General features: G+C 39.7%; 1 protein-coding gene across 1 annotated transcript; it reads left to right on the top strand.

Moving 5' to 3' along the window:
* The first annotated feature begins 71,608 nt into the window (after window positions 1–71,608).
* Window positions 71,609–143,361, top strand: LOC149317570 (nardilysin-like). Its single transcript, XM_089518934.1, has 31 exons — window positions 71,609–71,802; window positions 72,937–73,315; window positions 77,177–77,258; window positions 78,377–78,530; window positions 78,821–78,894; window positions 80,419–80,514; window positions 82,423–82,545; window positions 87,370–87,427; window positions 89,264–89,337; window positions 92,765–92,834; window positions 95,450–95,527; window positions 108,970–109,090; window positions 110,908–110,966; window positions 112,699–112,753; window positions 112,920–113,024; window positions 114,224–114,347; window positions 115,552–115,638; window positions 116,441–116,560; window positions 118,257–118,308; window positions 119,468–119,618; window positions 121,143–121,270; window positions 122,791–122,953; window positions 123,135–123,166; window positions 126,050–126,188; window positions 127,515–127,562; window positions 128,688–128,740; window positions 129,754–129,837; window positions 137,022–137,112; window positions 139,360–139,476; window positions 141,832–141,921; window positions 143,167–143,361. The coding sequence occupies exons 1-31, from the start codon at window positions 71,609–71,611 to the stop codon at window positions 143,359–143,361; spliced, it is 3,396 nt and encodes a 1,131-aa protein (XP_089375060.1).
* The last annotated feature ends 818 nt before the right edge of the window (window positions 143,362–144,179 follow it).

Raw genomic sequence — 144,179 nt, 5'->3', positions numbered from 1 at the left:
TTTGCCTCCAAAGAAGACAACTGGAATAATATTTAATTTCTAAGGAAGTCTTCAGGCTAGAGGATTATTCTAACTATGTTCCAATCCACAGGGAGCCCATCTCAACCAAACAAACCTGTGAAAATATCTGTTAAAGCTTCTCACATTTCCACCCAAACTTCCTTTATCAGTCTTGGACAAACATTGTTTGGCTTGGGCTCTTGACAACCACAATATCCCTGACTCTATTGCAACGGCAGCCAAAATTGTTGGCAAAGTTAGCACGGCCTCTAATTCTTTGTCTGATACCTAGAGAAAATCCATCTCTATTTTTGTGCCAAGTTTTTTGGAGCTTCACTTTTGGAATGCCATGGCATAATAAAACTCCTGCATTTCTGGGTTTTTATTTTGTATTTGTTACACACCATTCATATTTTCTATTGGTGCATCATTTCAACAACAACAAAAAGTCAGTTATCATGGTAGGAAATTTTCCAAAATGTCATTTAGTTCCACTGAAATCAACGAGATGTGGTTTACATCCCTTACTTCAGCCTTTTTGTTTATGTGCTTTAAGCAGACTTTTGCAACCTGATGGATTAGACTACAACACCCATCACCTCTGGCCATTGGCTTTGCTGGCTGAATACAGGCTGCAGTCCCACAATACCATAGATTAGGAAAGTCTTCAATTTTCTTATGATGACTGATGATGACCAGTTATTTTGGGGTGTTTTCATGCTGGAGAATTAAAGGAGTTTGACACTACTTTAAGTGCCATGACTCTATCCTACAGAATCTTGGGATTTGTAGTTTGGTGGGGTATTTAGCCCAGTCTGTCAGAGAACTCTGGTGCCTCACCAAACTACAAATCCTAAGATTCTGTATGATCAAGTCACGGTAGTTACAGTGGTGTCAAATTCTTTTAATTCAGCAGTGTAGATATGCCGTTATTTAAACCTTTAAAAACTACTCTTTACCCTTATAGATACCAGTGTACTGTACAAACCAGTAAAAACAAGAGGGAATGAAACAGTAACTCAGAATAAAATCAGTCATTTGAAATGTCTTAGAAAACAGAAAGTGTTTGAGGTGGTGCCAAAAGAAAGCAGTGTTGCATTTTCCAGATATGGTGCTGCAACTGAAAAAGAAAAAAGTAGAAGTAGACACATGGACTGTAAATCCAAAATATACATTGTAGCAATTCCTTTATTAGACCAACTCAATGGCATAAAAATCATTATGCTAGCTTTTGAAGCACGCTGGCATCTTCATCAGACAAAGGGGATTTTAAAAACTATGTAGGGGAAGAAAAGTAATGTCACTAGAGTCCTAGGTCTGCATCTTCGTTGTCTGAGATGTTACTGAAAGAGAACCTAGGCAGATAGAAGTTCAGACCCTCCTGTCCATCACCCTGCTAAAAAAAAAACCCTGAGGCTGTACAATCACTAGAAACAAAGGAAATAAAAAAAGGCAACCATTTTCACTTTTTCATTTTGCAACTACAAAGTCTCTTGCCTTTATAGCAGGTTCTGTCCCTATTCTTTGGAAAGCTGTATATCTCTGTGTTGGCAGGGCTCAGGGATCATATCAGTAAAATCCCATGCTCTCAGGTCTGGAGATGACTTTAGGAGATGCAACAGAAGGCCAAAGAAGCCAAATCTTTCCTTTACACTGTAAAAACAAAATCTAGTGCAAGATAACAAATAGTCCACTCTCCTCAGCTTAGAGTTCCACTGTTCTTGGCTAAACGTGGTGGCCAAGAAAAAGGGGGGAAATGTATGAGTAGCGATGTTTAAAATAAAATCCCAAACATACACTGTGGTTTTGAAAAGGGATCTCCCCCATCTTCACACAGAGCATACATAGCCTACTTGCACAAGAGCTTCCCCCAATGAACTTGGGCTGCCTAATATATGGAGTGATCCTCCTGAAGATATATGAGTCTTCATCTATTTATGGCAGGCAACTCTTTTGCTTCTTGATCCCCAAATGGATGAATTGTCTGTCTTGAATGTCTCAGGAGCAGCAACACACCTTTTGAAGAGATAGCAGGGTCTCCCTGCACTGTGGAATATCAAAAATACCTCTTTTTCAAAACAAGGATGTCTGGTCACTTTTGTTTGGGATGTTCTCTTTTCTTTCAGCTGGGGGTGCTAGGGATAAAAAATGGCTCCCAGATCTGCCAAAGTTGCTTTGCTCTGATTTAGGGTTTTAAAGATAAAAAGCAACTGTCCAGTACTTTAAAGACTCAGAAGTGAAAGCCAGACTGCTATGTTGTGATGTTGTTGCCCAAGAGTGAAGCTACAGCGGGGTGGACAAAGTGATGGCATTGCCCCCAGGAATAAAAATTCTTCTCTCAAATGAAAATCTTCCTTCAGCTTTACATTTCAAGCACTGCAGAGAGTGAGGCACTGATAATTATAAATTCCTAGACCATTTCAGTCTTCACCTTCTCTTGGAAACTCTGCCTGCCTCTTCTGTGAATGCCAGCTTTCTTCTTCTGTGAATGCCAGCCCCTTCTGTGAGTGCCAGCTAAATGTTCCATTAGAGTTTTGAGATATTGCAATGATAGAAACAAAGGAGGTTATCACAGTGTTAAAAAAAGTGACTTACCTCCTCTGAATTGAAATCTCTTTCGGGATGAAGATGGCTTCTATCACATGCATTTTGCCGCTGATGCTGCCTCCCAGCTGCCTCCCACCTAAAACCCAGCTAGAATCCGTGCTCAGATGGTCCTCAGATGGCCGATTTGCAAAGCCAGGAGCTTTGCAACGTTGCAAATCAGCCAGCTGAGGGTGGATTCTAGCCGTATTTTAGGTGAAATGCAACCGGGAGGCGGCATCAGAGACAAAGTGCATGTGTTAGAACCTGGCTGCATCCCAGAAGAAACTTCAATTCAGAGGAGATAAGTCACTTTTTTATATAATACAATAAACTTCTTAAAGAGTTTGAAGGAAAATTTAATGGAAGTGGAACAGAATTCTTTTTTGGTGGGCAATGCCTTCATTTTACTACATCCCCTAGCTACCTGCTGCCACCCTAACTAAACAAAGTCTCCACAACATAGCAAAAAACTAAGGACTGAAAGCTGGCACTCACAGTTATTACCAAATGTTGTTAGACTGCAGTACTAAATGCATTATGTCACAGCAATACTAATTTTTGCTGTAAAATAGAAGTCAACATATTCATACAGAATGGATTGTTGGGAAGGAAGAAGCAGAGCAAAGCCAACATGTGTGTGACACTATAATGAAGTTCTGGGAAAGAACATTAGAAAGAGAGAGAAAAGACCTTGTACTACTTCAGTCACCCATAGTGTCTTGTTGTTGCCATCTGGGTTTAACTGTTGCTAGAAATCTTGGTGATTTCAGAGTGGAGGGAACTTGCCAAGCTGACTAGGGGTTACACACCAGAGACAGATTTATGATACATAACAAATTAAGGAACACAGTGCAAAAAGCATTTACCTCCTTGGCTCCAAATAAAGAATTAAAGATGCTAAGGGTCCAAATGGCTGGAGAGTAACTAGTAATGTAAATCCATTTAAAACATTTGCAGCATATTAATGTGAATGGATCTGTGCAATTGTGGCATGGTAAGTACAGAACGTAATGGGAGTGACACCCCCCAACCTGTGTGTGTGTGTGTGTGTGTGTGTTACCAGGTCAGGAGTGTTGCAGGCCCTACTTTGTAAAGTCCAAACCTGAGGCTAAGGAATGGGAACTTCTGATATCATAAGGGATTCATCCTAGTAATGCCATTAAACATGATACATTAAGCATCACAAACACGAAATAAAAATCACAGTCTAACAAATGAGAAAACATTGCTCTGGTTGGAAATTAGGTTTTGGTGCAGGGTGACCAGAGGTCCTCCTTTTCCAGGATATGTCCTACATTTCAACATTCTGCCCAGGAGGAATTTCAAAATGTCCTTCATTTAGAGGATAACTAAGAAGCATCAATTTATATTCCTATTAGTGTTTTTAGCTTTTCTTCTGTATTGTCCTTCATTTTGAGGTACCTTGTCCTTCTTTGCAGTTAGGACATCCAGTCATCCTGGTTTTGGTGACTCTGAGCAGTACGTGGTAACAAATAAATCCTGAAGAGCCCACAGAAACTGCTCCAAAGCAGCCTGTATCAGGACAACCCAGCAACACACAAGTTTGTTTTAAAACAAAACAAAACAAAACCCTGTTCTCTTCAAAGCAGCATTCTTGCCCTGAGATTTCTCCCCTCAGTCTGAGACCACAAGAAGAGTGAGCAAGTCCTGAGAGCTGGGAACTCTTGGTCAGTGATCTAACATCTAGTTTAGATTATTGCAATATACTCTGTGTAAAGCTACCCATGGTAACAGTTCAAAAATTATACCTATTAATCCATAGCAAGAACAGCCTTGTGAGGCCACAGGATGGAGACATATTTGATCAAAAAGTAAGTAACTTTTTATGTTGCAAATGGATGTTCAATTTCCTGGATGTTGAGAATCTCCCAGCAGCCACATGGCTAGAAGGAGGAGGTGCAAGTCTGCAAGTAATAGCCCTCCATACCATCTGAACTAAGAACAGAAACAGCAAAATGCAGGCCTATGACTAACATCCATTCTACACAGCCATTTGTATGGGGAGCTGTTTGGTTGTCTATTGTTGTTATTGTTAATTGTTGTTATTTGCTGGGGGTATTGGGGTTTGTGATGTTTTTAACTGTTTTTTATCTCTTGCTGTGCACCGCTGTGATCCTTGGAATAGCGGTATATAAATTAAAAAAATATTTATTTATTTATTTATTTATTATCTTCAGTTACTTTTTCTCATGTATGATTTTAACACTTTGCCTGATGAAGAAGACAGTGGAGCTTCAAAAGCTTGCAACATGTATATTGTGCATTTTGGTTGTCCAATATAGGTATCACTGTTTGGTGGATTTTTTATTGGATTTGCTATATGGCCAACACAACTACTCCTGGAGCTTCTATATAATTATTGCACTATGATTCCACTTGAACTATTATGTTTTCCTGCTATGGAACCCTGTGATTAATAGTTTGGAATTCTCTACCTGAGAATTCCAAATGGCCATCTCTAAACTACCAGTCCCAGGATTTCATAGGATGGAACCAAGTCTCTAAAATTATGTAGTATGAAGATGTAGTATAAAATTAGGGGAGCAGTGTTGAAGGACCATGACTCTTCATAAATTTCTGCCTCTGAAAAAAGGGGATGATATGTCCTGGTTCCCAGTAGTGGCAGTGGTTGGTCTGGCAGCTTAAAAAAAATGCCTCTTACAGGTATAGTATATTGTTATTGTTCCTCAGCCTTAGAACTCTTTGCTGCAAGATTCTTGACCAGTTTTGGATTGCTTTCGAAAATGGTCTAATTTTGCCATGCCTTTTGGCATAGAGATTTCAATGTCAGTTTTGTTCCAGTTCCGTCTTAAAATTTCCATATTGTCTTGCTGTTTCTGTATTATTTTAATTTGTTTCTTGTTTTCAGTGCAAAAGATTTTAATTGAATTTCTGTTAACTACCTTAGGGATCTCATTACTGGCACAGAAACCACAGAAAATGAATGAATGCATGCAGCACTATCTTAAAAATAAGGTAGCCAAGGGCTATGAACTCCTGCCTCCCTGGCCCTTCAAAGAATTTTCCTATAAGATCTGTATTTTCCCTATAAGACTTTGCTTGGAGTGATGTTACTTTTCAGAACATAATAGTTATAAGGCAAGGTCTGTGATTTTAACTAGTGCAACACTTGAGAATGGTTGTTTATAAAACTTTGTGGCATCAGCACAATAAATATAATTTATTTTTCTTTTTAAAAAAGTATGATGTTATTTCAAATAAATGTTGATATAATCCTAAGGATGCTGTTATTTTTTCTATTGCTTTTATTTTAAAATAAAGATGCTACTATTCTGGTCACATTGCAGGAGTAAAACAGTTTCCTGGAATGTCTTGAAATAATTAAAGAGTAAAGAGTAAAAATAATGTCCACGCCACAGGTAGCACATCAGGTGATTTGGGAAATTTTGCTTGATAGCAGTATGAGACATTGACTAAAAATCCAGTTATAAAAGAGATAGTTGTAGAAAATCATCTGGTTTTGTACTGGAGTGGTGTAGAAAGATATAGAATATGAAGCCAAGTTTCATTAATGCATGACAGTACTGGGGAAGTTATAGTAGACTACAAGACGAAAAATGCTGCAAAGATGTACACATAGTTTTTACTAGTGATACAGAAAAAAGCAAATGTACAAGTCCATGTATGTTTTTAATTATTTTGAATGGGATGGTAAAATTGCTAAGTGTTGTTCTGTCCTTTTACTTTTTTAAAAAAAGTTCTTCCAAAATGAAAGGTTTTAAATAAAAGTTCCTCTTAGTGGTTCACAGGAGTTTCTGGGACTGTTTTGCTGAGCTTTGTAACAACGAAAATAGTCCTGGGACAGATTTTACAGGAGATTAATATCTTTGTGGCCTTTACTAGACAGAAAGGGAATTTCAGTGTTCCATTTGAAAGCGCATTTAAAAAGCATAAGTTGTCAGTGGACAATCACTTGGTCTGACAACTGCCAAAGACCCATAATTTGTCTATTCCTGTGCTTTTAGCAAGAACATGTTCTGCAGAATTCAGTGGCTGAAGATGTTCCTTGCCATCTTCCTCCATCATCCATGTCACCAGCTTTCAAATCTGGAGTTATGGTCCCATCTGGTTTTCACCAAAAAGTAGATACCCAATGAAATAAACATGTAAACATTTCTTCCAATTGTTCCAAAGTTTTTTTTCCAACACATCATTCTGTCTGAAACAAGACACAATTCAACAATGCAGTGTAGTAGTTTGAGCATTTGGCTATAACTACTATGGAGACCAGGATTTGAATGCCAGCCGAGCCATGTAAACCCACTGGGTGAATTTGGGTAAGTCATACTCTCTCAGCCTCAGAGGATGACAATAGCAAACCCCCTCTCAAGAAATGTGCCAAGAAAACTCCAACTTCTTAGAGCTGTCATAAGTCAGAAATGACTTGAAGGCACACAACAACACGACTACAAATGGCCTGAATTTAGAACTAATGCAGAAGAAAGAAAAAGAACTAAGAAATTCACAAGTGATATGGGAGCAAAGGAATAAAAAAAATACCCAAACAAGCAGTTTTTGAAATTGGCAGTGCACACCTTGGTTACATATATGTGCATTTGTTGTGCATATCATTGTGCATTCAACTGCACAATGTTGCATAGCACAATCAATACATGATTTGTCATGCAAATATCTATCCTCCTACGCAATTTAGCTGTAGGATCTCAGACAATAATACATTGTTCCAATGCAAGCATGGAGTGGATATCAGCAAGTTTTCATAGAACAAAGCTCTTTTATATCCTTCAGCAGCAGTGGTCTGCTTGAACAAGTGAAGTTGCTTCTCATGAATATGCAGAGCATGTGAACACCTGGGCTCTTGTTCCAGCACCATATTTATGGGATCAACTTCTGTCTCCTCTCCTGTTCTATGTTCTATTATCAAGAAGAAGAAGCATCCTATGATACAGGTTAATTTCAAACAGATGTTCTTCATTCTCTGTCCTTTCCTTCCTTGCGGAAGGCAACTGAAGATTCCTTTTATGGACTCAACTGTGGTCTTCTTTCAAAGAGATGGCAGGGCAATCCCTCTTTCATTGCATACTGAATAGTTTTATTTAAAAAATCTTACCAGCACAAAAGGTCCCTTCAAGAGAACTAACTGAATTTTCATTCTTATGCCTTATAGCATAAGGCAGTTGCAGAGGTTTGAAAATCTGTTTCTAATGAGGAGAAATGTGATAAAGTTCTGCTGAACTCCTTGTTTTATTTTAAAGCAGACCTTATCTAAATAAAGATTTCCAGGTCTGTCTTATCACAGGCCCAGGCTTTCTCTGATATTTCCCTGTGATCTTTTTACCCTTCCTACCTTTCATTTTAATCCAAACTGTCTCAGCTTTGCTTGCCAAGAACCTGCATGTCATTTCCTCCCTTAAATGCAAAACCTCTTTTCCCTTCATATTTTGCCTCCTGTTGTCATGTTGTTTCCTCAGGCCAATTTTTATTTTATTTTATTTGTTGGAAAGGGATACTTAATGGTAAATTTCCTATTATCACAGTGAAGCATCTAAATAATGAGGCTTGGTCTTTTCAAAAACTCCAAATTTGTGGTTAAAGTTTAGGTGGAACGAACTGATCGGCAAATCAGTGTAACCAAGGTCAGATTTTGGTCATGACAAAAGTTAGACAACATGTTCATCCTTAAAGAGGCACTGTTGATTATGTGCAGTAGTGTTTTCCACAATGACCTAAAATAATTTCCATAAAGTTAAAAAATATGGGATTTGGTTAGCATGATGATAGAATACTGGAAAAGTTGTTCTGGTTCAAAGTTGAGCTAATCCTAAACTTCCACATCAAGGGTGCTGTGAATGTACTCTGGATTTTATTCCAGACTTTAAAGCAGCTGCACAAGGAGTTGAATCTCTTTTGAGGGTAGGGTTCATCATCTTGGATTGTTCCTTTAGTGTTTGGAATAAAAACCAAAATGTATTCAGGGATTCACTGTACAGTGAGATGTAGGTGAATGTTAATTTACTGTGTTTTCATCAGCTCTAGTTCATCAGTCTCTTTTAGCAATGAAGAAAGCCAACAGGAAAAAAATCAACTCATTTGAACTATGGTGCTAAAGAAGAGTTATATGGATACCATGGGCTGCTAAAAACAAACAAACAAATGAGCAGGTCTTAGAGTAAATCCAGCCTGAACTCTCACTAGAACTGAAGATAACTAAGCTGAGGATGCCATACTTTGGATACATCTAGAGATGATGTGACTCATTGAAAAAGATGATAATGCTTTGTAAAGTGGAAGGCAGTAGGACAAGAGATATTTGACTTTGCAAGTGAATAGACAGAATCAAGGAAGCCATGGCCCTGGGTCTGCAAGACCTGAGCAGGGCAGTTGATGATCAGGGAATGTTAGCAGTCCCTCATTCATCGCTTATGGCAACCCTATGAATGAGAGACCTCCAATACCCCCTGTAAAGTCAACTATCTCTTTTCCTACCTTCTACCTGATGGCAAACAACAAAAAACAAGCTATATGTAAATGTAGCAACACAAATACGTTTTTCTGTAATTATTATTTTAAATGTAACACCATATTGTCTTTTTGTGGTTTTATATAGCCCCTGAAGAATTTCTTAAGAATACATACAGGGCAAAAGATGTTGAGATTTTAAAAGCGAGCATGTTTTGTGCATCTTGAGACATGTCTCCAGTTTCTTCTGTGGATTCCATCAGATGCTCCCCAGTTCCTGTTTCTTTTGCTGAATTAAGTTTGCCACCTCCTTTTCTCCTGATAGCCTTCCCTTTAACTTCAATTACGCAGGCAAGAACAAAATGATCGTACTCTTCACATTAATAGCTCTGCCTACTGAACTGGACTAAACACAGCTGGATGAAAATTTCACTTGGTTTGCTTTTGATAATAACTTTTCAAAATAACCTATCAAAATCCAAAAAAAGTCTTCATAAAGAGGATAGAAATTATTTAGAATAATAATTATATGTGGGAGAAAGAGAAACTGACATATTTATCTATCACTGCTTGCAGGGCAAGCTAAGAAGAGATGAACTCCTGAAAATATATATTTTTTCCTTCTTTGTGAGCTACCAAGCTATGAAGGATATTTGTATAAACTGGCTGAGTAACACACATTCCAACTGCAAAAAATATCATCATGCAAGGCAGGATATCAGTAAAATAAACTTTGTACTAAATGCTAACTTCTGATTATTTTGCTATTGGGAAATTCTTGTTTCACTTCATTTCTTCAAAGCTCCTCCTGTTCCATTAGAACTCAGACTTTTAGGTATACCATCTTATTCTTCAAAAGATATAAAAAAATATGGGCTTCTAGGTTTAAATCTGAGTCCAGGAACACACACAAGAAGCAAGGACAATGGCAACACATTTTGTTTTTAATAACTCCTTCCAATTACTTTCAGGCAGTTCATTTTCATAACAGTAAAAGTTCTCTGTGCAACAACCATCTCTATAACTCCCAGCAAAGTGGGGCTACATAAATTGGAATGTAATGAAAAGTCATTCCTTTTTCTTTTTTTCTTATATATTTTAATTATTTTAACAGTTTATTTACATCATAAAATTACAATCAATACCAAACATACTAATAAATATTACACAAACAAATCTGTAAAACCCACAAATGATCATTCGTCCATAACTTTCCTGGTTTCTGTAGTCTGTAACAAGCATTAGATACCATTTAATTTTTCTTTACTTAGGGATGCCCCAAAAGAAAAAGAAAAATGATTGGGATGGGATGTATAAATATTTGAATTCACAATCATTTGAGTGGTATTTATCAAAAATTGACTGGGATTAATGATATAGGATGTAGAAAATGTTTGATTTATGTTATAAAGAGATACGATACATATATTACGTGTTTTGCGCTAATCATAACTTACAGTGCAAACCAAGAGTCAATCCTAACCACAAGTAATAAAAGAGGTGGGATCCAGAATTGCCAAAACAGCTAACAAAATGACTCCATTCTGACTTATCTTCCTCTCTTATACAACACAGAAAGCAAAGAAGGCCAAACGCTAGAACAAGCTATTTCCCTTGTTGAAAAGAACAATGTTGAATGTATTTCAAAAGCATAAAGAACATCTAGTCTTGGTTAGTTCTCTATGGAACTGAGCATCCTTTTGGTTGTTTTGTTTTAGAACTCACTCACTCACCATATCTCAGCAAGCCAAGAAACAGATGACCATTATACATTGCTATCCTCATATCTTTTGGCTCTGAGGTGAAACAAGAGGACTGAGTACAGTCTGAGCAGCTATAAAGCATTTTTAATATGACAGATAATGTATGGGAAATAGAACCCTTTGGCTACATCCAAAACAGTAGAAAACAAATGTCTAAAGTTCTGTCAGCTTGGGGGGAAGGGCAGTTATGTCAGAAAAACAAAGCAGTAAGATTACAAGTGAGAGGTTTGATTTATTTCATTATTTAGTAATCTTCTTTGCAGATATTTAGCTGACAATATGCCGAGAGAAATGCTTGAGCTGATGAATGGCAGCACTGATGTTCTTATGTACCACAGGAGCCATGAAAAATGTGCACTTATATCTCCTGCTGGTGAACAGACTGTGTTTCATCTTCTAGTCAATAAGACAGTAGCGATAATGTAGTACTTCACTGCCTCCTTTCTGCATTTTTATCACTATAATCTGTTTCAGCTGAAAAGGAATGGAGCTGGTGTAACAGAAAATCATAGCCAAAGCAATATGGTCAGGTCAGGCAGTCCATTTGTTAGGGTAATTTCTCTATGGTTCAGTCATGGGTTCTGCTGTCTATGAAATAACCAATAGGTAGATGGCATATGATGTTGTTTCTTGGAACATCCATTTACAAAGCCAAAGAAAATCAGCTTCTTTACAAATCAGTTGCGGGAAACCACACTTGCTTCACTGACAGTGCAAGAATCCCAGCTAATGTATCCTTAACAAGTGAACATCCAAACTCTGTTTGAAATCCTCCAACAAAGGAGATTCCTCCACCTTCTAAGGTGGTCTATTAAACTGTCAAGTAGCTTTTCCCATCAGGAAGTTCTATCTGGTATTGAATTGGAATTCTCTTTCTTGTGCTTTGAATCCTGTTCGTTGGAGCAGCAGGGAATATGCTTGTGCCTCCTTCTATACATAAGCCTTTCAGATATTTTAAATTTGACTGTCTTTCAATCCTTTAATCTTCTCTTTCTCCCATCCCAATATACCCAACAGTATTTCCAATAGCTTGATTCTTAACAGACCCTTTACCATTTTAGTCACCCTGCTCTGGACACATTCCAGCTTGCTGACATCCTTCTTAAACTACAATGGCCAGAATCTGACACTACTCCAAATGGGCCTGGCCAAAGTATAATAGAGAAGTAGGATCATTTCTAGATAGAAATGAGTAGAAATAGAAGGACAGTATGGTGTAGTGGTTTGATTGTTGGACTATGACATTGCAAACCAAGGTTCAAATTCCCCCTTGGTCATGGAAATCTACTGGATGGCCTTGGACATCACTCTCTCTCAGCCTCAGAGAAAGGCAAAAGTAAATGCCTCTGAAGAAATCATGCCAAGAAAACCCAGTGATGGGTTTACCTTACTGTCACCATAAGCTAGAAATGACTTGAAGGTGCACAATAACAAGTAGTAGTAGTAGTTGTTGTTGTTGTTACTTCCCTTCCTTTGGAATAACACCAAAATGTCTCAAACCTTTTTTTACCCTTCAAAGATATAGCCATGTCAGTCTGTATAATCAATATGTACAGAGATCTTATAGCACCTTTGAGACTACCTGAAAGAAAGAAGTTGGCAACATGAGCTTTTTTTACCCTTTCAAAGCTTTGGACATCTTTTGAACTTTCAGAGTCTATTGCATATGTTAACTTTTACTATAAAGAAGTAATGCCACACACATGTAGAGAACAAAAGCTTGCATGTGATTACATAGGCTGAGAATGCTCACCAAAAAAAAAAAAAAAGGGGGGGGGTCTTGCACTATGTAACACTTAATGGGCTCTTCGAAAGAGATGAAGTCAATACAGTGAATGGCTACTCACCCAGCCAATGTTTTTTTTTTGTTTTGTTTTGTGTATTTGATATCCATTTGTGGAAGATGGGGAAAAGGTAGTGTAAAAGAAAGATGAAATTGATTCAACAAAATTCTACCATTATGCTGAGAATTTTTGCTAACGTCAATATTCCAGTAATGAGAAAACAGCTTCATTCAGGTTTTTTGTACAAGTGTGCACTAACAAAACAAATCCACAGATCCTACTGTATGCTAGAAAAAGCCCCACTGTTATTGGCCCCATACAGACAGGCCAAAATAAAGCTGCTTCGGGTCACTTTGGAGGTATGCTGTTTAAATGTTGCATGCCTCCTAAGAATCCAGAAGCCACACCAAAGCCATGATCTAGTCCTAAGGACTGAAGCACAGCTTTGGCGCAGCTTCCGGACTTTTAGGATGCATGCAACATTTAAACAGCATACCTCCAAAGTGTCCCGAAGTAGCTTTATTTTGGCAGTCTGTATGGGGCCATAGTAACCAAGGATTGCCATTACTTACAATTGCATATGTGGCAAGTATTACTGGGACAATATGCAACTTCCATTTGTCCTCTGAAGTCCTAGATGCCTCAGTGTGAGAGTAATGAAAATGTTAAACAGCTCCTTGCATGAAGAGTTTGACTCAGTAGGATGCTGGTCAGGTTTTCTTTTCTTCTCAGATATTCCTTTTTCTTTTCTTTTCTTTTCTTTTTTTGGGAGGGGGGCAGGTGGGCAGGTGGGGAGAGTAGATGGCTTCACCTTGGACCATTACAGGCATTACCCACTTTGCCTCAGATCCAAAGCAAATCTTTATAATTATACAATTTGACATAAATTTACTTTACCAAGATCCTGTATGTACATTCTAATGCACAGTTGCACTGTTCAATGATAACATATGATTCTACTTTAACTAGTATGGTTCCATCCAATGATCCAACCAGTTCCCAAGTCCTGCAGTTAGGCCAGACTTCTCAGTCAGAGAGCTCTAGTCCCTCACCAAACTACAAGCCCCAAGAACCCATAGGATGAAATTATGGCAGTTAGTGGAACCGTAGTGCTACAACTGTATGGTATGAAAGGGCCCCTAGTTATGTGTATTCCAAGAATGTGTTGTTGACATAAATCTCTGAGGTGTGGAGGGGTATAATCGAATGATGGTGGATCATATTACAGTATTTTTTTACTGAGAAATGCAAGTCTTTGGGCAGGATTTTAACATTTAGAGCAACAGCCATTCTCTGTGGCTCATTACAAAATCTTCGGGCACAAAATATTCAGAACCTACTGTTTGTCCAAGCACAATGCTTGTTCCTATAGCTTTCTATGGCGAACCCATAAATTCTTACACAGAGATACACACATATATACAGCCTGCATATCATCTGAGCAACATTCTCTACTGCCATCAAATCAGCTCTATGCACTCCATTGTTTGTGGGTTTTCTTGAATACAAAGGCTTTAACATAGTTATTCTGTATTCCTGTTTCTAAGGTAGTGTTGTTTAGACTATGACCTTCAGCACTAGAGGGATGAGTTGTCTATACTTCCTTGGCCATCAAAAAAAAGCCCTCATCTTTATGCAAAGAAAACTGACACATTTTGCCTTGTCTATCATCTCTGGTCTAGATGGGAAACAGCACGTATTTTGGCCAAAGTCTGCTGTTGATAAAGCCATTGTATTTCTAATTAGCTTTTTAAAAAGAAAAAGGAAAAAAAGTCATTTGTCTCTGCCTGCCTGTTTTTTCCCACTCAACCCTATCGAAATGCCTAAGGTGAAAAGAAAATTAAAAGGAAACAAAGTGCTCTTGGGGGAAATGAGTTTCCTACTATACAATAGCTACCAATACAAAAATAATAAATAATGAATGTAATACAGGGAACATTCCGATATTGTAAAGCAGGAGGCCCAAGGTAATAAAAACACAAACACAGGAGAAAGGAATGCATTAATAGTTGTGTGCACACAAGAATTAAAACACTTTGTAGGAAAAGGGAGGTTAATGTGGTTCTCTGATTCTAGAGAACAATAAATACAAAAGGTCTTATTTTCCTAGCACAGACCATATCACTGTGAATATTGACATCTTGAACACAATATAAACAATATTTTCCACTTTCATCTATAGCCACATGGCATTAAGGGGTTTCACAGATGCCTCAAATATGATATGGAAAAGTTGACAGATCAGTTTTGTATCTTGCTCAGCATTTAAATGAGAAACAATCTATGTTAATGTGAACAATTCTCTCCAAGATGGAAAAGGGCTCTTTTGGATTAGGTCACAGAACATCATTCTTCCAAAGACTTCTATCTAAAAGTTTCTCTGACACTTTCTCTCATCTTGACATTATTTGATTCATGCATTTGCATCAATCCAGTTATTTGACTCCACCTGTACTATATGAAAAATGGAAGTTCAAACCACTTTTTAAATATTCACAAAGGACTTCTGCATTTTAATGGAACAATGTTGATGCTTTTCTCAGCCTCTGAATCCTAAAAGGTTTATAGCACATAGGTCAAATACCTTGGGTCTATGGCAACTATTCTGTGGATGAAATACATGAGAATAACTCCTTGTGATACCTGTGTATGTGCTTTTTAGGTCACCAAGCAAGAAAGTATTCATTACCTCCTTGCAAATGATCAACCTCCTCCCAACATAATCAACTTTTCCATGGTCAAGCACATCCCCATGGTCAATTAGTATCAGGAAAGCAGGGGCCAGTGCAGCTACAACTCTGGAGAGCAGGGTTTGAATTCCAGCTTGGCTATGGAAACCCACTGGGTGACCTTGGGCAAGTCATACTCTCTCAGTTTCAGAGTGTGGCAATGGCAATGACAAGCTTCCCCCCCCCCCCCCATCCAAGAAACTTGCCAAGAAAACCCTGTGATAGGTTTGCCTTAGGGTTCCCATAAGTTGGAAACAATTTGAAGGTGCACAAAACAATAACAACAATCAGAGACAGTCAGGTAGGAAGTATCCATCAGCATTTAAACAACCAGGAGAAGATTTCATCCTGCCAGATCTCCAGCAAGCTAGAAATCCAGGATGACGGCATCTACTGTTGTCTCTTTGATGGCTGGGCACCCCTTCATGGGTATCCCTTCCCCCAGGTCTCAGGGGTTAATTCTGGCTTTTTCAGTACCAAAATGCAATCTCTCATGGCTAGTTGGAATGAGATAGAAGGGAAAGGGTATAGAAGCATGCTCCTGGACTGGTGTCTTGATACCAGCAGACTGCTGTTGGCTACTAACTTATGGTGACCCTAGGGCAAAACTATCATGAGGTTTTCATGACATGTTTCTTCAGATGGATTTTCCTATAGTCATTCTTTGAGGCTGAGAGAGTATGACATGACCAAGGTTGCCTAGTGGGTTTCCACGGCTGAGTGTGGATTCGAATCCTGGTCTCCAGAGTCATGGTCCAATGCTCAAACCACTACCCCACACTAAGTGGAGCTAACAATTGGACTAAGACAACAGTATAAATAACCAATCCAATACTACTTCTACTTTGCCAAGCCAAAACAAAAACAAACAAACAAAAAAAACAACCCAGTAGTCATTCCATGTATCAGTTTTGCACAGAACAGTTCAAAAACACTCTCAGAAAGGTATACATTTTCTTTAAGACTGGGATAAAACCTCACCATCTCAAGAAGAGGGGGAAAGTACATTATCCCATTTACTGGACAAGGACAAACTCAGCTTGGATTTACATCCCTCTCTATTCTACAAACTCCCAGTCGTTTCCTCCTGAAGTTTGCAACAGGGAGACTCCCTGGCCATCACACAACATACCATGGCTGCTCAGGAAAGAGAATGAGTGGATAGAATGGCACTGTTCCTTCTCTTACCCTGTAATGCTTCCCCATTCTGCTTTGTGCTAGACATCCCTTTATTACTGCCTAAAAATATTGTTAATTGCTATCAAGCTGACCTTGATTTATGGCAACCCTTTGAATGTGAGACCTCCAAGTCACCCTGTGATCGACAGCCTTGCCCTGGACTTGCAAACTCAGGCCTAAAACATAGGATTTGATATTTCTTATGCTCCCATTTCAGTTTACTTTTTTGAATCTAGATAGATTAGTGGAATAAACAGCAGCACAGATGAAGCTGAGCATTAAAAGATTCCTGAAATCCTGCTAAAGGATTTTGAGCCTAAATAAAATGGTTAGTCCCAAATACAGTAGATTCACTGGATTAATAGGAACATAATAAGGAAACCTTTATGTAAATTCTGTTAATTCAGGAGGACTACTATACATAGGACTAACAACTGGATTTAGACTTGAAATCTTTCTTTTTAAGCCCTTCTTGGAAAAAAGGAGTTTGTAATGAAAGAAGAATCGCAAGGCCCACTTCTAATGCTATGCAAGCTCACACTTTATTCTTTCAAAGGAAAAAGAGCCTCCAACTGAAGTTGGCTCCTCAGAGGGTGAGAAACAGCTCCCCAGATGCTAATATTGTGGAAGTATACTTAAGCACATTGAAGATTAAGTACATATTTGAACACAAAGATCAGTTAAAACTGGCAGTGTTTCATAGAGAGCCTCTGTAATTCCCTGCTTGAGTGTTTTAAGAGAAATCACTGTCTGAAAGAAGAACTCCACTTTCAAGCCATACTCATTTTTTTACCTTCTATTGTTGAATGTTTCATTTCCTTAGGAAATAAAATAAAACAAAATTACTTTGCTATATTTTGGACATGGTACTTAATAATATGCACACCTGAATTAAAATAACAGGATATCACAGCTTACAAGGATTTGCATCATGGACAACAGAATCAGAATCAAAAATGGGATGGAGCCTTGTAGACACTGCTGGTTAAGCAATTGCATGATACAGAAAATGCAGAGCTATGGCTTGCCCAACAAATGGCTGTCCAGTGTCTCTTGGAAGACATTCATCAAAAGAAAGCCCATTATATCACCATGCAATGGATTCCATTTTCAAACTCTTTTTACCATCAAGAAGAATGTTCCTAACAGATTTCTACCCTCCTTGTATGGCTCAGTCATCAATTAATCAAAAGAGAGAGAGAGAGAGAGAGAGAGAGTAATCAAGACATTAGAAGGCTGGGAAGGTCAACTGGGAAAGCAGAAGATAAGATTTTCAAGAGCATTACCATCAAACACTAAACAGTATTTCTCATTTCTATGTATGGATGTCAATGCTGAACAGTAAAAAAAGTGAAAAGCTTGGGAAAATCAATTCATTTGAAATGTGGTGTTGGAGGAATATTTTACATATACCATGGACTGCCAAAAAGAAAAATAAATGGGTCAAGAGGACATCAAGCCTGAACTCTCACTAGAAACCAAAATGAGTAAACTGAGTTTATTGTAATTTGGACATATCATGATTCATTGGAAAAGACAATAATACTTGGTAAACTTGAAGACAGTAGTAAAAAAGGGAAGCGTATGTTATGAATGGATTGACCTAATAAAGGAAGACATGCCCTGAGTTTGCAACATGAACATGACTATTCTCTTGGAAAGTTCTCATTCATAGCATCCTCAAATGTTGAAGCCAACAGTGGCACATAACAGCAATAACAACAACCCCTTATTTTGTTTTGTACACATATGCATGTGGTACCTAGCCAGTCTCTTGTCCAAACAGCTATGCCTTACAGCAGAACTTTATTTTCTTCCTTCAAGCTTGTCTCAATTAACAAGGTTCAGCTTATGGGTATGCATGTATCATACATATGCTTACCACAATTTTGCTTTGCAAGCATTCCTCTACCCATAGATTTTGCTATCCACAGGGGGTCCTGGGAACCAAAACCCAGAGGATACCAGGGGCCAGCTGTACATCAAACTTCCCAGGGCTTGTGTCTTCGGACACTGCCAAGCCTCTAGGACCTTACTTATTACAGAAAGACATTGGGTGCTGGTGCCATCCTAGTAAAGAAACTTAATAATTGTAACATCAGAAGCAGGACCATGGGAACCTTCCATTTCCCCTTCTCTGATTTTATCACAGGAGTGTGGTACAGCCAACTGCAAATCGTGGCTTTGGGTATTTTATTCTCCATGCAGAAAAGCAGTTTATTTCACATTAGAGAGGCTGTTTTGCTTCCCAGGGCCATCTGTGGAAGAACCACTATACTCTGGCTGTCTATGCTTTTGTACATAAAGTTGCATACATTGCACATCTAGAGAAGAACCACAAATATTATAAGTATCCTATTGTCACTTGTTAAGTAAGCAATAGAGAAATATAGGGTTACTGAGTCAAAAACAGTCTTCATTAGTAGAAGTCTGAAAGGCATAGGTATCCAAACGGAAAGGGTATCCAAAGGAAAGCAAGTTAATCGTTGTTACTACTGCTGCTGTTATTGTGTGCCCTCAAGTAGTTTCTGACTTATGGAAACCTTAAGGTGATACTTTGTGAGTCTCCTCCCTCCATAACTGTCATCTTCCGGCCTATGAGGGAGTTGACCAGGCAGGCCCAGCTCCACCAGGGCTAGCCTGGAAGAAGAGACTCCTCCCACCATAACTGTCATCTTCCAGCCTGTGAGGGAGTTGACCAGGCAGGCCCAGCCCCATCAGGGCTAGCCTGAAGAAAGAGGCTCCTCCCTCCATAACTGTCATCTTCAGGCCTGCGAGGGAGTTGACCAGGCAGGCCCAGCTCCATCAGGGTTAGCCTGAAGAAAGAGGCTCCTCCCTCCATAACTGTCATCTTCAGGCCTGTGAGGGAGTTGACCAGGCAGGCCCAGCTCCATCAGTGCTAGCCTGAAGAAAGAGGCTCCTCCCTCCATACCTGTTATCTTCAGGCCTGCGAGGGAGTTGACCAGGCAGGCCCAGCTCCATCAGGGCTAGCCTTAAGGAGGAGACTCCTCCCTCCATAACTATCATCTTCCGGTCTGCGAGGGAGTTGACCAGGCAGGCCCAGCTCCATCAGGGCTAGCCTGAAGAAAGAGAGCCCTCCCTCTATGATATCTGTCATCTTTCGGCCCGGGAAGGAGTGACCAGGCAGGCCCAGCTCCACCAGGGCTATTCTGAAGAAGGAGAGCCCTCCCTCCAGTCCACCTGCCTTGGTCCAGGCCTCAGAGGGAGAGAAGAATGCTGGACCTGATCCTCTCCCCCCCCCCCTTCACCATTCCCTTCTCCTTTTGTGTCGTGTCTTTTTAGAGTGTAAGCCTGAAGGCAGGGAACTGTCTATTATCCCCTCTGTTGTAAGCCGCCCGGATTCCCAGTGATTGGGCGGCATATAAATAAATCGTATTATTATTATTATTATTATTATTATTATTATTATTATTATTATTCTATGATGGGGTTTCATGGCAGTTTGTTCAGAAAGGGTTTGCTATCATCATCTTCTGAGTAAGAGAACATGACTTTCCCAAGGTCACCTAGTATGTTTCCATGGCTGAACTGAAATAGGAATCTTGGTCTCCAGAGATCTAGTCCAACATTTAAACCACTACTCCACAATGTCTCTCAAGTCATGGGAACTTGTTACTTCTAAGCTCTGGGAAAATGGAAATCAATTTGCCAGGGATTCAGTCCCAACTTTCAGAAACACAGATCAGGCTTATAATCTTCAGGGTTTTTTTGCAGAGCAGGTTTTACTCAGGCTGATCACCTCCATTATCAGGTGAAAGGACAACAAGTAATTTCGGCTGGCAATCTGTGTTGCAGTTATGAATTCATATTTGCTCCATTTTATTACTGTAAGACTACAAAAATGTTGCCCCAGTTGACCTTATCAGCAAGCAATCATACTGTACAAAGAAGGTCTGTCCAGCTGATCAGGGTATAACAAAGTTTATATTTCAAGCCCCCTTTCACCAACAAACGAGGCTATGACAAGCAAAAGCAGGAATCCTGTTGCAACTCCTCCTAGCAATCTTGCTCTCTGGTGAGACATGGCTGGAAAACTCATTCTCCTTACATCCCAACCTCCTGTTCTTGATGTGGCAGCTGGTTTTTAAGGTGGGCTTGGTAGGTTGGATCAGGAGCATTACTAAGTTACCCATGCATAACCAAATAGCGGGTGTAGAATATCACCATTTATAATATGCATAATCTCCAAAGTTTCATACATTATATTTTTGCCACCAAGAAGATAAACACTCAGATTTCCTGAAGTAAAACAAATGTCTTGGGACTTTTACTTTGTCATAAGTCTGAGTAATATTGTGTGAAAGAGCATTGCTTTTTAAAGTGGTCAGGAGAAGAGGAAGAATATTGCTTTGTAGCCTGACAAGCCTGGAGGGGATAAAATAAATCACCTTATCTTCTTAGACTGAAGAGGATCTGATTCCACTTCAGGCAAAGTGCATGCTAGAGCAGATCTGGATCTGGGTGGCCTATTTTATTCACTTTAACACTGGAAAGCCTCTGATAAGTCCCTGTTGCTTCTCAGCTTTAATGCTCCAAAAAGCACTCTGAAAAGTAAATATCACTTTCTTTCCTATGCTTCCAGCCAAGCAACATAATTTTCCAAAGTACTTTGGGCTTTCTCCACCTTATTTTAAGTAATGTGAGTCAATCCAGTCACAGCAGGAGGGTCCTAACTTCAGTGTTAATCTGGTCTTTAATTCAGAATAAGAAGATTGTTTCAATCACTGGTATTAGAGAGTCAAAATCAGTCTTCATTAGTAGATGCCTGAAAGACATAGGTACAGTCATCCTAATTAAATTATTGCAGGTTACTATCATGTGTGCCTTTACATACATAATATAATTTAGAACAGGTCTCCCTCCCTACAATCCTCCCTCAAAAGTCTGATAGCAATTTCTGATAGCTGAGAAACTGATTACACTTATTACATTTTCCTCCCACTCTTCCCCCATGGAGATCTGGACAGCTGCACAGAGTTCCCAGCACAGACCTCTTGCCTTAAAACTAAAGATGTGCACATCTATCAAATCCACATGTAGGGATTTCTTCTTTTTCTCACCTTTACAACTAGCCCATGTCCATTTTTGGTCCTTTTGTGTGGCATTTTTAACAGTCCAAAGCGTATTTCTTTTTAAACTTTTTTCATTATATATATATATATATATATATATATATATATATATATATATATATATATTTCAAATTGCATGCATCCTTCCCAGGGATTAGAGCATGTTTGTGCTGTGGTTTTTAACAAATTTGAAATATGAACATTTTTTTGCATGGATTTGAAAATGTGAATATTTTAGCAATGAACCCAGAGTCATCTGCCAATGTGCAGATTCTGAAACTTTAAGGTCAGAGCCCTATAGATTATTTTTGGTGGCATAACCCCAAGTACACTACTGTAAATACATTTAAAGGGTCCTTGTTCCTACTTGCACCGAATTTCTGATGGAGCTTCCTGGGTGAGGAGAGGCACGGCACTAAACCCAGTTAATAATAATAATAATAATAATAATAATAATAATAATAATAATAATTTGTTTTATTTATATACCGCTATTCCAAAGATCATAGCGGTGAACAGCAAGTAAGCTAATTAGCAAGTAAGCTAATTTGCCCCCAACAGTCTGGGTACTCATTTTAGCGACCTCGGAAAGATGCAAGCCTGAGTCGAGCTTGGGCCCTTTTGCTGGTCTTGAACTCGCAACCTTGTGGTTTCGAGTGAATGGCTGCAGTACAGGCATTTAACCACTGCGCCACCAGGGCTCCGAATCCACTGCATTCCCCCCATCTTTTTAAATGAATTAAAAAACACTGTCGATTGGATTTGGTTCCCTGTGGCACAGTTACCCCATGACACAACTCCATTTTGATTAGATTTTACTGATGAATGTGAAAGCGAAGTGGAGTAAATTGAAATGGGAAGATTCAATTACAGTTTGAATAGTGTGAAGATCTATTTGTGCTAAATTACTTCACTGATTCAATTCAAAAAATGGTTTATTATGTAGTGTGAATGAGACTAGAGAAAATGTTAACTTCCTTGAACAAAACCTTGAGCCTATTGAAGCATACTTCTAATCTCATATATTACAAGCTGCAGCTGGTGAATCCATTTATATATCTTTTACGATATAAAGGCCAGGTTCCCCAATAGGCATCTTTGTTCAGTTATCTTTATTAGGAGAGAGATTAAGAAATTACAGTGAAAAATGGTGGATGATCTGTGATCAGCTAAAAGATAGTGTGTTTATGATTTCTGAAAGACTAAGTAGCAAGGAGCAAGTGATGCTTTTGATAAAAAAGAGATAATGAGTACCTCTTGTATGCTGAATTAAATACAATGAGATTACAATGAGCAACAGAAGGATTGCTTTATAACTAATATTTGAAAAGATTATATTACTCCCTGGGGAGTAATTGAAGAAAACACAGCCTCTTCTATAGATCAGTGTGGAATCATTTCAACAAATTTCCTGTAAGAGGAGTGAACTTATGAAAGACTTTAAAAGATAAAAACCATTAAAAGTATTATTTCTCCCAAGGGGGGAAGTTACATTTGTAATCTCTCAAACATCTTATTTCTGTTGATTAATGTAATGCATCAAAACAGAGCTATTTAGTTTGGGCCTCTGACAAAGCCCCTGACTATTTCCCATGAAAAGAATCTTTCAAGAGTGTCTTCTGCAACTAACTGTTTCAATTATGTTATTTACTGTAGAAACAAACTATTCAGAATTGTAGACCCTGAATATACAGTATAAATAATTTCATTCTGTACCAAGGATGCAGCCTTCTGTATCAAAAGTACAACCAACAGGCCATATAGGGGGTTTTTTTGGAGGGGGGCTGTTGGATAAAATAGTGTTGTGTTGGTTTTTGTATTTTAAAAGTGTATAGATTAGAAGATGTGAAATTTTATTAAGTATTACAATAAAAATAACATTAGTTTCTGATGGAGTTTCTTTTCAGGAACCCCTCCCCCACTTGTGGAAACCAAAATCCATCAATTTCAAGTCCTGTTATACACAATGGTATAGTAAAATGATGTCTCTTATATAAAATGGCAAATTCAAGGTTTGCTTATTGGAATTCTTTGAGGGGGTTAATATTTTCAAGCCATGCATGCACAACCAGTGGTTATGGAGGGCCATCTGTACACATGTTATCTATATAATATCAGATATTATTCAAAATAAATACAGTGGTATGCCATCTTCTCTTCAGTTTGGAAGTTAATTTTAAGAAGGACTTCTCCTGGGTAAAATTGTTCCAATGCAATGGTTAAGGCTGGAGTGCAAAAAAGGAAATTCATTTCAGTGACTGAAGAAAGTGGTAATACAGAGCTCAGAGTCCAGCTCTCAATCTTTAAATCACTATTATGGACTAAATCCAATGTTAGTCTTTCCTAGAGCAAACCCACTAAAATAAATCAGATTTGATCATGGCAATGAAATAAGTACTGATTTCAATTGATCTCTTCTAGATAAGATAACATTAGGTTATAGAACTAAATTCTAGCATTTTCTTTTTCATTTAGCAAGAACTCTACACTATGGATATGCACATTTTCATAAATTTTACAAGTATTTAGAATTTTTTTAAAAAATAGAATTAGTGAGGAGCTGACAGGAAAATGTTCTCCTTCATAGACCTTTTGAAGCAAACTAGTAATTACCTGTGTCATATTAATATATGGAAATCGATTTAATTTCTACATTTTCAATAAAATGAAAACTAGCCCTTTGGATGACTTTTGCCCCAGTTCATAATAAATAATGTGCTTGATACCAGGTTTCAAGTGCCTCATTTAAAATGTGGCAATCAAATCTTTTCATCAGCATATATTCCAAATTATGGCCCAAAGTCCCAGGATGTGACTTGATTAAAAACATAAACCAAGAAAGGAGACCTGAAGATATTTGACTGCTGAAAGCTAAATAGCTTCATGATTTATTGTTGACATGATGTTCTAGTCAGAAGACCAGAATCAAGTTTATTCTACTCAGGTTGGAATGTGGGTGGGCCCCTTACAAAACAATCCCCATGGTGCAGACCCTTGACCCAGGTAATTGCTTCACCATGACAGTATGAAGGTACAAAATAATTATTTAAGGCTGCAGACCCCTACACACTTACTTGGGACTGAGATCCCTTAAACTCTCTTGGACTTCTTTCACAATAAACACACTCTGGAAATGAGTTTCTAGCAGGAGTTCATGAGACTACTTCATTATAGGCCTTGAGAAAAGGTCTGATGACTCACCTGTTTTCCTTGGCTTTCCCTTGAATCATATTTTTGGACCCATGGCTTCAGTTTTAGTTCTTATGTTTTTGGACTATGTTTGCTGGCATTATGGTGCTTGTATTGATTTTGACTGTCTATTGATTTTGACAGCTGCTCTTGTCATACTATGTAGTTTCAAAGCCCTTTGGCCTACCCAAGTGCTCCCTTTTCCCCTACTCGTTCCCCCCCCCCCCCCATCCCTGGCCTTTCTCCCTCTTCACGCAATTCCATGAATATGGGTGTTCTTAGGGGTTGCCATATACTAGTTTTCCCAGTCCAGGCAGACAGTCTTGTATATTATATGAATTATTTGCTCTTTCTGTTGATCTTGTGGCAGATCATGAAAGGCACAGGTATATTACTGATTATCTAATCAGAAACATTATTTTCAAAGTTGCTTTATAGGCATAAAACAGAAGATTAGGTTTTCTTTTATTCTTTACATGGAATGCAAGATGTATTCCTGCAGCCACAGGCATTAGGTACACCTTTGCAACCTGGTAATACACCACTTTGTGTCTTCTCAATGCCCCTAGATGTTTAACAGCTGCAGAAGATGCAGATATTATGCCTAAATTGAGGCTGCTATGCTTTGGCCACATCATGAGGGAAAATGAATCATTAGAAAAGACAGTAATGCTACAAAAGGTGAAGGGCAGCAGAAAGACTATATGCCAGATGGTTAGACTCAATCAGGAAGGACATAGGCATGGACTTACTAAACTCGACCAGGGAGATGGAGGACAGGGAGTCTTGGAGACATCTTGTATACAGGGTCACAATGGGTTGAAGTCAACCTGAGGGCAGTTAACAACAAATAGTTTTGTTTTTTTCAGGATAAGGTTTTTGTAAAGTTCAAGAACCTGCTCAAGGCATCTACAATTACACAGTTGCACCTATGTTCACTGTCAAGCTCACATCCTGGATTCAAAATGGAAGTAATTATTTTATCCTGACTCAGGGTTAAGGCTGCTTTAAAGATGGTTGAACTGATGCAGGAAAAATGTGTGGTGTGTGTGTGTGTGTTCAAAAAGCACTTTGGATCCACACTGAACCTGTGGACCAGCTTCCTTGGAATACCTGCAAAACACTTTCCACCTTTGAAACAAACTATCTTTTTAAAAATAATACTGTAACCCCATGCATATCTGTTCAGAAGTAATTTCCTTTGTGTACAACAGGACATATTTCTGAATAAGTATCAATAGGATAGGTTGCAGTTGTTCCTGAACACATGTAAAGGCCTCATTTCCCTATAAACAAAGTTACTTTATTATTAAAGAAGTTAATACTGCAATCCCATGAATATCTGTTCAGAAGGAAGTATCATTGTGTTTAATAGGGCTTACTTCTGAATAAGTAGATGTGACATGGATTCAGCTGGACACTGAAAGGAAGCCTTTACCCAGACCCTGTTCCCTTCATTCTTCTTATGCAAATAATTAGAATAAAGCCTTCAGCTTCACACAGAATCTCATATCCTTTTTTTAAAATGTGTGTTGTCACTGTAGCTTATTTTGCTAAAAGATCTTCAGGTAATCAAATGCAACTATTAAAAAAGTTTTTGACCCTACAAACATTTTTACTTCCATATAATATTTGACAGAGTTATAAGAAACAAACTTTCCCCTGAACCAGAGGGAATATCAGTATTCTGTTTTTTCAGAAGAATAGTCTACTGACATAAAAGTGAATGCAAGTATAAAAGATATTACAGGAAAGAAACTCAATTTTGGAATCAGACAGCTAATAGACAATTTTGTATTTACATATTATTTTTAAAAAAATATCTGAGAGCTCTCTGCAAATATTAATTGAAACTGACAATCCCCTATGAGGCAAATATTATCACACTGAACATCTGTCTTTGTTCCTTTCTCAATAAGAGAATGAGAAAGAAGATCTGGATCAGGAATAGAACCCAGGAGATCAGAGTCAAGATGTATCTGGACTTCTTCCTCTGTCTCTAAGAACACACAAGATGAATTTGGAGCTCCACTAATATTGGTGGCAAGCCACCAATGAATTGTCTGATCTTTCCGTTGTTTCTGGCTACTTTTGAACATTGTTACTCATGCTTCACGCCATATTCCATTCTGGGCTGGGTGATATTTTTCTGATTTTCTTTTAAATTGTCCTGTTTGTACAGTTGCTTTTCCACTTGTTAATAATTGTTGTCAATCATTGTCCATCATTATCCGCTTCCTTTAAAAACATGATGTTACAGCCCATATACAGCCCTAGTATAATATGGTACAGAATCACTCTGTTCCCACTGAAAAATGGTTCCCATTTTGAACCCCTGGACAAATATGCCCTGAACATTCCTGACCACGATTCTATATAATCAAAGGCACTTCTTCATCAACTGTGAGATATCATATTTATTCAATTTAAAATATTTATATTCACTGCTTAATAACAGGAATTCAAAAAGCAGCTAAGATAATCAAAATGCCTGAGTAACTTCTCTCTGCAACTTTTGTCTATTTAACAGATGTTGACTCCTATGAAGCTACCACTTCTTTCTTCATCAGACTTCAAAACATGGTGTGACTCTATCATGTTCTATCAGGTTCTGCTAAGGAGAGACTAACCTCTTCTGCTTTGGCCACCAGCTTCTCCAATTCAGGGTGGGATTCCACATCTAGGGCCAGAAACTCTTCACAATCCATCTCTGTGTCAGATTCCTCAGATTCCATAGCATGAGTTATGACACCTTGAGCATTCAAATATTCTTTCCATCCTCACTTTTCACTTAAAGCAGAAGTGGGCCACAGGTTTGCCTTCTGGGTTTTTATTTTTGCTATTCTTCCTGGATGTTTCTCTATGTGGGCAAGCTTCAGTTAAAGCAAGATGCAAGGAGATCCTCCTAGGACCAAAATTCTGTTTTAAAATAAGGTGTCTGGGTCTTACGCACTTTTTTTTTCTTCAAAGTAAATTCTGGGGTAAAAAACAATGCTATAATTTACATTGATAAATGTCAGTGATGCAGCAGAAGCAGAGTGATGAAAAGTCAATGTCAATGAAAATTGTGCACACATAATTAATTAAGTGGCACATAGAATGACACATGGAATGAAGAAACATATGAAAATGAACCTTACATTCTAAAAAGCAAGCTGGAAACTTCAGTAAGAGAAAATAGGGGGAAATGAATCACCAGGAACAGATGATAATACAAACTGTACTGCTACAATTCACACAAACGGAATCATCTCTAGTGCCAACTAATATATGTCAGCAAATATGGAAAACAAAATGGTGGCCAACAGACTGGAAATTATCAATATACATCCCCATCTACAAAAAAGAAGACACAAAAGATTGCAGCAACTATAGGACTATAGCATTAATTTCCCACAAAAGCAAAAATATGGTTAAAATTCTACAACATAAATTCCGCTGAACATAAAGAAAATAAACATAATGACCATGGAGAATTTACATAAATTCAACCTACACAAAGAGGAAATCAAAATAGTTCCCATACCTTTGAGCAAACATTGATCAGATGAGAGGCTGCAGTCAAGAAATCAGAAGAAGACTAGGAATTGGAAGGGCAGCTATGAAAGAACTAGAAAAGATCCTAAAGAGTAAAGATATACAACTGAGCACTAAAGTTAGAATCCATGCCCCAGTACAGCCTGGTGCTTTGTGTCAGTCTGGGGCTGAAAGTACAGCTCGGAATTGCCGAGCGTCCGCACGCTCCCAAGCCCTACCACACGCTGTGGGCACGATCTTGATGTGCCTCTATGGGGTACGTGAAGATGACATCCACCATGTGCCATGCCCCATGCCCAAATGGCATGGCGCATGAGAGGCGTCATCATGGTGAGTGAACATGCCAATGATACCCATTCTGTGGCTTCTTTTACTGCTAAACACAGGCCTCACCATGTGGTTGCCGCAGCCTGCTTCCAAGGCAGAAAGGGGCAGTATCTTGTCGCCCCTTTCTGCCCATCTGTCGAGCCCCATACAAACCATTGTGTTCCCCATCACCATGTATGGATGTGAGAGCTGGGCAATGAAGAAAGCCGATAGGAGGAAAATCAATTCATGTGAGATGCAGTGCTGGAGAAGAGTGCTGAAATACCTTGGACAGCCAAAAAGACAAATAGCAACCAAGTACATTTCTATACCGCTTATCAGTGCGCTTAAGCACTTCCTCAGCTGTTTACTATGTGTAAGCCAAACAAATGGGTCCTTAAACAACACTGAAATCTCCTCAGAAGCCAAGAGGATCAAATTGAGGCTGTCATACTTTGGCCACATCATGAGAAGGAATGGTTCATTAGAAAAGGCAATAATTCCAGGAAAGGTAGAGAGTAGTAGAAATTGAGGAAGATTTACATTGGATGGATGGACTCAATTAGGGAGGTCATGGACCCGAATTTACAGAAACTAAGCAGAGTAGTGAAGGACAGGGGTCTTGGAAGTGTCTTATCCACAGGGTTGCCATAAGTTGAAGATAACTCGAGGGCAGTTAACAACAACAATAGTGGCCCAGAAGCAAAAGAACACTCCCATAGCAAGTGGATGGACCAACACATTAACTGATATGCCACCCAACCTTCTTTAAGTATGCTGCTTCATGTGGTTCTTTCACTTGATGCAGAATCTAAAAGAATCCAGTACAAGGAAGAAACAAGAGATGTCAGGATTTGCCTTGCCACCACTGCAAAAGTGCTAAGCTAACTTGGCAGAATCCCAAACTGCACTCTCAAACTAAATATACTATTTGAGTGTTGCTTGCTGACTAATCCAAACAAATGTAGTAGCAAAACTATTAACGCTAATATTACTGCCTTTGAATAATGGATCTTACAGATCTGCTGCAGTTTGAATGGATTGTATAACAGTAATAATATACTGCTTTAGGAAGTTCACACAAAGATTTGGAAAAGGAAAGAATACTGTTGTCCATCAACTTGGAAGAAAGGAACTAAAAATACTGGTCAAATTAACTTACTGTATAGCTGAAATGAATCCATATCTAATACCCCTAAAAAAAATCCTAGTTGCTTCCCATTTTCCTGTACCCACAATTTTTAAACCCTCAGGAATTACTAGTACTACATCAGAGAGCCTTATCTCACTTTCACACACCCCTTTAATCTCAGGTATCTTAACAGCAATACTTCAGAGAGACCTATTCTGTTTTCTAGCTTTTTAAAAGATTCCCAATGATTTACAAAATCAATTTAGGTAGTCAAATTTTGAAGCATTCCCCATGACTGCCCAATGAATGAATGACTATTTATTACGATGCACAGCCAACAAGCCCAATAAATTTTGACTACCCCCCTTTTTTGCTTCTAGTGATCCCCTTTCTGAAATTTCACCATGACACTGCAGGCTAGATGACAATCAAAAATACTTTGACAATTTTTGTATGTGCGCACCAAAATGTCCTGAAGAGGCTGCTGTGTACCAACAGACAGATTAACTACCACTCAGAGATCTTGTTATGCCCAAGATTGTAAGGGCAACCTGTTTATCCTGAGAGCGTGTAATGAGAATCTTCCTCTCCATGAACTTATTCACAGTAGGGCTGACACAGACATTGAGACACCAAATTTGGTTTTAAACACTATGCATGTAATGTTTATTGAATCACAAAAGTAACACAATCATTGATTATCAAGAGCTCTTTCACTCACACATTCATACAATACTCACACACACTTTCCTTCCACCGAACGTTGATCAGTTTTTCTCGAAGGCTGGGGATGACACTGTTGCCATGGTAGATGCCAACAAAATGGAGATGAAAGTCCAGGGTCTTCACACTTTTTCTTCTCTCTGGCTTTTGGCTGCTGAAGTCTTGCAATATTGCAGCCCATTACTCAACTTCTTCTTTTGGGAGGACAGACAGGTTGTTCAGATCAGTCCGTGTTCAAAGCAACTCATTCTGTTCAAAGTCCTCCATTGTCCTGTCAGTTCCTCATCATGGCGACTCAGGAGATAAGGTTCTTCCCGGTCATAGTTCGTCACACCTGGACGGCACCCTGCTTCAGCTTCCAAGTTTTCAGACTTTCCTCGCCTCAGTTGCCAAATACTTTCGTCACATCAATGCTCTGCGCGGAACCATCTTGTTTGGTCCTTTAGCTATGTTTAAAGCACAATTCCTTGGTTCTTCGGTTCTTCAGCTCTGGGTTTGAGTCAGAACTCACTCATTCGTCTTACAATCTCATGTTCTTGTGTACCTTCAAGTTGTTTCTGACTTATACTGAACCGAAGGTAAACCTATCATGGAAATCATTTGGCAAGATTTGTTCATAAGGGGTTACCTTTACCTTCCTCTGAAGAGTGTGCCTTGCACAAGGTCACCCAATGCGTGTCCATGGCTGAGTGGGGATGTGAAGTATGGTCTCCAGAGTTGTAGTCCAACACTACACCATGCTGGCTTATATTTTGTTATGATGGAACAGGGATGGGAACTATGCATCTCTCAACCCCTACATATATCTCCAAGCCTCCTAAACACGCCCTCTCAATTTTTAAAAAAATGAAAACTGTCTTAAAATTGCAAAAGTCACATCTGAAAAGGCTTCAAATGCCTAGTTTTGCACTTTGGTGATGAACACCCACTGAGTGACATTGAGCACGTCACACATTCTCAGTCCAAGAAGACAGTAATATCTATTTTCTTAATAAATTTTGCCAAGGAAACCCCGTAACAGGGTTACATTAGCATCACCATAAGTGGAAAACATCCTGAAGGTATACAACAACAAAGTGCTGTCCTTCAACTTCCCAACCTCCCCAATTCCCAACTCCTTCCAAACTGGCCAGGTATGAACTGAAAATGAAACCAGTTTTTCCCCCCACTACGGTTTAAACTGGATCTCGATCCGGTTTAAACCATGATGGTTCCCACTTACTTTAGATCCCTGAAGTGATTCAGAAAGGGGAGGCATGGTTTTTACCCATTTTTACCCATTTAACCCACGTCAAAAAGACGCTGGTAAATGTGGTGTTTGGGGGGCTGAATCAATTTATTTGGAAATAAATGGATTCAGCCCAAGTGGGAACCAGGCAGAATTTGAATCCTGGCAGTGGCTTTCTCAGTCATACCTCCATGCTCTGTCTTCAGTCCTCTGTCCTCCCAACCTGCCTCTCTCCTTCCATCCCAGCCTCTCCTCCGCCCCCGGTATGGCCCGGAGGATGGAGGGAGACATGGCAGGGAAGCCACAGCAATCGCTTCCTGCACCAGTTCTTGAAACTGGTAACCACACTAGTTGCTGAACCTGTTTCAGGAATCAGTGCAGGAAGCGAATCAAGAGGTAAGTGGGAATGAGGCCCAGAAGTGACATGATGCCACTTCTACTTCACTGGAGACACACCAGTGTTGTACACAGCTCTTTCTTCCTGCCCAAAGCTCAGTTATCCAAACTGGAGAATCGGCACTCTCATCTCCACCAGGAGATGACCCACAAAAGCTGGAGATTCAGGACTAGACCCTGAGATCTGACAACTCCAATTCATACAGTGATTCATTTCAATATTACACCATGGTGACCAAAATATTGCACTCTTGGCAGAAGATGGGAAAAGACTATTCAGAACAGGGAATTAATAAGGCTGGGCTATATTTTATGTACTGCCATAGATAATTAGAAATAGAACATATTTTGATTACTGTATTATTAACATTCTAAGGAACTTTGCCACTTTTCATGGCCTGACAATTAGCAAGGTATATACATCTACCCTAAAATGATGACTGGCTAGTCAAACACTTGGAGTTTTCTTCACAAGGGAAATCCCCCTACTCTACAATCACTGTATGATGTTTTGCCTTTTCCTTTCCATATACTTGCAAATGAGTTACATGTGGAGGGCTATTGTTAAAAGAGCTATTTCATACATCATAGGACAAGAAAGTGAACATTCAAAATATTGAACACCATGTGCAGCTAGTAAAACTGGCAGCCAACTTACATCTAAAGGTTCAATGAATTTCTCTTGACCAGATTTTCACATCTCTGTTCTTTAAAAAAAAATCCTTTTCTACTCTGTTTCAGTGTAAATCATTCTTGAACCCAATGACAATAGTTTTTTAAAAATGCAAAGTTTTTTTCTTCCTATTTAAGAGCTGCAAAATGGTAACCAAGCATGCTTCATAAAAACTAGTAATGTATGAGTATCCTTAACAATAAGATTCATAAGAGAGTCCCAAAAGGAGCTTATAAAGAATTTGACAGAAATCATATGAGTTGATGTGCATACATTATTTGTGTATCTGTGTACACAAAGATATACAAGTCCTTGGATCCTAAAATACTGAATTCTTCCATGTTGGAGCAGCACTGTTTTGTCTGAGTTCTTACAGATAATTATAACAGTTTTCGATTCCACATGAAAAGAAGATTGCCCCATATATATATATATATATATATATATATATATATATATATATATATATATATATTGACTTCATTTTGGTTGGAACTTGTAAAAGCCATCTGTCTGTCTGTTTGTCTTTGGATGTATATCTCACTGTCACTTGCACAGCTGAGGTTTGCTGAAAAATGTTACCAAACCCCAGAAATTGTTGCATTCTCCAGTAAGCTTCCAGAAGGTATTTCAGAATCCCAAATAAATTCTGCAACAGAATTTGAACATTAATTGGGAATCCCCATTAAGAGTGGCTAAGCCTCCTAGCCTCTACTGTGATGAGTGGGCATTATACATGGCACCCCTTGGGTACCATATTTCTGCACATGAGTGGCCTGAACTATCAGATGATGTCCTATATCTCAAGGAATTCTTGTAGATAATGGAGAATATTACTTGACCCAAAATTTGAGTTTGAAAAATATTATTCCTGAGGTTTTGATTTTTTCAGGGCATTGCTAAAAGAGATGCTTATGGAGCAATCCAATGTTATGAGGAACTGATATTACCCTAGGGTATGGATTCAAGTTCATAGAAAAACATGCCTTATTCTTTGAATAAGTGGCGATGATTGCTTATGTATCCTTTATTTCATTTCCAGCTGCGCTTTAGTAATTTCTTAAATTCCATTCAAATGAGGGACTGAAAAATATGGATCAAAGTTAGAAAAGCAACTGTAAGTGGTACTCACCTCCTTCTCTTATGGCAATCCTAAGGAACAGAAAATTGCTTATATTTCAGCTGAAAGGAATTTAATTTTTTAAAAATGGAATAGCTATAAATGAGAGCACCTCATAATAGACAAAATCAAGAAGATTCATGCAAGAAAAGAGGGTGAAAGATAGGGGTAATTCCAGATGGCAAATTCCTTGACTAGAGCAGCAAGAGACAAGGAAAAAAGATCTGAACAGAGTTTTGGGAGCTAGAAAGTGGAAAGAGTTCAAGGATTTCAAGTTTAGTTTATTTGTTTTTGTTTTTTTAATTTTCCACAATTCTTTTTGACAGTTGACATTCATGAATTGATTAGGTAGACTGGTCAAACTTCAGCATGCTGACCACACTATCAACAAATCCACTGGTTCATATAGGGTCATCTTGAGGCCTGAGCACCTGATCCATGATGGGATCTTAAGGGTAACAGGGAAATGTAGATGGGAAGAACCCAGGGCTTGCAACTATGAGGTCAAACTGCAGAGGGGTTCTATCACATATAGTTTATTGTTTTTGTGGGGTGGTAGGTGTTGTGGTACATAACATAAGAAGCCATTCAGACCATATGGATCTGAACCAATTATCTAGCATATCCTGTAACATTTCACAGGCAGAATCTGTGATGTGTGTAGCTGAGCAACATCAGGATGTGGCCAGGCATCTCAAGATCAAGCAGCTATAAATCTTGTTGTTTGCAACTCTACCAGACTTTCAGGACCTTTCAAGCTCACTGATTTATTTCAAATTCTTGATGTCTGGATAGGCTTTGTCTTTCTCTATTGATCATGATAAATTCTAGAATAGCTGAGAGCTTGCTACTGTGCCTCTCCTTTGATTTACCTGTTAATGACCTGGAATTGCTTGTTCTTGTTGTGTGCCTTCACATCATTTTCTGACTTACGATAACCCTAAGGCAGTTGGGTTTTTCCTGGCAGAATTTGTTCAGAGGGGGTTTGCTCTTGTCTTCTTCTGTGGCTGTAAGAGTCTGATTTGCCCAAGGTCACTCAATAGGTTTCATGGCTGAGCAGAGATTTGAACGCTGGTCTCCCAGTCTCCTAATCCAACACTGAAACCACTACACCATCCTGGTTGACTCACCTGCAGTAGTTCCTTCTATTATACCCTGCCTCACCTGGGACTTGCTGCCTCTACGTCTAGGACAAAACTAAGTCAATACAAGCAAATGTTTGTATTGAATGGCATTATTAACAATATTCTGTTGTTGCATTCTGATGTTGGACAGTCAGTTGCTATGATTCCTTTTCAAATTTAATACTGGAGATGGTTCCTGGGAGTTTGGAAAAGTTATCTTTGGGGAATTTAATTCACAGAATGCTCCAGCCAGCATACTTGGAACAAAATCAGTGTCCTTTCTAATATCAAGGATATGTGCATGTATAACAGTCTGATTTTTTAAAAAAAAGACAAGAGGAAAAAGAAACAGCAGCAGCAGCAGCACCAAGCCAAAAACAGAACACAATTAAATTAATGTTTCAATTTCAATAAAGGCAATAACAATAGCAATATCTCATACCCTCCAACGATCCCAGTTTCACAGGGAGAGTCCCAGTTATTCCTCTATCATCCTACTTTTTCATTTGCATTTAAAATGTCCCAGTTTCTCTTTCGTCCTGCCATTTCCACCCTCAGCTTACCTCAGTTGCTGCAGACTGAGTTCAAAGTACAAAAGAGCTACACCAGGCAGTCCCAAAAGCTCAGGCATACTTTGTGGTTGTTTACTTAAATATAATAGCAGAAATGCTTCTAATCACAAACTGCTTTTGAAAGATTCTTACTTTCCAAATAGTTTGCCATGGGGCATGGAATTCTATTGTTTGGGGAACACAATTCTAAATCTTCTTGAGGGACCTAATAACAGAGACGCAGTCCAGGAAGTACAACAACTAGTTACTTTTTACCAAAATGTCCACCTGAAAAGCAACGAGTAATAAGATTTCTTTGTACAGCACCTTGGGCAATGTGTTTTAGTTCATCTGTCAAATCTACAAGCTTTGACTGGTAAATTGCATAGCCATATAATCCAAAACACAGTCCAGTTTTATGTGCACAAACTCATTATGTGTCTAGTTTCAGTATATCTGGTAAAGTGGAATATGCTTCAAAATAGAAGGATGTTCTTTTTACTAAATCATCAATTTAATGTTAATTTTCTTAGACAAATGATGTAGGGAGGCTTAAAATACACATATTCACATAATCTTCTTAAAAGCTTCTACTAAAGTCATGATCATTCATAATCCCATAAGGGGAACACAAACCAGATGCCTAAAACATTTTGGTGAATGTGATGAATTACTATCTGTAAAAATTACAATACTATTTTGGTCAAAAGAATTGAGTTCCTTGTCAGAGTGCACAAACGTATATTGGGAAATTTTTGAATCGGAAATACCAATGTCTCTCAAGGGGGTGGTGGGGTGTATATCCAGCACAATAGATATACTTTTAGCTTTCATAATACTTTGATGTCTAGCTCTCCACCTACTTACTTTTAAGTAGGTTCTTACTGCAAAGTAAGGGATACAGTGGTGTTATAAGACTACAGTTCTAAACACATTTACAAAGAAGTATGTCCCTTTGGAACAGTGACATTTAGAATTGGGCTACTAGGTTAGAGGGCTACATACTCTGTAGCTGTTCAAAGACTGGTATTTGTCAACCAAATGTGGATGCCACCCATAGCACAATAAAGGAACCAATGTTATGATGACCACACCACCAGGTACATCCTTCAGCAAGTGTATTGTATTAATCAAATACTTTCACATATAAAATTGGCCTTTATACCCAGTCCCCAGGACCATCTCTCTCTCTCTGTGTGTCTTTCATCTTTTATGTCTTTTTTCTTTTTTTCAGATTTAAATTATGGTTCACCCTTCATGTACAAGGATGCATAGCTTCAATAAGTGGCAGTCAATCTGGTGCTCTCCAAGTATTTTGGACTGTATGTGTTTCTATTTGCTTTCAAGTTGCCTGTTGACTTATGGTGACCTCATGAATTTCATAGGGTTTTCTTAGGCAAGGAATACTCAGAGGTGGTTTCGCCAGTTCCTACCTCTGAAATATATCCTACAGCACCTGGTATTTATTGGTGGTCTCTCATCCAAGTACAAACCAGGGATGATTCTGCTTCATTTCCACAATCAGATAGGATGTGCAACTTCTGGGGTAGATAGGCCCACCATTCGCATATATCCTAGCCAACATGGCCAGTGGTCAAGGATTAGGCTATAGGCCAAAACATCAGGTCCATGGCAGCAGGTTGACTGACTTACATGAAGTTTGACATCCTTGTCATTGGTTGCTAATCTCCTAAATGTTCATATTAAAACCAATATTATTTAGAATACAGATCTTTGTTGTAGATTCATTCAGAGGCCCAAATTATTTTTTTATATTTGCTATTGTAACACATGTGTTGCTATAAGTATTCTTCAAGCACTTAAATCAATACTTACATTATAAAACATTTTAAAATATTTGCACTCATTTGTGCCATGTTTTAGAAAAATATATTTTACGCACATATGTCTTTATAATGTACACAGTGTCAGCAGCATATTCTTTAACACTCAGAATATTCCTCATTCCTAAAACCAATGGGAAAGCATTTGCAAGAACAGTGGAAATGCCAATACCAATGGCCCCATGCTTTCACCAGAGGAATTTTATTTTATTTATTTATCTCTTCCCAGGCAGTAGAACACTGTGGGACCTATCAGTACTTCATAGACTTCCTTGGGTAGTAGGGTAAGGTGGGCATGGCACAAGGAGCTAGTGAACAGCTTCTTGTGCAACATCCAAAGCCAGACAGACCCATGGGTGACCCTGAGTTGTGCGTGAACATGTCACTCACACGACTGCGGCACCAATTGGTATGTTACTGTGAAAAAGTAATGTCATTGTGCCCTCATGACCTTTCAAATGTAATTTTCAACCTTGTTATCTGTAATAGCAACATCATTTACATTTCTATACTAATTCATAGTGAACTGAGCACTCTCTAAGTGGTTTACAATCTGTAAGCCAATTGACCCTAACAAGCAGGGTATTCATTTTACCAACCTACAAAAAGGAGCAAAGGCTGAATCAACCTGGAGCCCTCTGGGATTGAACTCACAATGCTGTGACTGCAATGCCAGCATTTAACCACTGTGCCACCAGGTCTCCTAAATTGCCTTCCAAGTTCTTCAATATTTAACTGTAAGATTACTCTTAAAATGTTATGTCTATGGATCTGTGTTCTTAAGAACTTGTTCTGGAGATGTTATTGAAAGGTGTGTACTCTAGGAAATAGGAATCAGTTTTTTTTTTAAAAAAATCTGAAGACTGGGAAAGGAAGCAATATTTTAGATCAGTACAGTATTCTTTAGGAAACACTGCTGCCAGCTCTTTTCATGCCAACAAGTAATTCAACTGTAGAATGTATTCTCCAGAAGAAGGCCAAACAGATTATCATTAGCTTGATAGTGACAAATATGATTTATCTCAGACTCTAGAGGAACATAGCAGGTTTGTTAGAAGCCAAGCCAATCACGGATCTGGCAGCAGCAATGGAATAATAAAAAAATAGAACAGGCATAATCGTAGGAGGCATTCTACAAGGACTGAAGAGAAATGTTAAAGGATACTACTGTACCATGGTTAGGTGATCAGGGTGATCACACATATAAAATATCTTATAAAATATTACACTGTTTAAGTGGGTGTAGGACTCCAGCCTTAATCTGGAAAGCACGAATGCAAGAGCAACCAAATGGGAAGGTTACTTTTCACTCTAACATACAAAGATTGTAGCATTTTCCTTGCTATATTAGTAGTGATGATGACACGCATTGGATCTTTTTTTTTCACCTACCAGATCTAATAGGATTAAAAGTGTGTGATAGAGTGAATGTGTGTGAGAGAGACAGAGCAAAATGACTAAGATCACAAAAAGGAAGATGGAGATGACAAAAGTGCTTCCAAACTGTATCACAAGAAAGACTGAATGCCTTGAAAAATTAAGCCATTTTGACTTATTTTCTGCTAGGTTCATTAAGGTGGGAAGGATTTGAGGTAAAATCGATTCAGCTAGCTCTTTCCCCATGTATAGGTAGTCATGACTCCAGTGGAGTCACATACATTCACACATGATTTCATATCCTTATCATTAGCTTGTGTTTTCTACCCACATAGTGATTATATGAAATAATTGGCCATAATTCCCATTTGCCAGATGAGAAATTACCAATTTCTCTTTTAGTCAATTGCCCAAGGCTAATCAGTGAATGCTTGGCTGATTCTGTATATGAAGCCATGTCTCTCAAATGTTGACCATTCACTTGGCTCTCCTTGATAAAACAAACATATAGGAAAAGACAGATTATACACAGGAATATAACAATGGTAAATTGCAAAGGGTGAGGCTGGAGGATTTCAAGGATATTATACAACCAAAGAACTATTGGCAGGTACTATTAAAATCTCTGATTTTTTGTAGCTAGTTTATATTTTACTAACAGATATGATTAATTCCTTTCTTGAGGGCATATCCATATTTACTGACAGTTGTAGCTTTTTATATGTAAATAAATTTGAAATGTTTACCTTGCATGTTCAAACCAATCTCTGAACAAAGCTCAAATCCAGCTTATCAAATAAAGCTGTGAGCCAGTTTCGTCTTGTTCATTTGCACTGACCACTCTGCCCCCCCCCCCCCCCAGAAATGGATTGTGCATCAGCAGCAATAAATAGAACAAAGCTTTGAATTTTAATTTGGGGGTGCAATTTGTTCTTGTTATGCACTATGGTTTAATCAATCAATCAATCAATCAATCATTTTATTTATAGGATGGAATTCAAGGTGGCATACAGTTAAAAAGAAATATAAGCAAAACATGTTACTAGGTTCGTCAGAAAAATAATTCATCTTTGTTACTCATACACCTGCCTGAAAATTGATGTCTCTTGGAGGAGGGGTCTCCCTCTGTGTTCCACTTGTGGGGCAATAAAATGTGGGGGGACATTGGCACCAAATGATCTGAGGAAGTAGACTTGAGTCTATGAAAGCTCAGGCTGCCAACTTCTTTCTTCCAGTTAGTCTCAAAAGAGCTACAAGATCCGATTTTACAGACTAACATGGCTGTATTTTGGAGTTAAAACTTGTGCTTCTTTTCTAGTTTTTGTATTGCTGCAAGCCAACGAATCCTTAGTCTGTTGAGGACATTGACCATTCTATTGAGAGTTCTGGTCACTCTTACACAATTTTTTTAAATTTGGTAAAAGAATTTAATTGTACATGTGTAGCTATGTTTTTTGAACCCAAGAAAAAAACGCAATGCAATGTGATCAGCATTTGAACATTATCTGTAGTCTTTGTGCATGTGCACCTCTGCTGCTATACTTTTGCATTTATCAGTATATGTGGAGGGGAAAGTTCTAGGGTGAGTGTGAGCAAGCAGAGGGACATGAATGTGACTTCTTATTTTACTTGCTGTAATATGTTTTCAGTGGATTATGAAGCAAACAGAAGCAGAAAGAGAAATCAAGCCTCCACTCTTGCTAACATGCATTGCTTCTCCTGCTGCTCAAACTAATTGGCTTAGTAATGCTTGAAGGAAAATTTTAATTTGCTGAATCTGGGTCACCTAGGGATGAAAAAGCATGCTAGGATAATCTATTATGCCAGCAAGAACCAGTGAGATTCCATAAAAGGAGAAGCAAACACATTTCTCCCTATGGCCTTCCTAAACCTTCTGATGCTTAAATGCCAAACCATGTCAAAGGAAGCCACATTTCTGTCTCACATTTCCTCTACATCAAACCCTTCCGTATTCTGACCAGCAGACCATATGAGCCAAACATTTGAGATCTTGCCATACTGCAGAATAAATGCAATTTGGCAGTACTTTAACTGTCATGGATCCATCCTATGGAATCCTGGGGTTTGTATTTTGTTGTGGCAGTGGAGCTCTCTGACAGAGAAGGCTGAATACCTCACAAAATTACAAATCCCAGAATTCCATAGCACTGAGCCATGGCAGTTAAAGTGGTGCAAAACTGCATTAATTCTGCAGTGTTCAGGGGAGACACTTTTCCCTTCATGCCTTCACAGTCATGGTTTGTTTATTTATTCACTTTATGTATATCCCACCTTTCTATCAGGCAGCTTCCATAACAACAAATGAAAAATGTTTACAAAACATTTTGAAACCAATTTAAAAGCACCACATTAAAACACTATACAATAGATTAAAATCATGCATACCATGGTTGGTGGGAAAGCAGGAGAAGGCCTCCTCTGCAGCTGCTCCCATACTTTGGAAACCCCTCTCTAGGGAAGCTAGGATGATTCCTTCTCTGTTAAGACCTTTATTTTCAAGTGAGCCTTTGGAAACTTATTGTTTAGCAAGAGACAGTCTTCTTATAGTGCTGCACTATTTTTAATCTGTGTTCTAAGGTAAGATGTTAAATTGTTTTAATTTTGTTCTTTTTTAATACTGTGTTAAACTTAATTTTGTGTGTTTAAATTATGTTTTTATTATAATTTTCCAGTCTTAGAATCATAGAATCATAGAGTTGTAAGAGACCACAAGGGCCATCCAATCCCACCCCCTGTCATACAGGAAACCTCAATCAAAGCATCCCCGGCAGATGGCCATCCAGCCTCTGCTTAAAGACCTCTAAGGAAGGAGACTCCACTACACTCCGAGGGAGTTTGTTCTACTGTCGAACAGCCCTTAGTGTCAGGAGGTTCCTCCTAATGTTGAGGTGGAATCTATTTTCCTGCAGTTTGCATCCATTGCTCTGGCTCCTGTTCTCTGGAGCTGCAGAAAACAAGCTAGCTTCCTCCTCAATATGACATCCCTTCAAGTATTTAAACAGTGCTATCATATCATCTCTTAACCTTCTCTTCTCCAGGCTAAACATCCCCAGGTCCCTCAGTCGTTCCTCATAGAGCATGGTTTCCAGACCCTTCACCATTTTAGTCGCCCTCCAGTTTCTCAATGTCCTTCTTAAATTGTGGTGCCCAGAACTGGACACAATATTCCAGGTGGGGCCTGACCAGAGCAGAATAGAGTGGCACTATTACTTCCCTTGATCTAGACACAATACGTTTATCGATGCAGCCAAAAATCACATTGGTCTTGTTAGCTGCCCCATCACAGTGTTGACTCATGTTCAATTTGTGGTCTACTTGGACTCCCATATTCCTTTCACATGTAGTCTCATTCAGCCAGGTGTTCCCCATCCTATATCTATGCATTTCATTTTTCCACCCTAAGTGCAGTACCTTACATTTCTCAGTGTTGAAATTCATTTTGTTAGCTTTGGCCCAGCTTTCCAATCTATTAAGGTAATTTTGAATTTTTATCCTGTCCTCTGGGGTATTAGCTACTCCTCCTAGTTTGGTGTCATTTGCACATTTTATAAGTATGCCCCCAATTCTTTCATCCAAGTCATTGATAAAGATGTTGAATAGCACTGGGCTCAGGACAGAGCCCTGTGGGACCCCACTGGTTATTTCTCTCCAGGATGAAAAGGAGCCATTGTTGAGCACCCTTTGGGTTCGGCTGGTTAACCAATTACAAATCCATGTAACAGTTACTTTGTCTAGCCCACATTAGTTACAGTCTGGAAAAAAAAGTAGGATATAAAGTGATGGACCTCATCTTCAAAGTAACCAGATTAAAGCAAGCTGCCTTGTTCACTCATGCAAATGGCAAGAACTTGGCCGCTGCCAGATGGTTTGACTCTATCAAAGCAAATAAGAAGACTTAGGGGATTGATTGTGATAGTTTTACTAAGATAGGATCACAAATCTTTGTTACTCCAAATGGCTCCCAATGTCCCTAAGCTTAATTTTATAGCATTATTTGAAAAAAAAAACCATATTCTCCAAAGCTCTTTTGCAAGTTGTCCTTAGTATTATAGAAGCTATCTAAAAAAAACACCCAAAGTTAGAAAGATGTATGTGTGTGCCTGCCTGCGTGTGTGCATGCGTGTGTGCATGTATGTGTGTATAGGCCAGAATTCATAGCTCAAATATCCTCAAATGATTATTGACCAGCATGAAATGTAAAGCTTCTACTTTAACTTCTAAATACCATTTAAAAATAATAATAAACAGCCCAGAAAGTTAACAGCTTAATATTGTCCACAGGGAACTCTATGGGCTAGACATTTTCAAAACACACTTTCTGACATTCCATTCTGAAACAAATATATAATATATTAATTTTCAGAGCATGGACAAGTTATGTTTTTCACTATAACCTCTAAAATCCCCCAGCCAGCATGACCACTGCCTGTATTGATTAAAGGATTTTGGAACTCAACGTTCAAAAAGGGAGCATACCCAAACTCTGCTCATCTAATTCTCAAAGAGATGTTGTGTGTATGCAGCTTCTAGGAATAAAAATAATATTTGAAAATATTTGAAAATTCTTGATTAAACAGAAAAGACAATTTGTCCCTTTACATCTTGAAAGATGACCATAATTATGAGGATGACATGTTGACATGTATTGAGCTGGAGTTCCAAAAGAAGATAGCTCCTGTCTAAAATATTCAGGGGCCCTTTCACACTACATTGTAAGTTCAATTTATGCAGTCACTGGCCAGATATCAAAACTATAGTACAAAAGACAGAGGTGGTATCATTAAAGGAAGAGGGGAGAAGAGGGGGTAGTTTAAAACAAGATAGGCAAAGCTTGATACCACCAGTTTTTGGTTCATGGCATGCCTACACCTAAAATGTGGACCTTTACAGATTACCCTCAAGAGAATGTCTCCTATCCTTCATTTTACCTACATTCTCCTGCACCCATTTACCCTCTTAAGTTCTTGAGAAGATCAAAATATCATATAACAAAGCAGTCCGTTTAAATGTATGCTTCATAAGACATCACACTGGATTCTGCTCTAATACTTTATACTAATTTTTAAATTGGAGATCCAGTGAGGGGGTTGCCAATAAATCCATCTTTTAAATATAATGTAAAATACTATGCATTTCCAGCTGTTGTTTTTTGTTGCCCACTTTGTTTTTGATAGACAAAGTACATTGCGTGTACTTGCTGTCTCCTCTAGCAGTGGTTCTTTGATGGATGAGTTCCTCTCCTTCCTTAAATGAGGCTGTATATACTGTAATATATGTATACTGAAACTTTTTTTAATCTCCCTGAAGACATATAAGCCTTGTGCTGTACCTTGGTTCATTTTTCCCCTTTTTAATAATCCCCTCTAGTTTTCTGGACAAAATGAGATGACTAGTCTTCAGCTTCATGTCTGTCTCAGACCCCAAACAAAAGCCTTTGATTTTATGGCTTCTCTAGAGTTGAGAAAAGTTACCTGTTTGAACTACAACTTCAAGAATTCCCAATCATTTCTCCATGTAATATATTTTGCTTGCAGAATATCCAGTCCCTGTCATCTCCAGGTAGGTCTTGGAATGACTCAAATCTGAAATGTAGAGTGCTGTTGCCACTCAGAATATTGAGCTATATGGACCAATGGTCTCACCTGAATCAATGTAACAGCACAATGCTAACTCAAAGATACCCCAACTGCAGGGATTAGAAATGGGCTCAAGAGGCTTCTTCTGACAAAAATCTTTCTGCTGACACAAATGTTCTTCTGTTGTGTGATCACAAAGATCTGCTTACAGTTTGCTAGCAGAACTATTATGTTGTTAAAAAACTGAGTGGACCAGAGGCTGAGTAAGGGATGAGCAGATCCAAACTACTTAGCCCAGATCCAGATCCAATTTTTCCTAGTCCAAGAAAACAGGCACAATCATAGTAGCATGAAGTTAGGTTAGGGCGAGGACTAGCCTCATCCTAGCCTAACTTCATGCTACTATGATTGTAGCCTCATCCCAGCCTAACTTCATTTCCATATCTCAGGACCTGTCTTGGGACACTAACCACTATTCTCTCTTCCGGGTGAAGGGGAGGACTTTCAGGGCAAAAACACCGCCCCAAAACACTGTGTATGTGTGTCCTTTATTTATAGTTTTTTGTGGGTTTTTCGGGCCATGTGGACATGTTCTAGAAGAGTTGATTCCTGACGTTCACCAGCATCTGTGGCTGGCATCTTCACAGATGCTGGCAAAACATCAGGAATAAACTCTTCTAGAACATGGCCACATAGCCTGAACACCCCACCACCACCACCACCCACACACAAACTATGGATGCCGGCCATGAAAACCATCGACTTTCCCTTATTTGTTTGACTTAATACTTTTGTTTGAATGGCATACTCTGTACAACTCTGGTTGGTGCTTAACATATCATATATAATGATATACCCAGGGGCTCCCCCTTGCAATATCACCATGATCCACTCCATATAAGAGGGACAGTCTCTAGGTGTCAGGTGAAAAGATTCAAAGCTCAGGACCTGGGTTAGTCCTCATAGAATCATAAAATCGTAGAGTTGGAAGAGACCACAAGGGCCATCCAATCCAACCCCCTGCCATGCATGAAATCCAAATCAAAGCATCCCCGACAGATGGCCATCCAGCCTCTATTTGAAGACCTCTAAGGAAGGAGACTTCACTACACTCCGAGGGAGTGTGTTCCACTGTCGAATAATAATAATAATAATAATAATAATAATAATAATAATACTGTTTATTTATAGCCCGCTTTTCCAAAAAATGATCAAAGCGGGGTACAGCATAAATGTAAACAATATACAATATAAAAACATACAATATAAAAATATCATAAAAACATCCCAGTAATAAAGCACGGTAAAATTCACAAGAGTAAAACCAAAGAAACAAACTAGCTGGATAAGCAACTGTATAACGGGGGAGAATAACAAATGTCAAGGCACATGGGGGAATGCTTGTTGGAAGAGATAGGTCTTAAGTTTCTTCCTGAACAGGTCAAGGGAGGTGACAGAGCAGAGCTCGTAGAGAAGGGAGTTCCAGGTCTGCAGGGCAGAAACAGAAAATGCCCTTTGGGAAGACGAGATGTATCTCGTCTTGGGAACCCTTAAGAATTGCTTCCCGACCGATCTGGGAGTGCGGGGCGGATTATATGGGGAGAGGCGGTCCTCCAAGTACCCTGGGCCCAAGCCATTTAGGGCTTTATAGGTGATAACCAACACCTTGTATTGTGCCCGGAAGCGGACAGGCAGCCAATCTTGCAGAATCGGTCTTATGTGGCTAGTCCTGGAACATCCAGTGACCAACCTAGCTGCCATGTTCTGTACTAATTGAAGCTTCCGGGTTTGGTACAATGGTTGCCCCATGTAGAGCACATTACAGAAATCCAACCGAGAGGTTACCAGAGCATGTACCACCGTTTCAAGGTCGCCCCGGCCTAGGTAGGGTCACAGCTGGCGTATCAGCCGAAGCTGGTAACAGGTGCTCCTGACCATTGCATCCACCTGAGACGTCAGGTGGAGCGACGAGTCCAGAAGCACCCCCAGACTGCGAACTGAGTCCTTCAAGGGGAGCGTGACCCTGTTCAGGACAGGTGGACAAATTTCCTTTCCCAGGCCAGGAGAACCTGTTACGAGTACTTCTGTTTTCTCTGGATTCAGACTGAGTCTGTTTTCCCTCATCCAGCCCATTACCGACTCCAAGCAGGCATTTAGAGGAGAGATGCCATCCCTAGTCACTGCATCAGTCGGAGACACAGAGAAACATATTTGGGTGTCATCAGCGTACTAACACCGCGCCCCGTGTCTCTGGATGATCTCTCCCAGCGGTTTCATGTAAATGTTAAATAGCATGGGGGACAGAATAGCTCCTTGAGGGACACCAGATGTAAGCGCCCTCTTATCGGACGTCCCCCAGCTGCTCCAAGAGGTAGGAACGGAACCACTGGAGCGCAGTGCCTCCGATACCCAACTCCCTCAGGTGTTCCAGAAGGATACCATGGTCAATGATATTGAAAGCCGCTGAGATGTCCAAAAGCACTAACAGGGACACGCTACCCCCGTCCATGCCCAGACAGAGATCATTGACTAAGGCGACCATGGCAGTCTCAACTCCATAGCCCGCCTGGAAGCCAGTTTGAAATGGGTCTAGAAAATCTGTTTCATCCAAGATCGCTTGAATCTGAAAGGCAACCGCCCTCTCGATCACCTTCCCTAAAAAAGGCAGCAGCGAGAACAGCCCTTATTGTCAGGAAGTTCCTCCTAATGTTGAGGTGGAATCTCTTTTCCTGGAGCTTGCATCCATTGTTCCGGGTTCTGTTCTCTGGAACAGCAGAAAACAAGCTAGCTTCCTCCTCAATATGACATCCCTTCAAGTATATAAACAGAGCTATCATATCCCCTGTTAACCTTCTCTTCTCCAGGCTAAACATCCCCAGCTCCCTAAGTCGTTCCTCATAGGACATGGTTTCCAGACCCTTCACCATTTTAGTCGCCCTCCTTTGGACACGCTCCAGTTTCTCAACATCCTTTTTAAATTGTGGTGCCCAGAACTGGACACAATATTCCAGGTGGGGCCTGACCAGAGCAGAATATAGTGGCACTATTACTTCTCTTGATCTAGACACTATACTACTATTGATGCAGCCTAAAATTGCATTGGCTTTTTTAGCTGTAGCATCGCACTGTTCACTCATGTTCAACTTGTGGTCTACTTGGACTCCAAGATCCCTTTCACATGTAGTTTCATTCAGCCAGGTGTCCCTCACCCTATATCTGTGCATTTTATTTTTCTGCCCTACGTGCAATACCTTACATTTCTACGTGTTGAATTTCATTTTGTTGGCTTTGGCCCAGCTTTCAAGTCTATTCAGGTCATTTTGAATTTTGATCCTGTCCTCTGGAGTATTAGCTATTCCTCCTAATTTGGTGTCATCTGCAAATTTGATAAGTATGCTCCCAATTCTGTCATCCATTTTATCTGGGAGCAGTTTGGATTCAGCACTGTTTCTACTGACCTGGTTTCAGTTTAGCTGGCCATCCACCAGTTTGGCCACTTAGGACATCACTCTAACTGCACTCCTGCATTGGTCAATTCATTCATCTGTAAAGTATTTTTCTCCTCTGTTGAGAATGGACTGTCCATCCCAGTGTTCTTATGTTGGTGAATTTGCACAAGCTAAAATAAACTATGTTAGGTACTGTATCTTTAATATACTGAGCTTTTGTGGTAGTTTGCCTCATTTCAGTAAAACAACAAAACATGTCTCAAATAATAAAATAAAACAGCAAGAGATGGAGCAGCTGTAAATCAGAAATTAAAAGGTTTTTCAGTAAAACATAATGAGAGATTTTTTTAAAAAAATGCTGCAAAACATATGTCGTCAATAATTTAATGTTCTTTCAAAAATCAGGCACTTTGGAATTTAACTACTACTTTTATATTGTTCTGTTCAGTGTGTCATTCTTCCATAAAAATTCTACATAGCATAACTGCCACAGGGAAGAACTGTTGTACTTTAAAACATTCATTCAATAAAATGACAACATTTTTTCCTTTTGAATTGCTTGTAATAGAAACAAATATAATCATCAAAGAAAAAAGAGAGGAAGAAATAGCTTTTAAGCTTTGAACTATAAGGTGCTATATATTGGCCTATTATAATAATGATAGCTCAATTTAAAAGCTGTCACCAGTGATAAAATAACAAAGTTCAGTGCATTTGTACTAGATTTACTGCAAATACGGGCCATAATTTCATTTGAGAAACAGTTTACAGATTCAGCTTCATTTTTCCTTTGATGCTGCAATGGCCAATAAAGAATTGGGAGGATATCTGTCTCCCCATTTTATAAAAACAGCCATTATGATGATTATTATTTTTTTTAAAAAAAACTTTTCAGAATTGTATGTGTGCCACTAGATTAATCAACAGTCAGTGACCCGCATCTGAGCTTATGATCAACTCCAGTTTTTAGGATCTATCTTTAAATGGTGACAACATAGGAAAACTATGTGGTATTGAATCTGTGATGTGTCCCTTAATATAATCAAGGCATTCTCTGGCATCCTGTTATGAACACATAAGTCCAACTTAAGTTAACATCTCTGTATTTCTTTGTATGGATCTTGCAGAGGGAGGAATTCACTCCCTCCCTTGTTCTGCCAAGGGCTCACAAACACAGCCATGTAGTAGCCAAGGGATCAAGGGGACTGATAGCTTCTGATAGCTAGACTCATAATGCTCTTGTTATTCATGGTGACCCAAGACCCCCTATACTCCACTGCTCTGCTTAGGTCCTGTACGTTCAAGCCCATGACTTCTCTAATTGAGTCTATCCATGTGCATGTAGTCTTCTTCTCTTTCTACCATCCTCTACCTTTTCTAGCATTATTGTCTTTTCTAATGAGTCATGCCTTCTCATGATGTGGCCAAAGTACAACAACCTCAATTTGTTCATCTTGGCTTCCAGGGACATTTACAGCTTGATCTGTTCTAGGACCCATTGGTTTGTCTTTTTGGTTGTTCACTACATCTATTCATGGTGATACAGAATACAACGGCTTGGATGATTCTAACTTTAGTGTTCATTTCTTTATCTTTACACTTTAGCATCTGTCTGGTTCTCTTCTAGCTTCCCTTCCCAGTCCTAGTCTTCTTCTATTTCTTGATTGCAATCTCCATTCTGATCAATGTTTGACCCTAGGTATGGGAATTCTTTTACTGTTTTCGATTTCCTCTTTGTCTGGGTTGAATTTCTGTATTTCTTCTAGGGTCGTTATTTCTTATTTATGTCATTTTTTAAACTCACAATGACAACATCATATTCTAGGAGTACTGGAGGATGTCTTCATCCATTTGTGAATCCAGCTATTGGAATACAGAGAGATGCTTCTTCGTCTGCCTACTCTCTCCCAGCTACTATCTGGCCAGAGGAGGGCTGGTAAGAGGACAGTAAGTCTTGTGTATGAGGGGGGCTCACTCTCCTCCTGCCAGCACCCCCCTCCCACACACCATGGCCTTGGTGGAACCTTAGGCTATATCTCCTATAGTAAATTATCTCATCCTTTACTCAGTATTGCAGCTCAATGGTTATAATTGTGTATACTTAAATAATTCAAAGAGAAATAGGAACTGATGAGTGATTAAATGTATGGCTCCCAGCAGTGCCAATGGCAGTTTTGATTCTGGTGGAAAAAATAGTTTCAAGGATGGTGAACACATGTCACAGCACGGAAGGGATAAGCCTTCTGCATCCCTGCATGCTAGAGATGTGATCAAGCTGCCCCGAACCTCCTAATTTTATAGTGGAAAAAACCCAGACATGCTTAATGTAGTCATTCACGAAAGATATGATCCATTTTGACTCAGTGAATGTTTATCTCAAAGGAGAAATTGTTGGCCTGCAGGCCAAGAGTAAACCACAGAGGCTTTGTGTGTGGTGAGTAGGCTTCTTCTGGAGGCCCATTCGCACTACACAAATTAAAGTGCTATGTTCCACTTTAACTGTCTTAACAACATGCCATGGAATTGTGGGATCTGCATTGTAGGGAAGGGCATTTAGAATGCTCAGCCAGAATGATCTCATGCCTCACCAGACTCATGATTCCATAGCATTGAACCATGGCAGTTAAAGTGGAATCACAGCACTGTAATTGTGTAGTGTGAGTGGGCCCTTGGCAATCTTGAATATTTACTTTATTTACAAAAAGTTTAGGAGGGTACTGAAAGGTTATGTAATTTTCAATTTAAATGGTATCCCCTTCTGTATTCTTTTTAGTATAAAAACTGCATTATTAGGAAACTGGAAGTGAACTTTTCATATAGCAATAGCATATATATTTCTATACCGCATATCAGTGCACTTAAGCACTCCCTAAGCAGTTTACAACATGTAAGCTAATTGCCTCCAACAAGCTGGGTACACATTTTTAGTGACCTTGGAAGGATCACAGGCTGAGTTGACCCTGAGCCCCTGACTATTGAACTCACAAACTTGTGGTTTGTGAGTGAATGGCTGCAGTACAGGCATTTAACCACTGCACCACCAGGGTTTCATAGTTCTGACTTTGAAATAAATGAGTAGGTACAGTGCGTAGAAGTCCAGAGTTTGAAAAAGAGGAAGCTGCAGATGCTTCAGCTACGCTTACTCACCCACACTTAAACCACTGGCAGCTGTTGGCTTTAGTATCAGTGGAGCAGTGAACCCATTATAGGTTTTAATTGGAACCTTAAATGAACTTGTTTTGGCAATAGAGTTAAACCACTTTGGATAGCTGCTTTAAAGTTTGGACTGCAACCCAGAGTGGATTCATCACCAACTGACATGGAAGCCACCAGCTGCCTCTGGTTTAAATATTATTTTACTATTGCCATCAAATTACAGGAATTAAAGTATAGGAAAGAGAGACATTAAATTATAGAAATGAGACAAAGGATATATTTGGTATATAAAGGGGGTTTAGGAAGAGGGAAGGAACATTCTAGAAGTTTACCAAAGTATGTCCTTTTATCTCTGTTTTTCTTTCGCTCTTCCTTGCTGAAGTTTTTGGTCTCAATCAGTTTCTGCTTCTTTACAGTAATAGCATAATTATCGCATAGCCACCTTGATTTGATGCAAGCACCAATGCACTGATACACAGAACATGTATTAAAAGTACAAACAACTTTTTTGTTGTTGAAAGATCTCCATTTGTACACCCAAATCAGATCAGTTGTAAGGTATCACTACATATATTCATTATTATAGCAGGTATTTGAAACTAGGAAGAGAATCACAATCAATCCTGAATGCCACTTATAGGGAATGGGGTACAGGTTTGTTGAACATATTTGTTGGGGTGCACAGACTTAGTATGAATGTGAAGTACCTTCTCTCCATTGCAGTCCTGAAACAAAATATAGCCTTCTTCCCTCTCCCATGACCAAAGGGGATATTTTTCTTAGGAGGAAAAAACTGAATGAGCCCTACTTCTGAGTAGGCATGTATGGCATTGCAGTAGACATATATTGCATCACAGAAACCTAATGAAAGTTGCTTCTCAGCAAATCTCAACATGTCATGTTAAGCTGTTGACCAAGTATTCCATATTTTTTGTATTAAATAAGATCTTCAAATCACACAACTCAGTTTCATATGTTCACTTATACTTTTCAAAATTAGGAGAGTTACTGAGGTTGAAATTAAATTCACTGCTGAAGTATTGGAACAGTACTTGTTAGGAATGTGACTGTGCACTGAACCTGAGTTGGAGTGGATACTGATTTGGTATTTTAGAAAACAGCTCACTTTGTTTGGTTTTGGAGCTAGTCCACTTCAAATTAGGTCCCAAACTTCAACAGAGATGAAGAATTTCCAAGATTTGTGCCTCTTTTCACTTGCATGGGAAATACAGAGAGGGACGTAACCATTTTCTCTTTGCCAAAGCTGGATGAAATGATTATGCCTGCCAAATTTCAGAGAAATAAGTTGTGGGTCTTTATTCTTTTAAAATATCTTTATAAGTGGATTTGCCTGTAACATCATCATCATCATCATTTGGAAGATTCGAAAGAAATTTGGTGGCTCACATCCATCTCTGAAGGACATAAAGGGGGATAGGTATCAATGGCTGCATCCGTTCAGTGTGGCTTAATGTGATGGAATTCTGGGAACTGTAATTTGTTGTAACACAAGATCTCTCTGACAGAGAAAGCTAAATATTGCACAAAACTACAATTCCCAGATTTCCATAGCATTGAGCCATGGCAGTTAAAGTGTTGTCAAACCGGATTATTTCTGCAGTGCAGATTAAACTACTATGTGTTCATTAGGAAGAAAAAAACCACAGGCCATCTCTCAAACACAGAGATGAAATATTGCCCCCCCCCCCCCCAAATATACTAGGATTACAAAGCAGACTTGTTAGTCACTCAATCTCATTGCCCACTCCACACTTTTTCCTACCCGATCCCAGAAATAAGACATTTTGGGTTATGGTTTGGCCACTTTTCTGAAGTCCAGAGATTGAACAAAGCTATGAGCAATGTGTGATTCTGTTAGTTTAGAAGGAAAGTCAGGTTTGATTTCAGTAGCATCTAGATTAATCCAAAAAGACCTACTTCTTTGCTGTCCAACTTGAAATAAGAGACCAGGCACATATATGGGTTGTAAAATGGGCCACTTTATTGAATTAACCTATTTAACTGTCTTCTTGAAAACCTGTAAAAATTTAAGGGAGCAACCTGGTGTGGGAGCAGCCGTGGCAGGTGGTCTATTCCTCAGACCATCTCCTCAGCTTCCCCTGGGCAAAACACCTGAGCTCCATGGAAAAACCCATGATTGGGTTGCTCCCCAGCCAGCTCGCATCTGGAACACCAACCTGAGATTTCCTCAGTCAATTCACAGGTCTTGATTGAGGGTTATATCCCAGGTCAGCCCTAAGGAAGGTCTCTCTCCTTCTCACATTAGTCGCATGACCTAAAGAGAAAGTTTCAGAGGCCTAACCTTCACCCCAAGTGGGTGCCATAGGTGTTCACCTGACAACCAATTCCCCCATCAACAGCCAGTGACCACCTATTTAAGTCCACACCTAAGCCAATTTTCCAAGTCCCCAAACAACAGTGTTAGGTAGATGAAAAACCCTTGGAAAGGGGAGAAAATTCCTACCCGGCCCTTAAAGCGACCAACACAGCCACACTGAAGTCGAGGCGGGAGGGTGGGACAACAATTGCAAAGAGGGAGAAGGAAGGGTGGTGCTGGCTTAAATAGCCTTAGCTCCACCCCCAACCCTTCCCTGATGTGATGTAAAAGCACCACATCTAATTGGCTACTGGCCTTATTCAGGAGGGCAGCAAATACACATCTCTGGCCATGGTGGCCCAGGGGACGTGGAATGTGATCTTTGATTCATATCTTTAGTATTTATGTATGAAATGCAGAATCACCACTTAAAATGCATTTCCCTTAAAATGTAACTGTTGGTAAGGCCAGACATCGCAGCCCATAAGTCTAATGTCTCACTGCATTCTGATCCTGAAGACTGCCATTAGATGGTTAATGCAACAAAATGGTATAAATGCTACCATCCTTTATGAGGTGTTGTTTTTGTGGCCATATGATTAAATTTCTTCCTTGGCTATGATAGAAATGCAGTTTGGCTTCCATTCATAGAAGTAAACCCATAGTCATATTCCCCATCACTTTTTGCCTTCTAATTATTGCATGCTGAACTCTGCATGGAGCTAAATTCCCTGCAGGGGCTCAGTGCTTTATGAATACTGGAGGCCCTATTCTCTGTATTAGCCAAAAAATATTTAGCTTGTTGAAATCATGATGGACAGTGATGGAGACTTGGCAGTAGCAGTGGAAAAGGAATCATTTAATGGTTTAATGATGGTGCATTCTTACAAGGCAAAGGTGGACCACCAAGATGGGATAGAAGTGACGGCAACTTCTATTTCTGTGGGCATAGAATTGATAACTGGTAGATTAATATGCATTGCTTGGTCTCTGTTGTTTCTTGTTTAGCCAAGATTTGTATCATATTTTTCTACTTTACCACCTTAGAACATAAGTTAAGTCTACTAGGGCTAGAGCTACTTGATAGTTTGATAAGGGATCTCACCAATCGTGCTATCTATTACCAATAATCAATCCCAAATATTTCTTGGAGCAGGCCAACCAAAAAATGGCCTATGACAGTCTTTGAGGCTGAAGCCCCTCCAAAGATATGTCTCAACATACATTTCCAAATTACATTTTGCTGAAACAGAGAAAAGAGGGCATTCACTATCTTGAATAAAGACACTAAACAGAGAGAGAAAATGACTTTTTCACACTAAATATAAGAGCAACCAAAGTACAACTATGTCAAGCTCCACTGATGAATTAGAGAAAGTCCCTTATAATTTGCCAGGTTAATAAAACTTTCTCAAAAAGGGAGAAACAGGAAGCATTAAACAGATAACAAAAATTTTATACCAGATTTAAAACACTCAAATAATGCCCTAATGATCATTCATGGTTACAGTACATTAGCCAGAAACATCTGAACAGATAACTAATATTTTCCTGTCTATCTTACACTAATTCATAACTTTATAAGCTAGCCAAGTTTCCTGAACCTCTGACTGAAGCACAGTAGTCGCAGAGAAGGCCATATCTGGAAACATTCAATGGATTTTGCTTTTAAAAACTGAGTGCAGGACATTGCAAGGATGGGCATGGGCAGAAAATGAACATCGGCACACCACTGTCAGGACTTCATTCCTGACTTGTATTAATCCAGAATTCCCCATTATATCCAGGGTGGGGTGTTCCTGTTCATGGCCTAACTACACATGATGTTGATTGTGGTGCTTGCAATCAAATTGTGTGCTGATTTTTTTTGTTTGTTTATTTCATTCATTAATTGTTGGGCAGAAAGTGCAGGTACTATTTGTGTTTAGCTCTTCTGTGTGTGTATGTGTGTAATCACAATAAAAATCTTAGGAGTAGATTTTTTTTATTGCTTTGTAGAAATACTTTTGATTATTGAAATGAATAGATGGACAGAACCTCTGCAGAGCTCCTTATTATTGGACTACCTAATGATCACCCAGGGACATAGCTAGGATTTTGGAAAAGGGGGGGGGGGTTCCAGATTAAGTGCCACCATTATAATGGGGCTTGGGTGTGGTGGTGCAGCAGCACACACCATTCATTTTTCTAATGGAAGGGGGGGTCTGGACCCCAAGACCTCTTGGCTACATCCCTGGATCACCATAGGCATTAAAAATGGCACTTGCCAAATTAGATGGTAATGACTATGACCCTTCCTTCCCTGCTTCCTCTGATAGGCATTGCATCCTAAATAATACATTTGTCACTGGCAAATACAGTAAAATTGGTCTCTAGACCAAGCTGGCCATCGCTAAAGTAGGCAGAAGTGAATTAGATGAAGCAATGGTCTGGCTCAATATTAGCCAGAAGAATCACAGGGGTTGTGGTGGTGGTGGTGTTGGTACCTCAGTGGTGATGACAGTAGAGACCTGGAAGAAGGAAGTGCGCACCAATGGCCAATGAGTCATGTTATGAATGAACTTGGTCTTGAGGAATTTTAATTAACTCATTTAATTAACTCTGGGATCAACACTATTTATATGAAGGTAGCTAGGAATGAAGACATGGCAGAGGCAAAGTTTGTCAAATGTTTGCAAATGTATTGGGGGAAAACATACACTCTTAAGACTATCTTTCAATCACGCACACACCCAAGAACTCAGGAATAAAGGACTTAGCTGTGGAAAAGACAAGAGGTCTTCTAATTGTAATAATTACCTGACAGGGCTGCTCCAATGATGAAATTATGCTTTTGTACCCAAGATGCATGGAAGGCTTGAGGGGGAAGCAGCAACAGGTCAGAGTTCAGTCAAAATTCAAAGTGGCATGGAGACAATAACAATTCTAGCCAACACGCTGAATAAAAGATTTACAGGTCCTTAAATGAACCAGATCTAGCCCTGAAGCTAAGGTTGTTTTACTATATTCTGAAGGAATCCAAATCTCTATAGCAAAGATTGCCTTGATAGATTCAGAGGTGGGAATTGTTCTCGCTCTTAGCCCTGCCAGAAGACACCCGGGGCTATCAATCACCTTAATGTTCCATTCTGAGGTGTGAATCTTTCTGCTGCAACTCCTCACACTAGCTGCTTTGATCTGTCAATTAGAGCTGGCCTATGTGATCCATTCGCTTAGGATCCATGGCAGATTCTGCAGTTCCATTTTAGGGCTAACTCCAGACATTTTGCTATCTCAGAAAGTGGAAAACATGTTACGTGACACTTATAACTCTCTCCTCCAACATTTTGTCACTGTTGCTTGCCTGTTGGTGAGGCAGTGTGATGTAGGATTTACAGTGCTGAACCAACACAGCAGAAACTTAGGTTCAAATCCCAACCTGTCCCTGGAAATTACTGGGAGACTAATTCTAACTAATTCTGAACACAATCTTATTGAATTGTAAGGAGGAAGAACCAGGTAATTCACTCATAATTCCTTTGAGAAAAAGTAGGACATAAAAGGATAAAGGACTGCAGCTTCCAGCTTTCCCCACCATTAGCTGTGCTAACTAGGGATGCTGGGACTTTCAGTGTGAAAGCACCATGTTTCTCACTCTTGTTGTGTATAAGAGAATGTTAGATCTGCTGCAGAGCTAGGTACTTTCTATTTGGGACAGAAGGGGAATATTTGATTAATCAGGACTTAAACCTTAGCTTTGGACTAAGTGGATAACCTTGGGTATTGCAAAGCCCTTCATTTTCATTCCATGAACTGGGAGTTTAAATTGTCATGATCTGTATCACAAAAGGGTCATGTTGAGCTTGCCCCCTCTTCCTTTCTTTTCTTTTGTTTGTGAGATAAATGACATAAGGATTGTAACACAGTTTAAACACTTTATATAAAATCACCAATAGTAAAAATAATAATTCAATATTTCAGCTAGACTGGGTCTGCTGTAAGGCTAATCCCAAGAAAGCAATAACACATCCCAGCTGGAACTAGCTAGTGCTGAGACACCCAAAAGAAAATTTTAAAATTAATGTTATAAAAATACTTCAAACTTCAGTCTTCCATCTCCTGAGAAATGGCACAGGTTCAGTTTAGCTGGAGTGCAGGACAAATGTATAGGTCAGTGGTGCTTATCCAAGCCGGCAGGTTGCCCATCATTAATACAGGGATGACAGAATTTCTATGGAACTATATAAAATAGCTGAGAAAAATCCAGTTCTTGTCCCGGCCACAATACCAAGAATGTCATGGAAATAATGATTAGATTATAGTTTATATTAGTTTTCGGGTTTATGAGATGAACTTTTAGGAACTTCTTTTTCTAATTTCTAATTTAGTCTGTGAGAAACAGACTTTTGTTACAGCATAATAATTATCTCATAGGTTCATAGTGGGCAGAATATTACAGCTACAGCTAGTGTTACATATCAGCTGCACTGCATGACAACTATGTGAAATTGTTTCAAATGGCAGTTCATTATCCAAGTTTGATGATTTGCATTATGCACTCCCCCCTTCCGTTTATTCAAAGAAAAGGGTTGATAGTGGTTTAATTAAAATAACCTGTTTTCTGCGATGAGCCATTAGTAGGGATGTGAAACATCATTTGCAAAGGGGTCAAATCAGAACTGCTAATATTAAAAAAAAAGTCTTTCCTCCAGTCTGTGGTGCAATCATGTTAGTTGTAAGCAACTGGATCAAAGAGCTAAAGCAAATTTTCTGAAGGAATGGTTTCACTATTTGGAGCTGCTTAGTTTGGAAAAATAGAGTAAGTCTATCAAACATGAGAGAGATGTATTAATAAATGGTGTGGAATGGTATAGAAAATACAGAGAAGGACTTCTTTCTCCTTTTGGAAAAATATTAGTATCCAAGGTTCCTTAATGATGATAAATGTGGAAGATTCAGAATAAACTCAGCACCACACTTTTCTGATATGGTTCATTAATATCTTCCCTGTTCCACATCATGGCATACTCAAGGCCACCCAATGTGCAGTTTGCAAAGTCATACAATTAATCCATAGCTCAAAAAGTCCTGGCCTGCCAATTAGGAAAGGAAGTATTTATTCACACCATACATAGTTAAAATAGCCAACTTAGGCGGTATCAAGACCAGTGGATATGGCGCCCCGTCACGTGCTAGGGGTTGGCCAAGGATGTGGCGTCCATACCAGCCTCACCCCTAGGACGTGACAGAGGTGTCAAAATGGCCACACCCTGTACACACGGGCGCTGCCATTTTGACGTAATGGCCGCATTGCGTCCAAACGACACAGCGCGGCTGTTACATCTTGGTGTCATGGCCAGCCAAGATGAGCTCTCGGAGGATGAGGAGGAGGATGAGCCTCCTCCAGAGCAAGGGCTGATTGAGGCTATGCCAGGTGTTAGTTCTGCTCTGCCAGGTCCCAGCTGTGTTTCCCCAGCCCCAGAGCAGGAGGTCCAACCAGGTCCTAGTGCTGAGGAAAGGCCTCCTATGGTGCCACAGCCTAGTGGTGATTATGGAGATGAGGCGTGCCTGCAGGTGCCTTCTTATCAAGAGAGAAGGGCCGAGAGTGCTTGCAGGCGCAGATCCAGGAGGATTGCAGAAAGACAATTAGCAAACCAGCCTCAGGTGGCTCGAGGGAGAGTTTCCCTGATTTAAGTGGGAGAGAGGCTTGAGTTTGTTGCTAGAGTTTATTGTATGAGCCCTTGGTGTGATTGCTGTCGCTCTAGCTCCTGACATCTTGTTACCTTGCTACTTTGTTATCTTGACCTCGGACCGGACCTTTGTTATCTCTTGGCTATTGTGACCTCGGACTGTTTTGACCACACTGCTTTCTGGTTTCCTGACTTCGGCTCGTCTTTCGGCACGCTTGACTTTCTGCAACCCCAACATTGGCTTGTTTCCTCGGCTTGCTCTTTGACTGCTTCTCCACAAGGTTTGTTTTGCCTACATGTGTTGGCTGCAGGCTTGGTTATCAGCATAAGTCAGAGATTGCTGGCAGCAATCCCGGACACTTGGTGCCGCTGGAGGGCGCTTGTGGCACCCTTTCAGTGGCACCGAAAGGAGCTCCAAAACGGAGCTCCTTTCGCACCGCATATCGCTTGCACAGCCTTTACACAGCTGCACCAGCAATACTGAAGCGAAAGGGGCTCTCTCCCCACCACTGTTGGGGTTTCCTTGGGGCATGAAGCCCCAAGGACACCTCTTTCCAGGCTGCGGGGAAGGCCTGGAAAAGTGGCAGATCAGGGCCTCTAGGGCTGCCGCTGTGGCAGCTCAGGCCCCAATCCGTCAGGGAAAGGGGCGGGTGCAGGCACTCCAAAGGGGCAGTCTGTATCCCGCCTTAGATGACTAAAGGGACTTAGAAAAATCTGTGGAAGATAACACTTTAAAAGGCCACTTATTGGTTTGGCTATATGGTACAGCTAGTACAAAGTCGGGAGTCAAACAGCCCTCCAATTATGGTTGGATTGAAGGAATAAAAAGATACTCACAGCATCTTACAAATCATTAATTTGCCCATGCCCTGCCCTCAGATTTATACTCTAAATAAGGCATGATACATAAGGAAAAGGAAATGGCAGTGGGGATTAAATCCACCAGATATTGCCTACTCTTCTCCCCTTCCAGAGCAGTGAAAATTAGAATGGAGCAGGGCTCTCACCAGCTTCTGGGCCTTGGTATGATGGTGCAGTGCTCGGCTGCTCTTCTCTCCCTCATAGGCCAAAGCAATATGAAGACACCAGCCCCAGGGCCAACACTTGGTAGAAAGATGCATAGGCATTTATCAGACGGGGTCTTTGCAGCTGAGATCCGGAGCGTCTGTGGATCGGGCGATTCGCATTCACGTGATAACGAGAATGTATTTTCATACCTGGTTGCTTTAAATGCGAGCCCCTTCCATGGGGCTTTCGCAGGACTTCCAAATTGAATTCTTACTGGCTCCTCATTTTGGTGAGTTTTGGCGAGTTCGCTAAATAAGTGGATTGACGCAATTCGCATTGGGGCTCAGTTCGAACTCACTGAGAATTGGTCTGGTGTGGAATCCCAATTTGCTTGTGCTCCTGAACACCATTGCAAGACCCCTGGGTTGCAAATCTCCCATGATGCCCTGCTGGATTTTTGCCCCATTTGCTTCCGGTGGCCCTTTTCCCTTTCAGGGCAACCAGGACTGGGAGCAATCATCGCTCCATTGGAGCTCTCTCTCTCCTTCCCTCTCCTTCCCTGCTGCACCTTTTGCAGAGCAGCCAGCTCTCTCTCCGTCCCTCCCTCCCTGCCCCCCCCTCTCTCTCTCTCTCTCTCACGCACACACACACACACACATATATACACACATACACACACACACATATATATATATATATATATACACACAAAAAAAAAAACCATACACACACACAGCTTCTTTGTTGTTGGTGGTAGTGATGTGTGCATCTCTGTGTGTCAACTGTAGGGCAAAAATCTGGGGGAAACTGTAAATGGGGGGGGGGTTTTGAAAAAAGGTAGAAAATCAATTAGGGAATATTTTATTTTACCATGATTCAGAAAAAACCAGAGCCAAAAATGGTCTTTATCCTAGTTCTTTTCATGGGCCTTCACATCTCTAGTCTGTGCTCTAGCCATTTCCGGACTTATGGCAACCCTAGTCACAGAGGGTTTGATTTTGCCATCCTCTGAGGCTGAGAGAGTGTGACTTGCCCAAGGGGTTTATTTGGGCGGATTGTTCAGAGGGGGTTCATCCTTGCCATTCTCTGAGGCTGAGAGAATGTAACTTGCCCAGTGGGTTTTTTTTACACCCAAGCAAGGGGTCAAACCCTGGTCAACCTCCACTGCTGCCTCTTGCAGCACTTCCTCAGATGCATCTAGGTACTCCAAAATATGCCTTTGAATTCTATTATTATTATTATTATTATTTGAAAGAAAGAAGTTGGTAGCATAAGCTTTCCTAAAGTCTGCTTCCTCAGATGCATTTAGTCTCAGAGGTGCAACAATATCTCTATAAGGATGTATATTAATGTTTTTGAAATAGATTATTTCCTAATGCAGATGCAGAGGAAAGGGATTTCAATACAGATTATAGATGTGAATGAAATGAAACATGAGGCTGGAGGGGGAGATGGAACTCCCAGAATTCCATAGCACTGAGCCAGGACAGTTAAACTGGAGTTAAACTGGATTATCTCCCCAGTGTGGATGCAACCTAAGAGAAGGCAACTGCTACAAAAGGAAGGAGAGATGTAGATGGAATAGATGAGGAGAATGACAAGAGGATGGATGTAGATATATGTAGCTGAAATAGATGAGGAGAATGACAAGAGGATAGATGTAGATGTGGATGAAATTAATGGGGGCTCTGACACAGAGGATGCTTTGAATTTGGCTACCAGGGATGGGGAAATAGAAGGGAATAATAAAGGGGAAGCTGTCATTCCCATGAAAGTGGAGGGGAAGTAGAAGGGAAGACGAAAGGGGAAGCTGTCATTTCTGTGAAAGTGGAGCCAGGCTCCCTTCTTAACCCCAGAAGTGCAAAGGTTCAGGATGCCTTCAGGGCCCCACTGGGCATGCACATGGGTCCCAATTCGAATCGTTGAATTCCCCCATGGTATGCACCGGTGCGAAAATACAATTTGCACTCACTCTGCTTTGCCTGAATCCTCATCACATGACTTCCTTCGATTCGATTCCCCATCAGTTCAGAAGGGCAACGGAACAGCAACCAGGTATGAAAATACATTCTCATTATCATGTGAATGTGAATCGCCCTATCCACAGATGCTCTGGATCTGAGCTGCAAAGACCCCGTCTGATAAATGCCATAGTAACAAGGAAAACATCCTTTTGGGTGGTGATATCCTATGTGTGGATGGAATGCACTTTCTGAAGCAGCTTGTGTTTCCAGTTTTCATCATAATCCATATTCTTACATTTCTAGATGGTAGTTGTGTTTCCTCACATCAATCAGTCTTTGGACACACTTTTTATTATTATAAATAAACAACAGAATTTAAATTCAGACTTTGAGATGAACTATTTACAATCCATAGAACTCAAAATAAGTGTATAAATGGTATTGTATTTCATTTTATGTGCACAAAATAGAGACTTATGAATGCAGTATTTATAGCATCACAGTCCAATCTTACAGTTGTATATGCTAGACAGGAGTTGTACTGGAATTCAAAAGCTGAGAATTTCACACAAATAAAATCCTGGGTAACTCTAAAGCCTGTTTGTTACCAGTATGTCATTTACCCTTAAGGAGATCAAGTCAAGCATACCTATACCTACAATTCTAGAAATGTCTTAACTATTTGATTACATTTCATGCAATTTCTTAACTATGGGCCTGAACAGACAGGCCAAAATAAAGCTGCTTCGGGTCTCTTTGGAGGTATCCTGTTTAAATGATGCATGCATCCTAAGAGGCCAGAAGCTGCGCCAAAGCCATGCTCCAGTCCTAAGGACTAGAGCACAGCTTTGGTGCAGCTTCTGGCCTCTTAAGATGCGTGTGTCATTTAAACATCATACCTCCAAAGAGACCCGAAGCAGCTTTATTTTGGCCTGTCTGTTCAGGCCTTAAATTTCTTTAAGCAATGATTGTATAAGCTACCTTTCAATAACAACCGCCCTTGGAAGCATATTGAGTATTAAAATGTACAAAACATAGAAATTATAATATGATATGGGGCATAGCTGCCAAAGGAATAGCTGGATTTATCTTTGTGGGTTCCCACAGCCAGCCAGAACACAACTGGTTTAAATACAAATATGTAGAAGTAACTAGTTTATGGACAACAGCCCTGGTCTGCAGGGTGTAACAACAGTTTAGAAGTACTGTTGCTGTTGTTTTAAAGCCTTCTCTTTGATTTGTATGACCTTTTTCTTGCCCTCTCTAGTCCCCTTTCAAGCTGTCCTCAAGATACTTCACAAATAAAGCAGTAACTCAATGAGCAGAAGCCATTAGAAAAAAAAAACATTTAAAATAAATTCATCCTTTTAAACACAAGCAATGAAGAAAAATTACCATTTGCCTCATGGGAGAAAGCCAGATCTAAGGGGCAAATCTGTCAATAGCATTCACATATGAGAGCTAGTGCTGACAGGATGCTAACAGAACTGGCTCTTACAGACTAGGAAAAACTTGAACTAAATTGTTGGCCTTGACATATAGTAAATTTAAGTAATAACACAGAAGGTAACAGAGAAGGTTGAAAGTCATCTGCTAAGAAATGAAAACGTGCCACTTACAGAGTGGTACTTGGAGCCAACAAGTACCACTCAGTATTGCATCTGAAGGAGTGGGTGTATATCCACATAAGTTCATGCAAAAATAAAAACTAGTAGTCTTAAAGATGTTGCCACATTTCTCTTTTTTCTCCCCCTTCCTTTCCCCATTTTATACCATCAACAAGAGTTAACAGGCCCAAGTTTTTGTTTACTTCAGTGAAAATATTTTTCCTACCATTAATTATTATAATTTGATTATCTCCTCCCTAGATCCAAATGATATTTATTATACATAGATTCCTTGTTTGCATAGTATGCAACAGATTTATTTATTTTATCTTTATCTCCTCCAAAGGCTAGAAGACCTTTTTTGAGAGGTTTTTCAATTTATACTCACAAGACAGCAGTGGTGTAGACTCACGTCAATTGACTCACACTCAAGTCAGACCCAGGTCCCATCAATAACTGGGCTTGTACTCAACTTCACATAAATTATGCACTGATTTGACTAGACTTGTATTTTTCTAGTTACCAACCTGATATTCCTGGAACTGGAAGCTGGCATTGAAATCTACTCAGTAGTCTATCTTTACTGTACATAGGAGGATAGGTCAGATTCTTCTAAAGTTCTTTTTTCATAGTTGCAGCATACAACACTTGCCTCCCAAGCTTAGGTATGTTGGTTTCTCAGAGGGGAAAAGGATAGCAAATGTGTTAGGCAATGGGCTGTGTGGGGTCAAAGAAGGATCCCTCTAAAGCCAGTTATTAGGGCTCCTTTGATATTCAGAAGAAACAGGCTGCTGAGTAGACCTTAAGAAGCCCATTGCCTAACACATTTGCTGTCCTTTTCCTCTCCAAGAAATAAATGCACCCCAAACTCTAGGGACAAGTGCTGTCTGCTGCTGCTCATAGGGGGGGAAAAACTTTAGAAGGATCCAGCCTATCCTCCTATTTGCAGTGAGGACAGCCTGCCAAGTAGAGTCATTTAGCAAGTGGAAATGTGGTTTTAGGCAATGGGATTCTTGAGATCTACTCAGCAGCTAGTCTCTACTGTATATCAAGGGAGCTGTAAAACCTAGCTTTAGAGGGATTTTCCTTTGCCATAAGCAGCCCATGGCCTAATACATTTCCTCTCTGAGAAACAAATGTAGCCCAAGGTCTGGGGTAAGTCTTTTCTGCTGCTCCTAGGAAAAAAGAACTTTAGAAGGATTGAGGCTATCCTTTTACTCCTATCCACCAACTTTGTACATGTCTTCTTAATATTCTAGTTATTGAATCTCCAACCAACCAACCAACCAACCACACACACATACACACCAACTCCTTTTTTTCTGTTAAACCTGTTTCCCAAATATGAGATTTAACTTGAGTCTTGTCTTAAAAGTATCTTGTAAGGACTTGAGACTCAAAGGTAGAGACTTGAGACTAGAATTGTGACTTGGACTAAAAGACTTAGGGACTCGACAGACAAGGGAGAAAGGATAGCCAGGGAGTGGGGTTGGGGTGTGGCGCCCACATGATGCACACTCCAACTCTATCCCCAGGCCAGCATGATGCTGCGCACTGCTTCACATGGTGTGCAGCATCACAGTGCTCCTCTGGTGCTACACACCAAAGGAGTGCAGAAAAGCTGCATGCCAGTGGCTATGGCACCCTTTTCAGGGTGCAAAAAGGAGCCCCTGCGAAAAGCAGAGATCAGGACCATGGCATGTAGTTGCTGTGGCCCCAATCCAGCCACTTAGGGGTGGTCTGTCGAGCCCATTAAATACATTACTGCAAGACAATGGGCACCATTCAGCCTAGTGGCACAGAAAGCCATTGCAAATGGTTTTCTTGTCCCTGGAAGTGAAAACGTCAGTGCAGTTTTGGCACATTACCAAGTCATGTGGGTAGTAGTCCTTTTTTAAACAGCTGTTGGTTGTAGGACTGGATGTAAGACTACAACTTAAGGACCAGTCCACATGACTCTGTTAGGCCATGGCAGCAATTGTTTTCAGCAACATCTCTCCAGACTCATGTGAAGCCTGCCAGCGTTCATTGTAGAGAACATTATTGAAGAACATGACAGTGCTCAGATAGAGGGGGAGGGAGAAAGATTGCATCCCCAAGTGACTGCTGCCTCCCTGTCTGGAGCTCAGTGCATGATTGAAAACTTTATGTGGTGAAGGCTGACTTGCAATTCTTCATGTTTTTGCCTGTTATATACTTTTTCCTGATAGCATCAGCTACTAGCAGTCTTCTTTACAATATCTGTTAAATGTTACTGACCATCACAGTCTTGTATTCATGCCCATTTTACTGTAACTAAAAATAAATGGATACAAACAGGGTAGCTAGCCAAAAACTATAAAAAATTGTTATTATTTTTGGTTTGCATTAAAATGAACTTTGGCTCAGAACACAGAATAATCTGCTAAATTTTCAGAACATAAGCAAAATATAATAAGATCCATAATAGATAAATCAGGTTTTAAATTGGATTATCTTTTCTATGGGAAGATACATTAGTAATATAAATTACTCTGTAAACCTCAAATCCCCAATTTCTCCTTTTTCAGTTGGCTCTTTTACAGCACTGCTTATTCTTTGACATAAATGGAGGTGATAATGGTACTATAAACCTATGATGAATCTTTGCCAATGCTTCTTACTGACCTTGATCTCTCACTCTTATTTTGATTCACTCCTCCAAATGATAGCGGAGAAGCTGTTGTTAGTCATCATGCAGCTGTAATAGTCTTTTCTGTTTGCAAAACATATTGTTTTGTAAAATAATGCATTTCTGGAACAAATAATAAATATGTGCCACATATTCATATGTTTCATTCTACAGTTCATTATATACTTCCAGAAGTAGGAGGAGGAAGAGAGGACTCTCTTTTCATGTAATTTTTGTGAAATGTACACATGCAAAAGATGGGGCTCAAATACAAAACCACAGAGGACAGTCATTGTTGTCTATCAGTATTTTGAATATAATTTCATTTACTGTTATATGTTTTTCAGTTCTAAAAGATCTCATTGATCTACTGTTAACAAAATTATGTTTGGAAATAAAGGGTAGAAAATTCCAAATGGGTTCTATAAGATCCTTGCAATTGTTCATGCATTTTTTTAAAAGTCCAAAACCCCTTACCATCACAGGTCACTTTAAGGAGTTCCTGTATTTGCATCTACTAAGATCAGCAGTCCTTCTTAGTAGTGTTTACTGAATGAGTTATGCAAGTGGCTACCTGAGATACATGGACCAGAAAGCTTCTTTAATCTCTTTCTTGAATTAGGAAGTTCCTGTCTTCCTGTGAGTATCCAATACTTTTTCATTTTTGCAAAGCCTTTTTATTGTCAGCTTACCTCTATGGTAAACAGCTTCACTAATACCAAGGCTGGTATTATATACGTATTGATTCTCATATTATTTTTTTAACTTACATTTTCTATTTGAAGTGTTCTCTACTTTGTATCTACATCTTCTGAGTTTGCTTGTTTTCTATTCTGAAGATGTTATCAAAGGGAGGGATATGATTAGCCAAGCAAAATGATGCAATAAAACAACATAAGAAGGTAGTAGTCTGAAAGGTAAACTTTAATATACAAATAAATACATACAAACAAACAAAAGCAGCCAGTGCCATTAGTCATCCTGACTGATGGATTCTGATATTTGTTGAACAGTAACATTTCTAAGCTCTGTAAAGAATAACCCAAAAATCTCTTCCCTCCAGATCCAAAATATACTTCTGTTTGGTAGATCCTGTTTCCAAAGGCCTATTTCTCAGTAAAGTGATAAAAGTTATAGAACACTTAGGAAGATTACATATTAAGTATAGAAATTCTATACCCACATTCCTGATTTTATCACCCAGTGGCGGGGGAGGGAGGTGCAGGGGGTTCAGACCATACAGGGCAACAATTCAGAAGAGGGATAACACTGGGTCAGGCCCTCCTTCCTGCAGTGAAGGAGAAGGTTGAGCACATTCCTCCTGGCTTCATCACAGCAACAGATCCCTCCTTATGTCCTCTTGATCCAATTCCTACTCCTCTTCTAATCTCTATAGCTCCCTCCTTTCTGCCCTCGCTTCTCCATATCTTCAATCTCTCTCTCTCTACAGGCTCCTTCCCGTCGGACTTCAAACATGCTCTCATTTCCCCAATTCTGAAAAAACCTTCTCTTGACCCCTCCTCTTTGTCTAGCTATCGCCCGATTTCTCTTCTCCCCTTTCTTTCTAAGGTTTTGGAACGGGTTGTTTATTCGCGCTGTCTTGAGTTTCTTGAAACCAACTCCATCCTTGATCCCTTTCAGTCTGGTTTCCGCCCAAGGCATTCCACAGAGACAGCTCTCACTAAGATCTCGAATGACCTTTTACAGGCCAAGGCTAATGGCCTCTACTCTGTTCTCATCCTTCTCGATTTGTCTGCAGCCTTTGACACTGTTGATCACTGTCTTCTAGTGGATATACTTTCTGACCTTGGGTTCTCAGACTCTGTTCTTGACTGGTTTAGATCTTACTTGTCTGGCAGATCTTTTGCAGTAGTTGCAGGGGGTCAGACTTCTTCTCCTGTTCCCTTATCTGTTGGAGTTCCCCAGGGCTCTGTTCTGGGTCCCCTTCTGTTTTCTCTCTACACACTGTCCTTAGGAAAACTCATTAGCTCTTTTGGTTTTTCCTACCATCTCTATGCTGATGACACCCAGCTGTATCTTTCCACCCCTGAACTTTCTCCAATGCTTCAACAGCAAGTCTTGTCCTGCAACATATCCAAGACGGAGCTTCTTGTCTTTCCCCCTAAGCCCACCCTTCAACATTCTTTTTCTGTCTCTGTGGACAACATTTCTATTCAACCAGTCCAGCAAGCCTGCAGTCTTGGTTTTATCTTTGACTCTTCTCTGTCGTGTATCCCTCAGATCCAGACCACAGCCAAGGCTTGTAGATTCTTTCTGTACAATATTGCCAAAATCCGACCTTATCTCTCCGCCTCTACTGCCAAGATCCTGGTCCATGCCCTAGCGATCTCCCGACTTGATTACTGTAACGTCCTCCTGGCTGGGCTTCCTCTTTCTCACCTCCGTCCTTTAATCTCTGTCCAGCATTCAGCTGCACGCATTATCACTTCCACCCACCGCTCTGACCACATCTCTCCTGTGTTGGCATCCCTTCACTGGCTCCCCCTCCCTTTCCGCATTCAGTATAAGCTCCTGCTGTCGACATTTAAAGCCCTCCATGGACTGGCCCCTCTTTCTCCTCACCTTCCCACCAGGGCCCTCCGTTCTGGTAGTCAAGGTCTGCTGTCCCAGCCCAGGATTTCCTCTGCCCCATCCCGGATTTGCCCCTTTTCACTTGCTGCCCCTCACTCCTGGAACCTTCTTCCCCCACAAGCAAGAGCCATCACTTCTTTAACTAGCTTCAAAACGGAGTTGAAAACCATCCTGTTCAGAGAAGCCTTCCCAGGCATTGCATAATTGTCACTTACCATCTGATGATCTTTTAGTGCCTGTTTATCAAACCATTTCCTGTATTGCTATGTATTGTATTTGTATTATCCTACTTGAGAGTATATATTTTCCCTGGATGAAGATTAACCTTCCATTTTGAAGCCAAGCCCTCCCTCCAGTCCATCTTCCTTGGTCCAGGCCTCGGAGGTAGAGAGGAACTGCTGGACCTCTTACCCTCTCCCTCCACCACTCCCTTCTCCTTCTGTGTCATGTCTTTTTAGATTGTAAGCCCGAGGGCAGGGAACCGTCTAACTAAAAAGATTGCATGTACAGCGCTGTGTAAATTTACAGCACTTCATAAATAAAGGTTAATAATAATAATAATAATAATAATAATAATAATAATAGCCACTGCTGCAGCAAAGGAGGAGGGTGAGCAGCCCTTGGCATCACCACCATAGCAGCCTTTTGGCTGCTGATGCCTCCCCTGGCAGCCCCCCCTGCACTGGGTGATGCTAGGTGTGGGGATGGCACTGTTATCACCTCTTTCATTTTGTCAAGTGAATTACGTTGATGACATCCTACTTGGATTACTGGAATGCCTTCTACATAGGACTGCCAATACAAGCTAGTTGGAAATTTCAGAGGATCCAAAATGCTACAAGCTGATGACTGGGGTTACTTACAAGAAACATATAGCTCTCATGCTGAAACAGCTTCACTGGTTACTAGTCCATTTCCAGGCCCAGTTTAAAAAAACTCAGTATAGGTCCAAACTATTGGAAAGACAATATTTATGCATGCCTTTACAATCTTTGGGGGAGAGTTTCTTCTCCATTCTGTCACTGTTACAGTCCTGTCTGGTGAGGCCAAGGGAGAGAACCTTCTTGGTGGCTGCTCCTAGACTGTGGGGTTCCCTTCTATGGTTGCATCTACACTGCAGAAATAATCCAGTTTCACACCACTTTAGCTGCTACGGCTCAATGCTATGGAATTCTGGGAACTGTAGTTTGTTATGGCACCAGGCATCTCTAATAGAGAAGCCTGAATGTCTCACAAAAGTACAATTCCTAGAATTCCATAGCACTGAGACATGGCAGTTAAAGTGGCGTCAAACTGGATTACTTCTGCAGTGCAGATGCAGCCCATGAGAGGCTAAGATGGCCCGGTCTCTGCTCTCTTTTCATTGGCACAGGCCTTTTTTATTTAAACAAGCATTTAGCTTTTAATTGGTGGTGGCAGAAGGACCTTCAGTTGGTGTTCTGGATCTTTTCAGTATTTTAATTGGGTTTCAGATTAATGCTTTTTAGCTTCTTTAAACTTTTATATAATATATTATTTTAGATATATCTTAACTTATATTTTAAGTTGCCTTGGTTCCCATAATGAGAGAAAGGTGGTCTATAAATTAAGTATAAATTGTACATTAAATAAATAAACTAGTAAAACAGTACATATCATGTGATATGGCAAAATGTTAATTGTTCAGGTTGACAGAATTGTGGAAGTAAGTGTTAAGTCTGTATCTTGGCACTTGAAGAAATTATAGGAAAACTATGAGAGCAGAGCTCATATAGTATATATTGTCTGTCAGGGGCTAAACTGGCTTGAAAATAAAGTATTATTGTTCCCAGTTTTATTCAGGGCTCCATTAGGACACATTCTAATGCTGAAAGCATCTGACAGCATGTCTGAAGAACCACTTGATCTCATATGAACCTGCTCACCAATGAATATCATCATCATGAGTTTTTCATCTATGGTCCAAAACACACCACAGAAATAATCCAGTTTGAGACTGATCTAACTGACCTGGCTCAATGCTAGGGAATTCTGGGAACATTTAGCCTTGTCTGTCAGAGAGTTCTGGTACCACAATAAACTAAAATTCCCAGGATTCCTTAGCGCTGTGCCAGGGCAGTTAAAACTGTCTCAAACTGAATTACCTCTGCAGTGTGTTTTGGGCCTACCTTTTTAACTTGGGTATGTAGCTACAAAGAAATGAGATTTTTCTAAAAAGGCCACCAAACTAGAGAATGATCAGACATGACTACCTGCTTTTTTCAGTGTTATCTGTTGTATACCACACAAAGCTTATGCTATTCATTCAAATCTTGATTGTTTTATGATGTACCATCAAACTCAAACTTGTAATCTTCCTTCAATTATTTTAAGCTATTTTATTGCTTGCACTATTTTTTGCTGTTGTTTTTTTTTAAATGTTATCAGCATTTTTATTGTTTTGAATTCATTTGCAAGTGCCTTGAGAGCTTTTCCAACTGAAAGGCAAGACAGAAAGGCTAGAGAATGAAATGCAAAGATAAATGAATTAAGCCTTGTGTCCTTTCATGGGTTTCTTGTTTCTCTTTCTCTGGCTGCCCCTCGTGGAATCATGGTTTGCTCCTTTATCTATGTCATAAACAGATGCTATCTCTAAAGAATCTATTTAGCCAGTGGAAACCATGGATGGATTGCATAGTCAGGAAAAGAGGCTGACTTTGGTTTGGAAAGGATGAAGTTTAGTACACAGTAAGATAGTGACTAGGTAAGAAGATCTAGAGTCGGCCAACTAACTAGCCCTTGCAAATAACTGGGGGCTATTATAATGTCTAGGCAGACACGCACCACAGGAACAGAAAACTGTCCAGTCATCCGTCCAGGACAGCACAGAGGACAGAGATGTCACAGAGTCCAGCCATTGGAGGAAGAAGAAGAGGAAGATGGGAGAAAACACCGAACCAAGAAAAATGTGGGGGACCCAGACATTGTAAAGTCCCCTAGTGACCACAAACAATACCGGTAAACAAAGGATAAAAACAAAGGGGAGGGAAGCAACCATAAATACCAAAGGAATTGGATTGTACGCCCAGAAGCTAAGAATACAGGGCGAGCCATTTATATAGGGTATATTCAACCCAGTCCAAAGCATAACATGGCTACTTGTGGTTAATTTCTGGAATGAGAGAAAGAGATTATTACTTCTTGTAAACACATATCTTCATGATCCTATTATAAGGAGGTAAAGATGTGTGTGTGCATGCCTTTAGGTTGTCTGTCAATTTATGGCAACCTTGTGAATTTCATATGATTTTCTTAGGCAAGAAATACTCAAGAGGTTATTTTGCCAACTCCTTCTGAAATATAGCCTACAGCACCTGGTATTCATTGGCAGTCTTCCATCTAAGTATTAACCAGAGCTGACCATGCTTTGCTTCCAAAATCAGATGGGATCTGGTGTCTTTAGAGTAGTTAGGTAGAGGTAGAGAGCCAGCATGGTGTAATGTTTTGAACCCTGGACTATGGTTCTACAAGCGAGGATTCAAATCCTCACTCAGCCACAGATCCTGAGCAAGACTCTCTCAGCCTCAGAGGAAGGCAATGGCAAATCCCCTTTGAACCAGTTTTGCCAAGGAAATGCCATAATAACTTTACCTTAGGGTCACCGTAAGTGAGAAATGACTTGAAGGCCCACAACAATAGCAAAACAGGGATCTTCTGTTTTGCTGAAGTTTAGGGGAGTGGGTAGAGAAAAAGGTTGGGTAGCAATGCAGGTTTTACATTTAATGAGCAACAACCACTTTAGGTTACAGCCTGAAAATGTACAGGCAGAAAAGATAATTCTCATGATTGTGCATGAACTGAAAAGGATAACATTAACCCATCGATTAACCAAATCCACTGTTCTATGAAGCAAATCTTATTTACATATTACAGTGTTAGCTGGTTTAATAGGTATTCCCTCTTCATAGAGATCTGGAAAACATCTGTGGCAGTGTTCAATAACATTAATACAGAATCTCACCAAACTACAGTGCTTAAGATTCTTTGATAAAGCAATGACAGGTATTGCTAAAAAAAAAAAACTAATACACATCTGAACTGCATATAGAAAAAAGGGATATAAAAATGTGACTTTCTTTTTTTCCCCCATAGGTTCATTAAATTAAAAAATGGCTTGAATGCACTCTTGATCTCTGACTTGACTATAGATGAGTGCAATTCTTCATCAGATGAGGAATCCGATCGAATGTCTTCTGGAAATGAAACAGATGATGGAGAAAACCATATTGCAGATAAAGATAGCAGCATTGAAGAAGATGAGGGAAAAGATGAGAACATACAATTTGGAAACAAATCTGGAGGGGGAGAAGTTGGTAGTGATAAAACTGTTGATGATTTTGGTGGAGAAATTGTTGAAGATGGTGATGTTCACAATCATCAGAGAATGACAAAGGAACATGAGGGCCGTGATATATATGAAGAACTAGTGAAACAAGAAGATGAAAATAAGATGGGGAGTACAGAAAAGCAGGTATGTTAGGCAGATGGGAAAACTATTGGGCTAATCTAAATCAATGGTCATTTCATTCATATGCTAATCTGTAAAGTGCAACCAGTGGTGGGGCTAGAGCTGGATTTCAGGGATAAAACTAGGTGTCCTGTAGCCCATTTCCTACCCAGGAACCATTCAGAGGGTGGAGCATGATGTGGACAGCAGTCAAAATGGCCTGGCATCAGTATTTAACTAGCATGAGTGTCCTGTGACCCACAAGGGTTGATACTGTTTGCCACAGCATCTTACCTTTGTGTGTGTGTGATTAACTGCATCTTTCTGGGATCTAGAACAAACCTGTAAGAAGTGCTCTTCATTTGTCCATATATTGTTATTTTTGTTGCTACTGCTTTTATTTTCTGTCAAGCTGACTTCAGCCTATGACAACCCTATGAATGAGGGATGTCCAAGAGCCCAGGTCTTGCAAACTCTGGGCCACGGCTTCCTTGGTTGAATAAATCTACCTGCAGTGTGTTTTTTCTCTTTTCTTACTGCCTTCCACTTTACCAAGCATTATTAATCATGTTGTCTCATGTTATATCCAAAGTATGACAGTCTCAGTGTAATCATCTTCACATCTAATGAGAGTTCAGGATTGATTTGCTCTAGGAGCCATTCATTTGTCATTCTGGCTGTCAATGGTATCTGGAGAACTCTACTCCAGTGATGTTTATATATGTATATGGACAATGAGTGGCTAACTGGGCATATGCATGCTTACAAATGTTCATTTTATTGATTTTCTTTCAAATATATATTCTCTGTTTCACATCAAAATGTTGTGTGTGTAATTTTTTGTTTGTATTTTTTAATGTATCATGCACACACAAGGATTTGTCACTCATGGAATGGAAAGTTACATGGAAAAATGTTGGTTTCAACTGAAGTAATAAATATGGCTGTCTAAAGTAGCATGCCTAGCTGTACCTCAGGTTACACCAGGCAAAGAATCACAATCAATCACAGCTTGCTGAAAAGTGTACCTGTATAACGCACACATCTGTAAGATTGTGTTTATTGCATCCACACTTTATATTTTATGGGCATGTTATCCAAACAATATAACATCCGAATTAGCTCAGAGCACTGTGGCTTCTAATCATTATTTGTTTGATTTCATTTCACTGTTCTGCTCTTTGAGATAAAATCTTTCCAAGGCAGTTCTGAACTTTAAAAAAGGCAGTGCTGAACAATGTAAAGGAATATCAGAGACAAAATCAGCAGAACTTTTACATAAAACAATTACATGGATTCTGTGCAGAGGCTTTAGGATGTATTCATAGCCTTGCTGAACTAAACGTTATTCACATCACAAACAGTATGATAAGGATCCTAGTAGTTTTTCCTGAAAAATGTAGAAAAGGTCCAATCCATAAGAGTGTTTAGACATGCTACTTTATGAAAAGAATTCATAAAGCTGTGTAAATTAGCCCAACTCCCATGCTTCCAGTATGAGTGAAAAGCAGTACAGCGTGCACAAATCTCTCCCACAAGTAAGAATCCTATCTGGACCAGGATCTCCTCTGACTATTTAGAAACAGGGAGGACTATTTAGAAATGTCACCCAGAGAATTCTAATTCCTCACCAAACTATACATCTCAAGATTCTATAATCCCCAGCCACAGTACTTAAATACTACCAAAGTACTATAACTATGTAGATGAAAGGGGCCCTGGAGAAAAGTAGGCAGACCTTTTCTTGCTGTTGTGTTTTAGTTCATCTACCTTTGAGTCCAACCCCCTGATCTAAGTCCACCCTTCAACACTCCTTTTCTGTCTCTGTGGACAACATTTCTATTCAACCAGTCCAGCAAGCCCGCAGTCTTGGTTTTATCTTTGATTCTTCTCTGTTGTGTATCCCTCAGATCCAGACCACAGCCAAGGCTTGTAGATTCTTTTTGTACAATATTGCCAAAATCCAACCATATCTTTCCATCTCTTCTGCCAAGATCCTGGTCCATGCCCTAGTGGTCTCACAACTTGATTTCCGTAAAGTCCTCCTGGCTGGGCTTCCTCTTTCTCACCTCCGTCCTTTAATTTCTGTCCAGCATTCAGCTGCATGCATTATCACTTCCGCCCACGGCTCTGACCACTTCTTTCCTGTGTTGGCATCCCATCACTGGCTCCCCCTCCCTTTCCGCATTCAGTACAAGCTCCTGCTGTCGACGTTTAAAGCCCTCCATGGGCTGGCCCCTCCTTACTTATCAGACCTTCTTTCTCCTCACCTTCCCACCAGGGCCCTCCGTTCTGGTACTCAAGGTCTGCTGTCCCAGCCCAGGATTTCCTTTGCCCCATCTCGGATTTGCCCCTTTTCACTCGCTTCCCCTCACCCCTGGAACCTTCTTCCCCCGCAAGCAAGAACCATCACTTCTTTAACCAGCTTCAAAACGGAGTTGAAGACCATCCTGTTCCGAGAAGCGTTCCCAGGCATAGCATAATTGTCACTTGCTATTTGATGTTCTTTTGTTGCCTGTTTTATTGAATCATTTCCTGTATTGTTATGTATTTTATATGTATTATCCTACTTAGAGAGGCAGGCTAGCTCCAACAGGCTTCCCTGGAAGAAGATTAACCACCCATTAAAAAGCCAAGCCCTCCCTCCAGTCCATCTCCCCTGATCCAGGCCTCGGAGGTAGAGAAGAACTGCTGGCCCTCATCCCCTTCCCCACCACCACTCCCTTCTCCTTTTGTGTCGTGTCTTTCTAGATTGTAAGCCCGAGGGCAGGGAACCGTCCAATTAAAAAGATTGTATGTACAGCGCTGTGTAAATTTACAGTGCTTTATAAATAAAGGTTAATCATCACCATCATCATCATCATCGGCCAGAATCTGTTTGTGCCTTACACTTGCATAAATGCTTTGTAGAAACACTTGGCATGGCATTCCACTGTGCATGCAGATGTGCATTCAGTTTACATAATCTGTTGCATCTGGTTGTACAGTGGGGCCCTTCTTGTCTGTAGTGGATGGGAAAAACTGTGGGATCTCAAGCCCATATTAGTCAATGGATGGCAACATACATGTACCTGCATCAGTGCACCTGTGGGTGCACACTGCCTTTGGCTAATATGGTGTGGGGCGATCTGCAAGAGCTCCAATCCACAAATGGCTAGTGGGCTCATTGGTTTTTGTTGTTAATTGCCCTCAAGTTGGCCAGAACTCCTGGTGACCCTGTGATTGAGACATCTCTAAGACCCCCCCATCTACCACTGTTCTGCTTAAGTCTTATTGAGTCTAGCCATCTGACATGCCATCTTCCTCTCTTTCTGTTTCTCTCAACCTTTCCAAGCATTATTGTCTTTTCGAGTGAGTTATGCCTTCTCATGATGTGGCTCACTGTACAACATTACTATTCAAAACGAGGGTTGTATGGCACAATCAACATATAACACTCCATGTGGATATTTCTATATAGAATCTTGAGTGGAACGTGGCACGTTTTCTTTTTATAATATGAAATCGAGAGGCTCGGGATTCTTGATGCCTATGTTACACCAGGTTTCAGTGTGACTGCAAGGAAAATTTAATAGTGAGGTATGTCATAGGTTATATTTCAGAGAAAAGAACTGACAAAACCTGTTCTAAGTAGTCATTACCTAAGAAAACCCTATGAAATTCTTGGGGTCGCCATAATTCAACAGGCGGCTTGAAGACACATCCACACACATAATAACATCTTGATCTGTTTTTCTCTTTGCAGGAGATTTGGGATGGAATGGGGCAGCATAGTAATGGAAATAGAATTCTTTAATACTGGGGGAAATGCTGTGATATTTTGCCTGTGATGTAATGCCCATTCTCTTCTTCTCTCCCTTCCCCTCTCCTTGTGTTTTATTGCAGTCTGCAGCTGCCCTTGTTGTTTGCATTGGCAGTTTCTGTGACCCGGATGATTTACCTGGACTGGCTCATTTTTTGGAACATAGTATGTGACAGCTTCTCTTTCTTTTTCATTCTTATTAAATCAGAGACAAAATGGTGTCTCATGTATTCATTTGGAATGCAGATTTCTAGAATCAAAAACATGATTATGTTGGGTTTCCCCCCTGTATTTTCTTTTATAGTTTTTAATACCCAATATAGCTTTCAAAGTCAATGAAGTCATTTCAAACTCAATGAGATGAACATTTAAAATGACTAACTGGTGAGTTATAAATAGAGACACCCATGTTTTATATCTCCCACAATGCCCTGGGTTGATCCTATAACAAAGATGGCCATAGCTAGAAGATCAAAGCAAATGTTAATGTTAGTACAACCGAGGCAAATGTCAGTGCTGGTGAACAGTGTTCAGTTCTCCTATACACACCAAAATTTCACAGGTGAAACCTGGGACACATGTGGCTACATAACGCCTATGTGGTTAAGACATCAACAGTTGTTAATGAGGAAGAAGAGACAAGCCTAATGGGAAGGGCAATATTCCACCCTCTTTGATTCTTTCCTCTTCATGAGTTAATTAAGTAGAAACTACATTTGAACTTTGAACTTGAAGTAAGAAGTAAGCTGAAGACAAAAGTGAAAAGTGAGAGGAGAGAGCAACTGGGGCATTTTAAAAGGAGCTGAAAAAATGGGATGGCAGAGGATTGGTCAGGGCTGTCTCTGACAAATCAAAACACATGGAATGTATGTTACTGCATAGCATGAAACGTCATTTTCAAAATGTGCTAGCTATTATACTCATGTCTTTCCTAAAATGACACATGGCTCCTTTTTGTGACCTTAAATGTAAAATATAACATGTCACTTTTTTTATTTACTTTAGCTACATAAACATGTAGGAAAATGCCCTCAAATGGCAAAAACTCCCCCAAATGACTCCCGCATAAATATTTTGAAAGTAACAAATAGAAATTACTTGTTACACTTTTGAAAAGCAACAATATGAGTCATTACATTATTTCATAACAGTGATGATGTTGCATCCTCTTTACCTCCCCCACATCCCCCAGGTATCATTTGACACATTATGACATTCCTTGCAGTGTAGTATTTACAAGAGCCTTTCCAGGTGGTTACACCATTATTGTCATTTTCTTTCAGTGGTATTCATGGGTAGCCAAAAGTACCCAGATGAAAATGGATTTGATACATTCCTCAAGAAGCATGGGGGCTCAGACAATGCTTCAACGGACACAGAACGTACGATCTTCCAATTTGATATCCAAAAGAAATATTTTAAAGAAGCCCTCGACAGGTATTCTAGCAACACAAAACCAAGTAGTTGGGGGATGGGGTTGACTAAATAACTAGTTGAAGAACCATCAGCACAATGAGCCACACATATCAATACTCTTCTGTATGAGGTGTGATTATGACTATCAGTTTCCTCTATCTCTCTTTCATTTTTTTTAATGTCCACTTCTTTCTGTTTCCTTTGCGAAGACATTTGCAGCTTTTCAACGCAGGTTAAAGAATAATAGTATTAGTAATAATAATAATAATAATACAAAGACCTGCTCTGTTATTATTCTGTTTTTCTTCTAGATGGGCACAGTTTTTCATTCATCCTCTGATGATTAAAGATGCAATTCAACGGGAAGTTGAAGCTGTAGATAGTGGTAAAACAAATGGTTTTGATTTTTTTTTAACCATTATTGATATTCTTGTAGTTCTTGGGAAAACTACCTCACCAAGGTTCTTTGTAGCATTCCTGTTGTGAAATTTGGATGACCTATCTTTTATATAACAACTTTACAAAAGCAATATTTAGATACAATGGCTAAAATCCAAAGAGTTAAGTATACTTAAGCCTTTTGAAATCAGGGGCCTTCAATGTATTGAACTTTGGACTGTGGTCAATAAATTTGGAGAGTGTAATTTTATGAACTCCCAAAGCATACCAAACTAGGTAATTATTGATATGACTGCACTTCTAAGAATATCTTTGGGAAACAAATCCTATTCAATTCAGTGGGACCTAAAGCTGTGTAAATGTATCTTCAGTTCAACTATAAGTCATATAAAATGTAGCGATATGATTACTTTCTGGTGTGCATTCTGTGCATTAATGTGAAGATAAAATGTGGAGAAGGAAATTATACTTCATTTTTCTAATGTGTTTTAGAGCTTTAAAAAGTTACTTTTAAAAAAATCTATCTCCTAAATTCCCACTGCTGCTCAGGGAATTCTGGGAGCCATATTCCAAACAAACAACTTTTCCAAGCTTTTTTATTATTATTATTTCTACGTATTTATAATAAATCTGGATTTTGGAGCTTCACTGCATGTGAGGGGACAAAGAATCAATGACATTCTGGGTTGCAAGGAAATCTTGGACTTTGGAACTATGCAATCAAAGCTAATACCACGAAGAGCACAGGAAAGTGACAATCACACTCATTTAAATATTGTACTGCTTTGAAGGGGCAGCTACTCTTATATGTTATGAAAGGGAATTATTGGAATTATTAGAACAAGTGGGAGGCAGAAAGAAAATGCTTGAAGCTCAATATCAATGCATCAATTCCAAAGCAATAGATCCATTCTTTTCATTCATATACAACATTGTGTGCCAGTAAGATTAAATGGCAGTTTTGATAAATAGCTAAGCCTATCCTCATGGCAGGACACAAATTCATTTGTGGAATCCCAGTCCCTACTTGTGCCAATAGTCAGCAGAGTATAGAACATAGATACTTGTGATCAGATCATAAAAATAAATCTATTGCACTCTGCTAGGAGGGTGTATGTCATCCAGAAGGTCCTTTGTGAGCAAAAGCCTCACCTCTCTCAACCCACCACATTTGTCCCATGGCACCATGGTAACAAGGCCCTTGAGGAAGAGGAAGTTAATCTCCAGAAACCTATATGCTCCAACTTGTTGTGATGCTTCCTCTACCACTGTTAATTGACAAGTTGATTTCTTCGAGATATTTCCTTTCACAGAAGCACTGTGAAACCCTCTAATTTATGCAACAGCTATTGGTTTTCCAACTCTGTGACTTTCATTGTTCATGCCAAATGACATAGGGCACTTGTTTCATTGCTGGGTATTGTGTTGTCTTTCTTTTCTGAATAATTTTATCATAGAAATGGTATGTCTAACATCTGCTGCTTACCATATTTTTTTTAAAAAACAACAGAATATCAAATAGCAAGGCCCTCTGATGCAAACAGAAGGGAAGTGTTGATTGGAAGCCTTGCAAAACCAGGACATCCTATAGGGAAATTCTTTTGGGGTAAGTATAATATTCTGAAAGTCAGACTGATATGCTTGGGATACAAGTGTAGTGAAGTCTGCAGAACCAAAGTTGCTTGGTGGTGTTGCATTCAGTATTTGAGAGTGTTTGAACATCCAAATGTTCTTTATTCTGGGTATGTCCACATACCCTCAGGTTAACTTCCTTTTATAAAGTTAACTTATTCTTTGTCCAAGATTTGGCCCAACATGGCCCAAGTCCAAAAATAGTGGATTAAATGGTAAATGTTTTGGTAGACTATTAGTAGACTACTTTGGCAGGAGCACATCATTGAGTGTTTTCTTACTGAGGGGGGATATTGATTTTCATGTAAGTAATAAAAAATGCAGGAAACAAAACTGAACACACACACACCAGGAACCTCCAAAGCCATGCTGTACCCCATGCACCCTAGCACCACTTCCTAGATTCTTCCTTACAAAAAGAACTAGAACTGTCAATACATCTTACCTTTATGTCTCACACAAAAGAGATGTTCTGAAGGGACCTGAGAGATCCAGAAGAAGCAAGAGGGTGTCACTATTCATTCCATTCCCTTGAATAAATATCTAGGATAAAGGAAAATGATTTCTAGTGATCTTTCATTCCAAGTAGAAGTAGGTCTTGATGTGCATTAAGCTGCAACATGATCTGTTCAGTCAAACAGAATCCTTATGGATTACAGCTATAGCTCTTCTTTGCCCTTCTGGCTGAAGAACTGGTAATCTAGTAGATATATCTGCAAGAGACTTACACTTTCCACTTCATTTAAGCAGGTTTCCATTGCATAAGCTAGGTCAAAATAGTGCAATAGATCTGATAGATATATTCCCATTAGCCAGCCTTCAGCTTCCTTTTAGTATTTATATGTGTAACTGATGTGATACAATGGGAATTGGTATGTTCTAGAAATCTGAAGTGATACAGCCTTTCAGCAGGCATGCCTTGTTATTTGGTTGCATGACAAGCCACACATACTAAATACCTTTTTACAGACAAATATCAAAGGTGCAGGGATTATCTCCAGTTTTCATTCTGGCAGCCCTTCTGAAAATCCCAGAGACCTTTTGCCAGTGAATTCAAAGACCTAGCCACATTGGTCTGGATCAGTATGTAAAGGTATATTGTAGCACCTTTGAGACCGAGATAGTATAAGCTTTTGTAGACTAAGGGGCTAAACAAATCGGCAAAATAGGGCATGTTCCCAGTGGCTTGGAGGTGTGGTTTACACATGACGCATGCCCCCAAGATGCCAAGAACATGCTGTGAAGCTGCCCCACTGCCCACACAGTGGCAATTTTCCAGCACTCCAACAGCACAGCATTTAGATGCCACATGCCACTGGAGCTCTGAAAAACTGCCACCATGGCAACAAAGGCTCCTTCTGCTGCTTCTTTTTGTGCCAAGAAAATGCCAGGTTGGGGGTGTGGTGTGAAGTTGCTGTGGCTCTGTGGCATGCAGCTCCATGGCAGCCCCAATCTGGCATTTTGGGACATCTGTTTTGGCCCTAAGTCTACTTCATTAGAAGCCCACTTCACATCAATGAAGTGCACAGACAATAACATCCACCACCATTCATATAGTTATCTACTCACCTTGGCTGATGATACTAAGCCGAATGAACCAATAATTTTATTTCCTAAGGTAGCTTCCTATGTTCATACAATATCACCCCTGGAAGTGGCCATTATCAATCTATTTCAGCTGGACCAATTTCCTGAGTGGATTTTCTCTTTGATTGTTGAATAATATTCAGTTGACATTGGACTAATTTATGTTTTAAAGAATATACCATCATATTTAATCTCTGAAAAACAATTAAGAAATAGCCCACATGCTTTAGAAACAAATACTGTGCACTGGTTTTGTGGCCAAAAAGTAAACATCTTCTTACTAATTTTTTTACAGGTAATGCAGAAACACTTAAACATATACCAAAAAAGAAAAACATTGACACATACGCAAGGCTGCAGGATTTCAGGAAACGTTACTATTCAGCCCACTACATGAATCTTGTTGTCCAGTCAAGAGGTATAAATATCGCCCTTTGCTGAAACACAAGTAATTAATTATGAGTTAATATGATTGATATCATATTATGTGAATTCTTCTAAAGAATGTTGGCAAATTAGCAATGTTGTATGACCCAGTACCATGACACCACTTGGCAGATTAGCTCCCAGGATAAGATACAGAAAGTAACTGCTGTTGGTCCAATTTCAGAGCTATGAGATAGGTGTGTTACAGACCGCCTAAAAGCGGCGGTCTGCCGGCACTGCTGGTTGCTCCATGAGGGAGCTGCAGCAGCCAAACAGCGCGGCTCCCGCGCAGAGCAAAAAAGAACCCCCAAAATGGCACTTCTTCCCACGGTGCAGTTATGACACCGCGAGGCACCAATGGCGCACTCGTGACATCATAAGCACCACGCGACGTATGGACGCTATGCGTCTGGAACGTAATAATGGCGGCACCTGTGTGTATAGGGCGCCGCCATTATTACGCCCCCGTCACGTGCTGGGGTGAGGCTGGTGTGGACACTAGGTCCCCGGCCAACCCCCAGCACGTGATGGGGGCGCCTCCAGAGCCCGTCTGTAACGGGCCATAATCATTTTGATGGTGCAAGATTGTAAAACAGTGTCACTAGGCCTGAATCTAGATGAATCATCATTAGATGCAATTTAGTGGGACCATAAATGGCACTGTGAATGTAGCTGAAAAGTGTGCTTCTTGCACTTATGCAAGAAAGGGCATAGTCATACTTGACAAGGGGTGAGGCACATCCCAAGAGCACTTCATTCTACATCAGTTTGGAAGGCATATTGTTTCACTGCCAAGCATTTGGGATGACAGTGGACAAGCTGAATGTAAACTTCATGGGACTGTTTTCCAGATGCAAGCAATCCCTTGATACTGCAGTCATTGACTAATGAATAGCATGGACATTTAAGCTTCGAATAGCCATATTCAAATGTCTTTTACAGGATCTTGTATATACCTGAACTTCTGTTTCTGATTCCAAGAGTATTGACATGGTATTATCATGCTTTGAAATATCCGTAGCCTTATTCAGGCGGTCTCTTTTAGGGACAGAATAACATGTGAGAAAGGGATTATGTTACCCTGGTCCATCCTGATCCTACTTTGCTCATTTAAAAAGCAAGACAGCTGAAGCAGAGAGCTTCCTGTTATGTATGTCTGACTCACCACACAATTTTGAGCCCTGATTTTCCAGGGTTCTGGTGCACATGGAGAGCACATGTATGTGTGTATTAAATCAGAACACTAAATTTAGCCCTAAACATCCAGGTAGCTAAATTGCATATTGTATGTCTGGGGGAATGGAGGGGAGAGCAGGACTGCAGTACCATATTTCACATGCACCTCACAACCTAAAGTTAGTCATTAAAATTCTTGAATATAACCAACATGTGTATATGGGCATAGCATATTGTTAGTACAACTGGGAACATAAAGAATTGAATGTTCTCAGCGTCCAGGAATTCTTCATGGAACTGCCTCCAGCTAGCTATCCTTTTTGTATTTGGAGAAGGCTGTGAAACATTGAATATGACCTTCAAATCTCCTACCACTTCCTGTTTGGACTTCCTTATAAGCAGCCTCTAAAGTGTTCCTCCTCTGCTTCCTCCAGGGTTTCAATAGTGCTGCAGGTCACACACAGTCCAAATAATATCAAAAGAATAGCCAGCAGTGTCCCATAAGCTATACAGAGTGTCAGTATCAGCCCATCTGGGAAACATCTTCACATTTTAAAGATCTGCCAAAAGGTTGTGTCTCTCTCTTTCATCATAATATTAAGTAACTGATTAGACAGATATTTATTAGGTGTCATTTGACCTGAAATTTCTTTGTGTACATGAAGTACATGATTCTATTTTATTTTATTCAGTGCCAGTGCAAGGGAAAGGCCAAAGGCAACCCTGGAAGATTCAGTTGCACTGTCACTTAAATGTGTCAAAGATAATGTATACTGGTTTAATGAAGCAACATAGCTCAGCTTTTCACAGTTTTAGTAAAGTTTCATCAGCTTGTGAACTATGTCTGAGTCATCTTGTGTCATAACTGGATCTCTCTGTGTTGTGTCCACACTCAGCTGGCTGCACATTTCTGCACATATCACATGCTGCAATAGCTGAACATGTCACATTCTGCAACAGCTGATAATTATAATTATCTATTTGTCAACAAGTAGTCTAAACTTATTGCTTTTATGAAAATCCATTTGCTTCATGCACCCAGTTCAAAAACAGTGGCCAGACACAAGTGATAGATTATGAAATTGGACCACACTTCATTAACTATTTACAGAATTCAGAAGTGGATCGTCTGCTAGTACAAAATCTATGGTTGAGTCTGTGGGGCTACCATGATTTTCCAGGTTTCTGGTGCAAAAGGAGAGCCTCCAGGTATATACCATTCAACTATATATGTGTATATTAAATCAGAATGCTAAATATAGTCTTCCCCAAAATAGGTGAGATGCCAGTGCCTTGACACCTAGTAAGACAAAAGCAGATAACCTTGCAGCCCAGAAGATTTGCCCTGTCCCAATCCCCTCAAACACCAAGCTTTAAAGGGAGATATGGTCAGGACTAGTCAAAGGGGCCATTCCAGAATCTTAGCCCAGTACAAGTCCAGAAATCAATCCTTCACCCAAACAATTCCCCTTGCTCCACATTAGCCACAGGTACACATTAGCCAGTTCTTCCTATCTGTCCCACAGGTCACCAGTGCAAAATAGAAAAACAAACAAACAAAAAACCCTTCTTGGCTATTTTTTGTAGCATTGTACATCAAGTAACCAGACAAAAAACCAAAAAAACCAAAACAAAACAAAACCCCTCCTACCTGGCCTCAAGGATGATCAGACAAAATCTGCACTGACTCACAGGGCAGGAGGATGGGACCAATTCCAAGAAAAGAGGCCAGTGTGAACAGGGTCTTTTATATCCCTCCAGGCTCCGTGTCATCCTCTCCGTCCAGAACATACAATGGTGGTTCCACTCCCTCCCTAGAGACATTGAAATAGAAAAAGGAGAAAATGGATTTTTATAATAGCAACAAGTTTACAACACTTGTTCAGATAATTATAATGATCAGCTATTGCAAAATGTGATGTGTACAGGTACTGCAGCATGTGATATGCACAGAAATGTGCAGACCTGTGCAGCCAGCTGAACATTTAGACATAAAAATAATAAATAAATAATAAAAATTTTATTTATATTTTCCCACCTCTCCCAGGTGGATCGAGGCGGGATTACAACCTAGTATAAAATACAAATACAAGCATATCAATAAAAATACATTAAAAATTAACAATTAAAAACAGGATATCAAAAGTGACTGTGGAATAAAGATATTGCAGTCCTATTCAAGGAGGTGGACCTATATGTCTTATACAAAATCGAGTGGGTATGCTAGCCAGAAGAGCTCCGTCTTCCCTCCTGAAAGTCTCCAAGGAGGTAGTGAGACGGGTCTGTTCTGGGAGACTATTCCATAGTCTAGGAGCAGCTTTGCTAAAAGCTCTTTGGGAAGTTGAAACTAGTCTAGTTGTTTTTAATTCCAACAAATTTTTCCCCATCGTTCTGAGAGTGTGGGGCGGATTATATAGGGAGATGCATTCCCATAAGTAATTGGACCCAAGCCATGTAGGGCTTTACAGGTAATAACCAACACCTTGTATTGTGCCCAGAAGCAAATTGTCAGCCAGTGCAGATCTTTTAAGATTGGTGTTATATGGTCAAACCTAGAAGAGCCGGTGACCAATCTGGCTGCCATATTTAGTACTAGGTGAAGCGTCCAAACATGATACAAGGGTAGCCCCATGTAGAGCACATTACAGAAATCATAACACAGAGATCTAAATTTGACACAAGATGACGCAGACATAGCTCACAAGCTGATAAATTTTTTCAAAACATCAGACTAGTTTGGACCACTCACACTACAGTATAGAAATACTGCACATAATTCACACGTGTACCAGCATATAGTACCTACAACACTACCATATGGAATCCCTTCCCTGAGAGAGTGAGTTACCTGACATATTTTTGTCTTCTAGGTATCAGTTACATATGAATACTTGTACATTCATATAGGAAATAAGTAACATTTAATATCTTTGCTCCTTCTTTGTAAAACCTTTATTGCATTTTGGTAGATATTTGTATATTATAGTTTTGTTGTTCTTGTTGTTGCGCCCTGGTGGTGCATGATTAAATGCCTGTACTGCAGCCACTCACTCCAAACCATAAAGTTGTGAGTTTATTACTAGCCAGGGCTCAAGCTTCACTCAGGCTAGCATCCTTCTGAAGTCGCTAAAATGAGTACCCAGCTTCTTGGGGGCAATTTGCGTACAGTTGTAAACTGCTTAGACACTGCTAGTTCAATATGAAGTGGTATATAAATGAAGCTGCTTGTTTGTTTTGTTCGTTGTGTGCCTTCAAGTCATTTCCTGCTTATGATGATCATGGGGCTTCCTTAGCAAGTTTCTTCAGAGGAAATTTGCCATTGCCATCCTCTGAGGCTGACAGAGTGTGACTTGCCTGAGGTCAACCAGTGGGTTTACATGGTTCCGGTGATCTGCAATTTTAGACATATGCCATCTTCAATTTTAGATTTGTAACTTATTGATATATTTATATTTTTCTTGTTTGTGTGAGCTTGTTAGCTGCCCAGAGTTCTTATAAGAAAGGATGGGATCTAATTTGAATATATACACAGAGACACAAACTTTTCATTTAAAAATTATCTTTAGTACTGTTATATTTATTTTGTCCAGGGATAAGGCATGATTTCCTAATTGCTCTCTTTCCTTTTAAATCTTATTAGAGACTCTGGATACTCTGGAAAAATGGGTGACTGAAATCTTCTCCCAAATCCCAAATAAGTATGATTATTTAAATTGACTTAAAAAAAATACATTATTTTATATTTCCAAATCTTACATGCTACATGTTTCCTCAGAAATGTGAATGAAAAAGAGTCTGCTTAAATTTAAGTACAACACTCCAAAGATATTGATATAAGAAGGAGCTTATGTGTAGTTTTGGCTTTAAAATATTGTTGATAGCTGTTATAGAATGTAAATAAAATAAGCATAATCCTGTTCTCTTAGTCATTTGCCCATGTCTTTCTAGTCTATTCTTTTTTATTTTGTGGTGACAGAAAATGTAGGGAAGGAAACTTTACACTAGTAAGATGTAGGTGGAAAATGCTAATGGAAATTGCCATACTAGGCTTCCTTTAATTAGGGACATAATAGAATGCAGAGTTTCTGTAATCAAGAATCCAGTTAATTGTATTTTAAAGCATTATGCTTCCAACATTTTGTTTGTTCCTCATTGACATTGCGTATCATATTTACTTATTAATTTCTTATCAAAAATCTACAAAAGCAGTGTATAATGAATATTTGATTTTAAAAGAATCTGTATAACATTGTTCAGGCAATTTTCAAAGGGCAGAACTACATGTCTGGAGACACATAGGACTTTCTCAGACTCATGTTTATAGCTACTGTGAAAAGTTAAACTGAGTTCTTGGAAAGGCATTTGCAGGAATAGCAGGAGAATATATTAATCCATCATCACCTGCCTACTACTTGCTGTTCCTAATCTGCTTGATCCCACCCCCAACCAAAGCAAGGTCTCTAAGCTGTGTGTAATTTTCCTATGCTTGCTTTTGGTTTCCAAAAGAGTAGCTCACTAGATTAACCATCAAGCAGCAGAATAAGAATATTTACATTGCAGGCATGGAAAGAATATTTAAAAATATTCAAACAATGTTTTTTTTTTTTAAAAAAAATGCTGTTTGAGCATGATGAAACCTTGATGAGAAGAATCCTGAACTGACAAGAATCTGTGTGGTTTTCGAATGCTTTCTCACTGCAGGAAGAAAATTAAACAAATTATTCATTGCTATCTTTGAGAAGAAATGTAGTGAAGAATTACATTCCTATTTTATTGAATGAGTTGGATATTTTGCAACTTCAGCAAGTAATTGAATAAACTGAGGATCACCATTAGGGTTAGCAATAGAGTCAGGGTCCAAATTGTTTACGGTTACAGTTTCATTTATATTTCATGTGATTCCACAATTCAATGATAGTTCCATTCCCTTTCACCCTGAATGGGGCCAACGGTCTGATAACTCAAGTACATAACTTTTCCTGTCTATACACCATGATGTGACAATAAAAGGTATGGGACTGTTTTTTCTTCCCAATATTTTACATGGGCTGGGACAAAAGAAAGCCTCTGCCGCAATGAGAAACGGCTATACATTTGTTGGGGCACTTTCATCTCCTGTTGTTTCAGTATATGACATGTACCTGACATTTGGAGACAATGGGCAGAATCACATTAGTGACCTATGTGTACTGCACAAGCATGAGTCTGACCAGGCCTATGATTTCTTACAATAAACCCCTGAACACCATTGTATTGTTATTATTGAGTACCTTCTTCAAGTCATTTCCAACTTAAGGAGATGCAAAGGTCTGTCATGGGATTTTCTAGGCAAGGTATGTTCAGCGGAGGCATACCATTTCCTTCTTCTGAGGTTAAGAGCATGATTTGCCCAAGGTCACCTAATGGACTTCCATGACAAAATGGGAATCAAAACCCTGGCCTCCTGGAGTCCTAGTCCAACACTCAAACCACTACATCATGTTGGCTCCCACCTGAAGGCCATAGTATTGATTTTACCCCTTTTCTTTCTGAAGTGGATTAGCCAAACCAACCTTCAGTCACCTCAGTAAGCCATTTGACACACCTGAATTCAACAGGCTTTATAGAGGTAAGTGAACTTGATCTTCAGTTTTGTATTACTGGAAAATGCGAAGAGATGTTTTATATGCAAAGGGGTCTTGTAGCACCTTTAGACTAAAGGGCTGTACAGACAGCCCCTAAGGGATGGCACGATGCCACCTCTGCATGCCATGGCCCCGATCTGGCCTTTCCAGGGGGCCAAAAGGAATCACAAACAGTGGATCCTTTTTGCTCCATGGAAATGTTGTGATAGCCATGGCGCCACAGCTATATGGTGCTTCTTCAGCACTGCCTCACCAGAGGAGCACCATGATGCTGTGTGCCATGCAGAGTGGCACGCAGTATCATGGCGTCCTGGGGAGCAGAGTCAGGATGTGTGTCATGTGGGCGTGAACCCCAACTCTGCCCCCAGGCTGGCCTTAATGGCCTGTCTGAAGAGCCCTTTGGGAAAGAGAGAAGTTAGTAGCATGAGCTTTCATAGAATTGAGTCTGCTTCCTCGGGTTCATAGGATTTATATTCTCCTTATGCTAATGTTGTGCAATGGATATGAGGTGGAGAACTGAGAAGTAACTGTGCAGATAAGATCATTAAGTGTCCATAGGCAAGCCACTATCTTGTCCTCTCTGTCAGTAATACAATACAGCTAGCCCTCCATATCCATGATTTTTTTATCCACAGATTCAACCAACCATAGCTGAAAAATATTTTAAAAAAGTATAAATTCCAAAATGTATCCCTTGCTTTTGCCATTTTGTATAAGGGACACCATTTTACTATACCACTTTATTAATGGGACTTGAGCATCTATGTATTTTGGTAACGATGGAGAATCCTGGAACCAAACACCAGTGGATAACAAGGGCCCATGGTATGATCATAAAACTGGCCTGCCTTACAATACTGCTGACAATGTATTACTGTACTTAGATGTATATTTGCTTAATATACTTTAAAAAACTGATACATAAACATACATTTGATAAAATTACCAGCTTGGTAGATGAAGGGAATGCTGTGGATATAGTATATCTTGATTTCAGTAAGGCCTTTGACAAAGTTCCCCATGATATTCTTGAAAACAAGCTTGTAAAATGTGGGCTTGACAAAGTAACAGTTACATGGATTTGTAATTGATTGACTGGCCGAACCCAAAAGGTGCTCAACAATGGCCCTTTTTCATCCTGGAGAGAAGTGACCAGTGGGGTCCCACAGGGCTCTGTCCTGGGCTCAGTGCTATTCAACATCTTTATTAATGACTTGGAGGACAAAATTGGGGGCATACTTATCAAATTTGAAGATGACACCAAATTAGGAGGAGTAGCTAATACCCCAGAGGACAGGATCAAGATTCAAAATGACCTGAACAGACTAGAAAACTGGGCCAAAGCTAACAAAATGAAATTCAACACGGAGAAATGTAAGGTACTGCACTTAGGGAGGAAAAATGAAATGCACAGATATAGGATGGGTGACACCTGGCTGAATGAAACTGTGTGAAAGGGATCTTGGAATCCAAGTAGACCATAAGTTGAAAATGAGTCAAAAGTGCGATGCGGCAGCTAACAAGGCCAATGCGATTTTAGGCTGCATCAATAGAAGTATAGTGTCTAGATCAAGGGAAGTAATAGTGTCACTCTATTCTGCTTTGGTCAGGCCCCACCTGGAATATTGTGTCCAGTTCTGGGCACTACAATTAAAAAAGAACATTGAGAAACTGGAACGTGTCGAAAGGAGGGCGACTAAAATTTATTTATTTAGGTATTTATATCCCGCCCTTCAGCCCTAATGGCTCTCAGGTCTGGAAACCATGCCCTATGAGGAACAACTTAGGGAGTTGGGGATGTTTAGCCTGGAGAAGAGAAGGTTAAGAGGTGATATGATAGCCTTGTTTAAATATTTGAAGGGGTGTCACATTGAGGAGGGAACAAGCTTGTTTTCTGCTGCTCCAGAGAACAGGACCTGGAACAATGGATCCAAGCTGCAGGAAAAGAGATTCCACCTCAACATTAGGAGGAACTTCCTGACAGTAAGGGCTGTTCGACAGTGGAACACACTCCCTCAGAGTGTAGTGGAGTCTCCTTCCCTGGAGGTCTATAAGCAGAGGCTGGATGACCATCTGTCAGGGATGTTTTGATTGTGATTTCCTGCATTGCAGGGGGTTGGACTGGATGGCCCTTGTGGTCTCTTCCAACTCTACGATTCTGTGATTCTATGATTCTATGATCAACGTTGTATTCCTATTGTGCTTATGGCAATACACAAGTATCTGAATTTTGTTAAAAGTTGCACAAGGGTGGTTTCCTATTCAGGGTTGTGCAAGCCTATGTTACACCAGTGTATACTGCTTCACAAGAAGCTATGCTGTCTTGAAGGTTCTATAAATGCATTTCTTGGTGGTGTGTGGGGAGCTGATCATCTGATTCATCATGCGAGAGTGTGCAACTATACAACCATTGCACAATTGATCACAAACCAATGCAATCCAGTAACTCCAGCATAACCACCCTGGCATAGTTTGATGGCACACTACCAGGGGTACAGAATCTCAGCCAGCATAAGCAAAGTTACTACTGTTAATTTTTAAATGTGTCAGTACAATGTTAATAAATAATAATAATAACAACAATAATAATAAATAGTTTATTTATATCCCGCTTTTCCAATTTTTGATCAAAGCGGCGTACAAGTTTAAGTAAAAAAAACCATCAAGATAAAAACAATTAAAACAGTATCTAAAAACAGTCACAATAACAATAAAAGCAACAGGTTCAGCTGAGTGGGGAAATCCATAAACATCACAAGGTCATCAAACCGAGGGGGTGAAACAAGAAGTAACATCTCATGGGGGCAAGGCTTGAGAAAAGAAAAAAGTCTTAAGGTTCTTCTTAAAAGTATCTAAAGATGTGATGGAGTGGAGCTCATCTGGAAGATTATTCCATAATCTTGGGGCCGAGATGGAAAAGGCCCCTTGCGAGGTCCTTGCATAATGTGCAGTTGGGACCTCTAGCAGATTCTTCCCTGCTGACCTGAGTGAGCGGGGTGGATTATATGGGAAGAGGCGGTCCTCCAAGTACCCTGGGCCCAAGCCATTTAGGGCTTTATAGGTCATAACCAACACCTTGTATTGAGCCTGGAAGCGCATAGGCAGCCAATGAAGATCTTTCAGGATTGGTGTTATATGATCTGACCTGGAACACCAAGCGACCAGTCTCGCTGCCATATTTTGCACTAACTGTAGCTTCCAGGTTTGATACAAGGGTTGCCCCATGTAGAGCGCGTTGCAGAAATCCAATCGAGAGGTTGCTGGCTCAGTTCCTTTTTATTTAAATTCTGATAACATGTGGAATTAATAGATATATATTTAGAGTGACTCTCTTGCTTGTCAGTTTTCTCACTATCATCTGCAAATCCATCCTTCTGAACAGCTAATACAGACTCCTTTCTTCTGTTTCAGTTATTCCAATGAAAGAAGTACATTCATTAAGCATCTCTTGGGCTCTACCCCCACAAGAAAAGAATTATAGGTAAGGAATCATATTTAAATATGCTTCCTTTTATATAACTCAGTAACAAAAGATCAGAATCTACCATATTGCTAAGAACAATGCCCTCCTTTCTCACTGCCCTAGTTTCAGAACAACAGAATCCAAGATTTTTTTAATTGAGGTGTTGCAGTAAATCAGTACTGTATCCGTGACATGGACATTGAAATATCCAGTTATTTGACTAATTAGTTGATTAATTGATCAACAAAGCCAGATTATCAGTCAACTCGCACACATTTTAAATACTAGAGCAGCGTAGTAGGAATGCACGCTCAGGAAATGGCAAGGGTATGGAGATGTTATGAGAAAGTTAAATGTGAAAGCAAAGAGCTCTGTTGTTCTTGTGCTTTTGTTTTGTTTTGGTTTGGGGGGGGGGAGTCACTATGGGACTATGCAGACCACCCTAAAGGGTGGCCTGCAGCTGCCTCTACCTTCATTGGATTGGGGCCGTGGCAACTGCACGCCACAGCCCCAATCTGGCCTTTTCAGGGTGCAAAAGGGAGCTGCAAAAAGTGGCTCCTTTTTGCACCCTGGAAAGGGCATGATAGATGTGATGCCATGGCTTTAAGGTGCTCTTTTGGTACTGTGTCATGTGGACACAATTCCAGAGGAGTGCCGTCACACCATGCACCATGTGGAGCGGTGCATGGCATTACGCCACCATGGGGACAGAGTCAGGCCGTGTGTCCTATGGACACCACACCCCAACTCCACCCCCAGCCCAGCCTTAATGGCCCATCTGCATAGGCTTTATGAGAGGCATTGATAATCTTGAGCAAGCTATTACCTGCTCCTGTTCACAATGTCCCCTCCAAGACATGGAAGGACAATTCAAAGATATAGCCAGGTTAGTCTGTAGAATCAGTATATATGGAGATCTTGTAGCACCTTTGAGACTAACAGATAGAAAGAAGTTGGCAGCAGAGGCCATTATTGAGTTAAGTCTAGTTCCTTGGATGCCTTTGTCCAAATGCATCTGAGGAAGTAGACTTTAGTCTACAAAAGCTCATGTTGCCAACTTCTTTCATTCAGTTACTTTCAAGATCTCTCTACACATGGAAGGACAATAGTACCACTTCATTTCCCGGTCATTCCTTCTGCTGCTATTCTGCTGGTGAGGCTAGAATTTCCTATCCAGCTGACCAGCATGAACATGAAGCTTCTTCCCCCTCCCTTTTGGCTCTATAAATTTCATTAATGATGAAAAAAGAGACATTTTAGCAATGCACTTGCAGAAAAAAAGCTGTCCCCAGATATATTCCCCTTAGACCACTTTTCTTCCCGGATTCCATAAGAGCAAATGATTCATGGTTGGCAAAATTCCTGTGGACTACACCGGACCCCCTTACACACAAATGCACGCACTCCACTGGGAGCTTCCAGAGTTCTCAGATCTATATTTGGCAGCAACTACCATGACTCAGTGTGGTATAGAGAGGGCCTTCTATGGTAAAGAATATCCCTCCAACCATAGACTGCTTCCTCATGGGGGGGGGGGGTGTCTTCGGGAAGCAAAATATGGGATCAGATTGAAAGCCTCAAGTCCCTTAATTATCTTTCATCTTCAAAAATGATTCTTGTAGAATGAATGCTGATATTAGGGATGGAAAGAATGTTTGAAAATATTTTAAATGGTCAAAAATGAATTTGTTGAGTGTCATGAAAATCCTGATGAGGAGAAACCTAGATGGAATTTTCACAGTTAAGGACTTGTTCTTTGTGGGAAAATTACATGCTTTTTTACAAAGAAAACAATATTTCTGCAGAGAGAGAAAAAAATCCTGCAAAGAAAAAAGTGCAGAAATTATTTTAATATGGAATATTTTTTGTGTTTTCTACACAGAAATGTTGTTTTTCCATGCAGTTTTCTATGCAGGAAAATTGCTTTCTGTATGGATAATATCATTTTTAGCACAACAAATACATTTTCTCTTTCTTTCTTTTTGCACAGAATAATTCCAGAACTGTGAATAGTTTTTGAAAACTCTACAGTTTTCAATGAGTTTCAAACAGTGAAGAGGAAAATGGTAAAATGAATTTATCTTGCCCTTGAGTACAACCCTAGATGATGTACTGGGCACCTCCACCTCTTTGAGCAAATAGGACCTTCACTGTTGGTGAAGAACAGCTACTAGGCATGTCTCTGAAAGCTGCATACTGGGCAAGAACAATGTGACTGCAAGAGAAAAATATTGCACTCATATGTGGGAAAGAGGATGGAGATTATATAGGCCTTTGGTCGGATTTAGCACAACTCTTCTGACAAGCTTATCCAAATAGTTTTTAAATTGTTAACTCAGGTGCTGAATTTAAAATGTGGTCTCTTTTAAATGGTATATGCCTTATTTGTCCTTTTAAACCATTGTGTTTTAATGAATGTGTTTTAACTGATGTTGTTCATCCTTGGTTGCTGTTGTTCCCTGCCTTGATCTATGAGGAGAGGTGGGTAAGAAATTGTTGTTGTTGTTGTTATTCTAGTAGGAAAATGAACACTTTTTTAGAGATACACATTTTAGAATAGATTAGATCTTTGAAGATGGTTGTGTTGTTTGTTAAATCACTTTACAGTTAATATTTTCCCCCAATCTTGTCAGGGTGAAGCCTCTTCATTACATCTCCTGGCTGATAGGGCATGAAGGGCAAGGCAGTGTGCTTTCCCTACTCAGAAAAAAGTATGTATGAAGTTTTTGCTTTGTTCATAATACATAGAAGCATGAAAGAGGGAATGTTCCAGAGGAATTTGATATACCATCATTAATCCAGTAAAAACATTAATTCTGAATATTCGAGATAATATTATTTACAACTCAGTTTTCTATACTGGAAGATTGTTTTTGTGTGACTTCAAGTCATTTTTGACTACCTATCATAGGGGTTTCTTGGCAAGATTTGTTCAGAGGAAGTTTGCCATTTCCTTCCTTTGAGGGTAAGAGAGTGTTACCTGCCCAAGATTTGAACCCTGGTCTCCAGAGTCATGGTGCAACCCTTAAACCACTATTCCACAGTGGTTCTCATATTGGGAGATGATATGATTTGGAGTGCAATCCTAACTCAAAAGACTTGGGAGTCAGTACAGTTAGCCCTCCATATCTATGGACTTTTTAAACCATGGATTCAACCATCCATGTCTTGAAAATACTGAAACAAATATAAATTCTCAAAAGCAAAGCTTGATTTTTATATAAGGGACACCATTTCACTAGGCAATTTTATTTAATGGGACTTGATCATCCGTTGATTTTGTTATCCATGGGGGTTCATGGAACTAAACCCCAGGGGATATCAAGGGCCCACTGTATAAGACACAAATCTTATCCTTTGGCAGAAATCTCCTTCTGCCAGCAGAAACATGTGGGGTTTTTTTCCTTCTGGCTAATCTCAAACACCTGCTGACAGAGCAATCTGCCAGCAGAACTGTTCTGGTAGTGGAAGAGAAAAAAAAAAAAAAAAAGGTGAGAAAGATGGAGTCAAATTAGGTCAAATTATCCTAAACTACTACAGCCCAAGACAAACACACAATGCTGACACAGTCTGACCAAGGTGATAGTTTGTTGTTCTGTGCCTTCACATTGTTTCCAACTTACGGCAACCCTATCACAGGGTTTTCTCAGGACGATTTGTTCAAATGATGTTTGCATTGTCTTCCCCAGAGGCTGAGAGCATGTCACTTGCCCAAGGCCATCCAGGGGGTTTCACGGCTGAATGAGGAATCAAACCCTGGTCTCTACTGTGGTAGTCCAACACTCAAACCACTATGCCATACTGGTTCCCCAAGGAGATAGTAGTTCTAAATAATTTCCGCCATCACTATGTTGAGAGGGAATTTGGATTCTTCACAATTTCAACAAGCCTAGGGATAAACTCGCTTGACTCTTTGACATCTTCCTTGGTTGGGGTAGTGCTTTTCCAAACTAGGGACATTTTGGATACTTCTGACATATGAGGTTGTCTCGAGATAGTGGTGTGGTTAGAGTTCTGGCGTGGAAGTAGGTACCGCTAAGTTCAAGTCCACACTGAGCCATCAAATAGAGCAATCTTGAGAAAATGCTTCTTTCGCTTACCCTATCTCAGAGGATTTATGAGTAGACAAGCTGAGGAAGTGAAGAGCTACAAATGCTATCTTGAGCTCCTTCCAGAAAGTGGATTATAAATTTAATTTATAAATAATTGAAATTAATTGCAAGCCTTGCTGCTATCTGCGTAGTTGCTTTGGGCTGATTAATCCTGCAAATACTGAAGTTCCATTCAAAATCACAGTCTTTCTAGATATTTAGTGAATGCAAAAAATGACCTTAATAGATTAGAAAGCTAGGCCAAAGCTAACAAAATGAATTTCAATATGGAGAAATGTAAGGTACTGCACTTAGGGAGGAAAAATGAAATGCACAGATATAGGATGGGTGACACCTGGCTGAATGAAACTATGTGTAAAAGGGATCTGGGAGTCCAAGTAGACCATAAATTGAACATGACTCAACAGTGCGATGCGGCAGCTAATAAGGCCAATGCGATTTTAGGCTGCATCAATACAAGTATAGTGTCTAGATCAAGGGAAGTAATAGTTCCATTCTATTCTGCTTTGGTCAGGCCCCACCTGGAATATTGTGTCCAGTTCTGGGCACCACAATTTAAAAAGGATGTTGAGAAACTGGAGTGTGTCCAAAGGAAGGTGACTAAAATGGTTAAGGGTCTGGAAACCATGCCCTATGAGGAAAGACTCGGGGAGCTGAGGATGTTTAGCCTAGAGAAGAGAAGGTTAAGGGGTGATATGGTAGCCCTGTTTAAATATTTAAAGGGATGTAATATTGAGGAGGGAGCAAGTTTGTTTTCTGCTGCTCCAGAGAACAGGACCCAGAGCAATGGATGCAAGCTCCAGGAAAAGAGATTCCACCTCAACATTAGGAGGAACTTCCTGACAGTAAGGGCTGTTCAACAGTGGAACACATTCCCTCAGAGTATAGTTGAGTCTCCTTCCTTAGAGGTCTATAAGCAGAGGCTGGATGGCCATCTGTTGGGGATGCTTTGAGGTTTCCTGCATGGCAGAATGAGGTTGGACTGGATGGCCCTTATGGTCTCTTCCAGCTCTATGATTCTATGATTCTAAGTATGTTCTGAATGACTGTGTCACCTGTAACTGTGCTTCACAATACACTCCTCACAACCAGTGCCAGTGATTTTTATAACTGAATGAGGCCCCCAAAATAAAACTGGAACAAAAGCCATTGGGCTTAATTTGTATATAATAAAATGGATTTTTGTAAATATTTTGGGACATTCTTGTTGTTGTTTTAATTTTAGAGTCTAGACACTTAGCCTAAAATGAACCAGATCTAATGGTTGTTCATCAAGTCTCAGGGTAGAGATGTGAAGGCCCGGAAAAAAATGGAAAAATTTGGGCAAAAAACATTTTAAACGTTTTTATTGGAATGTTTTATTTTAGCTGGATGAATAATATTTTTAAGACAAGTTGTTTATACATTATCCAAATCATTTCTAAAAACTATGTACGGTATCAGAGTTTTCTAATTTCTAGTGAGAGGAAAAGGAATTATAAACTTTGTGATAACAACACCTCATTTGTTATAAATATTTTTTTAAACAAAAGTAAATCCTGTTTGTAATAATTGTTTGAATACTCTATACCAATTGTGATAATTTTAAGCCAGATCAAATTGTACATATATTTTATGTTCCTATAGAAACAGAGTGTCTTTCAATCTGTAGAAAGTGCTAATGTTGCATTTTTAAATTTTTTATTCATAATGTACACAAAATATAAAAGATATATACAAACTTATCAAACAAGCCAACCTTTATCACTTAAACCATATATTCCATTCTATACTAGCATTCACTTCCTTAGGCTATAACTCAAAGTCCCACCTTATTTATCTATTATCTTTTTACTAACTCTCGTTGTAATTCTTAACCTGTCCATTAGATCTAAGAGTAAAGATACTAGTACCTAGATAGAGTACTATACAGCAAATATATTCTACCCCTCCAGTTGCTAATTAACCCTTTATAACCATATAACTTATCTATCAGAGTTCAAATAAATTGCATTCTCTTCTTTCCTTTTGTATATAATTCTTCCATGGATTCCAAACCTCATAATATTTGTCTATTGTTTCTTTACCTAATAATACAGTTAATTTTTGCATTTCACAAATTTCCATCACCTTTAGTCTCCATTCATTTACTGATGGAATTTCTTCATTCTTCCAGAATTTCGCAAAAACCATCCTCGCCACCACAATAAGAAAAAAGATAAGTTTATCTTGATTTTTATCTAAATTTAAATTGTCTGAAATGTTTAGAAGATACAATCTTGGATCCAATCCTCCTCCAAAGTCAATCATCTTCCTGATTTCTTTATGTATAATTTTCCAATAATCCTTTGCTTTCTTACAATGCCACCAGCAGTGTAAGTATGTGCCAACGTTCGACTTGCATTTCCAGCATTTATAACTTTTGTTTTTAAACATTTTGGCTAATTTATAGGGTGTTAAATGCCATCTATACATCATTTTATAGACGTTTTCTTTTAAGAGGACACATGGTGTATATTTAGTTCTTACTTGCCAAAGTTTTTCCCATGATTCTAACTGAATTTGCACATCAAGATCTTTTGCCCATTTTATCATGTATTCTTTAATTGTCTCTTTTTCCAACTCAAATTTCCTAATTAAATTATACAATTTCGATATTTGTTTCTTGGGGTTTTTCAATATTTTTTCCAATTCCAATTCCATAGGACCAATTCCTTTTTCTTTTAAATCTGATATAAAACGCTCCTTTAATTGCATGTATGTGAACCAATTACATGTAAATCCTTCCTTATTCAATTCTTATTGCGATTTCAATATTATTTCTTCATCTTTTAATATCAATAGATCTTTATATGTCACCCAATACTCCCTTTTCAAAATCTCCCTTTTATATAAGGCTTCATTTGGTGAAGTACAGATCGGTAATTTGGAGCACCAAACTTTTTTATACTTATTCCATATCTTCAATAAATTTTTCCTTAGTATGTGGTTATCAAAATTTCTATCCAATTTTATTTTGTCATAGAAAAGGTATCCGTGAAGACCAAATTTTAATTAAATTTTTTCTAAATTAATTGTCCTCCTCTTTTGCAATTTTAGCCAATCTAAGAGCCAGTCCAGTACCCATGCGTGGAAGTACCACCTTAAGTTTGGCAAAGCTAAGCCCCCTTTGTCTATGGAGTCATATAAAATGTCTATTTTAATTCTCGGTTTTTTGTTACTCCAAATAAAATTCGATAAATCTTTCTCCCATTTTTTAAATATTAGTTCATTGCTAATTATCGGAATATTTTGAAACAAAAAAAAAATTTTTGGTAATATTGTCATCTTAATAATTGCCATCTTACCTATCCAAGAGACATTCAAATTTTTCCATTTTTGGAGATCAGATTTTATCGTTTTCCATAATTTCTCATAATTATTTTTATATAAATCAGTATTTTTGTTCATAAGAGTAATACCTAAATAATTCACTTTTTTAACCAGTTGAAAGCCCGATTTTTCCCCCAACTCTTCTCTTTCTGTCTTCCCCAGATTTAATGTAAGAATATTGGTTTTTTCAAAATTAATTTTGTATCCTGCGACTACTCCGAATTTTTTAAGGATCTTTAAAAGATCATCTATGCTTTCATTGGGATTTGCAATAGTTAAAACCAAATCATCTGAGTATGCCCTTAATTTATATTCCTCCCCTCCTAATTTAAAACCTTCAATATTTTTATCTTGTCTAATTTGATTTAGTAGGATCTCCAATAAAATTATAAACAGTAGAGGTGAGAGTGGGCAGCCTTGCCTTACCCCTCTGAATATTTCACATGTTACATTTCTTTCTCCATTTATCACAAAGCGTGTGTCTTGTTTCCCATATATCGCTTCTATTGCCTTTATAAAATTTTCACCACTATCTAATTTCCTTAATACTCCAATCATGAAATCCCAGTTCACATTATTATTATTAATAATAATAATAATAATAATAATAATAAATTTTTATTTCTACCCCGCCCTTCCAAGAAAAGATCAGGGCGGCTTACAAAGTTATAAAAACATTACAATACAGGTTAAAAAATTCAATCAGCAATTAAAACCATTATTACAAAAACAGGAACAGGAAACGATAAGATAAAAAATACATATATCAGGGGCAGAAGAAAAATGCAAAAACGTTCATCGATCCAGGGTCAGAAAGGAAAAAAAGGGGCAGGAAAAACAGACAAACAAATTAAGGTGGGAAGGCCAGCCGGAATAGATATGTTTTCAGCTGTTTTTTAAAAACATCTAATGAGGCGGCGGAGCGAAGCTCTGCAGGGAGCTTATTCCAAAGTACAGGGGCAGCAGTAGTAAAAGCCCTCTGTGAGGTCCGAGTAAAATTAGACCTAGGGACCTCCAACAATTTGGTCCCAGATGTTCTGAGTGTGCGGGGTGGATTATGTGGGGAGAGGCGGTCCTCCAAGTACCCTGGGCCCAAGCCATTTAGGGCTTTATAGGTCAAAACCAACACCTTGTATTGAGCCCGGAAGCGAATAGGCAGCCAGTGAAGATCTTTTAAGATAGGTGTTATATGGTCTGACCTGGAGCTACCAGCGACCAATCTGGCTGCCATATTCTGCACTAATTGCAGCTTCCGAGTTTGGTACAAGGGTTGCCCCATGTAGAGCGCATTGCAGAAATCCAATCGAGAGGTTACCAAAGCATGTACAACAGATTCTAGGTCCTTTTGGTCCAGGTAGGGACGCAGCTGGCGTATCAGCCGAAGCTGATAACAGGCACTCCTGACCGTCGCATCCACCTGAGAAGTCAGCTGGAGCGACGAATCAAGGAGTACTCCCAAGCTGCGCACCGAGTCCTTCAGGGGGAGCGTGACCCCGTTCAGGGCCGGGTGACAGATCTCACCTCCAGGAACCGGGGAGCCTATCACCAGTACTTCCGTTTTCCCTGGATTCACACTGAGTTTGTTCTCCCTCATCCAGCCCATTACTGACGCCAAGCAGGCATCTAGAGGAGAGATGCCAACCTTAGTTACTGCATCAGTCGGAGACATAGAGAAGATTATCTGGGTGTCATCAGCGTACTGATAACACCGCGCCCCATGTCTCCGGATGATCTCTCCCAGCGGCTTCATGTAAATGTTAAATAGCATAGGGGACAAAATCGCTCCCTGAGGGATACCAGATGTCAGGGCCCTCCTGTCGGAGCGACAGTCCCCCAGCTCCACCATCTGGGATCTGCCCGAGAGGTAGGAACGGAACCACTGCAAAGCAGTGCCCCCAATTCCCAACTCCCTCAGGCGTCCCAGAAGGATACCATGGTCAATGGTATCGAAGGCCGCTGAGATGTCCAAGAGCACTAACAGGGACACGCTCCCCCTGTCCATGCCCAGACGGAGATCATCAACTAAGGCGAGCATGGCAGTCTCAACTCCATAGCCCGCCCGGAAGCCAGTTTGAAATGGGTCCAGAAAATCGGTGTCGTCCAAGATCGACTGAAGCTGGAAGGCGACTGCTCTCTCGATCACCTTCCCTAAGAAAGGTAGCAGCGAGATGGGTCTATAATTATTGTAAAGCAGGGAGTCTAAGGAGGGCTTCTTTAGCAGGGGTTTAACCACTGCTAATTTTAATTTAGATGGAAACTGGCCCTCACTTAGAGATGTATTGATTATGTGATGCAACATTAGTCGCACCACATCTCCCCCCTGAGCTGCCAACCATGAGGGACAGGGATCAAGAGAGCAAGTCGTCCTCCTAACACTTCGGAGGATCTTGTCCACTTCATCGGTACTAACAAACTCAAAGTGATCCAGTATAACAGGGACCACGGACGCTTCGGACACCTCTCCTATAGGATCTGCACAAAGACTGGCGTCGAGATCAGCCCTTACCCGAGAGATTTTATCCACAAAGAAGTTGTTAAAATCGTCGCAGCAGGCTTTAGATGGCTCCAGGATAGGGCTCAAGGTGGGAGGGAGCCGAGTTAGCTCCCTCACAACCCTGAACAGCTCTGCCGGACGCGACTCTGCGGACGCAATACGTGCAGCATAGAAAGAATTCTTCGCTGCACGTATTGCCACTCCATAGGCTCTTAAATGAGAGCGAAGGAGTGTCCTGTCAGACAAGCGCTGATGTCTTCGCCATTTGTGCTCTAGTCGTTGCGCGACCCGCTTCCTTGCCCTGAGATCTTCCGTGTACCAGGGTTGTTTATTGGAAGCAGGCCGGAAAGGACGCTTGGGAGCGATGCTGTGTATAGCCCTAGAGAGATTAGTATCCCAGATGTCGACTAGGGCATCAACAGAATCGCCGTCAGAGCCAGTCGTATACCCCCCTAGGGCTTCTTGGAACCTTATGGGTTCCATCAGCCTTCGAGGGTGGACCATCCTAATAGGTCCGCCACCCCCGGGAGGGTTAATGGTAGGAGCCTTGATTCTAGCCTCAACCAGGAAATGATCCGTCCATGACAAGGGAGAGACGTTAGAAATCTCTACCCACGGAACCTCCATGTCCGTACTGAAGATCACATCAAGAGTATTACCAGCACAATGAGTTGGCCCTGAGACCAGTTGAGACAGGCCTTCTCGGCGTCTATAAAGTAGAATGCCAATTTTTTATCAGTTCTTTTACTATGTATTTCTATTAAATTTACTAAGTTTCTAATGTTATCTTTAATCATTCTTCCAGGGAGAAAGCCGGATTGATCTGGATGTATCCAATTTATCAATACTTTTTTTAGTCTTTCTGCCAATATTGAAACAAAGAGTTTATAATCGGAGTTTAATAGGGCAATAGGTCTATAATTTTTTGGTAACGTTAAATCTTTACCTTCTTTTGGAATTAATTAGTTGTAGAGTGTAGCCATGTTTGGGGTATTCTCCCTTTTAAACCTTCATTCATCACCTCGACCAAATGATCCTTAATAGTTTCTTCACATGCTTTGTAATATTCGTTGGTATACCCATCAGGACCTGGAGTTTTTCCGTTTTTACTTTTTTTATAGCCTGGGATACCTCAGAAGCCGAAATTTCAGAATTCAGTATATCCTTTTGTTCCTCCGTAAATTTTTGGGTATGCAATGACTTTAAAAAATTTATTACTTTATTCCCTTTAACCATGTGTTTCTTAAAGAGGTCTTTGTAATATTTAAGAAAACAATCTTTAATTTGAGTCTGATTGACCAAAAATTTCCCATCTTCTTTCAACATAGTTATAAAACGTTTTGCTTTCTCCCTTTTTATTTGATGAGCCAACAATTTCCCTGATTTATTTGCAAATTCAAAAAAATTTTGTTTAGTAAATTTAATTTTCTTTTCCATTTGTTCCACCAATAAATTCGAAATTTGAGTTTGTATAAATTTTATCTCAGACAATATCATCTGATCTTTAGGATTTTCTTTCAATTTCTTCTCTTTCCTTCTCAATTCTTCATTTAAACTGTCCAATTTCTCATTCTTTTTCTTTTTAATCTCGGATGCTTTCTTAATTACCCACCCTCTTATTACTGCTTTATGAGCGTCCCATACCGTTTGTAAATTTGTCCCTTTATCCAAATTATCTATAAAGTAATTATGAATATTCTGTTTTAAATTTTTTATCAAATTTTCGTCTTTTAATATTGTATTACTGATTTTCCAATTAAATTCATTATTCTCGCTTATTAAATTAATTTGCACGGGGTTGTGATCTGACAAAATTCTTGGGAGAATTATAGCTTTATTTACCTTCGAAATCAAATGGGCAGACACTAGAATCATGTCGATTCATGACCAGGATTTATGGGGGTTGGAAAAAAAGTGAAGTCTTTATTTGTTCTATTCTTACATCTCCATACATCTTCTATTGCCAAAGTGTTCATCATTTCAAAAAATTCGTTTGGTAGTTTCCCTTGTTGTTTCTTGACCTTTTTTTCAGAAAATTTATCCAATTTGGGGTCAATCACCCCATTCCAATCCCCAAGCATAATCACAGATTCGAATTCTAGGTCTAATATTATATTCTTAAGTTTTTTGTAGAATTTATTTTTATTTTCTAAAGTTCCATAAACACCCACAATCAAAATTTTCTGACCCTTACAATTTAGTTCTATTATTAAGAAATGCCCGTCAGAGTCATTATAAATTTCTTTCGCTTCATATTTAGTATTTACATAGATAACCACCCCTTTCTTTTTAAATTTAGAAGCCGAAATAAATTCTTGTCCTAATTTAACAAATCTTAAATGCTTTTTATCCTTTTGTTTAATTCTTGTTTCTTGCAAACAAATCACATCTAGATTAAGTTTTTGAAGATAATGACATATTTTTCCCCTCTTTTGAGGTGTGTTTAGGCCTTGTACATTCCATGACATCAATTTTAGTTGGTTCGCCATATTCAAGCTGTATCTTCCAAGCAAGACAGAGACCAAATAGAGTTAATTTTTTATGTCAGGTTTGTTTATAAAATTCAAAATTTAAAAGGCGAGTAGGTAATAGTTCAAAAATTCAGGAGGTTTCACCAGTAACCTCTCTTGTCAGTACAGTCTTTCAGCTTCGTCCCTCTTCTCCTCTCTTCTAATCCTTTCTTCCTCAGTTAAAACTTCCTGCGGTTCTATATATGAATTGGATACGCATCCAGGGCCCAAATCCTGATTTTCTTCCTCTCCTAAGTCTTCTTTTTCTTCTTCCTCGTTATCTTTATGTCCAAGATCGACCAGCAAACTGCTCAATTCCTTTCCACCTTTTGCACTCTTCTTTCCTCCGTTTTCAGTTGTAATCAAGTTGGGTACTCTATTCACATCTTTAGTTCTCTCAGCAGTTTTCCTTAGAAATGCTTTGGCCTGTTCTGGTGATAAAATCTTTATTCTTTTTTGGTTCCACCAGAAGGTCAAACCTTCTGGAACTTCCCAACGGTATGGGATGTTTTCTTTCCTTAGAAAAGAGGTTAGAGGGGTATAATCTTTCCTTTTCTTTAATAGCCTTCCGGGCACATCCTTCAAAATTTTAAGCTCCAAATTGTTGTATTTGAACGGGGTGTCGTTATGCACAGCTAAGAATTGGTCTCTAACATGCTTTCTTACGAAATATACTGCCACATCCCTGGGGAGGCCTTTTTGTCTGGCAATAAATGAATTAATGTGGTAGATTTTATCTATCTCATCTTTGAAAAATATAGGGTCCTTCTTCAAAAAATTGGCGATTTCTTTTATTAATTTTTCTGCCACATCTTCATTTTGTTCTTCGGGGAGCCCTCTAATTTTCAGACATTTTTCTCTTAGTTTCTACTCCCATGCTGCTTTTTCATCCAATTCTTCTTCTCTTCTAATCAAAAGTTTGGCAAAGTCTGTTTCTAATTTTTCTGTTCTGAATTCCAATATTTCAATCCTTTGCTTGATTTTTTGATTATCCTGAATCAGAGTGTCCACTTTTTGATTTATCTCTCTTAGGTCTGAGCGTATCTCTTGTTTTATCTCTTTTTTAAAATTATTCATCTCTTTTGCCAGAATTGCTGAGAGATTAGTAGAAAGATTTTCTATTTTATCTAATAAAAGTTGATTCATTTCTAGGGGTTGAAGTTTGTCAGTAGAGAGTTTTCTTTGATTTTGTGCTAATTGGTTAGCTTTTTGGGTTTGTTGTCTGGTATTCATATTACTCATAACACTTCTTGATATTATCCTTTAAAACAAGAAGAATACAAACCACCACCACCCAGAGTATGAGATACAGTATGAGGTTAGAAACATAAATGAATTAATGTGAGTAAACGCAATTAAGTCTAATCCTCTTTGCAGTCTAACTATAGACTACTTTTTTGAAATGTATTTACACAATAATCTAACAGAAGGAACCCCCCACTTTTGGTTTAATACAAATTTTACACAAACATGCAAATATTTTCCCCCTTAAGTATTAGAGTATCCTTAAGTCAGTTTCTTTCACCTTCCTCTTCCTTTCCCTTGCGTCCTAAACAGCAAACAATGTCTGTCTGTATCTCACATTAATCTCCTTCCTAATATATCCAAATTCCTACTTTGTTCTAGCCTCTAAGTCTCTCAATTACTGCACCTCTACCTTCTGTTCTTTCCAAGCACAAAAAGCCCCTCTTCTTCTCTTTTAACCACCCTTCATCTCCACATCTCAAGTAGGCACCCCTTTTATAGCTTTTAGTCCCGATGTTTACTCTTCCAAGCAACACTGCCGCGCTTGTGTTTGCCTTTAAACCTTCTTCTTACTACCTTCTTCTTCTCCCAGCAGTTCTGTAAGACTTCTGTCCTCCTTTAACCTTCTTCCACCGTTGCTCTGTCTACCACATCGTTTCTTATTATTTAGTCCTCCAACACTCCTTCCTTCCTTCCTTCCTTTTATGCTCTCTCCTCCTGATCTCTACTGCTCCACTCTGCCGCACTTCCGTCTGTTCCCCTTCTTACTACTTCCGTTGATACTCAGTCCTCTCTGTCTCTGCTTCCAGTTAGTCCTCCAACCGCACTTCCTTCGACGCTCTTGTCTTCCCCTCCTTGATTCTTCCTGTTGCAGCATCTTCACTTCACTCCTTCCTTCCCCCTGCCCATCCTGAAGATCAGGTTCTGCCGCGCCGTCACTCCTCTGCCGACAACACTCCCCCACTTGCTCTTATCCTTTTGCAGGTGAGTACTCAAGGCCGAGATGTTAACCCTTTGTCTTCTCTCTGGCGTTTTTTATATATGAGCTTAGAGTCCGCAGAAAAGAGAAGCTCCCAGTAAACAAAGTCAATCCAAGAAAAACAGTCCACAAAAACTTTTTGGAGTTATATAACCCCTTTCTCGCTGGATGGGTTTCTTTGTAGCAACAAACTATTGAAACGATAGAGCCTTCTAGGTACTTTCCTTTCTGTACCTTCTGATCCAATGTGATCTTTGAAGCTGTTATATGAAAGGGCTTTGGTAGCCTTAGTTCTAAAAGTCCTTCTTTATAACACAGTTTAATCAGAAATTGCTGGCGTCCCTGTGCAAACGAATCGCTTCTTGCCCAAAACTAGCGTGGAATGCTCTTCAGACTCCCTGCTATGGCTTCTTCCGTCTTCTCCACGTAGCGGTCAGACTTACTCTGAGATAAACTCAGTCCATAGACAGATAGGGTCCTCCATCGAGCCCCCTCTGATTGCCCTGACAGTCAGGGCAATTTCCCGGACTTACAGAAATTCCTTTCTGGGTCCAGGGCAGTGTTTTGGCCGAGACATCTCCGCAGCTACCTCGGAGTCTGTCTTAGTGAGGCACCATCACAACCGGAAGTCAAAATCAATGTTGCATTTTTTCAAATTTCCAATAATTTCCCATTTTCCCCCCTGTGGCATCAAAATTTTTGGAAATTTTACATCTCTAGGGTTGACTACCATTGGAAGAATTTCTAATCTATTTCAAAATGCTAAAGTTATAATACATTAACATCATATATGCCATATAATTATTATTATTATATCATTGCTATATACCATTATAATCATTTGCCATTATTAAAAATATATCCAGCTGTCTTTCACTCAAGCCTCAGTATAACTGATCTTTTGAAACTACTGTATTAAGGGTAAGGTAAAATCGTTAGCCATTTAATTTTTCTTTTTTAAAAAAATAATGGCACTTATTTTCATAAACCAAGGCACGTTACAGACCACCTAAAAGTGGCGGTCTGCTGCTGCCGCCAGTTGCTGTGTCCAGGAACTGCAGCGGCCAAACTGCACGGTTCCCGGGCGCAACAAAAAAGAAGCACCAAAATGGTGCTTTTTTTGCACCCTGGAAGTGGCGCCGCGAGGCACTAGTCGCACACTTACGGCTTCATTTCTGCCGCATGACATCCGGATGCTATGCATCTGCGACGTCAAAATGGCGGCGCCCGTGTAGAATGGGCACCACCATTTTGTACGGACCCAGTCCGTACTAGGGTTAGGGGGGTCAGGAAGTGATGCCCCTTCCTAACCCTAGTATTTCCTGGGGACGTACTATACGCCCGTCCGGAATGGGCCATCGTCATTTTTAATTTAAAAATTAACTGTCATTCACAGTGAAAACAATTTAAAATAGAATTATGTGCATATATTTAATGATCTGTGACTTTCATTTTACAATAGGTTTTGGGCTCTTGCATTATTTGGAGGTAATGGTGAAACAGGATTTGAACAAAATTCTACCTATTCCATCTTCAGCATTTCTGTGACTTTGACAGATGAAGGTTTGGAACATTTCTATGAGGTAGAATCTATTTCAGAATTCAAAGACATAGCCATGTTAGTCTGGAATATCAGTATGCAAAGGAATCTTGTGGTACCTGTGGGACTAACTGTGTGAAAGAAGTTGTCACATAAGCTTTTGTAGACTTGGTCTACTTGCTCAGATGCATGGAATGAACTGGTGCCCAGGACTGACCTTTATAATGAATAGCCATAGAATTGTAAAACTTGTGGGTATGGTGATAAAGTGACAAGTTCATTCTTAAGGATGCTCATTGAGTGACAAATGCAGGAGGCTGGCCTGTTTGCCCAGTGTAGACTGTTGAAGGGCATTGTTGACAGGAGAGAACCCAAGAAGCAGTTCTAATTTTTTGGTCCTACCCTGACATCCTTTTATAATGAACGGAGGAGGCAATTTCTGAGGATGCAGTGAGGTAAGCGTACTGGCCTGAACCCACTGATCTTCAAAGAGAAGACAGAACTTGAAAAAGTTACTTTTTGGACAATAACATCCATGGACTACTTCTGGGAGTGGAACCAGGAATGAAGCTCCACTTCCTAATACTTTCATGATGTGCTTTTCATTAATGGACAAAGGGAGCTTGTGAGGCACAATTGCTTAATGATTGGGTAGAATTCTTTCTAAAGAGACTTAAAATCATAAAATCATTTATAAATCAATAAATGATGTTGAATTCTCTACAATATTGATGAAATTGACAACACTAACCTAGACTTTCCCACTATGTTACAATCCAGATGTTTTATATTACGGCTCCTATCAACACCAGCCATCATGGTCATTGGTCAGGGATGAGCAGAGCTGTCAGATGGAGGGCAGCACTTTCAAAGAACACTAAGTTGTGGATACTTTGGCTTAATTGTGTTTTGTGTGAATGTCTGGATGTGCCCAGGGAAACTAACTGATTTAAAAAAAATAAAAACCAGGGCAGGAAAGAAACTCCTATTTAAAGCTATAGTTTGTAGCTGGCTTACAAACCACAGCTTGCATTAACATCCAAACCCAAGTTCCTGCCTTATTCCTGATTTGCTCTGGAGCCTTGCCCTAGCTATTTTTAAGGCAAGAACAACAAGAAAATGAAAATATTATGTGGACAAAGGGGCTGTACATACAGCCCCTAAGGGGCAGTGGGACGCTGCCCCTTTCCTAGCCGGATCAGGGCCGTGGCAACCCCAATCTGGCCTTTTGAGGGCGCAAAAAGGAGCTGCAAAAAGTGGCTCCTTTTTGCGCCCTCGAAAGGGTGCCATAGCCATGTTGCCGCAGCTATATGGCATACCTTCAATGCTGCATCGTATGGATGTAGCACTGAAGGAGCGCCATGATGCTGTACACCATGTAGAGCAGCGCATGGCATCAGGGTGCCCTGAGGGGCGGAGTTGGGCATGTGTCATGAGGACGCTATTCTCCGACTCCGCCCCCATGCCAGTCTTGGCTGGTGTGTACAGGGCCTAAGTGCATGTAATTGCAGCGGGATTTCCAGAAGTAGTATTCCAGGAGTACTGGCCATACTGACTGGAGAATTCTGAGAACTGTTGTCCATAAAATTAACTTTTCCAAGCTCTGAGTGAAGTGGTGACACAGTAAGGCTATGCCGTTCCAGGAATTCTGCAGACATGTGGGACATCAGCTTGAAATGGCAGAGGAGGAAGGTACAAAAAAAACCTCCACCGAGCAAAATAAGCTCAAAACAAGCTTCTTTGCTGTCTGCAAGACTGAAACTGGCTTGTTCATCAAACCATTGTTAACTTAAACTCCACCACTGTTTCTCATAGTGATGTGTAATCCATTGATTCATGGATTAATTTCTCCATCGTCAGGTTATTCATTTAATATTCCAATATTTGAAGATGTTACAAAAAAATGGTCCTGAAAAAAGGTATGCTTTAAAGTTGTGATAATGTATTTCTGCTCTCTCTCTCTCTCTCTCTCTCTCAACCTCTCTCTCTCTCTCTCCCTCTTTTAATGCATTTTCAGTTTATATTGGAACTGATGCTGTAACTGAAAGGGGTAAAGGATAATTTAAAAGTTATAGGCAAAATGCAGGTCACTGGGGAAAATCATGTATGCCAGTTCACATATGTATGCTTATCAGTTCATGAAGGCAGCATCACATTATGACTTCCACATGTGAGTGAGACATCACATATCAAACATCACAGATATATCTTCTTTATTACTTTAGATAAGAGATTTTTTTAAATAAATCTGTTTGCAGTATCAGCTGGAAGGCATCAAGAGCTTACTACACAAGCAAAAAGAATAAGAATGATTGATATACATTCCCCCTCCCCTACAGGCTACATCCCTGTTTTTCTTAGTCTTGGAACCATTGTGGTTCTCTAGATCTAACTGATACACCATACTATGCCAAAAGGTGGAGGGCAGATTGCCCATATTATCCTGTTACTGTTATTCAATAACAACCTTTTTCGATCCAGTGACATAGTTGTGTTGGTCTAGAATATCAGTATGCAAAGGGGTGTTGTAGCACCTTTGTGACTATGTAAGGAGTTGCATAGGCTTTTGTCCTACCATAATGTAGTAATAGGATAAGTAGAAGTTATAGCATGTTTTTAGAAATGTTTGAGAACTGTGCTTTAGTACCGTGAGCTCAGTCCAGGTGAAGAGATAAGCTAGGAAAGGATGTAAGCATGCTCAAGATCATTTGAAAGAGAGAGCATCTGTTCACATGTACATCCCACTGTGCCAACCAGTGCTGCTGGCACTGCAGTGAGTTGTTCACTCCTAGTATCAGAATGAGGTGACCAGCATCAGTCACATAGCTGGGAACTTCTTTCTGACCTCAAAGCATGTAAGGAGTTTATTGCATTGCCTTTTGCTCCCATGATAGATGTGGGATATAACTTTAACAAGGTGGATCTTACCGCATTTCCTTGTCGATGGGCAATATGCAGCCCATATGCAACCCAGGCTTCTCCTGCATCTTTTCAAGATTGTTTTAAGAAGGATATACCCTGGAGTTGATGTTGAATAGTCCAGACATTGGCCAGACTGTTCATGGCATCCTCAGGGTTTGGGCATCATCCAGACTCCCTGCCAAGAGGATGGGGAGGCTAGTTCATTTATTTTATTCATTTTCAGTCAGTCAGTAAGTAAGTCATTATTCATTTTATTTATATACTGCCTTTCTTGCAGGACATTTTTTTATAGATTATTTAGAACATGCAGACAGGGCTGTGGAAATTTGACTGTTGGAAGTGGACTTGGGACAACCTGGTTCTACTCCAATGGAGCTATGAAATTCACCAAATAGGTCCTTCTTTCTTGGGCTAGGCACTATCTGTCAGCCTGACCTGCATCATGGGGCCATTGTGAGGATAAAGTGGAGAGAATGAGAGAAAAGGCAGGATATAAATACACCTAATAAATAAACCAGTTTTATGTAGGTTATGTTTCTTTCCCACACAATTTATCGTACCTTGCTTATTCATTCTCATATCTATTTTTTTAAAGAAAAATAGACGAATGGTGGGGGCTTCTACTAGATATTGTGTCTAGAATTTCATGGCTTCAGGTTCATGGCTTCATTGAAAAATAAATATATAAATATAAAAGATGAGGCTACATAATTCCCTTCCTTCCTACAGAATATGGGAAGAAATTCAGAAGATTGAAGGCAATGAATTTTGCTTCCAGGAACAGGTATTTCAATATTGTCTCACTTCTATCCCTATGGTAGAATTTTCAATACATGGTTGATCTATCTACTAACTCTCAAGTTAATTGTCATGTTTCAAAGTCAACTCCCTAAGAAACCTTAACTATAACCTTTTGACATTGCGATTTCTGAAGTGTTGTTCATCCCCAGGCTGACCCCCTTGAATATGTAGAAAATATCTGTGAGTATATGCACATCTATCAGAAGGAGGACCTACTAATAGGAGATCAGCTACTGACTGAGTATAGCCCTGAAGTAAGTGAGTCTCATTTTTGTTTGGGGAAAAGAATTTATACAAACACCAATCTATTTGTTCTTCTGTAAAGCAAAAAAGCTGTCTGGCCAACATTTCCCAGTCTTCATCCAGAATTTTTTTACTGACAAAATTTTGAATCTTGTACTTTTATGAAATGGAAGTAGAATAAATTTGCATGTTCTTAATCTGGTGTAGGGATGGGGAAGAATTTTGTTCAGTTCACATTTTGATATGAAATTAATGTGCATTTTTCATAATCAACATATGTACTGATTGCAGATACATTTAATGTTCACACTTCTCAAATTTTTTGTGATGCAATTCTCTGAACAAAACTAATACACATAAATATGCATATTATGTTAAATATACTGAAAAGCGTATAAAGGAAAAAGCACCTGAAAGTGTGTGCATTAGAGGAAAATACATATATTAGATGAAAAGAGCACAAAAATATGAAATTGGTTTTTGCACATTGCTTTTTAAGAAATCAGGCAGAAATAGGAAAAAGAATCTGGAATATCAGCAATTGATTGACAGATGTATGCACCTCTAAACTGGTGCCTTAGACAGAACAAGAAATACAGACATCAGTGTGATCTGTGACAATGAATATCTAATATTTATATACATGCACAGATCTGTAATTCAACTGTCTGACTCTTTTGCAGTCTTATTCCATGCCTTTTGGACTGAAACTCCATGTAGAATATGCAATCAGGATTCTGATAAGCTCACTTTGAGCCATGGTTCTCTATGGGGTGAAGCAGACCACCCCGAAGGAAGGACTTCTGGCTGCCCCTTTGAGCACCAGATTGGGGCTGCAGCAACCACTCGCTGCAGCCCTGATCCAGTGTTTTTCCATCCCAAAAAGAAGGGGCAAAATGCTGCTCCTTTTTGGGATGGAAAAAAAAGCCATCCCTTTCACTGCACCAGTGGCTCATCCGTATTTCTGTAGCATGTGGCTTCTAATTGCCATGCTGCAGAGAAACGTCCCAACGCTGCTGGGGCATGCATCATTCATATGCCACACCCCCACACTGCCCCCAAGCTGACATATCATGCCAGTCTGTTCAGCCTGGCAAATGGGCTTAGGTCAATCAGGATAGGACAACCCAATGAGGGGGCATAACTCTTTCCAGTTGTACATTAGAAACGGCTGATTAAAACTGAACAGTATATTCTTTTATATTTATAGATTATTGCTGATGCACTTAATCATCTCACTCCTCAAAAAGTAAACATCTTTCTCTTATCGCCTGCCTATGAGGAAATATGTGACTTGAAGGAAAAATGGTTTGGGACAAGATACTGTGCCTCAGGTAAAACAGTTTAAAAAGTTTTTACAGTTACATTGTAAAATGTGCTTCCTTAGCATCTGGTGCATTAAGACAAGTAGAAGAGGAGGAGTCTTAAGAATGACGATCTGAGGGGATTATCTGCGCCTCAATTCAATATGAATTGCTAATTGCTTCCCTATTTCTCTGTTTCAATATGATATTAAGAGATTGAATTGGTGTCCCATGTGGAAGGGGAGGCAGTTCTTTGGCTTTAGAAGGTTTCTGAAATCAGTATGAGCAGTGGAACAATTCATTTGACCTGCATTTTAGCCCAGTTTTGATACAATGGAATGTGATGGCTGTTAGCAACATTAGCTGTTGACTTCAGTCTGCCATACTAAACATATTGTTGTTGTTGTTAGCTGCCCTTGACTATGACCCATGACCCTGTGGATGAGGCATCTCAAAGAACCCCTATCCTCTACTGCCTTGCCCAGGTCAAGTCTAGCCACCTGGTCTGTGGCCTTCCTTCTTTCTTCTACCCTCTACCTTTCATAGCATTATTGTTTTTTCCAGTGATTCATGCCTTCTCATTATGTGGCCAAAGTACAACAGTCTCAACTTGATCATCTGTGGCGGGCCCATATAGACGGGCCCATAGAGGCGCCGCCGTCACGTGCGAGGGGCGGCACTTTTAGACGCCCCTCGCCCCTCGCATGTGACGAGGGCGTCAAACTGGCAGTGCCCTATACAGATGGGCACCGCCATTTTGACATGACGGACGGCTAGCATCCGCACATCACGGTGCAGTTGTGATGCCGCAAGGGTAGCATTGGCACCTTGCAGCATCATAACTGCGCCGCAAGAAGAACCCACTTTTGCAGGTTCTTTTTGCTGTGCAGAGGAGCCGCATGGTTTGTCCACTACGGCTCCTTCGTGCAGCAAACAAGGGTGGCAGTAGACCGCCCTTTTGGGTGGTCTATAACGTGTCTTAGCTTCCAAGGAGTACTCTGGTCTGATCTGTTCAAGAACAGATTCCGTTTGTCTTCTTGGCTGTCCACAGTATCCTAAGTACTCTCCTTCAGCACCACATTTTGAATAAGTTGATTTAGTTTCTTGTCCATTTCCTTCACTGTACAACTCTCGCATCCATACCTGGTAACTGGGAATATAATGGCCTGGACAATTCTGACTTTAGTACTCAGTTGTTGTATGTCTTTGCTCTAAGTATGTTGTATATTCACAGACATTGATGAATACTGGAGAAAACTGTGGGCCACTGATTTTGAGTTAAATCCAGATTTCCACCTCCCAAAAGAAAATAAATACATAGGTCAGTACTATAACAAGAGGACTATCTACAATTAGATAGTGTGTTTGTTAATTGGGGAGAATTTTGTTTGTTTTTGTTTTTAGCCTATTAATATATTATTTTAATATTTCAATATCTGAGCATTTTATAATGTGGTGTTTCATCATTTGTTTTTTATTGTATATGTTCTGAAATACTGCCCTTTGGTGGAAAGGGTGTTATAAATAAACATTGTTGTTGTTGTTGTTGTTGTTGTTGTCTAGGCAACCATATTCAGAGGCCAGCTCATCCATCAATTCATTACAGCCTCCCACACCATAGAGTCCTGTAGACATGCAGGGCAGAGTGTTTCCAGGCACAAGGGAGAATGTTTTGATTTTTTCCTAGCCATGACAAGTGGACTTGACAGAGGCCACAAAAGTGCTGAGGTTCACAAATGGCCCCATGCTTTTTGTTTTTCATCTTTTTATCAGATCATCTCAGTCAAATCAATTTCAAAGCCTTTTGTTCTAATATGTAAAGTGGCAGTATAAATGACTTGCCTGATATACTGCTTTAAGGATACCAGCAATTAAGTGTTTGATTCACATATTAAAAATGTGCAAACATAATAGCAAACATCACATATAGAATTTAACATATTTTAAAATTCTATTCAAGTGAATTCAATTAGTTCTCTATCCAACTAGCTTGCTTGAAGCATGATGGGAGTTGTAATCATTCACCTCTGGTGAGCTACATAAGAAGACACCTTTATATCGAATTGTATGAATGAGCATGGGCTCGCTGTCTAGTAACCGGTATATTTTATCTCCTATGATAGCCACAGATTTCTCTGTGAAGCCATTCAGCAAACGTGCCAAAGAATATCCCCAAAAGATATTTGATACACGTCAAGGATGCCTTTGGTACAAGGAAGACAACAAATTTGGTGTCCCCAAAGGTAAACTCTGATAGAAAGTATTTAAGACACCTCATGTGTTTACAAGCATGAAAGAGAACAAATCAAGTACAGTAATACTGAATGGCTTCATGATCATTTGGTTTACTATTAATATCAGCCAGCACTCTGGAGAGCTCTTCCTTCTAGTAGATTCTTACCAAGGTATCCTTTGGGAAACTGACTGGAAAGTAGTTCAAAATCTGTGGTTAATAGGAAGTTAACATGTGGAGTATCCAGTTATGGTTTGTGTGTGTTTGGAGAGTATCCAGTGCTTGGAATTTTCTGTTCTCTTCTGCACATTTTATGATATGGGAGTTGTTAATTCAGTTCATACCCCCACCCTTTCTCATAGCATCTGGGTTTGTTGTTGCTGTGTGTCTTCAAGTCGTTCCTGACTTAGACAACCCTAAGGTGAACCTATCATGGGGCTTTCTTTGCAAAATTTATTTAATGGGGATTTGCCTTTGCCTTCCTCTGAGGCTGGGAGAGTTAGAGTGGTTTTACATAGAATCATAGAATAGTAAGAGTTGGAAGAGACTACAAGGGCCATCCAGTCCAACTCCCTGCCATGCAAGAAATCTCAATCAAAGCATTCCCAACAGATGGTCATCCAGCCTCTGTTTAAAGACCTCCAGGGAAGGAGACTCCACTACACTCTGAGGGAGTTTGTTCCACTGTCGAACAGCCCTCACTGTCAGGAAGTTCCTCCTAATGTTGAGGTGGAATCTCTTTTGCTGTAGCTTGCATCCGTTGCTCTGGGGTCTAGTCTCTGGAGCAGCAGAAAACAAGCTAGCTACCTCCTCAATGTGACATCCCTTCAAGTATTTAAACAGGGCTATCATATCACCCCTTAACCTTTTCTTCTTCAGGCTAAACATCCCCAGCTCCCTAAGTCATTCCTCATAGGGCATGGTTTCCAGACCTTTCACCATTTTAGTCGCCCTCCTTTGGACATGCTCCAGCTTCTCAACATCCTTTTTAAATTGTGGCGCCCAGAACCGGACTTGGCTGGGCAGGGATTGAAACCCTGTTCTTCTGAGTCCATGTCCAATGTTCAAACATTAGAGTAGCTAATTTTCTTTATAAAAACAAAACAGTTAAAACCGCAAATTACAAATCTCTAAAATAACAACTTCAAAAGTACAAGATGTACATGTCTAAAATGATAAATATCTAAAAATCACAAATGTTTGCTGAAATATAATAAAAGCAATAAAAATAAAAGTCTGATCCAACATTTGCTTATTCAAAAAACAATGTAGTGCAAACAGATATGTTTTTTACTGATACCTGAAGGACAAAGGGAGGGGAAAATAAGATCTTTGAGAGAAGGGAGTTCCATAAATGAGGTGATATTACCTAGAAAATCCTGCCATGTGTGGTAGACCTGTGGGTCATACTATTCTTAGATACCACAAGCAGAGCTATCTCTGGCTGATTTTGATGCTTAATAAAGTGGTCCTTTAAGTACTTGTGTGATGGTCCATTTAGAGCTTTGTAAATACAGTACTGTCTCCTGGAACTGAATTTGGAGGGATCCCTAGCAATCTTGATAGCTTACAAGTGGCTCAATTGTGTCTTGGAACAACATATAACTCACATTTAAGTTAATAAATAAAAAGAGGCAAGTGTGAGAAACATTTCATGCAATTTTGCTTCTGCTTCTTATGTTTCCAATTCAATACTTTTTCTTCAGCATTTATCTGTTTCTATCTGGTGTCTCCACTGATACAACAGTCTGCATTGAAGTATGTATTCTTTTTTCACTTTTATGTATCATTTAAATATTTTATAAATATTATTAAATTTATTTATTTGCATGGAAATGTCAGTGCCTGAATGATATAAATCTGATGGCCGATATTAATTAGCAAATGGGGGTGGATATAACATCATGGTTATATAGCTTAAAATCTCCACATTGGATTTATTTGCTAATGCTGCTACACAACCCCTTCTGTTGACTGGCATTATTGTCTAACTGAACTAACTCACAACCCAATATAAAGCTAATATATTGTTACCAAATGTAGAAGTGAATACAGGCAATTCAATATACAACCAAAAGTGTACTACCTCCAATTTTAGGGGCAGATAGATTATACATTGGCTGAGGATGTGTACAGGCAGCAACAGCATCACACACGAATCTCCAATTCCACAACCTTGAACTGAATGTGGACATTACACATAAGACCAAAAAAAGAAAAGTCCAACACTTACATAGAAACACAAGTGATACCAACAGAATTTTGACCCACAAAATATATTTACTACAACTGAATTTACTATTTTACACAACAGTATTTTAAATCAGAGCAAACTGGTTTCCATTTTGGAGTAAGCATCTAGAAAGGGGCTGGATAATCTCTGCCCTATATTCCAGATATGGCTCTCAGGGCCTCCTCATCTACCTATGGTCTTCTCTCAGAGGATGAGGCCCAAAGGATCTCTCCAGGTGCCTTGTTCAACACACCCTGCAACTGAATAAATGCAACTGTAATCATTTCCCAGGGTCCCAATTTGCAGAGCCTCAAATACCCTTAGCCTGAGGTATTGCTTGGCTTAAGAAGTAGGGGTTGCAAGGTGACATTTCATAGTGTTTTTTGTGGTGTCATCCATAGCTATGTCTGACAATGCAGGATCTCACTGTTCCACATACAGCAAAGCCAAAACTATAGAAATCATTCATCCTTGCCTATGAAGATGAAATATTTAATATTTTACTTCTTTGGAGTAAGGGCAATATTTGAGGGGACACGATTACAGCATATGGTGAGATGAAACTCTAAAACATGATTCCTTTCTAGTGCAAGAGTATTAATATGTCCACTTTTTGTCAGTCCTCCGAGCTAAGACAACAACGCCATTCACTCTGCTGTATTTGTTATATTGTTCCCCATCCAGTATGGTCCTTTTTGATGCTTTTGTAAACATTCTCACCCACAACCTTGCTGAGCCAGCCTATGAAGCAGATGTTGCCCAGTTGGAATACAAAGTTCTAACTAAAGAGCATGGTCTCACCATTCGAGTGAAAGGCTTCAATCATAAGTTGCCTGTGAGTAGCCTGTATTACTTAATAAACATAAAACTTACTCTTGCTATAGAATAATGAGATGGAAAAGGCTATGACGCAACTCTCCAGTGTCCTTTCAGGTCCCCTGATTCATGGAAAATCTATGGGTGACTTTACAGGATAGCTGATGATGGTAGAACAGGTGGTGCAAGTCAAATGAGTATGGCCAAATATAATAACTTTTTTCTGTGTGTACTACATGGTACATTCATTGTTCCAGGTGGTAAGCAGTTTATTGTGGTTGGGATCAGAAGTGATAAGAATGGAACACTAAGTCATCCGCTGTAATTAATTTGCTAAGGATTTACAGAAGGAAGTGCATGTTTCTACTCAGATCTTGACACTACAGTTGTGGCAGGATTTGTGGTGGTGTCTTTAGCATCATCTAGTTTCAATTATTTCAGTCTAAGGCATTAAATTTGCATACTTGAATCTTTCTATCCCACTACATGTCGACTTGAGCCTTGCCAATCTTGATTGATAAGATTTAGTCTTGGAGGGTATAAGTGATTGTGGTGCATGGGGTCGTGGGGTAGTGCTTGACACCTTAAAAGAGGTGATAATACAGCCTTCCCTGAAAAGCACTTCTCTGGACCCAGTAGTATATGAAAAATGCTGCCATATTGCTAATATCTCTTTCATATTTCTCTTTGAGGATGGTGCTTAAAAGAGTGGTGGCTGGTCAGTTTCAAAAGCTTCAGGAGGATATAGATTATCTAGAGCAGTTTAGTTTCAGGTTGGGAGTTTCAACCAAAACCATCTGGGCCATCCTACTCTGGGGAAGAAATAGGAACAGTGTGACTTTGTTGACCCTCTTAGATCTCTCTGTCATTTTTGGTGTCATCAACAGGTTGCCATGGACATTTTAGTGCTTCTGTTTCTACAAGGTCAATTATAGCAGATGGAATTGGACAATTTTTGTTCAGCTCCATAATTCTTAAGCTGTAGAGTGCCAAAGGGTTACATTCTGTTTTCCATGATGTTTAACATCTACAAGAAGCTGCTGGATGCAGTCACCAGAGGGGTTGAGCACCATCAGTACGTGAATGGCCCCAATTCTACTTTCCTTTGACATCATAGTCAGATTCATGCTGTTCACATTATTGACCATGAACATGAATGTAAATTATGGTTAGAAATTTGTTTTTTGTATTGATAATTCTCAACTCTGGGAAATGTGTAATTCATGAATGGTGTCGCATACCTTTTCATCCATTTTATACATGACTGTCCTTTGAATGTTTAAAGACCATTACCACAGTTTCCCTTTATTTTCTGTACTTCAGATTAAATATATTTATCAAATGTTCCTTAGAAATGTTCCTTTGATTTCCAGGTTCTTCAAGATCCTATATGCAAAATAGAGTTGCTTTCCATTTCAGAAACTTCTGTTTATATATACTGATATATTATGTATTAGAAAAGGTTGTGCATCTATGTGTATGTTAGTCTTTTCTTTGGCCAAACTGGTCTTATTAACAAAATTTCTCCCCCTTTTTCCCTCAGCTGCTCTTTCAACTTGTCATTGACCACTTGGCTGACCTTAGTATCACACCTTCAACTTTCCAGGTTATAATGGAGCAGCTTAAAAAGACATATTTTAATTATCTCATCAAAACAGATACACTGGCAAAGTGAGTATTTTTAGAAATTACCTTAGAAACACTGGCAAAGTGAGTATTTTAGGAAGACCTGTGGAAAGTCCAAAAAGTTAAGACCTCAGTGGTACAAACTGACTTGGCTAAAGAAATTACCATGCAGGAAAAAAAAGTCCTGACATCACCTTTGATATAAGGCTGATTTATAGACATGCTGATTGCATACTGGCAAAAGTCAAAGTGATTGTCCATCATTCAGGGATGCACAATGACTACTTATCTCAATATTTTTACTACATCATGGTGCACGAAATCTAATTGATTTGATCTAGATCTACAAATAGTTTTGTAAAAGAACCTTGTCTTGAAGCAGCTTTGAGACTAACTGAAAGATAGAACTTGGCATCATGAGCTTCGTAGACTTGAGCCTACTTCCTCAGATGCATTTGGTGGAATGGAAAACCAGGGACTGTCCTATTGGCAGTCTCTGCGTGAGAATGTTCACAGGAATGCAAATTTGTGTAGAGTTTTGGGTGTCTAGATCAGATAACAAGTTCAATTTTAACAATCATCGGCAGACAAGACAAGGATGTTGTCTAAAGCCAAGGTTAGTAAATAACCATATGAATGAGTTATTCTTCCAAAAAGAAAATGTGATGAACTGGCTGAGAGAGCCCCCATGAGGCTCACGGGTTAGCTAGTATTATAACGTGTGCTGTATGCTAAGAAATCATTCTAGCTCTCCAATCCATTGCTGATGGTGTGTACTTTGTTGATAAACTTCAATTCTGCTGTTTCTCTTTCCAATCTTCCTTTGAAGTCTTTTGTTCAAGGACAGCTATTCTGGGGTCCAAGATGGAATGCTGTCCATCAGCAATAGGTTGAACAGAGACAATAATTTCCTCGCACATGCAGGCCTTCTCTGCTATGGCACTCCAGTTATGGAAAACCTTCCACTTGGAGACCCAATTGTCATCTATATTGCTACCATTCTGGCATGAGCTGAAAACAAAAGTGTTGGGGGTTTAACTGGTTCTATACAAATCTGTACAAGGACATACAGTCTGCCCTCGGTATCCATGGATTCTTTATGCATGGATTCAATCACTCACAGCTTAAAAGTATTTTTTTAAAATATAAATTCCAAAAAGCAAGCCTTGATTTTACCATTTGGTATAAGGAACAGCATTTTATTGTGCCATTGTATTTAATGTATTTAATATTATTTAATGGGACGTGAGCATTTACAGATTTTGGTATCCATAGAGGGTCTTGGTAACAAACTCCAGCAGGGTCCATGGTAGTTTTGAATTGTTTTAATGTATTTTGTGGTTTTAACCTGTTGAGTTTCAACCTTTACCCTATTAAACTGTTTAGTATATTTTCAGATTTTTAAAAAACATATTATTACATTGTATAGTTTTATTGTTCACTGCCCTGATTTCTTTACATAGAGGGTGAAATATAAATATTTGAATGAATGAATGAATGAATGAATGAATGAATGAATGAAATCAGCACATATCTTTTTATGTATTGTTTTCCTGGATTTACAGAGATCTGCGACTCTCAATACTGGAACATGGCAGATGGTCTTTAATAGAGAAATATCAGACCATTACAGATGGCATTACCTTAAAATCTTTGCTGGAATTTGTGAAAGCTTTCAAGTCACATTTGTGGGTAGAGGGTCTTGTTCAAGGAAACTTTACGGCTCAAGTGAGTAGAAAGTTAAGCTGCTCAAACATGGATTTACCTTCCTTGTAGGCTCAAATGTAGTTATAATTCTTATCAGCACAAAAAATCATTTTTGACACTTATCTCTTTATATTGTGTATAAATTTGAGAAGTCGTCCTTTTCACCTAAATAAAAAAGTTGTCTTTACCTTTTATCTTCTAGGAATCAAGGAAGTTTATGGATTATATTGCAGAGTGAGTACTTTGGTTTGATTCATTGTGCCTTGCCCTTTTCCCAATTATTCTTTTTTCCTCTAAAAAGCAAAACAAGAACAACCCCCCCACACACATTTTTATATATTTATATTATTAAATCAAAACCATAAATAGCCTTCTAGATTTCATTAAGATAAAGTTTCATTACGATAAACCTCTGTCCCCTTATCTGTTGGAGTTTCTCAGGGCTCTGTTTTGGGTCCCCTTCTGTTCTCTTTATACACACTCTCCCTTGGCAAACTTATCAGTTCTTTTGGTTTCTCCTACCATCTGTACGCCGATGATACCCAGCTGTACCTTTCCACCCCTAATCTTTCGCCTGAGCTAGAGCAGCAAGTGTCATCCTGTTTAACAGCTGTCTCCCACTGGATGCACCATCGGCGCCTGAAGCTCAATATGTCCAAGACCGAGCTTCTTGTTTTCCCTCCTAAGCCCACCCTTCACTACTCCTTTTCTATTTCTGTCAATAACATCTCTATCCAGCCAGTCCAGGAAGCCCGCAGTCTTGGTTTCATATTTGACTCCTCTTTGTCATTTATCCCTCAGATCCAGACTACAGCCAAAGTCTGTAGATTTTTTCTCTATAATATCGCCAAAATCGATCCATATCTCTCAGCTTCTACCGCAAAGACACTGGTCCATGCCCTAGTGGTCTCACGACTAGACTACTGTAACCTCCTCTTGGCAGGGCTTCCCCTCTCTCATCTCCACCCATTAATTTCTGTTCAGCATTCAGCTGCACGCATTATTTCACTTGCTCACTGTTATGATCATGTCTCCCCTCTGTTGTCCTCCCTTCACTGGCTCCCTCTTCCTTTCCGCATCAGGTATAAACTTTTGCTACTCACCTTTAAAGCCCTGCATGGGCTGGCCCCTCTTTATTTAACCGATCTTCTCTCTCCCTACATCCCTACTCGCACTCTCCGCTCTGGTAGCCAAAGTCTCCTCTCTCAACCCAGGATCTCCTCTGCCCCATCCCGGATCCGTCCCTTCTCTCTTGCTGCCCCTCATTCCTGGAACCTTCTTCCTCTGCATGCATGGCTCATCACTTCCCTAACCAGCTTTAAGGCTGAGCTGAAAACCATGTTGTTTAGGGAAGCATTCTCAGGGAATTTGTGATTGTCATCTGGCTGTCTGATAATATTAGATGTGATGTGATTTGTTTGATATTTGATGTTTTTAATTTGTTTTTTCTTTTCTATATGGTAATTTTAACTATTCCTCTTTTAATTGTTATTATTTTAGAATGTACGCCTTGGGCAGGCTTTTATATTCTCTCTAATTTTACCGACTTTGTACAGCGCTGTGTATAATTACAGCGCTTTAGAAAAAAGTTTAATAATAATAATAATAATAATAATAATAATAATGTTAACAAAACCTAATTTGTACACTGCAAAAGGACATCAGGTGCACTGCTGCATACATGAGCCATAAATAAATAATGAGAAGTACTGCTCAGGTTGAAAACCACTGGGCTAAGTGTTTGTTTCATTCTTTAAAAAGTGTAGTGGGATTTGCACAGCTTTAAAATTTTGCTTTACATAACAAATAAAGGGATAAAATTGAGAGCAAGAAAGGAAAGAAGCTATTCCTCCTCCTTTTTGTCTTTCTTCTTCTCTGGTTCTTCCATTCTCTAAATGATGGCAGAGGGTAGGGTGAGAGAAGCATGACCAAGTTCAGCATGCATTTAGACCCAAGGAGCAGTGGCAAAGGATCATGGAAGATTTTCACACCAGCGCTTACCATGGGGCAAGTGCTGGTAAAATGTTGGTAAAATATCAGGGAAGCGCACATGTGTGAAAGCCTTCGTTCTGAAACATCAGGGAGTCATCCCCTCACCTCTAGGGTCCTTGAATCATTCACGGAGCTGAAATTTCCTATGAACCCAGAGTTGCAGAGGAAATGAGGGCCACCTGCTTATTCTCCTCCTCACTCTCAGGGTGGCAACAGATGCTCCCCTTTTGCTTCTGCCTCAATCATTGTCCATAGTGGAAGAAGAGAGTGGGTGGAGTGCAGTGGATGGAGACTGCCTTTATGGGTGCATCTACACTGTGTGCACCCTGTCTCTGTGGGTGCATCTACACTCTATAAGTGCATCTCCATAATGCAGTTTGGTACCACTTTGTGCTGTAGATTCATTCTATGTTATCCTGGGATCTGTACTTTTACAAGGTCTTTAGCCTTCTCTGCCAAAGGGTGCTGGTGCCTTCCAAAACTACAAACCCTAGGATTCTGTTGGATGGCGCCATGGCAGTTAAAATGGTGTCAAAGTGCATTATTTCTATAGTGTATAGGCACCGCAAGTTTGTGGGGGGATGTGTGGTAATGAAGAAACTAACAGAGAGAGTTGGGTGGGAAGGACAAGTGTATGATGGAGAAAAGCCAACTGAGGGCCTGGCAAGAGAAATATTCTTTGTGGGAGACAAAACAGTGTCATGCAGTTTTAGCAACTTGTTAGTGTGTTGCGAGATTAAAAAGGTTGAAAACCACTACCTGGGGTTTCACACATGCACACACCCACACACACCCATAATGTTTGTTGTTATTGTGTGTTGTTGTTGTTGTGTTTCCAACCTATGGTGACACTAAGGCTAATTTGGGATAAAACATAATTGCAGATCTTGCATATAGCACTAAACCATGGCTTACTGTAGATTTTACACTCATTCAATGAGTATAATCATGCCATCTAATCTAATGTTTCAGGGTTCATTTAAAATTTGGTATTAGCATGGCATTCATGGGGGATACGTACCAATGTGAATACTTAAAAAGGTCTTAATATTTCTCTTTCAGTTCAAAGAAACTGTTGTTTTGTGTTTTCTCACCCCTTCTCTATCCCTCCTTTTCTCTCTTCAGAAAACTACACTTTCTTCCTCTAATACACCCATGTCCTATTCAGTATCGGGTGGTAGAACTGCCAAATTCTCACATCCTGTGTAAAGTGAAAACCTTTCACAAAGGTGATCCAAACTCTATTGTCACCACCTACTACCAGGTAATGTAGATCTAGACCTAGTTCTCTTTGCAGCTATTCCCCCCTCCCCCCCTCCCCCCCGGTCATATCCTTCCTTATGGTGTTTAATAAAACCTGTTCGTTCAGAAGTAAAACATCATAGTCTAAATCCAATTGTTAGAGATCCTCAGGATCAGTGGTGTTTATAGAAATGCTGAGTGACCTTTCAACAATTGAATCAATGAGTTTCATTTAGATGAGACTAACACATAGAAATAGCCCCCATATCTGCTCAGCTTGTGTTTTATATGGGAAAACTGCAGGCCTATCAAGAGTCAGTGACAGCAAATTGTATTATACTGAGCATTTGTGCCGTTAAAAGAAATTTATAGAGAGGGCTTTGAAAAAGTCATTTGCAAGTAGTGTCACTAGGAAAGTCAGCTTTCCTCACATGCTCACCAGGAATTTCTCACTACAGAGAACAAAGGGGTTTGACAGACACCCCAACAGGGGTGGCTCTGTACCGCCCCTGGAAGCACGGGGTTGGGGATGAGGCAACCAGATGCCATGCCCCCAACCCGCTTGAAAAAGGAGCTGTGAAACACAGCTCCTATTCCCAGTACTACAGGGGCACCATAAGGGCCGCAGTGTGGCCTTATGATGCCCCTCATGTGCAGCACCGTATAAGTGCTGTGCACGAGTGACGTCATTATGGCATGCACTGTCTGTATGGATGCATGCCAAGATAGTGCCCAGGGCACGTGGTAGGGTTTCTGAGTGTGTAAACTCTCTGCACTTGCACAACCCTAGTCCACAGTCAGGCCAGCATAAAGTTTCAGTCTGTACCACCCCCAAATGGCAGAGAAAGGTAGGCTGTCACTCAATATCAGTCATCCCCCTCCTGTGTTGAACCAGAAGGGTATGAATAAAAGCACAGGTTATGAAGCAGTGTTTTGTAACCTAGAAGAATCTTTCTATGGTACACCATATAGAGCTCTTGGATATCCATTTCATTTTCATGACTCCATTGTATGGAATTCTGGGATTTATAGTTTGGTGAGGCACTTAGCTTAGTATTTCATCAAACTACAAGTATTCCATAGGATGGAGTCAAAGCAGTCAAAGTTGTATCAAACTCTTCTAACTGGAATTTTCATACACTTCAAGAATGCAGATTTTTCTCAGGAAAAAAAAATCAGTGTGGGAAGAGTCACCCCATTATGTCGTTAAACAACTGGAAAGTCCCACTTCATACTTTCTTTTGTCTTTAAAGCTGTCAGTGTAGTAACTATGGGACTTGAATGAAACTTTGGATTTACAGAGAAATCATTATCCATGTTGCTTATTCTATTCTATTTTGTTTTTTAGACTGGTGCAAAGAATTTAAGAGACTATGCACTCACGGAATTGCTTGTGGTACATTTTGAAGATTTGTATCTTTAATAATGAGTGCCAGAATTCACTTTTCTTTCTTCTTTCATTGTCCCTTTTCTCCTTTTTATGTCTTGTCTTTTAGAATGGGTGGGCTCAGGAGTCTCTTTTCTGGGGGTTCACATTAACTGCCAAAATTCCCCCTCCCCCCCAAAAAAAACCCCAGAAATGGCCAGAAGTCATGGGGCACATATTAAACAATGAGAGACAGCATGACATAGTGGAATTTAGTGTTGGATTATGACTCTGGAGATCAGTGTTCAATGCCCAATGGGTGCCCTTGGGCAAGTCACATGCTCTCAGCCTCAGGGGAAGGCAATGGCAAACCTCCTCTGAACAAATCTTGCCAAGAAAACCCCATAATAAGGTTGCCTTAGGGTTGCCATAAGTCAGAAACAACTTGAAGGCACACAACAACAACATTAAATAATAATGTGGAGCAGGGCTTTTACCTTAATTAAAAGTTGAATTCCCTCCCTCTTATTATTTCTTTCCCACCTCAAGGTGGGGTAGAGAACATTAAAGCACAATTAAAAATATATAAACCCACATTTAAAATACACTACTATAAAGTCATTAAAATACACTCATAAGAGATCATATACAGATTAAAAAGTAGTGATTTAAAATCGACTGGCTATGCCTGCCAGAATTTGAGCTTTTTCAAGCCATCAAAATGATTGCCTAATAGGGTTCCTAGTGGAATCATGGGCTGCAAAAATAGCCATGGGGCCAAAGTCATATTATGTTTGTCATTGTTTTAGAATATAAGCCAGAGGAAAATGAATCTGGGGGGTGGTGGTGGTGGTAATGATGCTCTTAGAGTCTTTTCCGATGAAGAACAAACAAATGCATTGTTCTTGTTATCATTGTTATCATCGCTGACAAAAAAAAATGTGTTTGGCAACTGAGTTGTAAGTTTACAGTTTTCAGTACTTTGTAAATTGTTTAGTGAAAGGAAGATACATGGGGATCCAGATTTCATAATGAATTAAGTGGGACTTCAGTAAGTTATGACTGAAGTCCCAGTAATTTCAATAGATTAGCCAAGTCATTGTCTTTTGAGTCATTGAGTGTGCAGTGTTCACTTAAAAATCATGTTGATTTCAGATGCACATGGAGGAGCCATGCTTTGACTTCTTGAGAACCAAGAATACCCTTGGGTGAGTTTGCTACTTCCAGAAAGTCTTGTAAATTCAGAATTATCTACAAGAATCCCTTGGAATGTTGTTTCTCTGACATTTATTTCTCTATCATTTGATCATATGCATTCAGCAATCTTTGGGAGGGGGTGGTTATTCTCCAGAAATGTCTGAAGGAGGCAAAAAGCAAAAATTCCAAATTGAACAGATGATTCAACTGTACAATACAGATGACTTCAACTAACACTGGAGTCCATTTATGCCATGGCAGTGATGGGCTAATTATAGTCTTGTGGTTACATATGGCTTTTAGACTAATTTCAAAAACCTTCTGCAAGCAATCTGTTCAGACCTCAAACAAAATCAACCTCTCCTTGCCCTTGGCACACTGCTGGGCAAGGAGGAAGAAGGGAAGAGAAAGAAAGAGGGAAGGTAGAGTTCAAATGAGGAAAATAGATGAGAAAGAGCATGGTAGGAACATCCATACTTCACAGTGAAATGGAAGCTCCTGCATACAAGCTTGAAATTTCACCCATCTCTAGCATAGGGAAAACTAAGACAAAATAATGGTCCAAGCACAACCACTTTAGAAATTACAATAGGGAATAGCCATGAATGGGATAGAGCTTGGAATAAAGGAAAGCTTGCCAAAGTTGTTGCTATTTTTGTTGTTCTTTGGAAAACAGTTCCTGGATTCTGGGAATTCCACTCCAAAAAAGTAACTTTGCCAAACTCTGGAACAGAGACAGAAGCCAAGTAACAACCCATTCTCACCATGCCTATGGAATGAGCCATGGTTGTCTTTTCCCTTTTTGGCTGATGGATCAACACTAATGAAATTAATATACTGTAAAGTAGTAATTCTAATGCACACAGTCCAACAATCCACCAAGTATTACTTCCATACATTTTAAATGCACATTTGGGAGAGCAGGTTCTGATGGATAGCTGCAATATATTAGTTAGTACTTGTTAATAGCCGGAATGAAATGACTCTTGTGTTTTGGAATGTTATTCTTCTCCTTTGGTATTAGCTACCATGTCTACCCTTCCATAAGAAATACATCTGGGATCCTGGGTTTCTCTGTTACTGTAACAACACAGGCAACCAAATATAAGTAAGTGTCCTATTAATTATTTTCAAACTAGCAGTTAAATTTAATGCAATTGTTTCCATCCTAGGTTTTTGTGAACTCCGAGAGTGTTCATAGTTAAGACCCTCATGCTTCTTGGGAAAGAAATCTATGATATATTTAAAATATATAATGTAATGAAGAAGAAGAATATTTCCCATAATTCTTCTTTATTGGTGCTTCTGTTGCTCACTTCCAAAGTGAGTGAGAAACCTATTCTCTTTAATGGGATATATTTTCATGCGTAAGCATTTCTATATGGATTGTGTAACCTATAAGAGACATATGTTCTACTTCTGTTTATGGCCCTGATCCAGGTAAAGGTATTGTGACAATTCTGGGATCCTGATTCATTCAGGTTTCACCTTCACCATGGTGAGGTGGAACAAAGGGACTGAACAGACAGGCCAAAATAAAACTGCTTCAGGCCACTTTGGAAGTTTGCTATTTAAATGAAGCATGCATCCTAAGAGGTTGGAAGCCATGCCAAAGCCACACTGCTGTACTAAGGACTGGAGCACAGAAGTGGCACAGCTTCGGGCCTGTTAAGATGCATGTGTCATTTAAACAGCATAGCTCCAAAGTGGCCCAAAGCAGTTTTATTTTGGCCTGTCTGTTTAGGCCCAAAGTCACATTTGCAATAAGATGGTAGTTTCTTTATTACATGTCATTATTAAAAGTGGTGTTACAATAAAACCCAAATGCAAAGATAATTTATGATTTTTCATATAATCAAAGTTGCCCTTCATCACTGCTGCTAACAGATATCACCCCACAGTAATCCAGGCCTGAGCTGCATTACAGCCGAATTCATCTTTGGACCAGACCACCAACCTGATTTCTTTCTGAACTTTAAATATCTTTCCTCCCTTGTTACAGAAAGTGTTGACACTTTCACAGATCAAGGAATAGATCACCCCACTCTGCAAAGGAACAGTTTCCCAGGGATCCAAAAGCAGAACGCCCTTATCATTGCAAGTGAGCTGGCTTTGCAGCACTTAGTGGCAACTGCTAGAGAAACTGTATTGTTAATATTATTGTTAGACGCTTCATTGATTAACTAGCAAATGCCCACTTATTTGATTATACCTTTCTTGAACATATGACATCCATGAATAATATGAATGTCAGAGCTCACTAACACTCCCTGCCATTCCTCTAGAAATCTAAATTATGACAGGTGAAAAATGCAATGACTGGAACAATTCATTATGGGAGGCTTTATTCCCACTGCTGAGGCTGTGACAGTGGCATCACTATGGTTGGTGTCACCTGTTGCAGTATTTCATGATGTTACCCTCTCCATTGACTTCCTCCCATACCACACCATACAGAGTCCTCTGTAATGTTTTTTGTACTAGTGTACCTCGTACATTGTGGGAAATAAACCACTAGCAAAACTGAAATGATACCTTTAAATTACAATATCATAACCATGGCCTAAATATATTTGCATGTATATAGTTTCATGTGGCTAAAGTGAAAATTTGGTAAAATGTGATGATTTTTAAGAAAATTTAAAAAGAATAAACTATTTTTTTCAAACTCCAGTGGTTACCAAGGGCCCACTGTACAGCTTAAATTGACAAAGGACCCAGTGCTTTTCCTGCAACAAACCTAGGGATACAAAAGCCTGGATAATGCATAGTCTTGCATGATTTCCTGCTCCTGTTAATATTCCGTACCCTGCTAAAAATTCTGTATTAATTTTTAACCATGCACCACTTTCAGTCCTAGAATTCAAAACACCTGTTTCTTCTAAATGCTGTCAGAATGATTCTTTGCCTTTAAAGCCTTAATTGAGCATTTGCTGTAATTAATCAATTATAACTGAACCGATGTCAGTGGTGTGGCTTTTTAATTGGGCTTCTTGCTTACAAAAACTGTTGGGAATGTAAAGAACCTGAACATCTTTATATTCCTTCAGTGCCTTTGAGGTAATTCCTCAACCAACAAATTAGTTCTTTATTGTTGGTTGAAGAGTAACTCTTATCTTAATTAGCCAGCTCTAAAATGTTACTTTAACTGAATAATGTGCATTCCAAATAAACATTACTATTATTTTTCATATACACTCTATAAGACCTATCAGTCTCAGGCTTCCAGGTCTAGCAACTTCTTGAAATACCAATGCTTTGCAGTCTGCTCAGGCAGCTCTGATTTTTCACAGACTCTCTGATTCCTTGCTGGGATACCTGAGAAAATACCTTTTCAAACTGTTATATGAAATTAAGAGTCAGTGTGGTGTAGTTTTAATGCCAGACTAGGACTCTGGGGGGAAAAAAAGGTTCAAATCCCAACTTGGCCATGAAAATCCACTGGGTGACCTTGGGCAAGTCACATTCTCTCAGCCTCAGAGGAAGGGGATGATAAATGCACTCTGAACAAATTTTGCCCAAAAAGAAACACCCATATGATAGGTTCACCTTAGGGTCACCATGAATCAGAAATGACTTGAAGACATAAAACAACAAACAATATGAAACTATCTGTCCTATCAAAATGGCATGCATCCCAGCAGTTTGCCAGGTTTTGCACTTCTCTGTGTGAAATACTTCAAAGTATTTGTGATGCAGGTTTCAGCAGTTTCACTAGAAATACACTTTTTGAACTTTAAATAGCTTTGAGAAGATTATTTTGAGATGATATTTTTAATTAGTAGTTAATGTGCATATGGAATAGAAGACTAATTAATATAGAAATGGAATAGAATTCCAGGTTAAGCCAAGCAAAAAGTGACACACACTGGATATCAGGATAAATCATTTTATTTATTGCCAGTTGGCATTACTTTTGCATTTTCTAAATTCATTATGCCATTTCATTCTCAGTCCTCTTTCATCTGCCATTTCCCCTTTAATTCTTCCCAAAATAAAGTATATTTCCTTTCAAAATACTATTCAGAATCCATATTTGCTATGTTTAACTGTTGAAAATTGTGCCGTCACATTCAGAGAAAGGCTAGCTCATTTCCAACTGATTAATTTGGGAGATGCAATCACATGATTTCATATAGGAATTCAAAAAGGCTGATTTCATCCCTAACCAGAAACAGACAGAGTCACCCATTCTTAACCAAAAGTTAAATTTACCCATCCCTAGAGACCAAGGTTCGGTTCTTGTTGGGTCATGAAACCCACTGGGTGACCTTGGGCATAATAATAATAATAATAATAATTTTTATTTATATCCCGCCTTTCCAATTGCATGATCAAGGCGGCTTACAAGACAAGAAACGATAAAATACAAGTAAAACATCACAATATAAAAAGTTTAAAAACATCATTACTAGGGGTAGGAATGGGAATCTATACAAATCACAATTCACTAGGGGCAAGAAAACAACAATATATTGCACTAATCCGGGGTCGAAAAACAGAGGGCAAGGAGCAGAGAAAAAACACTATTACCTAAAGTGAAAAAGCCAACTGAAATAGATGTGTTTTTAATTGTTTCTTAAAAGAAACTAAAGATGCAGAGGAACGGAGCTCTACAGGGAGCTTATTCCACAATGAGGGGGCGGCGATAGTGAAAGCCCTCTGTGAGGTCCTCACCAAATGGGATTTAGGGACCTCTAACAAATTGGTCCCAGATGTTCTGAGTGTGCGGGGCGGATTGTATGGGGAGAGGCGGTCCTCCAAGTACCCTGGGCCCAAGCCATTTAGGGCTTTATAGGTCAAAACCAACACCTTGTATTGAGCTCGGAAGCGAATGGGTAGCCAGTGGAGATCTTTTAAAATAGGTGTTATGTGGTCTGTCCTGGAACTACCAGCGACCAGTCTGGCTGCCATATTCTGCACCAATTGAAGCTTCCGGGTTTGGTACAAGGGTTGCCCTATGTAGAGCGCATTGCAGAAATCCAATCGAGAGGTTACCAAAGCATGTACAACAGTTTCAAGGTCCCGACGGCCCAGGTAGGGGCGCAGCTGGCGTATCAGCCGAAGCTGATAACAAGCACTCCTGATCGTCGCGTCCACCTGAGATGTCAGATGAAGCGACGAATCAAGGAGTACTCCCAAGCTGCGCACCGAGTCCCTCAAGGGGAGCGTGACCCCATTCAGGACAGGCTGACAAATCTCACCACCCGGAACCGAGGGACCTATCACCAGTACTTCCGTTTTCCCTGGATTCACACTGAGTTTGTTCTCCCTCATCCAGCCCATTACCGACGCCAAGCAGGCATCTAGAGGAGAGATGCCATCCTTAGTTACTGCATCAGTCGGAGACACAGAGAAAATTATTTGGGTGTCATCAGCATACTGATAACACCGCGCCCCGTGTCTACAGTGAACAAACATTGCCAAGAAACCCCATGATAGGTTCACCTTTGGGTTGCCATAAGTCAGAAGTGCCTTGAAGGCACAGCAACAGCAACAACAACAATAAAAGATAAATTTGCCCAACTCTGCTTCATTGGAGGGCCTCCAGAATGGAAATTAAAACATGCTATAACTCCCTGTAGCTGCTACCTGTCTTCTTTTGCTAGACCACCTTCCCCATGGAATTAAGAATAAATTCAAATAAGTGGTAGTGACTGACTTCCAAGTCAATGGGTTAGTGAATCTGCATTGAGTTTTAGACTGAACTTTCAAAAACTGTTTCCTCAAAATAGGCTCAGACCCTTGAATAGTTCGTTTAAAGTTCATGCTAAAACCCAGAGTAGATTGATAGCCCCACTGACATGCAAGCCATCAGCCACAGATGACAGAAATGTTTGCATCTTCAGAGCAATGACTCACATCCAAATAAAAATTGCTGCCATGTGGATACATTTGTGCATCAATTCTGGTGAACATTCCATTTCAATGTGATGCTTTAAATCTAAATCTAAAGCCGCTCTGAGTCCCAGTCCTGGGAAAAGAGCGGGATACAAATAAATATAATAAATAAATATAATAATGTTTTACGAAATAAATAATAGTAATAATAAACCCCTTATTTTTACCCCTCCTCTCGGTCAAAGACAATAGATCAGGCTTACAATTAAAATGAGAACATACATATCCCATATCCCAAACATTCCCTCCCTCCCCTAAAACATCAGTTGAACAGGATTAAATGTTAAAAGCAAAACAATTAAAATAATCAGGGACGGGCAGATGGGGCACAGTACTCAGTGGGAAAGTGGATGTGGATGGTGGAGAAGGGGCTTTTTTGAGGGGGGGGAAGCATCCACAGCATTTTGAAGGATAGAAAAGGGTTTTTAATTAGATTAGTAAAATTGAGCAGCATGGTTTGATTCATCTCCAGAATGAATGTTATTATTATTATTATTATTATTATTATTATTATTATTATTAACCTTTATTTATGAAGCGCTATAAATTTACACAGCACTGTACATGCAATCTTTTTAGTTAGACGGTTCCCTGCCCTCGGGCTTACAATTTAAAAAGACATGACACAGAAGGAGAAGGGAGTGGTGGAGGGAAAGGGTAAGAGGTCCAGCAGTTCCTCTCTACCTCCAAGGCCTGGACCAAGGCAGATGGACTGGAGGGAGGGCTTGGCTTCAAAATGGAAGGTTAATCATTTTCCAGGAAAAATACATATTCTCAAGTAGGATAATACATATACAATACATAGCAATACAGGAAATGGATCAATAAACAGGCAACAAAAGAACATCAGATAGTAAGCAACAATTATGCAATGCCTGGGAAGGCTTCTCTGAACAGGATGGTTTTCAACTCCGTTTTGAAGCTGGTTAAAGAAGTGATGTAAAGGATTATAGTTTATACCCCTGAGGGTCACAAGCAGTGGCATTACAGAGCAGTTACCATCAGCAACAAGAACCAGAGTCTGCAACCATGATGTGAATTCAAGGTCCACTGAAGACAATAGGTTGGATCTAGAATTATACATACTTAGACTAAACTCATTGAATGGAGTAGCACAAGTTACTCCTAAATCTAAAGTTTGTAATTTTTAAACTGTGCTTCTTAACCATAATTCATTGTAATTTTTAATACCAAGTTTTAGAGCTGTTTCAATTGTTTTAAGTGGCATCAACATATTGAGTAACAATTAACATTTCACATTATTTAACTTTTTGTTTTTGGAGGTAGCTATCTTTTTTAACCGATTCCTTTCTTTAAAAGTAGTACACCACTCATGGTAACTAATCACTCACATAAATCTACAGTATTCACTAAAATGATTACTGGTAACAAACCATTTTTCTAAGCACAGTCAACATCAGCATGTTGACTTTATCATTAACATTTCCATGTTCTGACCCTGGCTTTCTTAAATCCTATTGATTTTACTGGCTCTTTTCTTATCTGAGTAAGGCCTCTTTCAAACAAGGTATCTGAAACTTAGTAGGATCTGTGGACAGCTGGGCTGGTCATATTTTTCTAGTCTGATTTCACCTCAGTGAGAAGGTGACTGAGAAGCTCATCAATATCTCAGGCTGTGAGGTCCTCAGGGTGAAATAATGAATAGCTCATGGGAGGGATGGCCTGAACAAGCCAAGTCTAAACATGTATGTGTGTCTATGTGCCTTTAAGGTGTGTGTCAACTTATGGTGACTGTGCATTTCATAGAGTTTTCTTAAGCGAGGAATAGTCAGAGGTGGTTTTGGCAAAACTAGTTCTTTCCTCTGAAATATAGCCTACAGCACCTGATATTCAGTGGTAGTTTCCAAGTACTAACCAAGCTGTCTCTTCTGAGCTTCCAAAATCAAACAGGATCTGATGCCTTTGGGGTCTTTAGGCCTCACAAGGCTAAATGGTATTGTCTAATAAAATATTTATACAATATTTTTACTGGGCCATCCTAAAAAGAAAGACAGCAATCAAAGATGAGACATTTGTCTTTTTTTACACTCCTAATACCTCTATATGAACCATGATGTTCTCTTAGTTGAAGTGTGTTAGACAAATGGCAAGTTCCAAAATATTTTAATAACTTCTTGTTTGCCTTCTGGTCATTTCTGGCTTACAGTAACTGTAAGGTGTAGTTATTTCAAGATTTTCTTGGCTGAATTTGTACAGCGGGGGTTTGCCCTTGCCTTCCTCTGATACTGAGAGAACTGGGTTTCCATGGCCAAGTGGGGATTTGAACACTGGTCTCCCAGTGTCCTAGTCCAGCACTGAAACCATTACACCATGTTGGCTGTCCATTTTAGTACATCCTGATCATCTTATTTATGCTTTTAATTATTTTAGCACTGAACTAGTTGACAGAAAAATAGAAGAATTCCTGATGTACTTTGAGGGAAGACTCCGAAGCTTAACTGAAGAAGAATTTCTTGCTCAGGCAAGATTAATTACTTGTTTATATGAGGCACTAAGCTAAGCTGAGGCTAATGTAGGCAGCAGAATCCTTATCATGAATTCTTCAGAATCAGCTGCTTCCCAACCAAATGTGTACTTCCATGGCTCAAGCTGCATTGCTTAGGAGCACTGGACCTAATTCCAAGTCAGACCATTTGTTCCATATATCATCTGCTTTGACTGTCAGCACTTCTCTAAGGTGGGTTACAAACTGCCATATAGTACGCGACGAGTGCGTACTAGGGTTAGGAAGTGGCGGTGCTTCCGCACCCCCTAACCCTAGTATGCGCTCCACGCGCACAAAATGGCGGCGGCCGTTCCACACAGTCGCCGCCATCTTGACTTAGTGGATGTGCTGCGTCCGCACATCGCGCCCCAGAAATAACGCCACGAGTGCACGACTAGCGCCTCGCGGCATCTCTTCCGGGGCCTGAGAAGGAGCGCGATTTCCACGCTCCTTCTCTGCAGCGTCCGGGAGCCGTGTGGTTTAAAGACTGCGGCTCCCTGGCGCTGCAAGCGGAGGCGGAGCCAGACCGCCGCTTTTCGGCGGTCTGTAACCCGCCTAAGAGTCCTTTCCAGCCCAACTTGGGGTGCATTCCCACTGTGACTTAATGTGAATCGCTGATCAGGTTATATGACTGTCATTCCCATTTGAAACTGTTTCTGATCCTACTTTGATCTATTTCTGTTGTGATAAAGTGAGGCAAACGCAAAAGACTGTTTTTTCCTAGTGGTTCTATTGAAAAGAATCAATTATGAAGCGTGTTCAACAAGTGGCACGACATATCTAAATCAAATCATTCTGGAGGGGAAGGACTAATGGCAAAGGGGTTTACCATCCCTCCTCAGTTTTTAAAAGATCCACCCCCCACCCCCCAGTGCTGCCTTTGTGCTTCTGGTGTGACCTATGGGTGCATGATTTCTTTTTTTAAAAAAAATAAAATTGATAGAAGATTCAATTCATTGGTTTTGCAACTACTTGCAATTACCCAAGCAATCTGACAGCAGCTCTTAGTGAGGCAAGTAGTTGAAAACCCACTGAATCGAATATGGTATCAATTTATTTTAGATAGATAGATGGATGGATGGATGGATGGATGGATGGATGGATGGATGGATGGATGGATGGATAGATAGATAGATAGATAGATAGATAGATCCCAAGCCGGGCTTCCCAGGCTGCCACTTATGTCACTGATAACGCACAGAGCAAACTAGTGGGGACCACAATCATGCAAAAAAGAAGTGATTACAAGGGGATAATGAAAAGATCCACTTTCATAGTGGGAATAACAGACCTTTTGGAATCGATTTACCAACACGGAGCGAAGGCAAATCGGAGACCGGTTTAAATATAAGTGTGAATGAGCCCTTGGACTTGATACCAACTGCATGTAAGCAGCTATGATGCCTCTCCCAAAGAGTAGGGAATCCATTCTTTTCTGCCTGACTGAAATTCTTAGCAGTTGGGAAGCTTCATGTGAGTCCAGCTGGATCTTTATTCCAGTGGCATTGTTAGCCAAGCACCAGTAGTTCAAATCCATGCTAGGTGTTTCCCCCCACTTCCAACAATACACATATCTTTCCCCATATAAAAAATGGGTAATATAGGCTTCTAGCAAGCATAACGTTCATGTACGAAAACAATTTATATGCAGAGTTCACTTGATTTTTTCCAGTTGTTAAAGCAGCAACTTATGATAGAGTCCTATAGCTCTCTGGCTGAGAATTCTAAATAGCCTCCCTGGATTGCCAGTGGTACCATGAGTTGTACAACTGCTATGTACAAGGGGACAAGCCAATGCTACTTCTGGTTGTGCAGCCAATTGCACAGACTGAAACTGTTGGAATAACCCTGGGTACATCACCATTAGAGTCTCAGGATTCTGTTTTTGTTTTGTTTTTCCTTCATAAAATAAATTCTGCAGGTTTGGCGACTGGGTTACGTAACACTACCAACATACTATTTTTTTTCAATGTATGTTTTAAAGCACTATCCCCTAAAAAAATTATTTTTCTATGAGAAACAGTAATGAAAAGCAGGTGGGGTTTTAGTTTGTTTTTAACTTTTGTATATTTATATTATTTTATACTGGATGTAGATGTTTTAATTGTTTTGAATTTTACTGAGATTTTAAATGTTTTATCTATGAGCCGCCTTGGGTCCCTCTAGGAAGAAAGGCGGCATGTAAATGAAATAAATAAATAAAATAAACTACATGTTTTACAGGTTTCAGCTCTAATCAAACTTAAGCAAACTGATGACGCCCATCTTGGTGAAGAGGTGGAGAGGAACTGGAATGAAGTGATTACCCAACAATATTTGTTTGACAGACTGGCCCGAGAGGTAAAAGTACAAGTTTTATTCACTTAATAATCTTTGTTGCATCTGATTCACAGTAAATACAGAGACATTTCTTATTGTTATATTTTATGCATTATTTTACTTTGGCCCTGGCCCACAAACCATCTAAAATGGAAAGTAGAAACTTAAGCACTTTGGTCTGCTGCCAACATGAGATTGAAGTAACTAGATTTAAGTGTTCCTCTATAGGTAATTTTTTACATACCGAAGACACACTAAAGGAAAAGATCTAAAATCTAAGTTCCTGAATCATGTTCTCTCAGAAAAATAAACACTCAGCACTTCACAAGTGAAAATGAACCACTTGCTTTCCCCATGAACATTTATCTCAATATAAGTTATGGATGAGGCAGCTGAAGCTGAAATCTTCAGAATCCCAAACTGTAGTTGTTCAAAGAAAATTCCTTAAATGTGATCCCAACCATCAGATTTCCTCTTACATGGAATTTGTAGGAATAAACACCTCAGATATGTCTTCTTTCTTCTCCCCAGATTGGGGATATTGTTCTGGTGCATACTACATTCCTCCTCCCACTTCTTTTCTTTCTTTTCCCCCTTTTTTGTTAAATATCAGCAACTGACATTTGTGAGAGGAGTGTGTCAAACTGGTCTGTAAGTGTATTTTGAGAATATTACACAATATGGCAAGTGTACAAGCCTACAGTAATTGCTGAACTGGATGGGTTGCAAAACAGAATCCCTATAAAGAGAAGAATTACAGGAACATTTCTTTATAGCAAGTCAAGGAATTTTGACCTACTAGATTTTTCTAGATTTTAATTCCTGTAACCCAGATTTAGCATGATTGGGATTATGGGATACTATGGGATATGAAGTCCAACATATCTGAAAAACCAAAAATCACCCCTCTTCCCAGTATATAGCACACCCCTATCATACATTGAGAATTGTATACACATCTAGATGAAGCGTCTTACTTGAAAGCATTCCCACATAACTGTGCACAGGATTAAAATATAAGGTAGGTCAAGAGATATTTTACCATATTACACAGGGGTTTGCAACACAATCTTGGTCCCCATCAACTGTTGCCACTGGTGCCACCACCACTCCTCCTCTTTCTCCTCCTCCTCTTAAGGCAGCTCTAACTGCACATAGGGAAATCTCTCCAGGAAATGAATGGGAAAATATCGGTTAGGCCAAGGCCCAGAAGAGCCCACCAGCCCTTCTCTCACTGACTGAGATGAGAACCTGCAGTCACACCAGAGGCAAATGGAGCAGAGCTAGGTTGTCCAACCAGGACCTGGTCAAAAAGAACCCTTGTCCCCAAGAAGCCAGGTACAAATGAATGGGAGGGGGATTGGTGAGCAACATGGGAGACCAGGGCAGCTGCTCACTACTAATGGTCACCAGTACCAAACCTGTGCTTAGTGGGTCCTGAGCCAAGGGCAGCTTACTGGGCCCAAGAGTGGTACCCAGAGATCCAACACCACCCATGGACCAAGAAGTTACACAGGTGTACTGTAGGCAAGCTTGGATTCAGCAGGAACTCAAGGAGGGTCTCGACTGGGAGCTAGGAGCCCTAACTCTAAGAATAGTAAAGATTGAGCCCCAAAGAGGATAATCCCTCTGTTTTCTGGGAAAAGCTCAATAAAGTAGGTTTTTTTTTTGGGGGGGGGGGTTCGGGCTATATGGCCATGTTCTAGAAGAGTTTCTTCCTGATGTTTCACCAGCATCTGTGGCTGGCATCTTCAGAGAACTCAATAAAGGAGTTAGCAACCACATGAGAATGGGACAGATTTATGCTGCAGAGCATCCCTGGGTAGGGGATGATCCTGTAGACAGCCATTAAGTCTCACTGTAGAGGTCTTGTGATGCCTGCCATCTTGCTGAATCCAGCAGAGATTGACCTATCAATATCACTATACTGACATCAGTACATGTTTTCACAAGTCATATCATCTAGTCAGCATACACTTACAATCATAAAATTGGAGACTTAGAAGAGACCACAAGGGTCATCCAGTCCAGCCCACTGCCATGCAGGAATATATAATCAAAGCACCTCTGGGATTGTATTTCACTGTGGGCAGAAATTCCCCCAGTGGTAGCCCATTCCGTGTGTGTGTGTGTGTGTGTGTGTGTGTGTGCTGCTGAAAATTTATTAGGATTCTCCCCCCCCCCCCAAAAAAAAATGAATATTATTTTCATGCTCAATATTGGTTGTTCAAAAGCTGACATTTTTGACATTACTTTTTTTGTCTCTTATGCATTGAAGAACAAGAACATGAAAGATCAATTAGTCTGTACCTCAATCCTTACATTGTTAGCCATGAAATATTCTAAGAAACTCTTTTTTGTGTATGTGGTTTATAGATTGTAGCACTGAAGAGCCTTACTAGAACACATTTACTGAACTGGTTCTTAATGGCCAGGAGGAAGCACAGAAGAATCTTAAGCACCCATGTGAGTAAATCCAAAATTAACATTCTCTCTTGGAATTTCTTATATTATGTACATAGGTTTGTTAAGAGAAATTAATTACATCCACATTTTATATGAAGTTACCTGATTTGTCTCACCCAAGGGTTTGTAGCCCTCAGTCACAAAATAAAGTGCACAAATGATGACACAGATACACACCAACTTTGAATAAACAGGCCACAACTTTATTGATGGCAGCTGAGGAACATTGGTTTGGCATGAGGCATGCATCTCAAAAACAGGTGACCCATATGTTGGTTGTAGAACCACCACCTTGCTGGCTCAATTGTCAGAAAGAACATGGAATCACAGAACCAGGATCCCATATAATGCCCAAGTTGTAAGAAATTTTAAGAAAATGGTATTGAATGTACAACCCCAACCAATTCAGAAATAATGGCCATGAATATTCAAACTTCATCAGAGAAGGAGAGGGAGGGAAAGCGGTTGCAAATGAGGGAATCTGCTTTGAGACAGCAGTTTCACGCTGAATAGACTTCTTCCATCATGTCAGCCTGCAAGTCTTGTCCTTGACAGCTAGGTGATTCTAGTTCTGATTGGTTGGATGTCCATGCCATTTCACAAGAGCCCATGAAATTGCAAGGGCTCCTGGGAAGAAGAAGAAAAAACCTGGTGCCCATACCATTACTGCCTCTGCCATACTTATTCCTCTTGCTGCTCAGGCTTTAGGTAAGTCTAGATACCCATGCATGAGCAAAACAGGGCATATTCACATGTCAAACTCCCTGCTTTCCAAATGTTTTGATATTATTTGCAGCTCATAAAATACACATAAATAGCTCAATTAAAGAATGGTGTACATACAAATATGTACTTTAGGGGAAAGTAGATGCACAATAATGTATTATATTTGGAGAAAGCTGCTTTGAAAACATGTTTTATGCTGTGAAGCTGCTTGCTTTTTTTGAGTGTGATTCAGATGCATTTGTCTCTAGAATGATCCCATCTTAGCGGTCTCTCCTATATTTATTCTATTTGGACATCATTCTAATAATAATCTAATTGCTATGGACCAGTTTATGATGTTGAAAAAATGCATTTGGTTCATTCTCCTCAAATATCAGCTGTTGATAGGAACTTAGACAGAAACGTCATAATTAAAATGATGGAGGGTTTGTGTTTGAAGGAAATCACACTTTGTTTAAATTTTTAGAATACAGATATTTGCCGACTTCTTGGATAACGGCTTGTCCTTTGGATTTTCAGGTAGTTGGCTATGGTAAACAGGAAGGAGATACACAAGTTCCACATGCTGCCATTTCTCAGGAATCTTTATTTGGAAAAACACCTGAACTAACATTTTTACCCTCTTCTCTTCAGTTGAATCTTCCCTCTGTCATGGATATCCGAGCTTTTACCTCAACTCTTAACCTTCTTCCATACCACAAGATATTGAAATAAACTTTCAACAGCTTTACTCTCAAATTCATTTACATGTCATGTCTGCATGATATTGTTCTCATTGACCTGGTACATACAGGCCCTTTGTGACGCCCTCGTCATGTGCTAGGGTTGCCTGGGGGTGGAGCGCCCACACACCCTGCAACCCTAGCACGTGATGAGGTTGTAAGAAAGGTGGTGCCTTGAATGCATGGGCGCCACCATTGTTATGAAAGCACTGCATGGCGTCCGCACAGCGCCTCATGGTGCTTACGTAACCAGTGCACCAGTGGCGCACTCATTACTTTGCCACCGCACCTTTAGAAGAAGCCTACCTGGAAGAAGACAAGCCCTCCCTTCATCCACCATCTTGAGGGAGAGAGAGGCAGGTTAGCTCCAACAGGCCTACCTGGAAGAAGACAAGCCCTCCCTTCATCCACCATATTGAGGGAGAGAGAGGCAGGCTAGCTCCAACAAGTCTCCGAGGGAAAGCACATTTCCTGGACTTTTCCCCTTCCCTACTGCCATTCCCTTCTCCTTTTGTGTCTTGTCTTTTTTAGGTTGTAAGCCTGAGGGCAGGGAAATGTCTAATTTACAAATTGTAAGCCGCTCTGATAGCCTTGGCTGAAGAGCGGGGTATATATTATTATTATTATTATTATTATTATTATTATTATTATTATCAGAACCCGCTTTTCACAGGTTCTTTTTCCGCCTGCGGGAAGCTGCACAGTTTGGCAGCTGTGGCTTCCGTCCAGTGGAAAAACAGGCTCCGGGAGTCCGCCCTTTTTTAGAGGTCTGTCTCGCGCCATAGTGTCTTTTCATTTGCTCCCTACCAT

The sequence above is a fragment of the Sceloporus occidentalis genome, unplaced genomic scaffold (genome assembly GCF_023333645.1).
Source record: "Sceloporus occidentalis isolate IW3139 unplaced genomic scaffold, rSceOcc1.0.p SCAF_3, whole genome shotgun sequence".
NCBI lineage: Eukaryota > Metazoa > Chordata > Lepidosauria > Squamata > Phrynosomatidae > Sceloporus > Sceloporus occidentalis.
Note: the sequence above shows the minus strand (reverse complement) of the source record. Positions and strands in the feature narration are given on the sequence as shown.

What these genes read in the sequence shown, in the direction of transcription:
- LOC149317570 (XM_089518934.1), top strand. Translation starts at nt 71,609, where the DNA reads ATGTCTAGGCAGACACGCACCACAGGAACAGAAAACTGTCCAGTCATC. An exon ending in TGGGGAGTACAGAAAAGCAG is followed by an intron (nt 73,316 to 77,176) that starts GTATGTTAGGCA and finishes GTTTTATTGCAG; the next exon opens with TCTGCAGCTGCCCTTGTTGT. An exon ending in TTTATGGATTATATTGCAGA is followed by an intron (nt 123,167 to 126,049) that starts GTGAGTACTTTG and finishes TTCTCTCTTCAG; the next exon opens with AAAACTACACTTTCTTCCTC.